The sequence below is a fragment of the Rutidosis leptorrhynchoides genome, chromosome 2, assembly GCF_046630445.1.
Source record: "Rutidosis leptorrhynchoides isolate AG116_Rl617_1_P2 chromosome 2, CSIRO_AGI_Rlap_v1, whole genome shotgun sequence".
Lineage (NCBI taxonomy): Eukaryota > Viridiplantae > Streptophyta > Magnoliopsida > Asterales > Asteraceae > Rutidosis > Rutidosis leptorrhynchoides.
The window spans coordinates 369,332,719-369,476,897 of NC_092334.1; positions in this window are offsets into that span (position 1 = coordinate 369,332,719).

Below are 144,179 nucleotides of genomic sequence, written 5' to 3' on the forward strand. Positions count from 1 at the left end.
CAATTCTACTCGTATGCACCCGTATTCGTACTCGTACAATACACAGCTTTTAGATGTATGTACTATTGGTATATACACTCTAATGATCAGCTCTTAGCAGCTCATGTGAGTCACCTAACACATGTGGGAACCATCATTTGGCAACTAGCATGAAATATCTCATAAAATTACAAAAATATGAGTAATCATTCATGACTTATTTACATGAAAACAAAATTTCATATCCTTTATATCTAATCCATACACCAACGACTAAAAACACCTACAAACACTTTCATTCTTCAATTTTCTTCATCTAATTTATCTCTCTCAAGTTCTATCTTCAAGTTCTAAGTGTTCTTCATAAATTCCAAAAGTTCTAGTTTCATAAAATCAAGAATACTTCCAAGATTGCAAGTTTACTTCCAAGTTTTCTAAATCCATTCCAAGTAATCATCCAAGATCAAGAAACCTTTGTTACTTATAGTAGGTTATCTTTCTAATACAAGGTAATAATCATATTCAAACTTTAATTCAATTTCTATAACTATAACAATCTTATTTCGGGTGGAAATCTTACTTGAAATTGTTTTCGTGTCTTGATTCTGCTTCAAGAACTTTCAAGCCATCCAAGGATCTTTTGAAGCCAGATCTATTTTTCTCATTTCCAGTACGTTTATCCAAGGAACTTGAGGTAGTAATGATGTTCATAACATCATTCGATTCATACATATAAAGCTATCTTATTCGAAGGTTTAAACTTGTAATCACTAGGACATAGTTTAGTTAATTCTAAACTTGTTCGCACATAAAAGTTAATCCTTCTAACTTGACTTTTAAAATAAACTAAACACATGTTCTATATCTATATGATATGCTAACTTAATGATTTAAAACCTGGAAACACGAAAAACACCGTAAAACCGGATTTACGCCGTCGTAGTAACACCGCGGGCTGTTTTGGGTTAGTTAATTAAAAAGTATGATAAACTTTAATTTAAAAGTTGTTATTATGGGAAAATTATTTTTATTATGAACATGAAACTATACCCAAAAATTATGGTTAAACTCAAAGTGGAAGTATGTTTATACCGAAAAATTATGGTTAAACTCAAAGTGGAAGTATGTTTTCTAAAATGGTCATCTAGACGTCGTTCTTTCGACTGAAATGACTACCTTTACAAAAACGACTTGTAACTTATTTTTCCGACTATAAACATATACTTTTTCTATTTAGATTCATAAAATAGATTTCAATGTGAAACCATAGCAATTTGATTCACTCAAAACGGATTTAAAATGAAGAAGTTATGGGTAAAACAAGATTGGATAATTTTTCTCATTTTAGCTACGTGAAAATTGGTAACAAATCTATTCCAACCATAACTTAATCAACTTGTATTGTATATTATGTAATCTTGAGATACCATAGACACGTATACAATGTTTCGACCTATCATGTCGACACATCTATATATATTTCGGAACAACCATAGACACTCTATATGTGAATGTTGGAGTTAGCTATACAGGGTTGAGGTTGATTCCAAAATATATATAGTTTGAGTTGTGATCAATACTGAGATACGTATACACTGGGTCGTGGATTGATTCAAGATAATATTTATCGATTTATTTCTGTACATCTAACTGTGGACAACTAGTTGTAGGTTACTAACGAGGACAGCTGACTTAATAAACTTAAAATCAAAATATATTAAAAGTGTTGTAAATATATTTTGAACATACTTTGATATATATGTATATATTGTTATAGGTTCGTGAATCAACCAGTGGCCAAGTCTTACTTCCCGACGAAGTAAAAATCTGTGAAAGTGAGTTATAGTCCCACTTTTAAAATCTAATATTTTTGGGATGAGAATACATGCAGGTTTTATAAATGATTTACAAAATAGACACAAGTACGTGAAACTACATTCTATGGTTGAATTATCGAAATCGAATATGCCCCTTTTTATTAAGTCTGGTAATCTAAGAATTAGGGAACAGACACCCTAATTGACGCGAATCCTAAAGATAGATCTATTGGGCCTAACAAACCCCATCCAAAGTACCGGATGCTTTAGTACTTCGAAATTTATATCATATCCGAAGTGTGTCCCGGAATGATGGGGATATTCTTATATATGCATCTTGTTAATGTCGGTTACCAGGTGTTCACCATATGAATGATTTTTATCTCTATGTATGGGATGTGTATTGAAATATGAAATCTTGTGGTCTATTGTTACGATTTGATATATATAGGTTAAACCTATAACTCACCAACATTTTTGTTGACGTTTAAAGCATGTTTATTCTCAGGTGAATACTAAGAGCTTCCGCTGTTGCATACTAAAATAAGGACAAGATTTGGAGTCCATGTTTGTATGATATTGTGTAAAAACTGCATTCAAGAAACTGATTTCGATGTAACATATTTGTAATGTAAACCATTATGTAATGGTCATGTTTAAACAGGATATTTTAGATTATCATTATTTGATAATCTACGTAAAGGTTTTTAAACCTTTATTCATGAAATAAAGGTTATGGTTTGTTTTAAAAATGAATGCAAACTTTGAAAAACGTCTCATATAGAGGTCAAAACCTCGCAACGAAATCAATTAATATGGAACGTTTTTAATCAATAAGAACGGGACATTTCAGTTGATACGTTCGTGGTCTAATCGCTTTGCATTCCTTAGAATGGCAACGGGAAATGGGATTGAGACGAATGACGTGGAGTTTAACGCTAGAGTTGCGGCCGCCATTGCGGAGCAAATGAGTGCGTTTCGAGAAGAAATGGATAGGAAGTATTCCGAACTTCAAGGTAGTAGTGGAATGGAGCGTTGTCTTAAGAACTTCATGAGGACTAAACCCCGAATGTATGACGGGAAACCGGATCCTTTGATAAGCACAACTTGGATCTCGGATGTCGAAGGGTGTTTTTGTACTATTGAATGCCCTCCCGAGAAGAGGACAAGACTCGCTACTAGTTTGTTGCGGGGTAGGGCAAAGGATTGGTTGGATGGTAAGATTGATCTTGTCGGTGGTGAACCGTTTATGGCGTTATCATGGGACGAGTTTGAGAAGGAATTCTTCGAGGAGTTCCGAACTTCAGCCGATTTGTCAGAAATGCGTAATGAGTTGCGAAAATTGCAACAGGGTTCTATGGATTTGAATACTCTCAAGACGGCCTTTATGGCGAAGGCTCGTTTTTGCCCGGAGTATTTGGGGAATGATCATTTGTTGATGGGGGATTTTTATCGGACCTTGAATGACGACTTGAAGAGTAAAATTAGCAGGGGTCAAGCGAAATCGTTTGGGGAATTATTTGACTTGGCTAGAGGTTTCGAGTTGTATTCACGATCGAAGAGGTGTGAACCTTCAAGTGAGAGAAGAGTTGTTTCGTATGGTGCTCCAAGTAAGAGGACTAAGGGTTCGAGCGTGAGCATGGGTGGTACGCGGACGAGTATATTGGATTCTAGTGCGCCTAGATGTTACAATTGTGGCGTGAGGGGTCACAAGTCTTGGGAATGTTCGGTACCAAAGAGTGATGGCATGGTGTGCTTCAATTGCTAAGAAGAAGGACATCGTAAGTCAGAATGTCCCAAGTTAGCGGGGACGGGTGCGGCAAGGAGATGTTAAGGTACATTTCATTTTAATAAATATGTCCTTTGATTATTTATTAAGTGCCGTTGAATTTGAGTTTGTAAAATGCCTTGTGTTGTGTATATTGTTGTTATGGGTGACGTTCCTAATGGAAGTACACTATGGTGATGTTTTGATTAATGGGCGAAGGGCGTAAGACTTGGTGCAACCAAGCATTCCTTAGTATTTGGAAATGTTTCTACCAAGCCATGGAAATGGGTTTTGGTGTTCGATTGTTAAGCGCGTGTTCGCTATAATGTGGAAGTTGATGAACCATGAGGTTCGTCGGGTGGATTGGAACCCGAAAAAGATCGAGTGTTTGATCTCGATGTATGTTGGTAAAGGATTCTACGTGACGCGACATTAGGTGCCTCTTTTATACCTACTAGCGTGGTGTTCAACTCCGATTGTATTGCGGTTACATTGTACTTAGGGTACCGAAGTGAAACCCTTAGGTACATGAGTGATCGGGTGAAATTTGACAAACTAAAGCAATTGGATGATTGCGAGAGTAGAGTGGTGTAATTTGCGGTACACTTTTCGTTCGAAGTGTTTAAGGATTGGTTGAAATCCTTCGTATGCTCAAGGTTGGAGCAAGTTATGGTGATGGGTCGTGTGAGCCCAATTGTTGGTAAAGTCTACCTTTGGTAGCATTGTACGGTTGTACGATTTGTGGATATGGAACGTAGTTCCAAGTGGGGGGGTTGCACTCCCGCACGGGGAGGTTTTTAGTTTGAGACTTCGGATGATACTTTTGGTAGATCCGGAAGTTTGCGTTGGGACCTAGTTTTGGTCAATTTGTGGTAAAGTACAATTTCGGTTAAATTGTACTTATGGTTTTGGATGTAAGTTACCACCGAGGTGGTAATGTGGTAAATCTCGTTGAGAGATAAAGGACGTGTTTGGCGAGCAAGGTGAAATCCCTCGGTTAAGGGATGTGTGTATCGGATTCTCTTTTAGAGAACTATTGTTGGGTACCTATGTTTGATATAGGCGGTTCTTGCTCGATTGTGTGAATGGTTAGTGGTATCGTTAGGATTCACTATGGCGTAGCAGAGCGCGATGTTACGCTACTCGTTGTTCGAGGCCAAAAGGGCGTTGATTGATGAAGCATGACCTTCGGGGTCCGCTGACTTCATCATGGTATTGATTGATTGGTGAAGCATGACTTTTGGGGTCCGCTGACTTCATCATGGTAGTACGTGATTGGTGGAGCATGACTTTCGGGGTCCGCTGACTTCATCATGAGCGTAGTGTTATATCGGTGAAGCATGACTTTCGGAGTCCGCTGACTTCATCCGGTGTTGAGATTGGTGAAGCATGACCTTCGGGGTCCGCTGACTTCATCATGGTAGTGGATCGCGTGTGGTTTCGGATTCACGATGACGCGTGTGGTTTCGGTCATCTTATTGCGGAAGTGAGTCGCGTGTAGTTCGGATTCACAAATGACTCGTGTGATTTCGGTCATTGTATTGAGGAGTGAGTCTCGTGTAGTTCGGATTCACAAATGACTCGTGTAGTTCGGTCATTCCTCTGGGATAGTGACTCTCGTGTAGTTCGGATTCACTAAGGCGTGTGTAGTTCGGCCAATCTCGATTGTTGTTGAGGTGAAGGTAGTGAGTCGCGTGTGGTTTCGGATTCACTAAGGCGCGTGTAGTTTTCGGCCAGCCTTCGTGTTGTGTGATCTGTCGGTTGTTTTATACACCGATGGTGGGGTCGTAAGGACCATGACGTTTGATCTATTGGTTGTTTTATACACCAATGGTGGGGTCGTGAGGGCCATGATGTTTGATCAATTGGTCGTTTGGTACGCCAATGGTGGGTTCGCGAGGACCATGTTGTATGTTTAGTGATGCGATAGCCGTGTTTCGCTCACATGTTGTTACGGGTGTGACAATAGTCGATTTTGTACACCTTGGGATCTAGCATTGCCATAATCGTTTTGGGCGCTATCAGTTTTAACCGTTGGATTATGATGTTACGGTAGTTGCGTATTGGTCGCATTGCACACTACAAGGGATGTTTAGTGTTAAGGGTAATCCGTAAGGATTCGCTTCTTTTCGGTCTTCGTCAGTTTAGATGGTTGACTTTATTTTGATGTGCGGTGGTTACTAGCGATGTACTTGGTATGGTATGCTAGGGGTTGATATCTCGGTTCGAGACTGGTTGAGTATTTCCCGGTGTGAGGGATTGAGCATGGTTTTAGTGCTCAGGATTACGGGTTTGATAAATCGCGGGTGACGATTTTAGTTGTTAGAGGTGATTTATTGGGAAGAATTATCTAGGAAAGTTCGGATTGGGACTTATGATTGAGGACCATTGAGTAGGTCCGGATTGGTTAAGTGGTGAAGATCACGAGGACGTGATCGATTTTAAGTGGGGGAGAGTTGTAAGACCTGGATTCTGATTCTGCCTAGTCGCGCGCCGCGCGGGGTTATGGCGGCCGCGGCATATGTCGCTGGAAGACCCCTTTGGCTATTTTAGAGTTTTTAAAAGGGCATTTTAGTCTTTTCGCATTTGAGCCAGATTTGGGGACTTAACCTCATCCACCCATTTCATTTATTCATTTCTTTTTCCTTTTCTTTTCATTTTCTCTCTAAAACTCAAACACCCCATTTATTTCTAAGGGATTTTTGGAAAGGAAGAAGCGGGTTTTGATCTTTGGCGTAGTAGACAAGTTTGTTCTCCTCGTTCTTAGCTACGCGGTGATACTAGTGGTAAGCTCTAACTCTGAATTTCGTTTTCGTGTTTATCATTCAAATTTGGGGCTTTTGATTTTATGATTCATAAATGGAACCCATTTAGTTGTTAATTAAAGATTAACACCAAGATTTGGGTTTATAAGTGTTAAAAGGTGGGTTTTGGGTTGGTTAATGATTTAACATGTTTAAGACTTGAGAATGGTGTATAATCACTAGTATTAGTGATTATTGATGTATTGGAGACCTTTAGGGTTCTTGTGGTTGACTAATTTTGACTAGAGTCAAAGTTAGGGTTTGTTGATGATTATGACCCGAATGTCGATTCAATGAGGTTTATAAACTTAAAATGGATTAAGTTGAAGTATAAAACCGAGTTAAATATGTTTTGGTGTCAAAACTTGTAATTGGTGAGATTTTGACTTTATGGGTCAAAATTAGGGTTTATGGGCGATTTTGAGAACGATAAGTGTTTAACACTTGTGTTCGGGTTTAATTGGCATATTAGGACCATTATCACGTGTGTTAGTGATTATTGGTTAGTTTGGGCACGGTTTGTGCTTGAAAGTGCAATTGGGTCGAAATTGCACTAAGTGTCGAATTGGGTTGGTTTGTAAATCCATCCTAATTGTGTTGTGGTATTTATGAAAATGGAATAGGTACATTCCTTCGGCGAGTTGCGGATTATTTTGGAAGCGTTCATCAAGGCGACAAGGTGAGTGTTAATATCCTATGTGCATATATATGTGTAGGATGGGTACGAGTCGGGGGAAGTGGTTCTCGGTTATAGAGCTCACTTCACATATAGGTGGTTTTGATGGACTTGTGTATAGGTCCAATTGACACGGTTGTGCGTTTTGGTTGACCTCCTCTTGGCGAGGTGTACACTTGTGTGTACGTTATCACATGTATTGTGATGTGGTTTTGGATAACCCCGATGTGGTGGATTTTATAATCCCGTGACTGTGAGTTTTGGTATTGGAGAAGTGAATCTCGTGTAGTTCGGATTCATGATGACGCGTGTAGTTCGGTCGTCTTATTGAGGTAGTAATCTCGTGTGGTTTCGAATTACTAAGGCTCGTGTAGTTCGGCCAACCTCGATGTTGTCTTTGAAGATGGTAATCTCGTGTGGTTTCGGATTACTAAGACTCGTGTAGTTTGACCAATCTTCATGGTGGAGTTTTGGTATTCGGTAATGGGTTAAGGGGTTAACCTTATTCATTTATATATTGTTCTATGTATATTAATGTATCGTTGTGTTGTAGCTAACCCTCCGGGTGTAGCTTATTGGCGTTGTTCACATCGTCGTTGGTGAACTTATACTTTGTTGATATCTTTAGCTTGTTGCTTAGAGATCGTACGGTATGCTTAGTGTAGTTGACTTATACATGGATGCTTCGGTATGCGGTATTTGTTATTTGTGTGGCGTGTCCATTTTATACATATATATGTATGTAGTATATTCTCACTCACTAAGCGTTAGCTTACCCTTTCGTTGTTTACATTTTTATAGATTTGCTTGGATGCGGTGGCTCGGGTAAGCGTGAGAACTAGTGGACTCGCGTAGTTGCTTTAGAAGGCTTGCTTTTGGATTTGATTAGGATTGAGTAGCGTATCCCCAATCGCCATGCTCGGCTTTGTTTTGTGTTAAAAATCATGTGGTTGAAAACTTGAATTTTGTACGAAAGTCGTAAAACGGCCGATGTGGACCCGGTCTCGTAAAACTTATTTTTATGAATGGAACATGTTAGTTTTTCATATATGAATATGTTGTGAAAAGAGTTTTGTCTAAATAGGTCGGGAAGTGGTCAAACATTTTCACGTTTCAAGACTTTTTGGATAGACCAGATCGGCGCGCCGCGCGGGGTACTGGCGCGCCGCGCCAGTTGCTGAACAAACAAAATTTTTTTTTATGATACTTTAAGCGGGTTCGAACGTGGTTTGGTTTGTGTTGTTACATTTCAGAAAGGGAGGATGAGATGATTACAGGTAATTGAAATTCACCATGCAAATATGCGTATTCCAAATGGTTTGGAAGTGGCTTTAATTCCAATGTTGGTGGTTCTTCAATCGATGATTTGTACCTGTATCTGTCTTCCTCTTTCAGAACTTGAAGTTCTTCTATTGTTGGTTCGTATTCATTAGCCATGAGTGTAGCTAATAATTCAGCTTCATCAATTGGTTCTGTTCCTTCTCCTAACGAACATTCGCCCGTTCCTTGTAATTCTGGAAATTCTTGTAACAATTCTTGATGTTCATCTATAGTTTGCATATAATAGCACGCGTCATCTGCAGATTGAGGTTGTTGCATGGCCTTATCAACAGAAAAGGTCACACTCTCGTCATCTATACTTAGGGTCAATTTCTTACCAAACACGTCTATTATTGCTCTAGCCGTGTTTAAGAATGGTCTTCCTAAGATAAGAGGAACTCGAGAATCTTCTTCCATATCCATAATCACAAAATCTACTGGGAATACTAAAGTACCAATTTTAACTAGCATATTCTCCATTATCCCTCTAGGATATTTAATTGATCGATCAGCTAGTTGTATGCTCATTCGCGTTGGTTTTAACTCTTCAAGGCCTAGTTTAACGTATAATGAATAAGGCATTAAGTTAATACTAGCACCTAAGTCTGCTAATGCTCTTATTGAATCAAGACTACCCATTAAACATGGAATTGTGAAACTTCTGGGGTCGGAGAGTTTTTCGGGTATCTTGTTCAATAATACTGCCGAACATGCATCATTCATTGTGACAGCTGAAAGTTCTTCCATTTTCTTTCTGTTTGTGATCAGTTCTTTCAAAAACTTCGCATATCTTGGCATTCCTGAAATTACATCGATGAAAGGAAGATTGACGTTTATTTGTTTGAACATGTCAAGAAACTTTGACTGTTCGGCTTCGAGTCTTTCTTTTCTTTGTTTGCTCGGGTAAGGAAGCGGTGGTTGATATGGTTTAACGTATGGTTTAGGTCGTACTGAACCTTCTGGGATTTCAGCTTGTTGTTCATTAGCTTTCTCAATTACTGGTTCAGTCACCTTCTCTGATTCTGGTTGTGGTGATGGAACATGATAATCGGAAATGACTGGTATAACAGGTGGCGTAAGCGTCAAACCACTTCAGGTGGTAATCGCTTTGGCTGTTTCGTTTCGAGGGTTGGTATTCGTGTCGCTCGGTAAACTCCCTGGATTTCTTTCACCAATTAACCTTGCTAAGTTACTTACTTCTTGTTCCAAGTTTTGGATAGAAGCTTGTTGGTGTCTGAATGATTGCGAGTTTTGTTCATTAGTTTGTTTTTGAGATACAACAAACTGTGCTTGGGATTCCATGAGCTTTGTCATCATTTCCTCCAGGTTTGGCTTTTTCTCGTCGGTTTGTGGTGGCTTATAAATAAAACCAGGTCTTTGCTGATTGCTAGTACCTTGTTGGTTATACGAGTTATTGTTGGGCCCATTTGGATTGTATGGGGTGTTGTAAGGTCGGTTGAAATTATTCCTTGGCGGTTGATAATTATTTTGATAATTATTTCCCGACCTTTGGTTCATGTAGGAAACATTCTCAAATTGTTCCATCGTTTGCTCAACACCGAAACAATCTTTCGTCAAATGTGGCCCCCACACTGCTCACAACTGATTCGTATCGCGTGAATATCTTTAGTCATTTTTTCCATTCGTCTATTGACAGCATCTAACTTTGCGGAAATGGAATCAAAGTCATGGCTAGAATCGGCTCTAGCCGCTTTAGATGAACGAAAGATATCTTTTTCCTGGTGCCACTCATGTGAGTGGGATGTTGTATTATCAATAATTTTGTGAGCTTCAGTTGCGGTTTTTTTCATAATAGAACCACCAGCTGCTGTGTCGATGTCTTTTCGTGTAGCAACATCGCATCCTTGGTAGAATATTTGCACTATTTGATAAGTGTCTAAACCGTGCTGAGGATATCCTCTCAACAACTTTCCAAATCTTGTCCACGCCTCATATAATGTTTCATTTGGCTTTTGCGCGAACGTAACAATTTCTCCTTGAAGTCTCACGGCTTTAGATGCCGAAAAGAATTGTTTAAGAAATTTTTCAACTAAAACATCCCATGTGTTAATCGCTCCTTCAGGTAACGATTCTAACCAATCTTTGGCTTATCCCTTTAGAGTCCAGGGAAACAACATGAGATAGATCTGTTCATCCTCAATTTCTCTAATTTTAAATAGAGTACAGATCCTTTTAAAGGTTCGAAGATGTTCGTTTAGATCTTCTTATGGCGTACCACTAAATTGACACTGATTAGTTACCATGTGTAGAATTTGTCCTTTGATTTCATAATCTGGCGCATTAATGTCTGGTTGAGTAATGGCATGACCTTGGCCAGTGCGTGTGGCTCTCATTCGATCTTCCATACTTAGAGGTTCCTGATTTTCCATGATTGAATTTGTAGAATCTGAATCACTAGAGGATTCTGATTTAATGGTTTCTTCCTCGACAATCTTCGGATGCTCAATGATTGCTTCTGGTTCGTAAATCGGGTTTTCGGAAAGATGAATCGGTGAGGACGCACGATTCGATGATGATCCTAACGAAAAGTTTATCGAAGTGAGATTAGCTAGATTCCTAGATCGTGTTACAGGTGGTGAACGTATTGGTGATTTTTTCAATTTGAACATTCATAACCTATTACAACTAAGAATTATCTATATCTTATAAAAATTCCTAATTTATTAATTTAAAAATTCTATTTAAACTAAAAATGATAACTAGAGAAAAAAATTATTTTATTATATTTATTATTTAAACTAATTTTATATTTTATAAACTAATCTTTATATTTTAATACGAATTATCCTAAAATATCTAATTAATTAAAGCTAATTAAAAACCTGATTTAAAAATAATTAAACACTTAACTCTAATTTAATAAAGAATGAAAAAGTGGTATGAAAAGAGGAAGTTTTGAGTCAGGATCTTTTTCTATATACAGAGAATTAATATAGTATTAGTACACTGTCTCATGCTCAATCACAGTACCCAAAAACTCCCAATTTACTTCCTTCTTATTTATAGTTATAGTAATATAGTAATAGTAATTATTTTGTACCTTGTATTAGTGTTTTTTTTTACAATCACAAATCTAGTGACAGACAAATGGGACAGACAAATAGGAATCCAAGGTTAGTATAGAGACTGACACACATACATATACTCGATAAAAAAAATAAAAAAAATAAATAAAATAAAATTATATCTACACTTCTATCCACCAACTCAAGTTTCAAGGAGCAAACATCGATTGTTCCCAACAAAATGATTCTAAATTTTCTCTTTTTTTTATAATTTTTTTTTTATTTTTTAGAAACTTGTGCGCTTTATGTTTTAAATTTATCTAACTACTACACTAGAGGTGTGTGATACCGAGTGCATGTTCAACCTTTTTTTTTTCAAACCGTGACACCAAATTCAAAATATTCTAAAACTCGATTTTCAATCCATAATAATAAAAATTCATTTTTTTAACACTCAATACACAACCAAGTATGAGAAGAAAATTTTTTTTATGCACTAACAAACAATTTTAATTTACTCTTACACTTTAATCAACACACACTACACAAAGTTCAAAGGGAAAAACTCATTTTTACAAAGAGACATGCACATGTACCGCGTCCGATTATTTTAATTTTGTCACATATATATATGTATTATAAGTGTTAAGTTATACTCCTACTGACCAAGTTTCAATTTACACAATTACAATGAACAAAAAAAAAAAAAAAATTTTATATAGGTCCTATAAACTAAAAAAAAATAATCTTTATGTCCTATAATCTACTTCGAGTCTTTTTTTTTTTAAAGATCAAACACATGGGGATAGTGTTGGAGAACTAAAAGATTCCCTGACACATTTTGTACAAAGTGTGGGGAGTTTACAGTACACAAACACATGGGGAGTTGAAAAGATTCCCTGACATCTCACTCATACACACCAAGTTACTTCACAAGTTTACATTACAAACAATACATTTTACGTTTTTTTTACTGCTAATTACTAATTACAATTATCTAAAAATTATATTTACAAAATTTAATCCTAAATACCCTATTGGACACAAAAAGTGTCCCCGGCAGCGGCGCCAGAAACTTGATGTGTTTTTTTAGTGGTGTACGAAACGGTAATCAGTTTTATATTATTTACTACAGGAAATTACCTAAAATTAAACTAAAACACACTAGGCAAGTATACCTATCGTATAGTAATATAGCTAAGGTAAAGTCCGGGAGATCGATCCATGGACACTTTTATTAGGTGCTTTACTAGGTTATCTAGGTAAATTAAGTAACTAAGTTAGATTTAGTAATATATAGTAATTTTAGTAACTTTGGGGGATTTACCGTTTAACGACCGATTTGTCTTTTTGGCTTTTCTTTTTAATATTAACAACAAGACAGTAAAATTAAACTAAATTGTAGCAACAAAGTAAATAAAAATTACTGTGGTAAATAAAAGTAACTTTAACTAAACGAGATGAAAATACAATAAAAAGAGTATTATGCTTAATATTAACAACAAGACAGTAAAATTAAACTAAATTGTAGCAACAAAGTAAATAAAAATTACTGTGATAAATAAAGATAACTTTAACTAAACGAGATGAAAATACAATAAAAAGGGTATTATGCTTATTTAACTTCCGTAGTAACGATGTTTGACTTTTACTTTTTACTTTTTACCTGTGACGACCCGGAAATTTTTGACCAAATTTAAACTTAATCTCTATATGGTTTCGACATGATAAGCAAAGTCTACTAAATTGAATTTCAAAATCTTTGAACTATGTTATGAAATCATTTGACCTTCGACTGCTCTCGACGATTCACGAACAATTAATTGTAAATAGATATGTGTGCATGTATATATAAATAATAATTCAAAATATAATTTAAAGTATTATATGTTGTTGATATTAAAAATTAATAAAATAAAAATAGGATATTACAATAATTATTATTTAAAACATATCTATATATAAATAAAGTATATTAAAAATAAATATTAAATGATTGTAATACTCGTTTAATGTTTTGATTGATATTAAGCAAGTTAAACTCAAACTTATGTAATTTTAAAATAAACGATGATACGAAAATGAGTTCTATAAATTTTAGGCTTATTAAAAATGTATTTAGGAACTATTTGTTAAGTTTTAACACTTTTTATATTTCACTCATAAATGAGAGGGACAGTTGATGTAATTTTTATTTAATAAAATAATGATCGAATTTTATACCATAATGACCAAAATAAATAAATATAGTTAATTTAAAATTTTGGAATTTTTCCGAAGACTTTTATTCGCCACTGATTTCAAATAGTGCACGATACACAGTCCGTGAAAACTGTCGGTACATAATACAAGAACTCAGGCGGCTATACTATTGCACTCTTTTTAATTATTCTTTGATTACTATTTGAAATAGTGTTAATTGACATTTTTTGTTTTCAATCAACAACACAAGTATTATTATATTTATATTATTACATATTCATATTCATATCTCATATTTATATATACTTAAATAGACATGCTCGATGACCAAAAACCATAAACCATTTCCATCACCACCATTTCTCTCCATTCTCTGGCGACATGTCATCATTCTCCGTCAATTTCTTCTTTCTTCCTCATAACCTTGAACACCAACGAGCAGCACCCTTCTACTCCACTACTCATGATATTCATCACCATATTATCCGATCACCCTAGTTTCTATTTCCGTTGACAAACCGAAATAAACCCATTTGTTAGATATAGTAATAGATATATTAATATACACTTTGTATTCAATTAAACAACACCCACCAACATACCATCTATCAACCCATTTGTTTTTGTTTCGATCAACCACCACCTCACGATGAAGAAACCACCACAAACCATCGGTCATCTTCTAACACACTCCCATCCGTCATCTCACAACCACCAACACCTCCGGCGGCCTAGAAACCACCACCTCTGCTACCACCTTCATCGTTTTATTTCCTCTTTTTCTCAATCATCATCTCACCACTAATACAACTGCCCCAATCATTACTTCTGCTGCTGTTGTTTGCGAGTTCAAACTCCCATCAAGAACCACCTTCACCACCCAAGAACATCGAACAACCACCGCTACAGTTACGCGTTTATCCTTCTTTCTTCTATTTCTATTCGCTATGAAACCACCCACCATGGTTATTGTTGCTGTTGTTACCTTCTTTTCCTGTACAGTTACGATGATATTAGATATAAGATGAGGAATATTGAAAATAACCAACAAAGAAGAAGTTGATAAAGACTACATATTTTTTTTCTTCCTTTTATATTTCTTGCCGATCAAGTGGGAGACAAAAGGGACAATTAAAAAGGTGTGCTTGACAATTTGGATAAATATCTTAGTATCTTACAGCAAATTCAATTATGCAAGTGGGACATGGGGCTTCATAGTCGACCATAATGGAATACAAAGGAGTCGTTTTTTTTTTCTTTTAGGTCGTGAAAGGGTGGATTGTTAGCAGGTTTTTATTAGACTTATTAACCGATTGGAGTTATGAAGTTACTATTGGGCCGTATATTTGGGTATATGGTGGGCCGAGATTCATTTAAAGTTTCAGTTGGGCCGTGGACTAGTGTCTCTATTTGGGCTGAGACTTATTTCTCTGTTGGGTCATGTTCACGAACCCACTAGGTTCTCAGTTCAAATTACAGCAACTCTTTATTATTGCTTTTAGTTTCGGTTTAGTGCATGATGAATATCGATGATGTAATAACGACGAGATGAAAGATGATGATGATGGGTGTATGATTTTAAGAAGAATGATATTATGACTATGTACACGAATGATAATGATATAGATGGTTATGATCGAAAGGTTGGAAATGTTAGATGAGAATGATAATAGCTAGATGATGTTAGGATTATGGAGGGATAATTATGATATACGGTTATGATTATAATAACCGTATTGATATAGATGATATAATGGTAATAGTGATAAGCGAATCATAATTGATAATGAAGATGATGACGGGTAGATTAGGATAAAAATTGAACGTTATTATGATATTGGCGATGAAGATGATATGATTATGATGTTGTTAAATGATGATCGTGATGATGATCACGAAGATGATGTAAGATGATGATAAAATGATGAGTGTGATGATATTATGATTAGCGATGACGATGATAAAGTTGATGTTGATGATGATGAGATAAAAGAATATAAATTAGTGAATATAACAGAAAAGCAGAGACAAAGGAATGGGTTAGGTTGTTATCGGGTTAGCGGGACGTCGCGGGTTCAAACCCGGACTTGGGCATTTTTAAGGGCTACTTCTTTAAGGTTCGTGAATTCGAGGCCAACCTTGCATTGTTCAGTTCCGTCGTATGCATATTTTTACTACAAAATATCGTATCGTGAGTTCATTTGATTCCCTTTTACTCTTTACATTTTTGGGACTGAGAATACATGCGCTGTTTTTATAACTGCTTTATTAAATGTTTTTGAAATATATTTTGAACTGAGAATACATGAAATTATTTTATAAATATTTGACGAGATTGACACAAGCAAAATATTCCTCGAATGAATTATTATGCAGACGGAAGTTCTGTGAATTATTATTGAATTAGTTGAACGTTATAATTGCCACTAATTGTTGTGAATATTTTCCCTGATTATTATTGCTTGGTAACCTAAAAATTAGAATCGGGTATGGCCCTAATTCACGCGAATCCTAAAGGTAGCTATCGGGTTTAACACCCCTACCCAGAATGTTCACTAGACGGAAGAGCTAGTGGGTGTGGTGTTTAGTACTTCGAAGTTTATCTATTATACAGATGAGATGTTCTGTTTTGGGGATATTATTTATGCGCATTATATGTTAAGGTCGGTTACCAAGCCAAGCAATGAATGAAAAGTGAATGTTATGTATCGAGAGAATGATTTTATACACAGGTTATGTGTATGATATTTTTGTACACGAGATATGTGTACGGTTACTAAGATTTATGAAAATGGTTTCGTACACGAGATAGGTGTACTGTATTTGAATCTTGTGGTCTATCAAAATGATGAATTTTATTTTTTACGATAAACTTATGAACTCACCAACCTTTTGGTTGACACTTGAAAGCATGTTTATTCTCAGGTATGAAAGAAATCTTCCGCTGTGCATTTGCTCATTTAGAGATATTACTTGGAGTCATTCATGACATATTTCAAAAGACATTGCATTCGAGTCATTGAGTTCATCAAGATTATTATTAAGTCAATTATAGTTGGATATATTATGAAATGATATGCATGCCGTCAACTTTCGATGTAATGAAAGTATGTCTTTTAAAAAAACGAATGCAATGTTTGTAAGAGGTCAAGTACCTCGCGATGTAACCAAATATAATGTATTCGTCCAGATGGATTAGGACGGGTGGCTTCAGGTGGTATCAGAGCGGTGGTCTTAGCGAACCAGGTCTTGCATTAGTGTGTCTAACTGATAGTTGTTAAGATGCATTAGTGAGTCTGAACTTCGACCGTGTCTGCATGTCAAAAGTTTTGCTTATCATTTCATGTCGAAAATCATCTACTTATCATCCTTAGGAAATTACCTGCTTATCATTCCTAGTCTAGACACATCTTACTGCATTGATTGCATGAATAGTGTATAGACAAAATTCATATCCTAGCGTATCTGTTACTGTAGATTTTCCTGACATATGCCGTAAATTCCTCCGTAATCTACGAAATCTTTTGTTCTATATATATAGATATTCTATGTAATTAGAATACCATCCGATAGCCAAAAATCATTTCATATTGAAAATCCTTTATTCGAAAGTACGAAATGGGACTCGTCACTCGTTCAAGTTCTTCGGAACCCGACAGCTATTCCGACATGGATGTTCACCTAAGCTCCGGAGGCAACGTCACTAGAATGAATCAACCAATCAACCATCCCCAATTCATCTGATGGGTTAGTAGCCTCCTTAATCATTGGAGACAAGAAGAAGGCAATCCTTTCCATCCACCACATTGCCCTCTTGGCGAAGAACCTGAAGCACTTACCGGCGAACCTATTGGTAATACTATTTTTTCTCTCATTTCCAGGGTATCTCGTCATGAGTATATACTATCTTAAATTCTGAATCTTGTTCATCCGCTCGTTCAGACCGACAATCATCCCGGAATAATAGAAGAAGTCAATGAACTTCGCGCCCGAGTTATAGCCTTGGAAAATATGGTGCAAAACTTATCAGCTTCAGCAACATCGCCGGCACCAACAGTACCACCAACAACCCAAGTTTCAACTTCACATGCCTCAACAGCTCATTCTGTACCTCGAGTATAATCATCGTTCTACATGACGCTCTACATCATTTATATTTGTTCGACATGATGTTTATGTAACCTCTAATGTTTTAGAGATTATGTACTCTAGTTCTAACCGTAAACCAAATGAGTTTAATATCATATTAACTCATTAAATATATGATTACATCTGAAGAAAATATATATGTATATATGTTTTCATAAAGATTGTAATTAAAAATTCTTTTGTACAAACTGTTAATGGTGAAAATTTTTAACGGGTAGGTAATACCCGAGGAATATTTAGATTTCACCTTAATAAGTTACACTGTACATTCGTCGAAGCTGATTCAACAGTCATTTACTATCCTACTTACAACCACCGATATATGTATCCGTTCACCGCAGAATAACCTTTTTCATTCAATTTCATATTTGGATTTTGACCTATCATAATCAGACAAATGGCATAATGAAGAAAACATTGGACAAAAAAAATTAAAATTTGTTAGAAACAAACAATTTAACTATGAGAAGAATTTTGATAAGTATCCTAGCTAACTGTTCCCAGCTAACTGTTCCTAGCTAACTGATTAATTCCGTATTACATTTTATTATCGCAATTTATTTATCGCAATTTAATTATCGCAATTTATTTATCGTAATTTAAATCCTCACAATTTTATTTATCGTCATTTAATTTCTGTTATTTATTTTACGCACTTTAAATATCGGGACACGTATACAAGGTTTTGACATATCATATCGACGCATCTATATATATTATTTGGAATAACCATAGATACTCTATATGCAGTAATGCTTGAGTTAGATATACAGGGTTGAGGTTGATTCTAAATAATATATATACTTTGAGTTGTGATCGAGTCTGAGACATGTATATAACAGGTCACGACACGTAATAATTAATTCGAATATTATATATTAAACTATATATAAATGTTGAACTACTAATTGTGGACTCCTAACTATGGACTAATGACATTGGACAATTAAAATGAATTAAAATATTGATTATAACATATGAAACTAAACATTTCTTCAAGTTTGCCACTTGATTTCATCTTAAACCTCATTTGTATCTTGATGATTACAATATGCGTTCAAACCTTTCATAATTCTTGAAAACACCTCAATCGAGGGGATGAACCAACTGCACTTCATCTACGGAAGGAAAGATTTATGCATATAGTTATACACCTGAAAAACTCTAGGAACTTGAGTAAATGTTTAACATGTATCTGTGCTAGCTCCTTTGGCATTGTTATTACCGAAAATAACTTTGCAATTCCTTTTCAAATTAGCCAATCTTGTCACAGCTCCAACAAGTCAACTTCGATTTTCGTTCGAAACAACCTTATTATAACCTTGATATATATGCGTGCTCTTTTATTGCTACCGGGGAACCTTTTATATTCCATCTTATTACCAGCAGACGTACCAGCAACCTCGTTGCTCTTTAGCTTAAATCCCTCCGACGAATCACTATATTTATCTATTGAAGTCTCATCATATTCTCATCTACATCTGGTAACGAGAATTGCCATACCAATTACTGAGAATCAGCAATCAGTATTTCGAATCTCGTAGTGTTTCTACATCAACAGTTATATGTATACATATAACATTTACCTCTTAGAATTATGATCTTTCATTCTGAAATTCTGAAAAGCACCCAGTCTACGAATCAATACTTGAAATGCTGAAAAAGTTGAATGAAGCAGCAAAAAACTGTAAACGACCTTAACAGTCGAAAGTGATGATAAAGAATAGTATGTTGGCAAAGCTCAGTAAAGTTGGAACTGGAAAATGGATTGAGCGAACCATGAAGGAGACTCTGAACAAATCACAAGGACTAAACTTGTACATAAAGAATCTTGATGATTCCGTTTCTGATGAAATCTTTAGCAAATACCTTACTCCTTAATCGCTCTAAATCATCGTGAATAAATTTCTTTATCACAATTTGATTCTGAAATTCTAAGATATCATCGTATCTTTCTTTATAAATATCCTCAATATTTCTGAAGATATTTTCATAAATATTCTTGTCCGATATTATTTATCTCTCTGCGATATCTGTATTACATCATAGAAGAAACTGTTTCAGTTTCTAAAATTTCTGAAACCTTCGAGTTTAAAGTATGAATGTTTTTGAAGTAGTGTTGGGAACTGAAGCATGAGTTAGTAAAATATAATGACACTTGATCAACGTGATTATATTACAGTAAGTCATGCTGAGTTTCTAATGGAACGTGATGAGTCACAGATCACACTCACATCATGAACCATGTTACACGACTCTTTCATTTTACTTAATCTCTAAGCATATCACGGAAATATTTCCTTGATATTTTCCTTCTACTGTAATTCCAACAGTTTGCTAATAAATCGTGCTATTATATTTTCTTTTTTATTAGAAGATTTTCTTAAATTCCTTGAATTTCGGAAATCAACCGTGACTACGTCATCGGTTAAAATGAATCTGCATTTATTCATTTCACTCTTTCGTGATAGCTTCACTCGTACTCTTCACCTAAACAAATTGTTTTATCCATATTACTCAATGATGATAAAACTCTATTTATCAACTCAGTTTCTTCACGAAAACATTTTTATTGTTAGCCGTGACAACCTCGATCAAATTTCGGGACGAAATTTCTTTAATGGGTAGGTACTGTGACGACCCTGAAATTTTTGACCAAATTTAAACTTAATCTCTATATGGTTTCAACATGATAAGCAAAGTCTACTAAATTGAATTTCAAAATCTTTGAACTATGTTATGAAATCATTTGACCTTCGACTGCTCTCGACGATTCACGAATAATTAATTGTAAATAGATATGTGTGTATGTATATATAAATAATAATTCAAAATATAATTTGAAGTATTATATGTTGTTGATATTAAAAATTAATAAAATAAAAATAGGATATTACAATAATTATTATTTAAAACATATCTATATATAAATAAAGTATATTAAAAATAAATATTAAATGATTGTAATATTCGTTTGATGTTTCGATTGATATTAAGCAAGTTAAACTCAAACTTATGTAATTTTAAAATAAACGATGATACGAAAATGAGTTCTATAAATTTTAGGCTTATTAAAAATGTATTTGGGAACTATTTGTTAAGTTTTAACACTTTTTATATTTCACCCATAAATGAGAGGGACAGTTGATGTAATTTTTATTTAACAAAATAATGATCGAATTTTATACCATAATGACCAAAATAAATAAATATAGTTAATTTAAAAATTTGGGATTTTTCCGAAGACTTTTATTCGCCACTGATTTCAAATAGTGCACGATACACAGTCCGTGAAAACTGTCGGTACATAATACAAGAACTCAGGCAGCTATACTATTGCACTCTTTTTAATTATTCTCTGATTACTATTTGAAATAGTGTTAATTGACGTTTTCTGTTTTCAATCAACAACACAAGTATTATTATATTTATATTATTACATATTCATATCTCATATTTATATATACTTAAATATACATGCTCGATGACCAAAAACCATAAACCATTTCCATCACCACCATTTCTCTCCATTCTCTGGCGACATGTCATCATTCTCCGTCAATTTCTTCTTTCTTCCTCATAACCTTGAACACCAACGAGCACCACCTTTCTACTCCACTACTCACGATATTCATCACCATATTATCCGATCACCTTAGTTTCTTTTTTCGTTGACAAACCAAAATAAACCCATTTGTTAGATATAGTAATAGATTTATAAATATACACTTTGTATTCAATTAAACAACACCCACCAACATACCGTCTATCAACCCATTTGTTTTTGTTTCGATCAACCACCACCTCACGATGAATAAACCACCACAAACCATTGGTCATCTTCTAACACACTCCCATCCGTCATCTCACAACCTCCAACACCTCCGGTGGCCTAGAAACCACCACCTCTGCTACCACCTTCATCGTTTTATTTCCTCTTTTTCTCAATCATCACCTCACCACTGATACAACCGCCCCAATCATTACTTTTGTTGCTATTGTTTGCGAGTTCAAACTCCCATCAAGAACCACCTTCACCACCCAAGAACATCGAACAACCACCGCTACAGTTATGCATTTTTCCTTCTTTCTTCTATTTCTATTCGCTATGAAACCACCCACCATAGTTATTGTTGCTGTTGTTACCTTCTTTTCCTGTACAGTTACGATGATTTTAGATATAAGATGAGGAATATTGAAAATAAACAACAAAGAAGAAGTTGATAAAGACTACATATTTTTTTTCTTCCTTTTATCTTTCTGGCCGATTAAGTGGGAGACAAAGGGGAAAATTAAAAAGGTGTGCTTGACAATTTGGATAAATATGTTAGTATCTTACAGCAAATTCAATTATGCAAGTGGGACATGGGGCTTCATAGTCGACCATAATGGAATACAAAGGAGTCGTTGTATTTTTTTTTTCTTTTCTTTTGGGTCGTGAAAGGGTGGATTGTTAGCAGGTTTTTATTAGACTTATTAACCGATTGGAGTTATGAAGTTACTATTGAGCCATATATTTGGGTATATGGTGGGCCGAGATTCATTTAAAGTTTCAGTTGGGCCGTGGACTAGTGTCTCTATTTGGGCCGAGACTTATTTCTCTGTTGGGTCATGTTCACGAACCCACTAGGTTCTCAGTTCAAATTACAGCAACTCTTTACTATTGCTTTTGGTTTCGGTTTAGTGCATGATGAATATCGTTGATGTAATAACGACGAGATGAAAGATGATGATGGGTGTATGATTTTAAGAAGAATGATATTATGACTATGTACACGAATGATAATGATATAGATGGTTATGATCGAAAGGTTGGAAATGTTAGTTGAGAATGATAATAGCTAGATGATGTTAGGATTATGGAGGGATAATTATGATATACGATTATGATTATAATAACCGTATTGATATAGATGATATAATGGTAATAGTGATAAGCGAATCATAATTGATAATGAAGATGATGACGGGTAGATTAGGATAAAAATTGAACGTTATAATGATATTGGCGATGAAGATGATATGATTATGATGTTGTTAAATGATGATCGTGATGATGATCACGAAGATGATGTAAGATGATGATAAAATGATGAGTGTGATGATGTTATGATTAGCGATGATGATGATAAAGTTGATGTTGACGATGATGAGATAAAAGAATATAAATTAGTGAATATAACAGAAAAGCGGAGACAGAGGAATGGGTTAGGTTGTTATCGGGTTAGCGGGACGTCGCGGGTTCAAACCCGGACTTGGGCATTTTTAAGGGCTACTTCTTTAAGGTTCGTGAATTCGAGGCCAACCTTGCATTGTTCAGTTCCGTCGTATGCATATTTTTACTAAAAATATCGTATCGTGAGTTCATTTGATTCCCTTTTACTCTTTACATTTTTGGGACTGAGAATACATGCGCTGTTTTTATAACTGCTTTTTTAAATACTTTTGAAATATATTTTGAACCGAGAATACATGAAATGCTTTTATAAATGTTTAACGAGATTGACACAAACAAAACATTCCTCGAATGAATTATTATGCAGACGGAAGTTCTGTGGATTATTATTGAATTAGTTGGACGTTATAATTGCCACTAATTGTTGTGAATATTTCCCCTGATTATTATTGCTTGGTAACCTAAGAATTAGAATCGGGTATGGCCCTAATTCACGCGAATCCTAAAGGTAGCTATCGGGTTTAACACCCCCACCCATAATGTTCACTAGACGGAAGAGCTAGTGGGCGTGGTGTTTAGTACTTCGAAGTTTATATATTATACAGACGAGATGTTCTATTTTGGGGATATTATTTATGCGCATTATATGTTAAGGTCGGTTACCAAGCCAAGCAATGAATGAAAAGTGAATGTTATGTATCGAGAGAATGATTTTATACACAGGTTATGTGTATGATATTTTTGTACACGAGATATGTGTACGGTTACTAAGATTTATGAAAATGGTTTCGTACACGAGATAGGTGTACTGTATTTGAATCTTGTGGTCTATCAAAATGATGAATTTTATTGTTTACGATAAACTTATGAACTCACCAACCTTTTGGTTGACACTTGAAAGCATGTTTATTCTCAGGTATGAAAGAAATCTTCCGCTGTGCATTTGCTCATTTAGAGATATTACTTGGAGTCATTCATGACATATTTCAAAAGACGTTGCATTCGAGTCGTTGAGTTCATCAAGATTATTATTGGCATTCGAGTCGTTGCATTTAAAGACCGGTTTGTCTTTTTGGCTTTTCTTTTTAATATTAACAACATGACAGTAAAATTAAACAAAATTGTAGCAAAAAAGTAAATAAAAATTACTGTGGTAAATAAAAGTAACTTTAACTAAATGAGATGAAAATACAATAAAAAGAGTATTATGCTTATTTAACTTCCGTAGTTACGATGTTTGACTTTTACTTTTTACTTTTTACCCTGGGTTAATTTTCCTTTATACTCGTAGAATATTTAATATGTCCACCTGGAGTTGTCCAGTGCAGTCCTATAATGACAAGCATCAAATGCGAGTGTCCTCGTCATTTTATCTTGTAACCACAGTTAAATATTCTAACTAATTACTATTTAGATGGTTTGACGCGGTTGTCACGTATGTCAATAATTACACCAGTTGTCACTGAATGTAACCCACCTTAATTTTAACTAGTCTTTTAACCATTAATCCATTCACGTGTTTCAATGAATAATTTACCATATATATAAATAACCCGTCTTCCGTGTCCGGTCAACGTATGTGATTATTTATACATATATTAAATTATAAATAGTGGTAATTTAACAAGTTGTCACTTAATTATTTTACCATACCCATTAATAGTTAAAACCCCAATCTTCCTTAAGGTCGTTCTTTATCTAAATATTAACCGTTGTACAAATTAAATTAACCCATTTCCTATTTTTAGTCAAACATCATAACTACTTTGGTTAAATAAGCATAATAACAAATTAATTACTAGACATGGTAAAAGGATAAATAAAACTTACACAAAAGTTCTTAGCTTCCATTAATTCAACGCGGTAGAAAACTTCAAATTACAACACCCGTACAAATTGATATTACAGAACACAATCTGAAACTTGGGAATTACAAAATAGAATATAAATCGTATGTGTGTGAGAGAATGTAACTTCTTAACTCTTGGAACTTAGTCTCCTCTATTAATACTCCTTAGTTAAATTATTACAAGACCCCATTTTCTGCCACTACTTCAATTCTTTTCTTATTATACTCCGTAAATTGATCGTGCTTGACCCATTGATCCCATATTTTTAGTAATGTTTATTTCTTTTGATTTATTAACTCCATAAAAGTAGCAGCCCACAATGATTTATTATTTGTTTATTACTTGTGTCTTCCATCTTAATATACTCCATAAAAGCTTGTTGGAAGACCCGATCATGACCCTCCTTTATTTTCTTTTGGATATTTAATCTTAAAAGCACCACCTTATGGATCTTGACCAAATTTTGTAATTTATTTTATATTATTATTTAATAATCATTGTGCAGGTTATGTCATACTCCTCTAATTCTGATCCGAAAATAGAGAAGCTCCCTTTGCATGCTTTGGCTTCTTGTACCCCGTGCACTGTTGCTTGTATCTTTTGGAGTATAATTTGTACATCTTGGAACATCACTTATACGTTGAGCGTTTTTGACCATTTTCTTCTTTAATCTTCATTATAGTACTCCGTCTTCACTTTTATTTATTTATACAATTAAAATGGAAATATGATACAATTACATATGAAAACCTATTATTTAGGAGAGATATTGCGAATAAATATATGTTCATTTTGAGCAATATCAAGGAGTTAGGTACGTTCTTGTTTCTCAATTTAGGGAAAACGGACAAGAAGTGTCCAGATTACTCCTTAAGCGGGAATTAAAACCCATACCCCATAACACACGGGTATTTACCTGTTATCTAATATCTTTCGTACTTAATTTGGCAACCCTAACGGAGTCCAAATTCAACAAACGAACCATTTCTGTGACTCTTGTCACAAACTGGTCTTAACCACATATTCAATTAATAATAAACATATTATTAAAATAAAAGCATATTTTAAACAAAAATATAAATCTAAGGGCAATTTAGTAATCTTACTTCTAACCCTGGTTTCAGTCTGTTACAAATCCACCCCCTAAAGAGATTCCGTCCTCGGAATCTGGTCTTGGTCAAACAGATGATGGTAATGGGTCTTCATCAACTCTTCTGTCTCCCATGTCAAATTAGACCCTAAACTGTGTTTCCATTCTACTAAAACCATTGGGATCTCTATCTTTCTTAACTTAGTAACCTTTCTGTCGACCACTCGAATTGGTTCCTCAACTAACTTGTTATTCAAATCACCTATCAAATCTACCAGCAGTACAATCTGTGTCTCGTCATCGACTTTACACTTACGCAAATAACACACGTTGAAGGTTTTATGAATACCGGCTAACTCAGAAGGAAGATCTAACATAACTATCTGGTCATTCAGAATCTCACTAATTGGAAACGGCCCAATATACCTTGGCGCAAGCTTACCACGTTTGCCAAATCTGATAACCCCTTTCCACAGTAAAACCTTAAGATACACACGATCACCCACACTAAAAGTTATCGAACGTCTACGCTGATCTGCATACATCTTTTGTCAATCTCTAGCAGCCTTCAACTTTTCTCGCGCAATAGCAACTTTTTCGGCTGTCATTTGAACAATTTCGGGAACAACAAACTGTTTCTCTCGAGCTTCTAACCAACAAGTCGGAGTTCTGCAACGACGGCCGTACAACATTTCGTAAGGCGGAATTCCTATGCTCGAATGATAAGAATTGTTATACACGAATTCAACCAACGACAAATATGTATCCCACGAACCACCATATTCTAATACACATGTTCTCAACATATCCTCTAACGTCTTCTGTATCGTTCGTTCACTCTGACCATCTATCTGAGGATAATAAGCTGTACTCAGATTCACACATTGTGACGCCCCGTACAAAACCATTGTGTACGGATCATCAACAACAGGTCCATTACATGGTATAATACTATATGCTGTTTAAAAAAAACAAGTTTTGCATTCATGAAAAGGTGACGTTTTTACCAACGTCAAATGTTTTACAAAAGATAATGTGCTTCTACGAATAGAGAGCAGTAACATAAGTACGTGACACAAAGGTCATTACAAAACCGTAGCTCGTAAATAACATAAGTTGTGAATGCAAAGTAAAAGTTCCATGCTTGAGACATCACTAAACAATGCAACGGAAGTCTAACACAGCGAGTCTGTAACACCAAGTCTATAACCCCAAGAATATAACAGCAAGTCTAACAGCGAAAGCAACAACGTCTAAGCACCTGAGAAATACATGCTTAAAAAGTCAACACGAATGTTGGTGAGCTATAGTTTGTTTGTAATGAGTAATGTAATGTAGACCACGAGATTTCAGTGCTTCAACCAGCGTTTCAAAACAGTATGATAAAGTATATGCTTATCCGTGGGCACCCGGTAACTAACTTAACGTAATATTAGCCCCTAAAAGTACACTTGGAGAGTGCGTCTGTTTACGAAGTATTAAACACCCATTGAATGCTAGCGCGACTAGCCCGAGTGGGGATGTCAAACCCTATGGATCCATATCTAAGATTCGCGTTCACCGGTTCATAAACTAATGACTAAACGTTACCGAGCTAAGGGGAATCTTTGTACCGTTATGTCACCCACACATATATAAAGTTTAAGTACTCGTGTCTAGTATGTAAAACATAAAAAGCGCATGTATTCTCAGTCCCAAAAATAGTAAAGTAAAAAGGGAAGCTATAACTCACAGTGAATGTGCGGTAAAAATCGCTATGAAAAGTATGCAAGTAGTAAGTCGGTCCGAAAGGTTCTCAACCTAAGTCAAAGGTTACTAGGTCAGTAATTTGTACCCAAAAGTTTAAAAGTGAATAAATTAAGTCTTAAGTATCATCATCATCATCATCATCATCATCATTCGTAAAAGATAAAGTATATTTTCAACAAGAATAGAGATCGAAACAAAGGCTGACTTCGGACAGCTGCTACGACCACTATACAAACCGAAAAGATGCGTGGTCAGTGGCCAAGGCTCCGTATGTGAGTCCTTGTACCGCTATCCAAATTTCAGATCCTAACTCGATGTCGTTTGACCGTGGAGACGGTTCAAGCGCGAGTAGGTCAGAATTTTCAGCACGTCGTTACAAAGGCGTAGTGATTTTCGGAATGCTATAAATCCTAAACCGTATATCAGATTTAGGCGACTCTTGAACAAAAAATCATCTACTCGAACCGAACTATCTGAAAATCAATTTTCCAGAAGTCCCAGGAGTCTGATCAGGCCCCGAAAATAAGCAAACAAGTGCTCTGGTGGGTTTCTTGATGCTTGATGCTCATCACGGTTCTCATCCTTGATGCGTGTAAGCTTCAAGTGTATAACTCTTTGATGTTTTAGCATCAATTTGACTAAGTTTCAACCATAAAAACACAACTAAGAGTAAAAGCTAACATTCTACAAGTTTTGAACATCAAGGTTGTCTCTTTATTGCATAAACACAATAAAGCTTCAACCTTTGTCCTTTTGATACAAGTCTATGCATCTTCATCATATGAGATGATGAAGACTTGATTTTTATCACCATAAAAAGGTTCCAAGTAAGTGAGATCTACAATAATAACTTAGATCTCAAGTATTAATAAACCCTAAGCTAGAAAGCTTGGATCTTTACAAGATTAATGAGACCATAAGCTAGAAAGCTAAAATCTAGTGAAAGTAATGAGACCATAAGCTAAAAAGCTAAGATCTAAACAAAATAATGAAACCCTAAGCTAGAAATCTTGGATCTTTAATTTTCTTGAAGATCCTTAAAGCAAAAGGCTAGATCTACAAGTTACATGAAGATCATAAACACAAGTTTTGATCTTTTAACAAAAATAAAGTGATCTTAAGCTATAACGCTTAGATCCATTAAAATAATGAAGATTCAAAGCTAGAAAGCTTGAATCTTTCATGTTCTTGAAGGATTCAAATCAAAGTTTGAATCTTCAAGATATAACAAGATCAAGAAGCTAAAAAGCTTGATCTTATGAAGATGATGATGATGTCGTGTATAAGAAGAAGAGAAGAAGAAGAAAATTTAAAACTTACAATTTTTATTGTGAGAAAGACTAGAGAAAGAATTAGAGAGCAAGTGTGTGTAAAATGTGAATGAGATCAAGTGTGAAATGGGTGAATGAGGCTTGTATATATAGTGTGGTGGTGGTGGTGGTGGTGGTCTTCCAAAACCGGCGGCCAAATGGGGGGGACAAGGGGACACCTTTTTGCTTTTTGTATGGTGGTGGTCTAAAGGTGGTGCTTATTGTTGGGATCCCATGCAACATGTATGGTAATGGTTAACAAAAATGCTAGTATGTTGGCTCATATTAATGGGTTTTTGTCTTACATTTATATGGGTCATAAACTTATTAAAGTTGGGCTAATTTAAAAGTCCATTAGCTAGAGTAGGGTGGGCTTAAGTCCAATAAGGTAGAAATTCCACTAAGACTAACTAGTGTGCATTAGTAAATTACTAAGCATAATTAAGCAACCAATAAGCCAAGTAATTGTCATTAGAAAATAACAATTAGTATTACGTAGTCATAATATTCCAATTATGACAAAAGTTAAACGTGTACCAAGTACGTAGCTTGCTTTAAACGTCAAGTGACACTAACGGTCGTAAAAGCATTCGAGGATCAATTTTAGTGATTAAACACTTAATAGCACGTTTTAAGACATTAACGAAAGTAATTAATCATGAATAAAGATCGCAGAGCATAAACTAGCTTAGTACGCACAAATACGCAGTTTCGTGAAAGTATAGAGCACATAAATGTAAGTCGAAAAAGTCGGGTCGTTACATTACCCACCTGTTAATGAAATTTCGTTACGAAATTTTGAGGAGTGGCCAACAACGGTACCGAATTTGAAAAAGAAGGAGCGTATCAAAGTTTCAAGAGACTCGTAGGCTCAGAAGTGAGTTATTTACCTTAAAAGATACTTGGGCGTATAAAAGTAAGAATAGGTATATGCCATTAATTAAATCTCTTAACCTTAAGATCAATAAATTGATTTCGTTCCCTGTTAACATGAATATGTCATCTGAATATATACCCACAAAAGGAAAGATGATGTTTTTAGCCTTATAGGCATCTTCAGTAAGTTGGATGCATTAAATGCATCATGAATGTTACCAAACTCATCTAAAACATTGAGCGCTCATGTCGCAATATAAAGCTGACAGATAGAATGGAAAACATGGCGATCACAACATACTGCATGTGAACTTATCCTTGGATAGAATGAAAGAAATAGTTCCATAATGTAACTATATCCTTTCAGTTACATGTTGAAGTTATGGTTAACATCGACTAGAACAACATATAGTTGCAATCAACGAAGGAAGAAATATATAGAGTAACCACCTCAGTGTTATAGATGTTTTAAGCAGTCCCTTCCAAGAGGATAACATGATTCATAGGTTTTTAAAGTAATTTATATTACATTTCCGAAAGAAAATCTCACGAAAGGTGTGATCTTTGAACGGGAGTGAACTCTTCGTACAACGAGGGAGTTGATTCTGAATTTATCCTTATACTTAAGGGGATGCGTGGATGAGAAGATACATGAACCCTTGGTCATAAAGAATGGTTTACTCCAAGTGAAAAGAATCTCAAAAATGATTTCTTGTACCTCAACATACTGATTCATAGAAATGATGTTTACGAGGGTGTTGCGATTAGTCGTGAAATATTGAGAGTAGAAACTCACCTAGTGCTTTTCCTACAATCGGGTGACCACTGAGTGTACCTCAGAAAACTGATTTATCGGCCCGCGTTTTTGCCATGTCTAACCTTAAAAAGAACATTTTATGAGCGCAAAGACTTCTTAACCAATTTTATAAAACTGCCATCCAAAGTGGCTTAAGAGTTTTTAACAAAGATCTTAATCGTAAGCTTCATCCCTAAACGGAGGACGAGAAGAATTGTGATCCATACATGGTGTAGTCTAATACGAAAACCTTTAATAAAATCAACCAAGGAAGTTTTGGAAAACCTTTAAACGTTTGATGTGACAACATAAAGGGAACGAAGTTCCTAGTAAATTTAGAAGTATGTACAACGTGTACCATTTTGCACAAAACTATTTGACTTAAGTTGAAAAACTCAATAAAGGAGCGATTTTTAAATAATTTGAAGGCATAACTTAGTATGTACTAACCAAAATAAGTAAGGGTAATTTTATTAATTTAATTATATACATACATATATGATTTTATAAATCGCATAAGTGACAGAAAAATTTTATTACTTTCAATTGTCCATATATCTCATGAGAACCGCACAAATAAACGTGTAAAAGTTTTGATAAACATAGTTTTTTTATATTTCAGAGGTTACGAGTTGAAAAAGATCGAGTGAAAAATATTTAAATCAGTGGGTGACATATTACTAGGTAATAAAAACTAATGAATTAAATGTAGTTTTGATAATTATCAGGACATAAGTCTTTGGGCCAAAAATGTTCACGTGCGAAGCCGTTGCTAAAAAGTGAGGTATGAAGGATAGAGCATGAGGACGAGAAGTTAATCACTTCTTGACTTTGCAAAATGCCAAACAGGTTATGACTAATATTAAAGTCGGAATACTGATGGTGTTAATATCACTAAATGAGAATTCCCCTGGAATAAGTCAGGACTTAGAGTTATGTAAGAAAGAGCATCGTTCCAACAGGTGTGGCAAATAAGATCTTTGGGGTAACGCAATAATTTTGAATGGTTTAAGTGGTAGTGGATGCCCGAAGGCTCTGCATGACGTGGTAGTAAGTGCCTTTATCACACACACACACACACACACACACACACACATGAATCTCTCGATTTTGACGGTTGTAAAGTCTTCATGATGAATTGGATACGAATAAGCAACGAAAAATTTTATATAATAAGCAACGAAAATTTTATAGAAATCATTTTAGGTGACAATGTAAGAAAAGAAATGAAGTTCTTAGTAAACTAGAGTTATGTACAACATGTATTATTCTAAGTAAAATACCTTTTGAATAAAAGAATTTATTTGTAAAAGTGAAAGTAAAATTTCATATGTACTAGTAAAAAATAAGTAATTATTTACTTCATTTTATATAACATATACGATTTCAAAAATTTGCACGAATGACAAATAAAATAAATTTATTTATTTTTTATAAAACTTTGAGAGGATCGCACAGTAAAATAATGTATGTAAAATTTTGGCAAACAAAATTTTCATATTTCGGAGGTTACAAGTTGGAAAAAGAATGATGATGATCGAGTAAAAGATTTTTGAAAATTTCGGGTGATATTTGAGCAACAATGTCATGAGGTAATGAAAACTGTTGAATTTAAATGTGGTTGATGCTATTAGTAGGGCATAAGTGCTTTGACCAAAAATGCTTAAGTATGAAGCTGTTGCTTATAAGTAAGATACGAATGGGAGAGTATGAGGATGAGAATTAACCACCCATTGATTTTGGAAAATTTTGAACTGGTATGACTAATATCGAAGTAAGAAGGATGATGGTGTGATTATCATCAAATAAGAAATCTCTCGGAATAAGTTAGGATTTAGAGTCGCGTAAGAATGAGTATCAATAAGATTCTTGGGTAGTCCTTAATATAGAATTTGAATCGCTAAAGTGACGGGATAAAATTTCCTTTATGTATCATTGTGCAAGTTTGTCCATTGCATCGGCTTCTTTCATGGCTAGAAAGTGAGCATATTTGGGTGAGGCGGCCAACGATAACCTAGATAGTGTCATAAGCGCCTACCGTTTTTGGTAGCTTCGTGATGAAATCCATTGTTATTCCTTCCCACTTCCATTGTGGGATTTCAGACTGTTTAAGTAACCCAATTGGCTTTTGGTGTTCGGCTTTGACCTTGGAACAAGTCAGACACTTCCCATCATAAGTAGCAATGTTCCGGTTTCATGACCTTTTGTGCCTTCATGCAACTAATATGGTTCGGCCTCGGGCTACTCCTCTTCCCGTGAACTATTAATGGCTCACCATTCTCGTGAGGTATACGAATAATCTTGTCACTATAAATAACTTTCGCTTTCATCCTCGAAAGCCAGTCCGTTCCAACTATTTCATCAAATCTTCCTAGCTTGATGAGTATTAGGTTTATCCTAAAGTCCATTCCAATTGTTACATTAAGCTTCCCAAATTGATGGGTGTTAGGTTAATCTTAAGGTTCATTCCAACCAAATCTTATTGTACTACCGTGAAAAATTTTATCAATCTTCTCAAATAACATCTGCTTGTATGTAGGTAACTAATCCTTTTCACTACTACTTTAAAACTTCCAAGTTTTGTTGACATGAGGTCATCTCCAAATGACCTACCTGTAAATTTTAAGGTACTACCTTAAATTATTCCTCTATCTCTGCCAGCTTACCATTAGCTTGTCCTATAGAATACTTAACTCTCATAGTTGTTAATGGCTTATTAGTCATAACACTAGGGTCCTTAGATATAAGGTTTCTATCACTCTAGTATTAAACAACTTCGAGACAATAAAACGTTGTGATGAATTGTACCCTAACTATAATCAGGATCCATGCGAGTCTCCATAGCTGAGATAACGATTGCTCTATCGCAAGTAAGTCCAAAGTTTTTCCTATTTGAGAACTTTTTCCTTAAGTGTCCAGGGTGTCTATATCTATAACAAATTTTTAGGTTATCAATTCTGCAATCAAGGCCCTTCTTGTACAGTATCTGGGCTACGTGGTTATTCTTTCCCTACCTCTAACAGACCATAATGCATATATTCAAGTGGTTTCTACCAAAATTTTCTTTGAATCACTTCATATTCCTTACGTAGAAACATTGGAACTTCTGCATGATTTACTTCAATATAATCACGCTGGCCTGGCGTCATTATATTGTACTAAATCGTACGTTCATTCCAATATCACTCCATATGGTCAATGTAACGTGATCACTTCAAGTTCTACTCAATTTCATCTAACGGTGCTTTATCTATGCTATCTCAAAACAAAATCTACAAAATTAATCTCACAGTTTCTCAGTGTGGATGCGTAGGTTTTGTAGGTCATGCATCAATGCCTAAATGTCCCGAAATTTTCTTCAAAATGTTCGGGTTCAGGTAATGTCATTAGGTTCCTTTCTAGAAATTCAATCTGGGTCTCGTGTCAAGTTGTACGTGTAGCAAGTAGTAATACGATATGTCTTGAGGTGACTCCCAAGTCTTTGGGTATGGCTGAGCATCAGTAGAAGACACTCTGACCTTATGGAAGGAGATGTCCTCCCGACTTCTCCAATGCCTAAGAGTGTTAGGGACCTAAGTCCAGAAGTGTCGTTAGATCGTCGAGTAGTGGTGAAGGATGAAAGAGATAAGTGACGGTCATGAAAGCGTACGAGATACGGGTCAACTGAACAACCTTCTAATGTTCATATATTGTACGTGGATAATTAGGGTGCAGTTGTGACGACCCGGAGATTTCCGACCAAATTTAAACATAATCTTTATATGTTTCCAACACGATAAGCAAAGTCTGTAATCTTGAGTCTCAAGAAATTTTTGAACTATTATCAAGTATGCAATTGCCCTCGACTATTCCCTACGATTCACGAACAATTAAGTGTAAATAGATATGTGTGTAAGTATATATACATAATAATTCGAAATATAATTTGAAGTATTATATGTTGTTGTCATTAAAATTTAATAAAATAAAAATAGGATATTATAATAATTATTATTTAAAATATATCTCTATATATAAATGAAATATATTAAAAATAAATATTAAATGATTGATATTAAGCAAGTTAAATTCAAACTTATGAAATTGTAAAATAAAAGGTGATTCGAAAATGAGTTCTTTAAACTTTAGGCTTACTAAAAATGTATTTAGGACCTAGTTATTATATTTTAAAACTTTTTATATTTTATCCGGGGTTGGGAGTGAATAAATAATGTAATTTTTATTTAATAGTTAATGACTAAATTTTATACCATAATGACCAAAATAAATTAATATAGTTAATCTAAAAATTTGGAATTCTTCTGAAGACTTTTATACGCCCCTAATTAACAACGGGGTACGAAGCCAGTCCGTGATATAGTGTCGGCAGAGTAAAACTTAATGACACCCGTGATTTGAGATTGAATTACTGTGTATTACTTTTGCATTTTAAAATCTCTATATATTTTAACACGTTTAAATCTTAATCATATTATAATCATTAGTGGAAAGTATTGTGCTTGTTTGAATAAAAATTCCGTTTCATGTCTATTCATAATATTAATATGTAATTATTATTAATTATAATATATAATATCTCTTATTATATACCCATACAATGCAGAGGTAGATTGATAGAAAACCATAACTCACCATCTCTCTATCTCCTCTAATTCTATAACCGTTGTGATACCTCAATCATCAAAACCATTTAACCATCTCCTATCACCACACTTGAACCACCGGTACCATCTTGAACTCCATCGGCCACTCTACCATGACTAACCACCATCCCAAACCGCTTGAGATTATCTCTCTATTCCCTTCTTTCTTGTCGAGTATGATTCTCAATTTCCAACTCACATATAGGTATTTACATATATATATATATACACTACATGTAAGTGAAACCTACAACCAAAGTAAAAATTGTTCCAACACCGTTACTAGTATATCGACTACCACCTCTCGACACCACTTGATCAATGGTAATGAAACTGCTGTTACTTCATGATATCACCTCGGCCATCACTACACCGCTATGTTACTGTTTCGTTTCTGCTTTGAAGCCACACAACAATCACCACAAACCTATCACTAAATAGCAACAATGTTTCTGTTTTCCAGCTCAAAATTTCTCAACAAACACCACCATATTACTGCAAACTCGCGACTATTTTTCCACTTCCCTCTCTCTCATCTCTCTCTCTTGAAAACCACCATCAACGTCTCTATTCTGTTGGCCGGTTCACAGAACCGAACCATCGAAGGTTATTGCGGATTGTCACCAAAAATCATCAACCCTAAGTGCCACCTGCATCATGCTATATTTGTTTTACCGTAAACGATTAAAGATAGAAAGGGTGATGATATGAATTATGAGGATGATAGACTTAGCAATAAGATGATACATGATGGTTATGAAGTAACGAGCATCAAGATGATTCCAGACAACCTCGATGATAATGATTTTATTAATTAAGAATGATGATGGTAAAAGAAGATGGTGGGGAGTAGTCGCAAAAGGCTGCTACTTGCTTTTTCCTGTTTTATCAATTTTTTTTTTATACCGAACCCCCACAATAAGCAAACCTCCAGCTACTTCTTAATTCACGAGGCTTATATTGCAATTAAAACAATTTGGATTTGGGCCGATCCTTTTGTTGTTTGGCCAGAAACGAAGAGTTGGGCCAAAAAAAAATCTGTTAATGTCAGATGGGCCATGAACATATTCCTATACTTGGGCCGAGATCCTTATTTTTCTGTTGGGCCGAATAACGGGTTAAATATATGAAGGTTTGGTATTAATCAGTAAAACACACATGGAGTAACGGTTTAGGGGTGTTAGTCTTTAGCAAGAGGTCTCGGGTTCGAGTCTCGTCTGGAGCATTTTTTTAGATAAAGCTTTAAGGGTATACACAATTACTTTTATTATTATTAGTATTATGTGTATTATTAATTATTGTTATGATTATGATTATTATTATTATTGTAATTATAATTATTATTGTTAATGTATGAATTATTATTTTTAACATGATTAAGATTATTATTAGTATTATTTACTAGTTATTATGATTATTATTATTATTAAACTAAGCATTTTTATCATTAATATTAGTATATTAGGAATACCCTTTTTCATTAATTTTAGTATTAATAATTATGAACACTAAAATTTCTTTTTTTAAAAACGATAATTATTATTAAACTTACCATTACTATTGAAAATGCTATTTTTTCTAAAACTATTATTTTTACTTTATCATTACTAATAGAATTACCATTTTTTTTACTAAAATTACTATTATCACTATTATTATTATTCTTAAACTAGTATTACTACAATTGATAAATTTTACAAAACAAACGAAATATATATATAAATACTGAAATATTTACTAAATAAAGTATACTAATACTACATAAAATTTCGTTTTAACTAGTAATATAATTAAATATCAAATAAGAATCATAATGTAAAGTAAGTTTTAATAAAATTATATATATAAGAACATTTATCTTAATACATAAAATAATAGATATACACTTGTTTGTTTACGATTATTTGTTTTAATATAAATACAAATGATATAGGTTCGTGAATCCGAGGCCAACCCTGCATTGTTCAATATCGTCATATGTATTACAAAATACAGTATGGTGAGTTCATTTGATTCCCTTTTACTCTTTATATTTTTGGGACTGAGAATACAAGCGTTGTTTTTACAACTGCTTTATTAAATGCTTTTGAAATATATTTTGAACTTCGAATACATGAAATACTTTTATAAATGTTTGACGAGATAGACACAAGCAAAACATTCCTCGAATGAATTATTATGCAGACAGAAGTTCTGCGGATTATTATTGAATTATGTGGACATGATAATTGCCACCGTTGAATTATGTGGACATGATAATTACCACCTTTGAATTATGTGGACATGATAATTGCCACCATTGAATTATGTGGACATGATAATTGCCACCAATTGATATGAATGTTATGTATCGAGAGAATGATTTTATACACAGGTTATGTGTATGATATTTTGTACACGAGATATGTGTACGGTAACTATGATTTATGAAAATGGTTTCGTACAAGAGAAAGATGTACTGTATTTAAAAGATATCGCATGTACATTACAGGTGGGTATAGGATTCGGGCCTATTTGTACCATGCAACATTTAAATTTTGTGGTCTATCAAAATGATGAATTTTATTGTTTTAAAATAAACCTATGAACTCACCAATCTTTTGGTTGACACTTGAAAGCATGTTTATTCTCAGGTATGAAAGAAATCTTCCGCTGTGCATTTGCTCATTTTAGGGACATTACTTGGAGTTGATCATCGCTCTGGAATCAAATGTTGATGACTTCGTCCAGCTGGATTAGGACGGGGCATTTCAGTTGGTATCAGAGCGGTGGTCTTACCGAACCAGGTCTTACATTAGTGTGTCTAACTGATAGTTGTTTAGATGCATTAGTGAGTCTGAACTTCGACCGTGTCTGCATGTCAAAAGTTTTGCTTATCATTTCATTTCAGAAATCATCTGCTTATCATCCTTAGGAAATTACCTGCTTATCATTCTTAGTCTAGACACATCTTACTGCAATGATTGCATGAATAGTGTATAGAAAAAATTCGTATCTTAGCGTATCTGCTAATTCATATCTTACCATATCTGTTACTGTAGACTTTGCCTGACAGCTTCCGTAGATTTCTCCGTAACTTATGGGATTTTAGTATTATATATGCATATATAAATTATGTATTACAGGGTACTAATCTACATCCTATAATCCATTTCTTATCGAAAAATCCTTCATCTGATCGTACGAGATGAATCCTTCAAATAGTTCGAGTCCCTCAGATTCCGATAGCTATTCCGATAGTTATTCCGACAGCTATTCCGATATGGATTTCCACTCGAACTCCGAAAGCAGTATAACTAGAATGAAATAACCAATCAGTAATCCTCAATTCATCTGATGGGTTCATAGTCGACTTAATCCATGGAGACGCGAAGAAGGCGATCCTTTTCATCAACCAAATTCACCTCTTGGTGAAGAACCTGAAGCACTTACCGGCGAACCTGTCCGAAACACCATTTTCACACTCATTTCTAGGATACCACGCAATGATATTATGATATCAAAAATTCTAAAACTTTATTCATTCGCTCGTTCCTACCGACAATCATTCTGGAGTAATAATTCAACGAGCTTCGAGACCGAGTTGTAGCCTTGGAAAATATGGTGCAAAATGTACCAGCTTCAGCAACATCACCGGCACCAGTAGTACCATCAATAACAGCATCAGTACCATCAACAATCCATGCCTCAATATCACCATCTGTACTTCGAGTATGATCTTCATCCTACGTATCGTTTTACATCAATTATCTCCGTTCTTCATGGCAATTAAGTAATCTCTAAATGTTTTAGAGATTATGTATTCTAGTTCTAACGGTAAACCAAATGAGTTTAATATCATATTAACTCAATGAATCCGTGATTACATCTGAAGAAAATATATATGTATATATGTTTTCATAAAGATTGTAATTAAAAATTCTTTCGTAAAAAGTGTTAATTGTGAAAATATTTTAACGGGTAGGTAATACCCGAGGAATATTCAGATTTCACATTAATAAGTTACACTGTACATTCTTCGAAGCTGATTCAACAGTCATTTACTATCCTACTTACATCCACCGATATACAAATCCGTTCACCGCAGAATAACCATATTCATCCAATTTCATATTAGGATTTTGATTTATCAGAATCCAACAAGTGACATAATGAAGAAAACATTTGACAAAATAAAATTTGTTAGAAACAAACAAATTAACTATGAGAAATTTTGTTAAGAATCCACGCTAACTGTTCCTAGATAATTGTTCCTAGCTAACTGATTACATTCTATTTATCGCAATTTAATTATTGCAATTTACATTCTCGCAATTTTATTTATCGTCATTTAATTTCTGATATTTACTTTACGCACTTTATTTATCGTCATTTAATTTCTGTTATTTATTTTTAAGCACTTTAAATATCGGGACACGTATACAAGGTTTTGACATATCATATCGACGCATCTATATATATTATTTGGAATAACCATAGACACTCTATATGCAGTAATGAGGGAGTTAGCTATACATGGTTGAGGTTGATTCTACAATAATATATATAGTTTGAGTTGTGATCGAGTCTGAGACGTATACGGGTCATGATACGTATTAATTAATTCGAATATTATATATTAAATTATATATGAATTATTGGACTATCAACTGTGGACTATCGACTGTGGACTAATAACATTGGACAATTAAAATGAATTAAAATATTGATTATAACATATGAAACTAAATAATTCTTCAAGCTTGCCACTTGATTTCATCTTAAACCTCATTTGTATCTTGACGATTACAATCTGCATTCAAACCTTTCATGACTCTTGAAAACACCTCAATCGAGAAGATGAACCAACCGCACTTCATCTACGAAAGGAAGAATTTATGCATATAGTTATGCACATGAAAACACTCAGAACCTGAGTGAACGTTTAACACGTATATGTGCTCGCTCCCCTTGACGTTGTTATTATCTAAAATAATTTTACAATACCTTTTCAAAGTACCAAATTTTGTCACAGCTCCATCAAGTCAACTTCAACTTTTCATTCAAAGTAGCCTTACTGTGATGACCCGGAAATTTCCGATCAAACTTAAACTTAAATCTTTATATGTTTCCGACACGATAAGAAAAATCTGTAATGTTGAGTCTCGAAAGTGTTGAAATCTATATCCATGTAATCAATTACCCTTTGACTATGCTCGACGATTCACGAACAATTATGTGTAATTAAATATGTAGAAAAATGTAATTGTATATATATTAAATTGAAAGAATATAATACCATTCAATCATCTGAATTAAAAATATAAAGTAATATACAAAAATAATTAAGATGTTATTTAAAATAAATATATATATACATATATGTATATGAATTATGTACACAATTAAAATAATATGAATGTAGTAATATATATAATATATATAAATATTAAATATTCTAATATGTTATTTTATAAGATATATATTATTTAAGTAATAAAAATGTAAAGTTAATACATTATATGTCAAAGTATAAATGTTATATTAAGATCATTACTTTCATTAATGTTAATATTTACATTAATGTCGGCATTATTAATATTGTTAATATAAATGAAATTTGATATGTAAAATGTTTATTATTAATATTATCATAATATTAATATCATTATAATTAATGTAACAACAAAATTAATAATAAAATTATTGGTATCATTGTTAATATCATAATAACTAATAATAAAATTTTAAACTTTAGATATTACAACTATCATTATTAAGAATTATTATTATTGTAAATTATTATCATTATCTTTATTTTTTTTAAAATAATACAAACTATTTTTTTTATCATTTATAAAAGTAGTATTTCTAGTATTAGTGTTTCTATTAATCTGAATTATTAAAATAATTATTAATAGTTAGTATTATTATTATTATTATTATTAATATTATTATTATTTAATATTAGTATTTTGATTATTAGTAAAAACCGTATAAAAAAAAACAGATATATCCCAAAATCTGATTTCCTTTGGATGTCTGCTTTTTCCTAAATGATTCTCCTGTCTATTTCAAGCTACATGTGGATCCAAAAACCATTACACATCCATTCCATATAATTTTTTTATTATTTTCTGTAAATAATTCTTGTCGACCCACATTGACTATAAACCCAACGTATTGTTCAGTGATTTTGATAAATTCGCTTCCCTTCTTCATTTCCATTATCAACTATCAATTTAAAAACTTTTAATTTATAGAATTAAAACAGAAAAAATAAAGCACACAGGGTGCCGTCCCCTGTTCTGTGTCCATTCTCAAAAAAAATTCGATTTTTATCATTATTCTAAAATCTATAAATGAGGTTCTATTAGGAATCTTCAATTTAATCTATCTGCAAGGTTTCAATCGTTAATTTTTCATATTGAATTCGAATTCAAAGAGTCAAAGTTTAACAAATAAAAGTCAACCGATGTTCTTCATAAAAATTCGGATTTATTTTTGAGTTTCAAGCCAAATTGATCTTTCGTAAAGTTTATATCAATGATTTAAAACATCTTTCATGTTGTAATATTTTTCCAAAACGTTCTCAAAATCCTAATCTTTATTTTTTTTTTGTTTAAACCGTGACCCAGCAGTAGCAGATGTTTATGTATATTTTTTTTTTCGTGTATGTTAAATTGAAATTACAAATTTAAATTGTTTCTGTTAAACATCTGAATTCAAAACATGAATCCACTATCATGAACATTAATTCGCTAGTCGACATAAAATATTGAAGGGGATGAAGAACAAAAGTTACGGGTTTAATATATATTGAATGGGTATTAAATCAAGAAAAACGAGTTAGCTCAGTTGGTTAGGCGAGTAGCTGGGTGAGCGTGTGGTCTTGGGTTCGATTCCTGTTGGTGGCATATTTTTGTAATCCTATCATTTTGAGGTAGTTTTCATTTTAAGTTATTATTATTATTATTAATTAATATTATTATTATTATTATTATTGTTATTAATACTATTTATTGTTATTATTATTATGAAAGTTATTGTTACTCCTAAAATTTAGAAGTATGATTAAGATTATAGTTAATATTATTAAGGAGTATAGTTATAATCAAAGTTATAAGTATCAAAGATATTATTATTATTATTATTGTTGATAAGTATTATTATTAGTATTAAGTTATTCATTATCATTACTATCATTATTAAGATTATTTGTAGGATTATGATTAAAAGTATTATTATGGTTGATATCATTATTATTGTTAATAATATTATTATTAATATTATTACTGATATAATTAGTATTGTTATTATTATCATCAACATTATTATCGCTACAATTATTACTAAGGATATAAATATTGATACTAATATCATTTCACTTATTTACATAGTACTAATACTAAACCATTTTAATTTAACACATTAACAATTATAAATCATTTTTTTTATTAAAGGTATTTACTTCAAATTATTGAAAATAAATATATTTAACTTATGATGAGTTATAAATCATTCTTATTACCATTATATTAACAATATAAATAATATTATCATCATTTTTATCACTATTGTTATTATTATTGAAAATAAACATTTCAAATATAGTAAGTTTTAATACAAGATATGATATTCTAAACATCAACATAGGGTATATAAAATAAATTACATATCGTATACTTTAAATCTAATATATACATAAATATTAGGTATTTATATATATAAGATGAATATAAATAATTAATACAAGAAGTATATTAATAATATTAATATATATAAACTGATTAATTGTAATTATATGTGTTAATATATATACTTGATATAGGTTTGTGAATCCGAGGCCAACCCTACACTTGATCAATGTCGTTATATGTATTTTTACTACAAAATACAATATGGTGAGTTCATTTGCTCCCTTTTTACTCATTACATTTTTGGGCTGAGAATACATGCAAATGTTTTATTAACTGTTTTACAATATTTGTATATGTGAGTTTCATTATTCCCTTTTTATATACATTTCTGGCCTGAGAATACATGCAAATGCTTTATTAACTGTTTTACAATATTTATATGCGTGAGTTTCATTTGATCCCTTTTTAAATGCTTTTACAATATATATTTTTGGGACTGAGAATACATGCGCTGCTTTTATAACTATTTTATGAAATAGACACAAGTAAATGAAACTACATTCTATGGCTGGATTATTAAACCGAATATGCCCCTTTTTAGTCTGGTAATCTAAGAATTAGGGAACAGACACCCTAATTGACGCGAATCCTAAAGATAGATCTATCGGGCCCAACAAGCCCCATCCAAAGTACCGGATGCTTTAGTACTTCAAAATTTATATCATGTCCGAAGGAGGATCCCGGAATGATGGGGATATTCTTATATGCATATTGTGAATGTCGGTTACCAGGTGTTCAATCCATATGAATGATTATTTTGTCTCTATGTATGGGACGTATGTTTATGAGAAATGGAAATATGAAATCTTGTGGTCTATTAAAAGCTATGAAATGATTATTTATGTTAAACTAATGAACTCACCAACCTTTTGGTTGACACTTTAAAGCATGTTTATTCTCAGGTATGAAAGAAACCTTCTGCTGTGCATCTGTTCATTTTAAAGACATTATTTGGAGTCGATCATCGCAATGGGACCAACTGTTGAAGACTTCGTCCAGATGGATTAGGACGGGGCATTTCAGTTGGTATCAGAGCGATGGTCTTAGCGAACCATGTCTGCATTAGTGTGCCTAACTGATAAGTCGTTAGGATACATTATTGAGTCTGGACTTCGACCGTGTCTGCATATCAAAAGTTTTTGCTTATCATTTTGTGTCAAAAATTACCTGCTTATCATTCTTAGAAAATCACTTACTTATCATTCTTAGTCTAGACACGTTTTACTGCATTGACTGCATGAATAGTGTATAGACAAAATTCATATCTTAGCGTATCTGCTACTTCATATCTTAGCGTATCTGTTACTGTAACTTTGCCTGACAACTTCCGTAGATTTCTCCGTAACTTATGGGATTTTAGTATTATATATGCATATATATATATAAATTATGTATTGCAGGGTACTAATCTACGTCCTATAATCTATTTCTTATCGAAAATCCTCCATCTGATCGTACGAGATGAATCCCTCAACAAGTTCAAGTCCCTCAGATTTTGATAGCTATTCCGATAGTTATTTCGACAGCTATTCCGACATGGATGTTCACCTAAGCTCCGAAAGCAGTGTCACCAGAATGAATCAATCAATCGTCCATCCCCAATTCATCTGATGAGTTCGTAGTCGACCTAATCAATGGAGACGCGAAAAAGGCGATCCCTTCCACCAACCGAATTCACCTCTTGACAATGAACCTGAAGCATTTACCGGCGAACTTGTTCGAGACACCATTTTCAGTCTCATTTCCAGGGTAACTCGACAAGATTATATTCTATCCACAATTCTAAAGCTTATTCATCCGCTCGTTCCGACCGACAATCATCCTGGAGTAATAAGTCAACGAACTTCGCGCTCGAATAATCAATTCGGAGAATATGGTTCAAAATGTACCAGCTTCAGCAACATCACCAACACCAACAGTACCATCAATAACAACACCAGTACCATCAACAATCCATGCTTCAATATCATCATTTGTATTTTGAGTATGATCTTCGTTCTACGTATCGTTCTACCTCATTTATCTTCGTTCGACATGGCAAATATGTAATCTCTAAAGTTTTAGAGATTATTTATTCTAGTTCCAACCGAAAAGCAAATGAGTTTAATATCATATTAACTCATTAAATCCATGAATACATCTGAAGAAAATATATATGTATATATGTTCTCATAAAGATTGTAATTAAAAATTCTCTTGTACAAACTGTTAATGGTGAAAATATTTTAACGGGTAGGTAGTACCCGAGGAATATTTAAATTTCACATTAATAAGTTACATTGTACATTCTTCGAATCTGATTCAACAATCATTTACTATCCTATTTACAATCACAGATATACGAAACCGTTCACCACAAAACAACCATTTTCATTCAATTTTATATTTGGATTTTGACCTATCAGAATCCAACAAGTGGCATAATGAAGAAATAATGGACACAATAAAAATTGATTAGAAACAGACTAATTGACAATATAAAATTTTGTTAAGAAACCACGCTAACAAAATCCTAGCTAACTGTTAATTCTATATTACATTATATTTATCGCAATTTAATTATCGCAATTTATTTTATAGTAATTTTAATTCTCGCAATTTTATTTAAATGTCATTTAATTTCTGTTATTTACTTTACGCACTTTAATATTCGTCATTTATTTTTTATTTTTTTTATTTTACGCACTTTAAATATCGGGACACGTATACAAGGTTTTGACATATCATATCGACGCATCTATATATATTATTTGGAATCGCCATAGACACTCTATATGCAGTAATGATCGAGTTCTCTATACAGGGTTGAGGTTGATTCTCAAATAATATATATACTTTGAGTTGTGATCGAGTCTGAGACATGTACACGGGTCACGATATTTATTAATTAATTCGAATGTTATATATTAAACTATATATAAATTATTAGAGTGTTAACTGTGGACTATCGACTGTGGACTAATAGCATTGGACAATTAAAATGAATTAAAATATTGATTATAATATATTAAACTAAACAATTCTTCAAGTTTGCCACTTGATTTCATCTAAATCTCATTTGTATCTTGACGATTACAATCTGCGATCAAATCTTTCATGAATCTTGAAAACACCTCAATCGAGAGGATGAACTAACCGCATTTCATCTATGGAAAAAAGATTGATGCATATAGTCATGCACCTGAAAATACTCGAAACCTGAGTAAACGTTTAACACGTATCTGTGCTAGCTTCTTTAGCGTTATTATCACCGAAAATAACTTTGCATCTGCTGTTCGAGATAGCCAGTTTTGTCACAGCTCCAACAAGACAACTTCGACTTTTTCGTACGAAACAACCTTATTATAGCGTTGATATATACGCGTGCTCTTTTATTATTACCAGGGAAACTTTCATATTCCACCATATTACCATCAGCGTTTAATCATCTAAAAACACAATTTTCCTGAAACCACCTCGGATTAATAACCGATGATTCAGGTATCATAGCATTAAATGCATAGGAAACAGAAAAATGGTAGATGGTATAAACGACCAAAAGTTTGATGATAAAGAAAGGAGTGTTAGGAACGCTCGATAGAAAATTGGGTATTGAAAAAAAAAACAGATTGAGCTACCCATGAAGGAGACCAAGGACAAATACAAGGACCAAACCCTATATTCAAAGGATTCAGGTAATTCTAGATCCGTTGAAATCTTTAGAGAATATCTTGCTCCGAAGTCATGTTAAAATCTTGCGAAAAATCTTTCTCCATCAACCATCGAACTTAGAAATTCCAAAATATCATCATCAATATCTTCGATATTTCTGAGGATATTTTCATAAATATTCTCGTCCGAAATTATATACCTCCTCATGCTTCCTGTGTATCATTATATTGGAAACATTCAATAGAAAATTTAATACCGAAAAGCGGATTATGCGAAACTATGAAAGAAGCCGTGGACAAATCACAAAGAATAAGTTTGACTTCAAAGAATCTAAATGATTCAATGTCTGATGAAATCTTTAGCAAATACCTTGCTTCTGACTTCAAACTCTTGCGGACAGATTTTCTTCACCATCCTTCGATATTGGAAATTTCAAGATATCATCGTATCTTTCATTATAAATATCCTCCATATTTCTGAAGATATTTTCATAACTATTCTTATCTTAAATCATCAATCTCATCATGATATTAGTGTTACATCATATAGAAACAGTTACTTTCTATATCCTGTAAACTTTCGAGCTTAAAATATGAATGTTATTGAAGTAATGTTGGGAACTGATGCATGAGTTAGTATAATATAATGACATTTGATCACCGTGATTATATTACAGTAAGTCATGCTGAGTTTCTAATGAAACGTGATGATGGTTCACAGTAGATCATACCATCATCATGTGCCATGTTACATAACTCTTTCATTCTACTTAACCTCCGAACATATCAAGGAAAATATATTCTTGATAGTTCTATCTTCCGTAATTCTAGTAATTTAACCAATCAAATCGTGCTATTACAATTCTTCTGCTTAGTATATTATGACCATTCAAAATTTCATACATATGAATTCTGGACCATTATTCGCTTGACTTGGAGTCGGGAAGAGAAAACAAGAGCATGGAGCTCTGAAATATAAAGGAAAATATAAAGCCTAATAACAATACGGAAATTACAAACCGTGTATATCAATGTTTATCGCAACATAAAGACATGGGAGAATTAAAAACACTATAACCCCAAGGGCGAAGTAAAAGAAAACAGATTCCTCCGGTGGAAGTTGAAAAAGGAGAATGATTGTTGCAATAGTCAGGATAAGGACAAGGATCAGAACTGGATTAAGTAAATTCACAATCTTGTGGATGTAAGAACCATGAAAGAAAGCATAGGAATGGTGAAAATTATGGAACGGTAAGAGTTTAATTTATAATAGAAATATCAGACGGAGAAATCGAGGCAGATCACCGTATTTAATTATAGAGATTCTAATTTCCTTAAATCCTGAAAAATCAAATCGTTTGGATTCTGAAGATTTTCTTTAAATTCCTTGAATTCCAGAATTCAACCCTCTACGTCAAAAGTTCAGACACACTTTATTTTCTAAATTCAACCAAGACGACGTCAGAAGATAAGACAAATCTTTAATCTCTCATTTCACTATTTTATAATAGCTTCATTCATACGCTTTGATTAATTGAATCATTTTATCCATATTATTCAATAATGATAAAACTCTATTTATCAGCTCATATTCGTCAGGGAAAACATTTTTATAGTTAGCCATGACGACCTCGATCAAATTTCGGGACGAAATTTCTTTAACGGGTAGGTACTGTGATGACCCGGAAATTTCCGATCAAACTTAAACTTAAACTTAAATCTTTATATGTTTCCGACACGATAAGAAAAATCTGTAATGTTGAGTCTCGAAAGTGTTGAAATCTATATCCATGTAATCAATTACCCTTTGACTATGCTCGACGATTCACGAACAATTATGTGTAATTAAATATGTAGAAAAATGTAATTGTATATATATTAAATTGAATGAATATAATACCATTCAATCATCTGAATTAAAATGTAAAGTAATATACAAAAATAATTAAGATGTTATTTAAAATAAATATATATATACATATATGTATATGAATTATGTACACAATTAAAATCATATGAATGTAGTAATATATATAATATATATAAATATTAAATATTCTAATATGTTGTTTTATAAGATATATATTATTTAAGTAATAAAAATGTAAAATTAATACATTATATGTCAAAGTATAAATGTTATATTAAGATCATTACTTTCATTAATGTTAATATTTACATTAATGTCAGCATTATTAATATTGTTAATATAAATGAAATTTGATATGTAAAATGTTTATTATTAATATTATCATAATATTAATATCATTATAATTAATGTAACAACTAAATTAATAATAAAATTATTGGTATCATTGTTAATATCATAATAACTAATAATAAAATTTTAAACTTTAGATATTACAACTATCATTATTAAGAATTATTATTATTGTAAATTATTATCATTATCTTTATTTTTTTTTTAAATAATACAAACTATTTTTTATCATTTATAAAAGTAGTATTTCTAGTATTAGTGTTTCTATTAATCTGAATTATTAAAATAATTATTAATAGTTATTATTATTATTATTATTATTATTAATATTATTATTATTTAATATTAGTATTTTGATTATTAGTAAAAACCGTATAAAAAAAAACAGATATATCCCAAAATCTGATTTCCTTTGGATGTCTGCTTTTTCCTAAATGATTCTCCTGTCTATTTCAAGCTACATGTGGATCCAAAAACCGTTACACATCCATTCCATATAATTTTTTTATTATTTTCTGTAAATAATTCTTGTGGACCCACATTGACTATAAACCCAACGTATTGTTCAGTGATTTTGATAAATTCGCTTCCCTTCTTCATTTCCATTATCAACTATCAATTTAAAAACTTTTAATTTATAGAATTAAAACAGAAAAAATAAAGCACACAGGGTGCCGTCCCCTGTTCTGTGTCCATTCTCAAAAAAAATTCGATTTTTATCATTATTCTAAAATCTATAAATGAGGTTCTATTAGGAATCTTCAATTTAATCTATCTGCAAGGTTTCAATCGTTAATTTTTCATATTGAATTGGAATTCAAAGAGTCAAAGTTTAACAAATAAAAGTCAACCGATGTTCTTCATAAAAATTCGGATTTATTTTTGAGTTTCAAGCCAAATTGATCTTTTGTAAAGTTTATATCAATGATTTAAAACATCTTTCATGTTGTAACATTTTTCCAAAACGTTCTCAAAATCCTAATCTTTATATTTTTTTTTGTTTAAACCGTGACCCAGCAGTAGCAGATGTTTATGTTTTTTTTTTCTTCGTGTATGTTAAATTGAAATTACAAATTTAAATTGTTTCTGTTAAACATCTGAATTCAAAACATGAATCCACTATCATGAACATTAATTCGCTAGTCGACATAAAATATTGAAGGGGATGAAGAACAAAAGTTACGGGTTTAATATATATTGAATGGGTATTAAATCAAGAAAAACGAGTTAGCTCAGTTGGTTAGGCGAGTAGTTGGGTGAGCGTGTGGTCTTGGGTTCGATTCCTGTTGGTGGCATATTTTTGTTATCCTATCATTTTGAGGTAGTTTTCATTTTAAGTTATTATTATTATTAATTAATATTATTATTATTATTGTTATTAATACTATTTATTGTTATTATTATTATGAAAGTTATTGTTACTCCTAAAATTTAGAAGTATGATTAAGATTATAGTTAATATTATTAAGGAGTATAGTTATAATCAAAGTTATAAGTATCAAAGATATTATTATTATTATTATTGTTGATAAGTATTATTATTAGTATTAAGTTATTCATTATCATTACTATCATTATTAAGATTATTTGTAGGATTATGATTAAAAGTATTATTATGGTTGATATCATTATTATTGTTAATAATATTATTATTAATATTATTACTGATATAATTAGTATTGTTATTATTATCATCAACATTATTATCGCTACAATTATTACTAAGGATATAAATATTGATACTAATATCATTTCACTTATTTACATAGTACTAATACTAAACCATTTTAATTTAACACATTAACAATTATAAATCATTTTTTTTTATTAAAGGTATTTACTTCAAATTATTGAAAATAAATATATTTAACTTATGATGAGTTATAAATCATTCTTATTACCATTATATTAACAATATAAATAATATTATCATCATTTTTATCACTATTGTTATTATTATTGAAAATAAACATTTCAAATATAATAAGTTTTAATACACGATATGATATTCTAAACATCAACATAGGGTATATAAAATAAATTACATATCGTATACTTTAAATCTAATATATACATAAATATTAGGTATTTATATATATAAGATGAATATAAATAATTAATACAAGAAGTATATTAATATTATTAATATATATAAACTGATTAATTGTAATTATATGTGTTAATATATATACTTGATATAGGTTTGTGAATCCGAGGCCAACCCTACACTTGATCAATGTCGTTATATGTATTTTTACTACAAAATACAATATGGTGAGTTCATTTGCTCCCTTTTTACTCATTACATTTTTGGGCTGAGAATACATGCAAATGTTTTATTAACTGTTTTACAATATTTGTATATGTGAGTTTCATTATTCCCTTTTTATATACATTTCTGGCCTGAGAATACATGCAAATGCTTTATTAAATGTTTTACAATATTTATATGCGTGAGTTTCATTTGATCCCTTTTTAAATGCTTTTACAATATATATTTTTGGGACTGAGAATACATGCGCTGCTTTTATAACTATTTTATGAAATAAACACAAGTAAATGAAACTACGTTCTATGGCTGGATTATTAAACCGAATATGCCCCTTTTTAGTCTGGTAATCTAAGAATTAGGGAACAGACACCCTAATTGACGCGAATCCTAAAGATAGATCTATCGGGCCCAACAAGCCCCATCCAAAGTACCGGATGCTTTAGTACTTCGAAATTTATATCATGTCCGAAGGAGGATCCCGGAATGATGGGGATATTCTTATATGCATATTGTGAATGTCGGTTACCAGGTGTTCAATCCATATGAATGATTATTTTGTCTCTATGTATGGGACGTATGTTTATGAGAAATGGAAATATGAAATCTTGTGGTCTATTAAAAGCTATGAAATGATTATTTATGTTAAACTAATGAACTCACCAACCTTTTGGTTGATACTTTAAAGCATGTTTATTCTCAGGTATGAAAGAAACCTTCCGCTGTGCATTTGTTCATTTTAAAGACATTATTTGGAGTTGATCATCGCAATGGGACCAACTGTTGAAGACTTCGTCCAGATGGATTAGGACGGGGCATTTCACTTACTATAATCCTGATATATATGATTACCCTTTTTATACCGGAGAATTCTTTTATATTCCACCATATTAACAACAGACGTACCAGCAACCTCGTTGCTTCTTGGCTTAAATCTCTCTGACAAATCATTATATTTATTCATTGAAACCCTATCATATACGCATCTGCATCTTGTAACGAGAACTGCCATACCAATTACCAGGAATCCGCAATCAGTACTTTGAAAACTCACAGCATATCTACATCAACAGTTATATGTATGACATTTATCTCTTAGAATTATGATCTCGAAATTCTGAAAAGCACTCAGTCACAAATCAATACTCTGAATGTTGAAAAAAAAAAGTTGAATGAAGCAACAAAAACTGTAAACGACCTCAACAGCCAAAAATTGATGATAAAGAATTGTATATTGGCAAGGCTCAGAAAAAGTTTGAAACTGAAAAACTGATTGAGCAAACTACGAAGGAGTCTCTGAACAAATCACAAGGACTAAACTTGTACATTAAGAATTCTAATGATTCTGTTTCTGATGAAAACTTTAGCGAATACCTTGCTTCTGACTCCAAACTCTTGCGGACAAATTTTCTTCACCATCCTTAGATATTAGAAATTCCAAGATATCATCGTATATTTCATTATAAATATCCTTCATATTTCTGAAGATATTTTCAAAACTATTCTTATCTGAAATCATAAATCTCTTCGTGATATCAGTGTTACGTCATATAGAAACTGTTAGTTTCTATATTCTGTAAACTTTCGAGCTTAAAAAAAATGAATGTTATTGAAGTAATGTTGGAAAAGCTCAGAAAAGTTGGAACTAGAAAACGGATTGAGCTAACCATGAAGGAGACCAAGGACAAATACAAGAACCATTTCCTATATTCAAAGAATCCAAGTAATTCTGGATCTGTTGAAATCTTTATAGAGAATATCTTGTTCTAAAATCATATTAAAATCTTGCGAAAAAATCTTTCTTCATCAATCATCGAACTTAGAAATTCTAAAATATCATCATAAATATCTTCGATATTTCTGAAGATATTTTCATAAACATTCTCGTCCGAAATTATTTATCTCTTCGTGCTATCTATATTACATCATAAAGGAAACTAATTTAGTTTCTAAATTTCTTTAAAATTCGAGTTTGAATTATGAATGATTTTGAAGTAATGTTGGGAACTGATGCATGAGTTAGTATAATATAATGACACTTGATCAACGTGATTATATTACAGTAAGTCATGCTGAGTTTCTATTGGAACATGATGATTCACAGTAGATCATACCATCATCATGTGCCATGTTACATAACTCTTTCATTCTATTTAACCTCTGAACATATCAAGAAAATATATTCTTGATAGTTCCATCCTCAGGGATTCTGGTAATTTGATAAATCAAATCGTGCGATCACGTTCTTTCTTGCTTAGAACATGGAATTCATTCGAAACTCCATATTTACGAATTATGGACCATTACTCGCTTAACTAGAGGTCGAGAAGAGAATAAAAAGGCAAAGAGCTCCAAAATATAAGAGAAAATATAAAGCCCAATAACAACACGGAGATCACAAACCGTGGATATTAACACGAATAGCAATATAAAGACACGGTAGAATTAAGAATAGTATCACCCTAAGGTAATAGTAGAAGTAAACAGATTCTTCTGATGGAAGATTGAAAAGAAGGATGACAGAAATGATAATTAGAAAAATATCAAGGATTAAAACTGGATTAAGCATTTTTACAATCTTTTGGATGAATGAACTAAGAAAGAAAGTATAGGAATGGTGAGAATAATAGAACGGAAGAGCTTAATTTATAGTGGATATATCAGACAAAGTAATCGAGGCAGATCACCGTATTTAATTATAGAGATCTTAGTCTTCTTATCCGCCGAAGAATCAAATCTCTTAGATTTCGAAGATTTTCTTTAGATCCATTGAATTCCGGAATTCAACAGAGACAACGTCAAAAGATTAGACGCACCTTATTTTCTAAATTCAACCCTGACTCTGTTAAAAGTTAAGACGAATCTTTACTTTCCTATTTCAATCTTTTACGATAGCTTCACTCATACGCTTCAAATAACCGAACCGTTTAATCGTTTAATCTATATTACTTAGTAATGATAAAACTCTATTTACCACTCATATTCGCCAGGAAAACATTTTTATTGTTAGCCATGACGACCTCACTCAAATTTCGGGACGAAATTTCTTTAACGGGTAGGTACTGTGACGACCCGGAGATTTCCGACCAAATTTAAACATAATCTTTATATGTTTCCAACACGATAAGCAAAGTCTGTAATCTTGAGTCTCAAGAAATTTTTGAACTATTATCAAGTATACAATTGCCCTCGACTATTCCCTACGATTCACGAACAATTAAGTGTAAATAGATATGTGTGTAAGTATATATACATAATAATTAGAAATATAATTTGAAGTATTATATGTTGTTGTCATTAAAATTTAATAAAATAAAAATAGGATATTATAATAATTATTATTTAAAATATATCTCTATATATAAATGAAATATATTAAAAATAAATATTAAATGATTGATATTAAGCAAGTTAAATTCAAACTTATGAAATTGTAAAATAAAAGGTGATTCGAAAATGAGTTCTTTAAACTTTAGGCTTACTAAAAATGTATTTAGGACCTAGTTATTATATTTTAAAACTTTTTATATTTTACCCGGGGTTGGGAGTGAATAAATAATGTAATTTTTATTTAATAGTTAATGACTAAATTTTATACCATAATGACCAAAATAAATTAATATAGTTAATCTAAAAATTTGGAATTCTTCTGAAGACTTTTATACGCCCCTGATTAACAACGGGGTACGAAGCCAGTCCGTGATATAGTGTCGGCAGAGTAAAACTTAATGACACCCGTGATTTGAGATTGAATTACTGTGTATTACTTTTGCATTTTAAAATCTCTATATATTTTAACACGTTTAAATCTTAATCATATTATAATCATTAGTGGAAAGTGTTGTGCTTGTTTGAATTAAAATTCCGTTTCATGTCTATTCATAATATTAATATGTAATTCTTATTAATTATAATATATAATATCTCTTATTATATACCCATACAATGCAGAGGTAGATTGATAGAAAACCATAACTCACCATCTCTCTATCTCCTCTAATTCTATAACCGTTGTGATACCTCAATCATCAAAACCATTTAACCATCTCCTATCACCACACTTGAACCACCGGTACCATCTTGAACTCCATCAGCCACTCTACCACGACTAACCACCATCCCAAACCGCTTGAGATTATCTCTCTATTCCCTTCTTTCTTGTCGAGCATGATTCTCAATTTCCAACTCACATATAGGTATATATATATATATATATATATATATATATACACTACATGTAAGTGAAACCTACAACCAAAGTAAAAATTGTTCCAACACCGTTACTAGTATATCGACTACCACCTCTCGACACCACTTGATCAATGGTAATGAAACTGCTGTTACTACATGATATCACCTCGGCCATCACTACACCACTATGTTACTGTTTCGTTTCTGCTTTGAAGCCACACAACAATCACCACAAACCCATCACTAAATAGCAACAATGTTTCTGTTTTCCAGCTCAAAATTTCTCAATAAACACCACCATATTACTGCAAACTCGCGACTATTTTTCCACTTCCCTCTCTCTCATCTCTCTCTCTTGAAAACCACCATCAACGTCTCTATTCTGTTGGCCGGTTCACAGAACCGAAACCATCAAAGGTTATTGCGGATTGTCGCCAAAAATCATCAACCCTAAGTGCCACCTGCATCATGCTATATTTGTTTTACCGTAAACGATTAAAGATAGAAAGGGTGATGATATGAATTATGAGGATGATAAACTTAGCGATAAGATGATACATGATGGTTATGAAGTAACGAGCATCAAGATGATTCCAGACAACCTCGATGATAATGATTTTATTAATTAAGAATGATGATGGTAAAAGAAGATGGTGGGGAGTAGTCGCAAAAGGCTGCTACTTGCTTTTTCCTATTTTATCAATTTTTTTTATACCGAACCCCCACAATAAGCAAACCTCCAGCTACTTCTTAATTCACGAGGCTTATATTGCAATTAAAACAATTTGGATTTGGGCCGATCCTTTTGTTGTTTGGCCAGAAACGAAGAGTTGGGCAAAAAAAAAATCTGTTAATGTCAGATGGGCCATGAACATATTCCTATACTTGGGCCGAGATCCTTATTTTTCTGTTGGGCCGAATAACGGGTTAAATATATGAAGGTTTGGTATTAATCAGTAAAACACACATGGAGTAACGGTTTAGGGGTGTTAGTCTTTAGCAAGAGGTCTCGGGTTCGAGTCTCGTCTGGAGCATTTTTTTAGACAAAGCTTTAAGGGTATACACAATTACTTTTATTATTATTAGTATTATGTGTATTATTAATTATTGTTATGATTATGATTATTATTATTATTGTAATTATAATTATTATTGTTAATGTATGAATTATTATTTTTAACATGATTAAGATTATTATTAGTATTATTTACTAGTTATTATGATTATGATTATTATTATTATTATTAAACTAAGCATTATTATCATTAATATTAGTATATTAGGAAAACCCTTTTTCATTAATTTTAGTATTAATAATTATGAACACTAAAATTTCTTTTTTTAAAAACGATAATTATTATTAAACTTACCATTACTATTGAAAATGCTATTTTTGCTAAAACTATTATTTTTACTTTATCATTACTAATAGAATTACCATTTTTTTTACTAAAATTACTATTATCACTATTATTATTATCCTTAAACTAGTATTACTACAATTGATAAATTTTACAAAACAAACGAAATATATATATAAATACTGATATATTTACTAAATAAAGTATACTAATACTACATAAAATTTCGTTTTAACTAGTAATATAATTAAATATCAAATAAGAATCATAATGTAAAGTAAGTATTAATAAAATTATATATATAAGAACATTAATCTTAATACATAAAATAATAGATATACACTTATTTGATTACGATTATTTGTTTTAATATAAATACAAATGATATAGGTTCGTGAATCCGAGGCCAACCCTGCATTGTTCAATGTCGTCATATGTATTACAAAATACAGTATGGTGAGTTCATTTGATTCCCTTTTACTCTTTATATTTTTGGGACTGAGAATACAAGCGTTGTTTTTACAACTGCTTTATTAAATGCTTTTGAAAGATATTTTGAACTGCGAATACATGAAATACTTTTATAAATGTTTGACGAGATAGACACAAGCAAAACATTCCTCGAATGAATTATTATGCAGACAGAAATTCTGCGGATTATTATTGAATTATGTGGACATGATAATTGCCACCGTTGAATTATGTGGACATGATAATTACCACCTTTGAATTATGTGGACATGATAATTGCCACCATTGAATTATGTGGACATGATAATTGCCACCAATTGATATGAATGTTATGTATCGAGAGAATGATTTTATACACAGGTTATGTGTATGATATTTTGTACACGAGATATGTGTACGGTTACTATGATTTATGAAAATGGTTTCGTACAAGAGAAAGGTGTACTGTATTTAAAAGATATCGCATGTACATTACAGGTGGGTATAGGATTCGGGCCCATTTGTACCATGCAGCATTTAAATTTTGTGGTCTATCAAAATGATGAATTTTATTGTTTTAAAATAAACCTATGAACTCACCAACCTTTTGGTCGACACTTGAAAGCATGTTTATTCTCAGGTATGAAAGAAATCTTCCGCTGTGCATTTACTCATTTTAGGGACATTACTTGGAGTCGATCATCGCTCTGGAATCAAATGTTGATGACTTCGTCCAGCTGGATTAGGACGGGGCATTTCAGCGGTTACTCCGACAAGTCCACGCATATCTCCTTCTCCGAGGATCAACTTTAGTGGGCGTGTAATCCGATGGGTACTCTTCCTAGATTACGTGAAAGTAACGTTTCGATCTCTGGAACGGTGGAACGGTAGTAATCGATGGATTACAATACTAGTCCTTAGGATTAGACGAGTGGGAAAAGGGTTTAGAAAAACATCTGAACTAGGAAAGATAAATTTTACAAGTCCGTACAGCGAATAGCAGACATGTAGCGAGAACGTAATCAGGCATAATAACTACAGCGGCCTAGATCGTCTACAGCAGTATAGCATGGCAATAATAATAGTATCAAACAGAAGTATCATGCAAAAAGCAGATAGTAGTATGCAGTAGCGAGAATAAGCAGTAGCATACAGCAAGATCATATAGCAGTAAAAGTAAGCAGTAGCATGCAACAGTTCATGTAGCAGCAAAAGTAAGCAGTAGCATGCAGCAGTTCTACAGAAACAAGTAAACGAGCAAGTTGTAGATTAGGCCTATTAGTGAATCCTATTCGACTCGGTCAAGATGCACTAATACAACCTAATTCCCTACAACCAATGCTCTGATACCAAATGTGACGCCCCGTACAAAACCATCATGTACGGATCATCAACAACAGGTCCATTACATGGTATAATACTATATGTTGTTTAAAAAAAAAAGTTTTGCATTCATGAAAATGTGACGTTTTTACCAACGTCAAATGTTTTACAAAAGATAACGCGCTTCTACGAATAGAGAGCAGTAACATAAGTACATGACACAAAGGTCATTACAAAACCGTAGCACGTAAATAACATAAGTTGTGAAAGCAAAGTAAAAGTTCCATGCTTGAGACATCACTAAATAATGCAGCGGAAGTCTAACACAATGAGTCTGTAACAGCATGTCTATAACCCCAAGACTATAACAGCAACTCTAACAACGGAAGCAACAACGTCTAAGCACCTGAGAAATACATGCTTAAAAAGTCAACACGAATGTTGGTGAGCTATAGTTTGTTTGTAATCAGTAATGTAATGTAGACCACGAGATTTCAGTGCTTCAACCAGCATTTCAAAACAGTATGATAAAGTATATGCTTATCCATGGGCACTCGGTAACTAACTTAATGTAATATTACCCCCTAAAAGTACACTTGGCGAGTGCGCCTGTTTACGAAGTATTAAACACCCGTTGAATACTAGCACGACTAGCCCGAGTGGGGATGTCAAACCCTATGGATCCATATCTAAGATTCGCGTTCACCGGTTCATAAACCAATGACTAAACGTTACCGAGCTAAGGGGAATCTTTGTGATGTTATGTCACCCACACATATATAAAGTTTAAGTACTCGTGTCTAGTATGTAAAACATAAAAAGTCCATGTATTCTCAGTCCCAAAAATAGTAAAGTAAAAAAGGGAAGCTATAACTCACAGTGAATGTGCGGTAAAAATCGCTATGAAAAGTATGCAAGTAGTAAGTCGATCCGAAAGGTCCTCAACCTAAGTCAAAGGTTACTAGGTCAGTAAATTGTCCCCAAAAGTTTAAAAGTGAATAAATTAAGTCTTAAGTATCATCATCATCATCATTCGTAAAAGATAAAGTAAGTTTTCAACAAGAATAGAGATCGAAACAAAGGCTGACTTCGGACAGATGCTACGACCTCTATACAAACCAAAAAGATGTGTGGTCAGTGGCCAAGGATCCGTATGTGAGTCCTTGTACCGTTCTCCAACTTTCAGATCTTAACTCGATGTCGTTTGACCGTGGCGACGGTTCAAGCGCGAGTTGGTCAGAATTTTCAGCACGTCGTTACAAAGGCGTAGTGATTTTCGGAAGGCTTTAAATCCTAACCCGTATATCAGATTTAGGCAAGTATTGAACGAAAAATCATCTACTCGAACCGACATATCTGAAAATCAATTTTTCAGAAGTCCCAGGAGTCTGATCAGACCCCAAAAAACAGCAAACAAGTGCTCCGGTGGGTTTCGTGGTGCTTGATGCTCATCACGGTTCTCATCCTTGATGCGTGTAAGCTTTAAGTGTACAACTCTTTGATGTTTTAGCATCACTTTGACCAAGTTTCAACCATCAACACACAACTAAGAGTAAAAGCTAACATTCTACAAGTTTTGAACATCAAGGTTGTCTCTTTATTGCATAAACACAATCAAGCTTCAACCTTTGTTCTTTTGACACAAGTTTATGCATCTTCATCATATGAGATGATGAAGACTTGATTTTTATCACCATAAAAATCATAAAAAGGTTCCAAGTAAGTGAGATCTACAATAATAACTTAGATCACAAGTATTAAGAAACCCTAAGCTAGAAAGCTTGGAACTTTACAAGATTAATGAGACCATAAGCTAGAAAGCTAAGATCTAGTGAAAGTAATGAGACCATAAGCTAAAAAGCTAAGATCTAAACAAAATAATGAAACCCTAAGCTAGAAAGCTTGGATCTTTAATTTTCTTGAAGGTCCTTAAAGCAAAAGGCTAGATCTACAAGTTACATGAAGATCATAAACATAAGTTTTGATCTTTTAATAAAAATAAAGTGATCTTAAGCTATAAAGCTTAGATCCATTAAAATAATGAAGATTCAAAGCTAGAAAGCTTGAATCTTTCATGTTCTTGAAGGATTCCAATCAAAGTTTGAATCTTCAAGATATAACAAGATCAAGAAGCTAAAAAGCTTGATCTTATGAAGATGATGATGATGTCGTGTATTCGAAGAAGAAGAAGAAGAAAATTTAAAACTCACAATTTTTAGTGTGAGAAAGACTAGAGAGAGAATTAGAGAGCAAGTGTGTGTAAAATGTGAATGAGATCAAGTGTGAAATGGGTGAATGAGGCTTGTATTTATAGTGTGGTGGTGGTCTTCCAAAACTGGCGGCCAAATGGGGGGGACAAGGGGACACCTTTTTGCTTTTTGTATGGTGGTGGTCTAAAGGTGGTGCTTATTGTTGGGATCCCATACAACATGTATGGTAATGGTTAACAAAAATGCTAGTATGTTGGCTCATATTAATGGGTTTTTGTCTTACAATTATATGAGTCATAAACTTATTAAAGTTGGGCTAATTTAAAAGTCCATTAGCTAGAGTAGGGTGGGCTTAAGTCCAATAAGGTAGAAACTTCACTAAGACTAACTAGTGTGCATTAGTAAATTACTAAGCGTAATTAAGCAATCAATAAGCCAAGTAATTGTCATTAGAAAATAATAATTAGTATTACGTAGTCATAATATTCCAATTATGACAAAAGTTAAACGTTTACCAAGCACGTAGCTTACTTTAAACTTCAAGTGACACTAACGGTCGTAAAAGCATTCGAGGATCTAGTTAAGTGATTAAACACTTAATAGCACATTTTAAGACATTAACGAAAGTAATTAATCATGAATAAAGATCCCAAATCATAAACTAGCTCAGTACGCACAAATACGCAGTTTCGTGAAAGTATATAGCACATAAATATAAGTCGAACAAGTCAGGTCGTTACACACGTGTACCCAGATTCTGTTGTAGACTGTTCTAGAAGTTCGATACAAATCTAGAATCCCTGTCTGACACAATCGATAATGGCACCCCATGACGACTAACTATCTCTTTTACATATAAATCGGCAAGTTCACTTAATGACGTTGTCTCACGAGTTGCAAGAAAATGAGCACTCTTGGTCAAACGATCAACTATTAACCAAATCATATCGTGTTTTCTCCGAGTTATAGGTAATTTCATCACAAAATCCATCGTGATATGCTCCCATTTCCACTCTAGAATCTGTAACTGACGTAACGAACCATACAATTTCTGGTGTTCTGCTTTAACTTGAGCACAAACATGACACTTTTCAAAAAAATGAGCGATGTCTGTTTTCATAGTCGGCCACCAATACATGGATTTCAAATCATGATACAACTTATTACTGCCTGGATGTACTGTCAATCTGGATTTGTGAGCTTCAGTCATGATAAAATCCCTCAAGTCTCCAAGCATAGGCACCCAAATACGGTTATTTAAAGTCTTAAGTCCACGAGAATCATCAATTAGGTCAAATTTCTGTTTAGTCATAAGTTCATATTTAATATGTTCATCCTCCAAAGCACAGGCTTGAACGGTTCGTAATTGATCGATCAAATCTGAAGTTATACTCAAACACAAAAATTTCACATTCTCACCAGACTTTTTACGACTTAGCGCGTCTGCTACGACATTTGCTTTACCCGGATGGTACTTGATTTCACAATCGTAGTCTTTAATCAGCTCTTGCCACCGTCTCTGACGCATATTCAGTTCTTTCTGAGAGAAAAGATACTGCAAACTTTTGTGATCTGTACATATTACACAATGTGTCCCATACAAATAATGTCTCCATAGCTTCAGAGCAAACACTACGACAGCCATTTCTAAATCATGTACAGGATAATTTCTTTCATGAACTTTCAACTGTCTGGAGGCGTACCAGATCACTTTATCTCTTTGCATCAATACACAACCCAACCCGACGAAGGACGCATCACAATAAATCACGAAGTCATCTAAACCTTCTGATAAGGCTAACACTAGAGCCTGACACAATAACTGTTTCAAAGTCTGAAAAGCTTTTTCTTGATCATCACCCCATCGAAAGGCTATGTCTTTTCGAGTCAACTTAGTCAACGAACCCGCTATTTTTGAGAAATCTTTTATGAACCTTCGATAATAACCAGCTAATCCCAGAAAACTCTTAATTTCTGTCGAATTTCTTGGGGATTTCCAATTCATAATCGCATCAATCTTTGATGGATCAACTTTTATACCCTCGGCACAAATTACATGACCCAAAAACTGCACTTCTCTTAACCAGAATTCACACTTAGAAAATTTTGCAAATAACTGTTCTTGTTTCAACATATTCAACACCTGTCTTAAATGTTCAACGTGCTTGGCCTCTGACTTTGAATACACTAATATGTCGTCTATAAACACAATCACGAATTTATCTAGAAACGGACGACACACCCTATTCATCAGATCCATGAACACTGCTGGCGCGTTGGTTAACCCAAACGGCATGACCAAGAACTCATAATGACCATACCTAGTTCTAAACGCTGTCTTCGGGATGTCAGATTCTGCAACTCTAACCTGATGATACCCAGATCGTAAATCTATCTTGGAGAAGTATGAAGCACCCTGCAACTGATCGAATAAATCATCTATTCTAGGCAACGGGTACTTATTCTTTACTGTTCTCTTATTCAACTCCCGATAATATATACACATACACATGGTACCGTCTTTCTTCTTAACAAATAATACTGGTGCACCCCAAGGAGAAGAACTCGGTCTAATAAACCCACGATCTAGTAGCTCCTGAATTTGTGACATCATCTCACGAATTTCTGACGGCGCTAAACGATATGGGGCTTTGGCAACTGGAGTGGCTCCAGGCACCAATTCAATCTTATACTCTACTTCTCTTACCGGCGGTAACCCTGGTAACTCGTCTGGAAACACTTCTGAGAAACTCTGAAACTACCGGAATATCGGCTATTGCTTTTTTTCTTTCTTACCATCTACTATATAAGCTAGGAACGATTCACACCCTTTGGATAAAGATTTCTTGGCTTTCATCATTGATATCAATGAAAAACGATACCCACCTCATTCCCCTCGAGCTATACCATGGGTTCCGTCAGCTAAACGAAAGGAAATCATTTTCCTATCGCACTTAATACTAGCTCTAAGTGGGCTCAGCCAATCCATTTCTAACACTACATCAAAACTAGGAATGGGTAACACTAAACAAGTCATAGGAAATGACTTTCCTTCAATATCAATACTAACCCCAGTCACAAATGTTGTGACGGGTGTGATCTTTCCATCACCTACCTCTACTCTAACCGGTTCAGGCAGCACAATAGCAGGTAAGTTCAATTTAGCACAAAAGTCTAATGACATAAAAGACTTATTCACACCACAATCAAACAATAGACGAGCAGGTATTTAGTTGATTAAAAACATACCGGTGATCACATCGTCAGTTTCAGTAGCCTTCTCAACTGACATCTGAAAAGCTCTGGCCTCTGCTATGGGAGGGTTCTTCCTCTTCTGCCCACTCGAGGCAGTAGATGAAATGTCCCGTTCTTATTGATTAAAAACGTTCCATATTAATTGATTTCGTTGCGAGGTTTTGACCTCTATATGAGACTTTTTTCAAAGACTGCATTCATTTTAAAACAAACCATAACCTTTATTTCATCAATAAAGGTTTAAAAAGCTTTAAGTGGATTATCAAATAATGATAATCTAAAATATCCTGGTTACACACGACCATTACATAATGGTTTACAATACAAATATGTTACAACAAAATAAGTTTCTTGAATGCAGTTTTTACACAATATCATACAAGCATGGACTCCAAATCTCGTCCTTATTTAAGTATGCGACAGCGGAAGCTCTTAATAATCACCTGAGAATAAACATGCTTAAAACGTCAACAAAAATGTTGGTGAGTTATAGGTTTAACCTATATATATCAAATCATAATAATAGACCACAAGATTTCATATTTCAATACACATCCCATACATAGAGATAAAAATCATTCATATGGTGAACACCTGGTAACCGACATTAACAAGATGCATATATAAGAATATCCCCATCATTCCGGGACACCCTTCGGATATGATATAAATTTCGAAGTACTAAAGCATCCGGTACTTTGGATGGGGCTTGTTGGGCCCGATAGATCTATCTTTAGGATTCGCGTCAATTAGGGTGTCTGTTCCCTAATTCTTAGATTACCAGACTTAATAAAAAGGGGCATATTCGATTTCGATAATTCAACCATAGAATGTAGTTTCACGTACTTGTGTCTATTTTGTAAATCATTTATAAAACCTGCATGTATTCTCATCCCAAAAATATTAGATTTTAAAAGTGGGACTATAACTCACTTTCACAGATTTTTACTTCGTCGGGAAGTAAGACTTGGCCACTGGTTGATTCACGAACCTATAACAATATATACATATATATCAAAGTATGTTTAAAATATATTTACAACACTTTTAATATATTTTGATGTTTTAAGTTTATTAAGTCAGCTGTCCTCGTTAGTAACCTACAACTAGTTGTCCACAGTTAGATGTACAGAAATAAATCGATAAATATTATCTTGAATCAATCCACGACCCAGTGTATACGTATCTCAGTATTGATCACAACTCAAACTATATATATTTTGGAATCAACCTCAACCCTGTATAGCTAACTCCAACATTCACATATAGAGTGTCTATGGTTGTTCCGAAATATATATAGATGTGTCGACATGATAGGTCGAAACGTTGTATACGTGTCTATGGTATCTCAAGATTACATAATATACAATACAAGTTGATTAAGTTATGGTTGGAATAGATTTGTTACCAATTTTCACGTAGCTAAAATGAGAAAAATTATCCAATCTTGTTTTACCCATAACTTCTTCATTTTAAATCCGTTTTGAGTGAATCAAATTGCTATGGTTTCATATTGAACTCTATTTTATGAATCTAAACAGAAAAAGTATAGGTTTATTGTCGGAAAAATAAGTTACAAGTCATTTTTGTAAAGGTAGTCATTTCAGTCGAAAGAACGACGTCTAGATGACCATTTTAGAAAACATACTTCCACTTTGAGTTTAACCATAATTTTTGGATATAGTTTCATGTTCATAATAAAAATCATTTTCTCAGAATAACAACTTTTAAATCAAAGTTTATCATAGTTTTTAATTAACTAACCCAAAACAGCCCGCGGTGTTACTACGACGGCGTAAATCCGGTTTTACGGTGTTTTTCGTGTTTTCAGGTTTTAAATCATTAAGTTAGCATATAATATAGATATAGAACATGTGTTTAGTTGATTTTAAAAGTCAAGTTAGAAGGATTAACTTTTGTTTGCGAACAAGTTTAGAATTAACTAAACTATGTTCTAGTGATTACAAGTTTAAACCTTCGAATAAGATAGCTTTATATGTATGAATCGAATGATATTATGAACATTATTACTACCTTAATTTCCTTGGATAAACCTACTAGAAAAGGGAAAAATGGATCTAGCTTCAATGGATCCTTGGATGGCTCGAAGTTCTTGAAGCAGAATCATGACACGAAAACAAGTTCAAGTAAGATCATCACTTGAAATAAGATTGTTATAGTTATAGAAATTGAACCAAAGTTTGAATATGATTATTACCTTGTATTAGAATGATAACCTACTGTAAGAAACAAAGATTTCTTGAGGTTGGATGATCACCTTACAAGATTGGAAGTGAGCTAGCAAACTTGAAAGTATTCTTGATTTTATGAAACTAGAACTTTTGGAATTTATGAAGAACACTTAGAACTTGAAGATAGAACTTGAGAGAGATCAATTAGATGAAGAAAATTGAAGAATGAAAGTGTTTGTAGGTGTTTTTGGTCGTTGGTTTATGGATTAGATATAAAGGATATGTAATTTTGTTTTCATGTAAATAAGTCATGAATGATTACTCATATTTTTGTAATTTTATGAGATATTTCATGCTAGTTGCCAAATGATGGTTCCCACATGTGTTAGGTGACTCACATGGGCTGCTAAGAGCTGATCATTAGAGTGTATATACCAATAGTACATACATCTAAAAGTTGTGTATTGTACGAGTACGAATACGGGTGCATACGAGTAGAATTGTTGATGAAACTGAACGAGGATGTAATTGTAAGCATTTTTGTTAAGTAGAAGTATTTTGATAAGTGTATTGAAGTTTTTCAAAAGTGTATAAATACATATTAAAACACTACATGTATATACATTTTAACTGAGTCGTTAAGTCATCGTTAGTCGTTACATGTAAATGTTGTTTTGAAACCTTTAGGTTAACGATCTTGTTAAATGTTGTTAACCCAATGTTTATAATATCAAAAGAGATTTTAAATTATTATATTATCATGATATTATGATGTACGAATATCTCTTAATATGATATATATACATTAAATGTCGTTACAACGATAATCGTTACATATATGTCTCGTTTCAAAATTATTAAGTTAGTAGTCTTGTTTTTACATATGTAGTTCATTGTTAATATACTTAATGATATGTTTAATTATCATAATATAATGTTAACTATATATATAACCATATATATGTCATCATATAGTTTTTACAAGTTTTAACGTTCGTGAATCACCGGTCAACTTGGGTGGTCAATTGTCTATATGAAACCTATTTCAATTAATCAAGTCTTAACAAGTTTGATTGCTTAACATGTTGGAAACATTTAATCATGTAAATATCAATCTCAATTAATATATATAAACATGGAAAAGTTCAGGTCACTACAGTACCTACCCGTTAAATAAATTTCGTCCCGAAATTTTAAGTTGTTGAAGGTGTTGACGAATCTTCTGGAAATAGATGCGGGTATTTCTTCTTCATCTGATCTTCACGCTCCCAGGTGAACTCGGGTCCTCTACGAGCATTCCATCGAACCTTAACAATTGGTATCTTGTTTTGCTTAAGTCTTTTAACCTCACGATCCATTATTTCGACGGGTTCTTCGATGAATTGGAGTTTTTCGTTGATTTGGATTTCATCTAATGGAATAGTGAGATCTTCTTTAGCAAAACATTTCTTCAAATTTGAGACGTGGAAAGTGTTATGTACAGCCGCGAGTTGTTGAGGTAACTCAAGTCGGTAAGCTACTGGTCCGACACGATCAATAATCTTGAATGGTCCAATATACCTTGGATTTAATTTCCCTCGTTTACCAAATCGAACAACGCCTTTCCAAGGTGCAACTTTAAGCATGACCATCTCTCCAATTTCAAATTCTATATCTTTTCTTTTAATGTCAGCGTAGCTCTTTTGTCGACTTTGGGCGGTTTTCAACCGTTGTTGAATTTGGATGATCTTCTCGGTAGTTTCTTGTATAATCTCCGGACCCGTAATCTGTCTATCCCCCACTTCACTCCAACAAATCGGAGACCTGCACTTTCTACCATAAAGTGCTTCAAACGGCGCCATCTCAATGCTTGAATGGTAGCTGTTGTTGTAGGAAAATTCTGCTAATGGTAGATGTCGATCCCAACTGTTTCCGAAATCAATAACACATGCTCGTAGCATGTCTTCAAGCGTTTGTATCGTCCTTTCACTCTGCCCATCAGTTTGTGGATGATAGGCAGTACTCATGTCTAGACGAGTTCCTAATGCTTGCTGTAATGTCTACCAGAATCTTGAAATAAATCTGCCATCCCTATCAGAGATAATAGAGATTGGTATTCCATGTCTGGAGATGACTTCCTTCAAATACAGTCGTGCTAACTTCTCCATCTTGTCATCTTCTCTTATTGGCAAGAAGTGTGCTGATTTGGTGAGACGATCAACTATTACCCAAATAGTATCAAAACCACTTGCAGTCCTTGGCAATTTAGTGATGAAATCCATGGTAATGTTTTCCCATTTCCATTCCGGGATTTCGGGTTGTTGAAGTAGACCTGATGGTTTCTGATGCTCAGCTTTGACCTTAGAACACGTCAAACATTCTCCCACGTATTTAGCAACATCGGCTTTCATACCCGGCCACCAAAAATGTTTCTTGAGATCCTTGTACATCTTCCCCGTTCCAGGATGTATTGAGTATCTGGTTTTATGAGCTTCTCTAAGTACCATTTCTCTCATATCTCCAAATTTTGGTACCCAAATCCTTTCAGCCCTATACCGGGTTCCGTCTTCCCGAATATTAAGATGTTTCTCCGATCCTTTGGGTATTTCATCATTTAAATTTCCCTCTTTTAAAACTCCTTGTTGCGCCTCCTTTATTTGAGTAGTAAGGTTATTATGAATCATTATATTCATAGATTTTACTCGAATGGGTTCTCTGTCCTTCCTGCTCAAGGCATCGGCTACCACATTTGCCTTCCCGGGGTGGTAACGAATCTCAAAGTCGTAATCATTCAATAATTCAATCCACCTACGCTGCCTCATATTCAGTTGTTTCTGATTAAATATGTGTTGAAGACTTTTGTGGTCGGTATATATAATACTTTTGACCCCATATAAGTAGTGCCTCCAAGTCTTTAATGCAAAAACAACCGCGCCTAATTCCAAATCATGCGTCGTATAATTTTGTTCGTGAATCTTCAATTGTCTAGACGCATAAGCAATCACCTTCGTTCGTTGCATTAATACACAACCGAGACCTTGCTTTGATGCGTCACAATAAATCACAAAATCATCATTCCCTTCAGGCAATGACAATATAGGTGCCGTAGTTAGCTTTTTCTTCAATAACTGAAACGCTTTCTCTTGTTCATCATTCCATTCAAATTTCTTCCCTTTATGCGTTAATGCAGTCAAGGGTTTTGCTATTCTGGAAAAGTCTTGGATGAACCTTCTGTAGTAACCAGCTAGTCCTAAAAACTGGCGTATGTGTTTCGGAGTTTTCGGGGTTTCCCACTTTTCAACAGTTTCTATCTTTGCCGGATCCACCTTAATACCTTCTTTGTTCACTATGTGACCGAGGAATTGAACTTCTTCCAACCAAAATGCACACTTTGAAAACTTAGCGTACAATTCTTCTTTCCTCAATACTTCTAACACCTTTCTCAAATGTTCACCGTGTTCTTGGTCATTCTTTGAGTAAATAAGTATGTCATCAATGAAAACAATGACAAACTTGTCAAGGTATGGTCCACACACTCGGTTCATAAGGTCCATGAACACAGCTGGTGCATTAGTTAAACCAAACGGCATGACCATAAACTCGTAATGACCGTAACGTGTTCTGAAAGCAGTCTTTGGAATATCATCTTCTTTCACCCGCATTTGATGATACCCGGAACGTAAGTCAATCTTTGAATAAACAGACGAGCCTTGTAGTTGATCAAATAAGTCGTCGATTCTCGGTAGTGGGTAGCGGTTCTTGATGGTAAGTTTGTTCAACTCTCGGTAGTCGATACACAACCTGAATGTACCATCTTTCTTCTTGACAAACAAAACAGGAGCTCCCCACGGTGATGTGCTTGGTCGAATGAAACCACGCTCTAAAAGTTCTTGTAATTGGCTTTGCAGTTCTTTTATCTCGCTGGGTGCGAGTCTGTAAGGAGCACGAGCTATTGGTGCAGCTCCTGGTACAAGATCTATTTGAAATTCAACGGATCGATGTGGGGGTAATCCCGGTAATTCTTTCGGAAATACATCGGGAAATTCTTTTGCAATGGGAACATCATTGATGCTCTTTTCTTCAGTTTGTACTTTCTCGACGTATGCTAGAACAGCATAGCAACCTTTTCTTATTAGTTTTTGTGCCTTCAAATTACTAATAAGATGTAGCTTCGTGTTGCCCTTTTCTCCGTACACCATTAAGGGTTTTCCTTTTTCTCGTATAATGCGAATTGCATTTTTGTAACAAACGATCTCTGCTTTCACTTCTTTCAACCAGTCCATACCGATTATCACATCAAAACTCCCTAACTCTACTGGTATCAAATCAATCTTAAATGTTTCGCTAACCAGTTTAATTTCTCGATTCCGACATATATTATCTGCAGAAATTAATTTACCATTTGCTAATTCGAGTAAAAATTTACTATCCAAAGGCGTCAATGGACAACTTAATTTAGCACAAAAATCTCTACTCATATAGCTTCTATCCGCACCCGAATAAAATAAAACGTAAGCAGATTTATTGTCAATAAGAAACGTACCCGTAACAAGCTCCGGGTCTTCCTGTGCCTCTGCCGCATTAATATTGAAAACTCTTCCGCGGCCTTGTCCATTCGTGTTCTCCTGGTTCGGGCAATTTCTAATAATGTGGCCCGTTTTTCCACATTTATAACAAACTACATTGGCATAACTTGCTCCGACACTACTTGCTCCGCCATTACCCGTTCCGACACCATTTGTTCCTTTCGTTCTATTAACCCCTGGTCCGTAGACCTCACACTTCGCCGCGCTATGACCATTTCTTTTACACTTGTTGCAAAATTTGGTGCAGAACCCCGAGTGATACTTTTCACACCTTTGGCATAGCTGCTTCTGATTGTTGTTGTTGTTGCGGTTATTATTGTTGTTGGAATGATTGTTGTAGTTGCTGTTGTTGTTGTTGTTGTTGTTGTTGTTGTTGGGCCGTTTGTTGTAGTTGCGATTGATGTTGCGATTGTTGGGATAATTGTTGCGATTATTGTTGTAATTGCTGTTGTTGTTGTATTGGTGATTCTTATCACCGTTTTCCTCCCACTTTCTTTTGACTTGCTTCACATTGGCCTCTTCAGCAGTCTGTTCTTTAATTCTTTCTTCAATCTGGTTCACTAGTTTGTGAGCCATTCTACATGCCTGTTGTATGGAGGCGGGCTCGTGTGAACTTATATCTTCTTGGATTCTTTCCGGTAATCCTTTCACAAACGCATCGATCTTCTCTTCCTCATCTTCGAATGCTCCCGGACACAATAGGCACAATTCTGTGAATCGTCTTTCGTACGTGGTAATATCAAATCCTTGGGTTCGTAACCCTCTAAGTTCTGTCTTGAGCTTATTGACCTCGGTTCTGGGACGGTACTTCTCGTTCATCAAGTGCTTGAATGCTGACCACGGTAGTGCGTACGCATCATCTTGTCCCACTTGCTCTAGATAGGTATTCCACCATGTTAACGCAGAACCTGTGAAGGTATGCGTAGCGTACTTCACTTTGTCCTCTTCAGTACACTTACTTATGGCAAACACCGATTCGACCTTCTCGGTCCACCGTTTCAATCCGATCGGTCCTTCGGTTCCATCAAATTCCAAAGGTTTGCAGGCAGTGAATTCTTTGTAGGTGCATCCTACACGATTTCCTGTACTGCTAGATCCAAGGTTATTGTTGGTATGTAGCGCAGCCTGTACTGCGGCTATGTTTGAAGCTAGAAAAGTACGGAATTCCTCTTCATTCATATTCACGGTGTGTCGAGTAGTCGGTGCCATTTCCTTCAAAATAGTCAAATGGAACAAGTTAATCATACAGAATATTAAGAGTAGTTAATAGTATTTCGTAGCATAATATGAACTCATTTATAAAAGCTTTTTCTTCATATTAGCGTTTTATAAGTTTAAATTCGGGTAGTACCTACCCGTTAAGTTCATACTTAGTAGCTAATATACAATTCAACTACTACAATTCTATATGAAAAACTGTTTATAATAATATTTCGCGTTCAAACTTTTATACAATATTTTACAAACTTACAATACCGCTTATTTTACATAAAGCATGAAATATAGCACACAATAACTTTGATACAAGATAGTTGTGAAGATAATTCTAGCTAGTACACAAGTCGTTCAGCAAAGGCAATAAAGACACGTAATTCATACGTCCAGAAACAAGTCATGCATTCTGGTTTTACTAGGACTACTTCCCATCCTTGGTATTGTGCAACATAACCGTTATAGCCGTTGATAAGACAGCGTGTTGTAACGTCGTCAAAGGGACGAGGGTTACGTAATGTCCAACAGTCCCGTAATAATCTAAAAACCTCATTTCTTACCCCAATTACCGACTCCGTCACTTGTGGAAACGTTTTGTTTAATAGTTGTAGCCCGATGTTCTTGTTCTCACTTTGGTGAGAAGCGAACATTACTAATCCGTAAGCATAACATGCTTCTTTATGTTGCATGTTAGCCGCTTTTTCTAAATCACGAAGTCCAATATTCGGATATACTGAGTCAAAATAATTTCTTAACCCGTTGCGTAAAATAGCATTTGGGTTCCCCGCAATATATGCGTCAAAGTAAACACATCGTAACTTATGGGTTTCCCAATGTGATATCCCCCATCTTTCAAACGAAAGTCTCTTATAAACCAAGACATTCTTGGAACGTTCTTCGAATGTCTTACAAACTGATCTCGCCTTAAATAGTTGTGCCGAGGAATTCTGGCCGACTCTAGACAAGATTTCATCAATCATGTCTCCGGGTAGGTCTCTTAAAATATTGGGTTGTCTATCCATTTTGTGTTTTTAAACTGTAAAATAGACAAGAGTTAGATTCATAAAAAAAATACTTATTAATACAAGCAATTTTTACATATATCATAAAGCATAAGAACACTATATTACATATATTACACCACACGAATACAACTATCTTATTCCGACTCGCTCGTTTCTTCTTCTCCGGTTTTGGTTCGTTTTGCCAAGTTTCTAGGGATATATGATGTTCCCCTAATACTAGCCGTCGTTGTCCACATTGGTTTAGAAAAACCTGGTGGTTTAGAGGTTTCCGGGTCATTGTTACAACTTAAGGACTTCGGGGGTTGACGATACATATAAAGTTCATCGGGGTTGGAATTAGATTTCTATATTTTTATGCCCTTTCCCTTATTATTTTCTTTTGCCTTTTTAAATTCAGTTGGGGTAATTTATATAACATCATTGGAATTCTCGTCGGAATCCGATTCATCGGAGAATTGGTAATCCTCCCAATATTTTGCTTCCTTGGCGGAAACACCATTGACCATAATTAACCTTGGTCGGTTGGTTGAGGATTCTCTTTTACTTAACCGTTTTATTATTTCCCCCACCGGTTCCGATTCTTCTTCCGGTTCCGATTCTTCTTCCGGTTCTGATTCTTCTTCCGGTTCCGACTCTTCTTCCGGTTCCTCTTCGGGAACTTGTGAATCAGTCCACGAATCATTCCAATTTACATTTGACTCTTCATTATTATTAGGTGAGTCAATGGGACTTGTTCTAGAGGTAGACATCTATCACATAATATCAAACACGTTAAGAGATTAATATATCACATAATATTCATATGTTAAAAATATATAGTTTCCAACAAAAATGTTAAGCAATCATTTTTAAAGAAAACACGGTCGAAGTCCAGAATCACTAATGCATCCTAACAAACTCGATAAGACACACTAATGCAAATTTTCTGGTTCTCTAAGACCAACGCTCTGATACCAACTGAAATGTCCCGTTCTTATTGATTAAAAACGTTCCATATTAATTGATTTCGTTGCGAGGTTTTGACCTCTATATGAGACGTTTTTCAAAGACTGCATTCATTTTAAAACAAACCATAACCTTTATTTCATCAATAAAGGTTTAAAAAGCTTTAAGTAGATTATCAAATAATGATAATCTAAAATATCCTGGTTACACACGACCATTACATAATGGTTTACAATACAAATATGTTACAACAAAATAAGTTTCTTGAATGCAGTTTTTACACAATATCATACAAGCATGGACTCCAAATCTCGTCCTTATTTAAGTATGCGACAGCGAAAGCTCTTAATAATCACCTGAGAATAAACATGCTTAAAACGTCAACAAAAATGTTGGTGAGTTATAGGTTTAACCTATATATATCAAATCATAATAATAGACCACAAGATTTCATATTTCAATACACATCCCATACATAGAGATAAAAATCATTCATATGGTGAAAACCTGGTAACCGACATTAACAAGATGCATATATAAGAATATCCCCATCATTCCGGGACACCCTTCGGATATGATATAAATTTCGAAGTACTAAAGCATCCGGTACTTTGGATGGGGCTTGTTGGGCCCTATAGATCTATCTTTAGGATTCGCGTCAATTAGGGTGTCTGTTCCCTAATTCTTAGATTACCAGACTTAATAAAAAGGGGCATATTCGATTTCGATAATTCAACCATAGAATGTAGTTTCATGTACTTGTGTCTATTTTGTAAATCATTTATAAAACCTGCATGTATTCTCATCCCAAAAATATTAGATTTTAAAAGTGGGACTATAACTCACTTTCACAGATTTTTACTTCGTCGAGAAGTAAGACTTGGCCACTGGTTGATTCACGAACCTATAACAATATATACATATATATCAAAGTATGTTTAAAATATATTTACAACACTTTTAATATATTTTGATGTTTTAAGTTTATTAAGTTAGCTGTCCTCGTTAGTAACCTACAACTAGTTGTCCACAGTTAGATGTACAGAAATAAATCGATAAATATTATCTTGAATCAATCCACGACCCAGTGTATACGTATCTCAGTATTGATCACAACTCAAACTATATATATTTTGGAATCAACCTCAACCCTGTATAGCTAACTCCAACATTCACATATAGAGTGTCTATGGTTGTTCCGAAATATATATAGATGTGTCGACATGATAGGTCGAAACGTTGTATACGTGTCTATGGTATCTCAAGATTACATAATATACAATACAAGTTGATTAAGTTATGGTTGGAATATATTTGTTACCAATTTTCACGTAGCTAAAATGAGAAAAATTATCCAATCTTGTTTTACCCATAACTTCTTCATTTTAAATCCGTTTTGAGTGAATCAAATTGCTATGGTTTCATATTGAACTCTATTTTATGAATCTAAATATAAAAAGTATAGGTTTATAGTCGGAAAAATAAGTTACAAGTCGTTTTTGTAAAGGTAGTCATTTCAGTCGAAAGAACGACGTCTAGATGACCATTTTAGAAAACATACTTCCACTTTGAGTTTAACCATAATTTTTGGATATAGTTTCATGTTCATAATAAAAATCATTTTCTCAGAATAACAACTTTTAAATCAAAGTTTATCATAGTTTTTAATTAACTAACCCAAAACAGCCCGCGGTGTTACTACGACGGCGTAAATCCGGTTTTACGGTGTTTTTCGTGTTTTCAGGTTTTAAATCATTAAGTTAGCATATCATATAGATATAGAACATGTGTTTAGTTGATTTTAAAAGTCAAGTTAGAAGGATTAACTTTTGTTTGCGAACAAGTTTAGAATTAACTAAACTATGTTCTAGTGATTACAAGTTTAAACCTTCGAATAAGATAGCTTTATATGTATGAATCGAATGATGTTATGAACATCATTACTACCTTAATTTCCTTGGATAAACCTACTGGAAAAGAGAAAAATGGATCTAGCTTCAATGGATCCTTGGATGGCTCGAAGTTCTTGAAGCAGAATCATGACACGAAAACAAGTTCAAGTAAGATCATCACTTGAAATAAGATTGTTATAGTTATAGAAATTGAACCAAAGTTTGAATATGATTATTACCTTGTATTAGAATGATAACCTACTGTAAGAAACAAAGATTTCTTGAGGTTGTATGATCACCTTACAAGATTGGAAGTGAGCTAGCAAACTTGAAAGTATTCTTGATTTTATGAAACTAGAACTTTTGGAATTTATGAAGAACACTTAGAACTTGAAGATAGAACTTGAGAGAGATCAATTAGATGAAGAAAATTGAAGAATGAAAGTGTTTGTAGGTGTTTTTGGTCGTTGGTGTATGGATTAGATATAAAGGATATGTAATTTTGTTTTCATGTAAATAAGTCATGAATGATTACTCATATTTTTGTAATTTTATGAGATATTTCATGCTAGTTGCCAAATGATGGTTCCCACATGTGTTAGGTGACTCACATGGGCTGCTAAGAGCTGATCATTAGAGTGTATATACCAATAGTACATACATCTAAAAGCTGTGTATTGTACGAGTACGAATACGGGTGCATACGAGTAGAATTGTTGATGAAACTGAACGAGGATGTAATTGTAAGCATTTTTGTTAAGTAGAAGTATTTTGATAAGTGTATTGAAGTCTTTCAAAAGTGTATAAATACATATTAAAACACTACATGTATATACATTTTAACTGAGTCGTTAAGTCATCGTTAGTCGTTACATGTAAATGTTGTTTTGAAACCTTTAGGTTAACGATCTTGTTAAATGTTGTTAACCCAATGTTTATAATATCAAAAGAGATTTTAAATTATTATATTATCATGATATTATGATGTACGAATATCTATTAATATGATATATATACATTAAATGTCGTTACAACGATAATCGTTACATATATGTCTCGTTTCAAAATTATTAAGTTAGTAGTCTTGTTTTTACATATGTAGTTCATTGTTAATATACTTAATGATATGTTTAATTATCATAATATAATGTTAACTATATATATAACCATATATATGTCATCATATAGTTTTTACAAGTTTTAACGTTCGTGAATCACCGGTCAACTTGGGTGGTCAATTGTCTATATGAAACCTATTTCAATTAATCAAGTCTTAACAAGTTTGATTGCTTAACATGTTGGAAACATTTAATCATGTAAATATCAATCTCAATTAATATATATAAACATGGAAAAGTTCGGGTCACTACAGTAGACCCTCCAACTGATGTTAAACGCTCGTCTGACCCTACCCCGAAACTCACACTCTTGGAAGGATAACTTATAGCACGATGCCCTGGTTGATGACAACTCCAACACACATTTCGTGGAAACGAACACCTTTGGGACTCATGTCCTACTGCACCACATCTCAGACATCTTCTGGTAGCCTCTGAGCACTGACCACTGTGTGTAGACTTACAAGTGTGGCACCAATTCCCTCTACCTAATCCAGACCCTGAACCACTATCTCGACTCTTACTTTTCTGTCTAAACCCAAATGATTTCTTTGACTTACCACTGGATTGACCACTCGTTTGACCACTCGGAGTCATCACACTCCCTGTCATCATTCCTCTTACCGCTTTCAAATCACTTTCCACTATTCTAGCTATAACAAAAGCCTGAGACAAACTCGTTGCCATTCTCACTGACATTCTGTATTCTGGAAAAATCACATTAACAAAATGTTGAATTCTTGATGCTTCATCTGGTACCCACTGAGAGACAAATCTCAACTTATCCATAAACTGACCAATCACTTCATCAATTGACATTTGAGGCGTCATTCTCATTTCTAAAAACTCAGTCTTCAATCGGTTAAGATCAAACGAGGAACAATACTGTTCACCAACTTTCCATTGAAATTGTTCCCAAGTAATCTACTTAACATTCTCCTTTGGAATACTTGGCGTCAATGCATTCCACCAAACCATAGCTCTACCCTTTAGCAATCTATAAGCATACATAACCCGCAACTCCGGCTCACATTGACAGGCTTCCAAGGTTGGAGAATTCGGATCTCAGGGAGATCTCATTTGGAATTTTTTAGGGAGATCTCGGCATCTCGGAATAATCTCAAGGAGATCTTGGATGTTCACTTACGTTGACTTTATAGTTTTTTTTAATAAAAATATACATAAAAACATAAATATTTGTATATTTATATGCATTTTTACGAGATTTTTCAAAAATATCCAGGAAATGAGCTAGGATATCTTAGAAATTACGAATTTTACAAGAAAATCTTACAAATTAGCAAGAAAATCCGAGAAATCATGGTTTTGACTAAGTTTAACCCCGTTAACCGAGAAATCTCGAGAGATGAACATCTCGTCTCGGTTGCCTTCTAAAAACGAGATCTCGGGGGAGATCTCGGGAGATTTACAACACTGCAGGCTTCTAAAGCCCTTTCAACCTCCATCAACCAATTCATAGTTTCTGTCGGGTAAGAACTTCCCGAATACTCTGGGGGTTTACAATCTAAGAACTGTTTATAAGTACATTTCTTATGGGGTTGAACAAAGGGTTGTTAGAACATCTGTGTTTGATACGGGTTCATTAACATTGAATTTTGAAAAGGGAAAGTATTTTGTGGTGACATGTAGTACTGTTGAGGTGGTTGATTTTGCACTGGGTACTGAAATTGAGTCTGGTTCATGTTGGGTACTATTTGGGATTGTGCTGTAGGAAATCCAGCTGGCGTATCATCATTTCCCGCAGGATTTACTAGTTCAAGCTCAATAATTTTATCCTGAGCTTCTTTCAGTTTACTTTCTAACTCATGAATATAACTCTGTTGATCATCATCATCGGACTCAACACCCTCGTCTGGTGCTCTGTATGTTCCGGGGTTTGTCGGGCCGGTAGCGTTTGCATCTCTGTTAGCCATACCTGTGCTACAAAATAACTCACATAAAAGCTTAGTGGATAACAGGTTAGCTCAACGCAAATAACATACACGTATCCCTGCATTCACTTAGCCCCACCCACGGACATGTTTGACTCCACTCAAGGTTTGAAAACAAGATACACGCATGTACTTACTGTCAAACCTATGCTCTTATACCAACTTGTAACATCGGCCATTTTTTTTATTATTATAACACAGCGGAAGTCTTATTTAGTAAAACCACAACCTTAATTACATTAGTACAAAAACCACTTAATTACGTTTACTTTATCAAACGGTGTTACGTTATTACAAACATGGTTACAAAATTCCACATCAGAGTTGCAAGTCAAACATGTCTTCTACAACGCGTTCCGATCCCAGTAGCAGTAGCTAAACCTGCAAGGGGAGGAATGTGGGGGATTAACGCACCGCTAAGTGAATGGAATCCATCTACAGATTAAGCTTAAGCAATCCATCATACAACATCCAACTAACATGCTTACAACCATCAAGCATACAAACAACGACAATATGAGGATCGGCGGCTTGTACGGGCACACGACCTAACTGATCGGACTAGGATCTACCGATAGTCCTTCCTACCAGTCTCTGCATAACTATCCAAACGCAACACATGCGTTCTTCTATGCTATACTAACAGGTTGTAGGACTTGGACTCAACCTCCCTTGGAATGGTTGACCTCACACGGACTTCAACTACCCTAGGAATGGTTGAAAGTCCCCAACCGCCCTAGGAATGGCTGGTGTCAAACGCAGTGTACATATACAACATATATAGATCACATAGCATGCAACTATCCAACAAGCATGGCGATCACTACACTACACAGGGTAATCAGAGTAATCCTCAGTAGCATGATTTGCTACTTAAACTCTATCCGAAGGTAAACCCGCTCACCAATTACCAACGACTGAAGATTCTCAGAGGTCTAATATTTATGAGTCTTCTCTTTCTCTTTTCCACCTGAGAATAGACATAATCAAGTCAGTAATCATGTCTTGATATCATCCCAACAATAAGACAATAGCATCAATAAACAAGTACTTGAACACTTAATTAATCTGACCTGTCAACCGTACGACTGACACTCATCCGCACGTCTGAGAAACCTCAACCGTGCGGTTGACACCTCACTCGTACGTTTGGTCCTTGGCCAAATATCTAATTAGACAACAGTAGATCCGTACGGTTGACCACACGAGTGACATATGACTCGTACGAGTCATATCTCAACCGTACGATCCAACTAGCAAATATAACAGTTCAAGTAACCACTCACTCGTGCGGTTCACCATGCGGTTCACCGCCTCAACCGTACGTGTGAAGGTTCACTTGTGCGGGTGGAGAAGAACAGCAACAACAACTGTTATGATGGGTTTTTAACCCAATACCACCCAAAGTCATAATATCAAGTTCTAAACCACATCATACAATCATATTATCACTAATTGATAAGTCTATATCAAGAATTCAACCCATAATAACATATTAACGCATGCACACTAGACACACACGCTAATACCTCTAATTCTGACCCAAATAATATCTGATATAGCTTCTAAAAAGTTTATCATGGGAAAGGATTTTTCATTACGATTCCAACAATACTTGATTAATCAAAAACGAAGTAACGGTGTGAAAGTTATGACCAAAACAAGTTTCCACAAAGCTGACCGGTGCTCACACGCGTGGCACTCGTACGAGTGAGACCCCACTCATGTGGTTGACCCTCAAACGTGTGGTCACTCGTACGAGTGACCTGTCACTGGTGTGGGAGCTGAAGAACAGCTCCAGCACGCTGATTTTTGCCATTTTAGCCCAAAAACTCGATTTTTGCAAGTTCTAACATCAAAACCACTTGGAAAACTTCATATAAACCTTATAGAAGCTATATCTAATATCAATTAACACATACAAACACATAATCATCAAGACTCAAGCCCAATTTCACACTTTTATTCAAGAACACAAAAACCCAATTTCAACAAGAATCAAAACATGAATCGACGAAGCACTTACCTTGTGATGATCACCAACACACAAGTAACAGATTACTAGCTCGAATTCAACAAACTAACAAGCTTTGATCTTTAGAGTTTGAGAGGATGAAGGAGTTAGGTACGTTCTTGTTTCTCAATTTAGGGAAAATGGACAAGAAGTGTCCAGATTACTCCTTAAGTGGGTATTAAAACCCATACCCCATAACACACGGGTATTTACCAGTTATCTAATATCTTTCGTACTTAATTTGGCAACCCTAACGGAGTCCAAATTCAACAAACGAACCATTTCTGTGACCCTTGTCACAAACTGGTCTTAACCACATATTCAATTAATAATAAACATATTATTAAAATAAAAGCATATTTTAAACACAAATATAAACCTAAGAACAATTTAGTAATCTTACTTCTAACCCTGGTTTCAGTCTGTTACAATTTTACCTCTACAATTACCATTCATTTAAAAGGACTAACAACTAATGAAAAAAAACTAATGTCTACCGGAAAAGAACTAACAATAATTTTTAAGGTTTACAAACTAAGGTTTAGGATTTAAATTTAAAGTTTAAGGTTAGGGTTTAGATTTAAGGGTTAAATTAACATTTAACACAAACGATTTAGGATTTAGAGTTTAGAGTTTAAAGTTCATGAATTTATAAACTAAACCTTAAATTGGGCTAAATTTAGAAGAAGAAAAAACAACATTATTATACATACTAGCTGAAGACCCGCGAATTCGCGAGGTTTTTTAGGGATGAATTCCGATTGGCTTGTTAGAATCGATATACTATATGTAGTATTAGTTAGGTTTCTAATAAATTGATTCAATTACTGTATTAGTGTTACATGACTTTTAATCACTAAAACATGTTTTAACGGACTAAAAAATCATATCGATAACAAAAGTGTCATTAAGATGATATTTTAATAAAAGTTCATATAAAACAATATTAGACTCACCTTTTTATCAATTCTGCAAGCTAATACTGATCATCACCCCAGCTCCTCATTACCCATTTCGGTTGGGCATAACCAAATATACTAAATCTATTCATAAAGAGTAAACATAAATTTAATCACATTAGCTTTGACATTAACAATACATAAACTACAGAAGGAAACATTAACATGAAAGGGTAAATTAAGACCCGATGTAATGTTTTTCTTTATATAGAGCAAAAAGTTTACGAAATATCTTTTTCATGGCAAGATCCCCTGAAGCAGTCACAATAATATATAACACCAACAACACACATGATAGATAATAAAGTTGCTCCTTAGTTTGGTATCATTTTTGCTCTTTAGTTTTGTTTTTCCATGTTATTTGTATGTTGTTCTTCTTGGGTTCAGTTTTTGAAGATTGAGTAGTAACGTGTGTCGATACAGAGTTGCATTATCACAGTATGTCAAGACGCAAGGATTAAATATTTGTAGTATCGTTTAGCAGGTCCACATTTCTCCACATAAGTATTACTCCATCCAAATTGTTAAGAATTAGTTTACTAATCGTCATCAAGACTTCGGTAACTGTCTAAAAGGCGTATCTTCAAACTCATTTCACAGTCACCGAATATCGAATTAATCGATTAAAAAATGCTATTTTAGTGCTAACATACACTATATATAATTCACTTTTTAATCTAAACATCATATCATCCATTTGTCGACTTGGTTATAATGGTTATATCAGGCCAATTTTAGCACCGCCGTAACAAATTGACTATAATATATAAATTGAAATTAACGTATTCAATAGTGAGTTAATACCGGAGAACAATTATAGTTTGGAGATTTTGGACAACATATTAAAAGAATCCTTAATGGCATAATCTTCTATATCTTGTCAACAGTGCTAATGTGAATTGATTCTGATTATAAAAGTATCTTTCTAGAGTAGTTGCACTCAAATGACAATATATTTACTCTAATTTTTGAAAACTTGATGTAATTACCTTTTAAAGATTTTTTATTTCAATTTTCAAATAATATTACTGATGAATGAAATGACATTCAATAATTACCCAAGTACACTATATCATTATGTGCTAAAGGTTAACCTTACAAACTCCGTTAGAGCCAAGTGAGTAGGTTTCAACCAAAGTCCAAAGATGAAGACTTTATCACCAGTAACAATATCATACGCAAATTTAGAAAAAGAAATATAACCCTAAACCGAATATGCTACTGCTCACAAAGCTTCCAGTACTCCACCACTGAGATACCATGGTGCAGTTATCCAACTTCAAACCCATCATCACCATCTGATGCCCAATCACCACTTCCTAATATAGCAAACTAGTTCATTGACCCGTGAAATCACGGGTTTGAAATAAATACTCATGAATAAAAATACTTTATAAAGTTACTTGATACTATAATAGTATATTTGATGAGTGTAGTTTCTTTTATCATATAGTTTAAGTAGTGTATTTTAATTTCTTTTCTATTTTTTTAGCCGTAAAATCTTCTTTATCTTTCATCTAAATACATTTCAATTCTGCGGTTTACAAAACCTACAATAAGAAATTGCAGCTCATTCTAGTTTCTGCAAAATGAACACCAAAAACTGGTAAAATGGAGTAACCTGCTCAAATGGACTCTACTACAAATCGAACAACCACTTTACAAAGCACACTACCCCACCCTCTGAAAATTTAACTAAAAAAATACATACTCACAAGATTGAAAAAATAATCATCACTTAGTCAACTAACACTCGGCACGCCCAGATGAGGTCCTCTACAAATAGAACAACCACTTTGCAAAGCACACAACACCCATTGTAAACTCAATATGGACAACAATCCAAATTCAGCAGCCAATAGGAACCTTGACCCAACTTTCCTAAACTACTCCTAAACACACACCCTGAACTTTACTTGCTTACAGAACATTAACAGCTAGTATTATGTAATAATATGTAAAATATGTATATATGTATATAAATACTTGGGTACATATTGGTACATTAAAAATTACAACTCAATATAAAAAAAATATAATGTAAGCATCAAGAAAACATAACTAAGCATATCCAACTGCTTTACCCCATACATAGTTATAATTCCACATGGATCCCACCTCAATTCATAATATAACATATAATCTTGAAAAAATATAAGGTCTTCATATTCATATCATAACTATTCTGCGTTCTTGAATTATATCAAAAACCATACCGAATTTATATTTCAGACATTTCATCGAGCACCTCTCAGGCTCTCATGCACCGAAAAAATCACCATTTGCCATTTCGCCTCAAACTTTTCGGACCTACATATAATCCAAATCAAGAGTGTACACAATTTAATGTCAGAATTACTACACAAACAAAACAGACTGAATGTAAAGCACATCATCTTAAATACTTTCAAATCAACATCTTCATTCAGACATAAAATTAAGATGATTAAGTATACAACATCTTCATACAATATAAACATACTAAAAACAAATCAACCTCTAAACACTGTACATTACAAAATATTTAACGGATGAAATATATCTAGTAGTGCCAAGACTTTTAAGCTAAAACAATATCTTACTTGTATCTTGTATTTTTTTCCCAAAAGCAATTTATAAACAAACAACCAACCAACCTTTTAGATGAAAACAACTGGTCATGCCTTTTTTATGTAAAGAAAAACAAAGCGGCATATTGGAGTATAAGTTTGTGCACCTGCATGACAAAATGGTCATTGTCCTTGATGAGTTGACCAAAAAAAACTACTATATAAAATTCAAGGGTTCTTGGAACTATAAACCCCTTGTATAGACCATAACTACACCTTAGACATAAATAGTGGAATTGCCATATGGTCATTACAATGGCAATCTCTTACACACAAATTCATGTTTCAAATCCTGAAATTTGAACATTGAAATACACATGAATCATATAAATCCTAAATAACAATTCAAATGATATTTCTTACGAAACTTATGTTTAAGACCACTCCAACAACATAGAAGAAAATGATTCAACTTAATCATATATATAAATGAACTTAAATTCATATATATATATAAAATGTAAACAGACCAATATCTAGTTTCATTATCCGACTAATTTTGTTCGAAAGTTACTATTCGACCTTTGTGACTTCATCCATGTTAGTGTTGTGTAAAAAAAGAAACCAACACAATCTACTTGATGAATATCTTATTATATATTTACATAACCCTAAGTCGAGCATAATGGAAACCCTAAATCGAACAAATTAAACAATAACAGAGTATAAGTTGTCAATCAATTCAAGATTAACAACAAATTAAAAACACTCACTCGATGATATCTGTTATATTGGTATGAAGTTACGAACAAAAACCTACAAAAACACGTAATGTGATAAATTGATTCAAATACATTGTGTGACGTATTGTATAAAAGTTAATTGAATATTAGTAGCTTCTTAGCAATGAATAAATCATATGCAACACAATTTATGTGTAGTGTATAAAAGATAGGAAAATATATTTGTCACCTGATCTTCTGAAATGGCAGCTAATATATGAAGGGTGACGATGAAGAAATCTCGATGAAATAATGCATAACTTTGCAAAAGTGTGGACTTTAATATCACCCAGATTAGATGAAAGGGTATATATATAACTTACATATATCATTCAATGCCTATTAAGAGCACGCATCTTGTTGGTTTCTCTTAGTCATCCATCCGATATCTTGATAACTGTTAGAATTACACAAACCCTTAATTAGATAAAAATAACATGTGCTAAGTATCCTTTGTGAAACGAATCTGATAATATGAAGATTAATGCAAAACTAAATAAACAAAGTATATACGTAAGATGTTCTAAACTCGAACTCTTTTAAAGTTGACATTTCATCAAACACCTAGTGTACATGAAAGGAACATATTTACAGACCACATAATCTTTGAAATAATGGCAAATGATGCAAAGATTTAAAAAGTATATTCAATAAACTTATAATAATACAAACATGTATATAAATTCAATTCTGGACTAAAGGAGTGAGGCATATGCATACACGTTATATTCACACATCCTCTAAAACATCACAACTCACATACATATGGATACACACTAAGATTGAAATCTGCAAAAATCAAAACCAACAATTTATTTTCCTTATAAAGATCAAAGATCAAAGATACATAATATATTAGAAATAATTGTATATAACGTACCATTTAAAAATTAGTAACATTTCATAGTTTATGATCAAAACTGAACAAATATAGCATCAGCTCAAAGTTTAACATGAAAATCCCAACATATTAAAAATCAAACATGAAATAGGAATACCTTTGGTAGCATGATGGACGTAAATAATTTTACTATTGAATTAGAATCAAGCAGGATGGAACGAATCTGCAAACATAAAATAAAGATAGATTACCTGAAGATTAGGTCAAACATTGTAAGAGAATTAAAGATAGATTACCTGAAAAACGTTAGAGTGACGAATGATGAAGCTAACAGAAGCAGAAGATTAGTGACCATTGATGAAGGTAACAGAAGCAGGAGATTAATGACGAAGTAGATAAAGGATAAAGGAGAAAGGGGAAGGGAAGCAGAAGCTAAAAGAAGCGTCGGCATTATTTATTCTTCTAAGAGAAGTTTGTTAATTATATTAATTTTTAAATATTACATCATTAAATTAATGGTTACAACTCTTAGAAGCAAATGTTACAACCTCATAAAGCATATAATGACATCAGCCTTAACTCCCTTTTATTAGATAAAATAGATAGATAGATAGATAGTGTTGATTTATCTAGAAGAGTCCATGCTTAGATAGTTCCTTCAACAACTGTAGTTACATGTGGCAAATTACAATCCAGTCATCATGAGTGAGTATGGGTTAAATTGGGTTTTATTTATCTGTAATTGTTCAGATGAGTAAAGTAAACACAATTATATAAGCTGAAAAAGTCCCAATTGGTTTAAGAAGAAAATAAGTCACCTAAAGTGCATATATAATGCAAAAGAAATCATATGATTATACAAACGTGGATAGATTAGTATTGTAACATAGTCACTAAAATCATATGTAGCATATTAACTACTTGTATAAGTCAACATGGAGAAGACATCCAGCCCAAATTCAACACGTTACGATACTCTTACTACCCATCTAAGCCCAATCCATTGCCAACTAAACTACCATTTTTTTAAGTTGTACCTGATAAATGTGTAGTTGTTAAACAGCTCTGACATCATCCAAGGGACGGGTATTCCGATTTGCAAGATCTGGGATCCTGACTGCATCCTTGGCTGACTTAATGACATCACAACTGTATCTTTATCAGGTTCCTATCATTTCTTGTTCAGTCACGAAAGCCCAAGTGAATAGTTCCTGGGGAAGACACTTTGTAGACCACACGTCTACCTGTCCGTAAAGGTTCTAATGCGTGTATTGTGGCCAAACAAGAAATTGAAAAGATAGAACAAAGCCTTCTCGGCTGAAAATAAGACTTCGCGTCTTCTTCTTTTATTATTTATCAAAACTCAACTCTAAAATAATCCTCTACATCGATATAGCTATATATAGCTAAAATAATAGGATAACTAAGAGATAAAACAAACTAGACTTTTTAAACTAATAAAAGATATCAAAAGATACAGAGGATAAACTTAAAATAATAAAAGATTAACTAAATGGATAGACACAAATAAAAGAATCCTTATTTGTTATTTTCTATCCTTGCTTTTTTTGACTAACTAATCAACCAATTCTCATCCGTATTCTTTGTGGCTTCGGCTTCATGATACTCCAAGCAGGCCTATAACAATGATCTATATGCTCTTGTATATAACATGCAAGCCTAAGTTTAGAAAGCCCAATTCCTACATCATTCTTGTGACGACCCGGAAATTTCTGACCAAATTTAAACTTAATCTTTATATAATTTTGACACGATAAGCAAAGTCTATAATGTTGAGTCTCAAAATTTTCGAACTGTTTTCACGAATTCATTTACCTTCGACCGCTTCTGACGATTCACGAACTATTAATTGTAAATAAATATGTAAAATAATATGCAAGATAATAATGTTGATTTTGAAGTAAATCCATATATAAACATATATGATTTCTGTACATGATTATTATTTTATGTATATTGTAATGTATATAAATTTAATATTCAATATTAGTTATTATGTACATATTATAATTACTAAATATTACATAATCAATAATAGGTAATATAATAAATTACAAGTTAAAAAATTAATTGTTATATCAATAATATTATTTTCATTATTATTGTTAATATTAAAATTTATGTTAGTATTAATATCAGTATTAGTAATGTTATTATACATATGTAAATTTGATACAATTAACATGTTATATCTATATTAGTACTAATATTATTATTAAATATTATTACTAATATCAAATTTAGCATTATTAATAATATTATTATTAATATTACCATTAAAATTAAAAATCATTATTATTATAGTTATCTCAAAAATAAATACAATTTATTATTATTATTATCATTAATAATAATAATAATATTATTATTATTCTTTTTAATTAATAACATTATTAGTCATTATTATTATTATTATTATTAATATAGTTATTATTAATATTTAATATTATTATTAATATTAAAGTATTTATCATTAATATATATTAGGTATCAATTAAAATCAGATGACTACAAATTTGTTATAACTCAGTGTATGATTTTTTTAACTTATATGTTAAACATTCATCGAATCCATTATAATTACGAATCAAATCCTATTTAAAATCAACATCAGGCTTTATAGATTTTGTCTTCAGTCTAATTTTGTTACCAATCCTTGTCAATCTGTACTCCATCACTATCTGATGCAATTCAATTAACCAGATAGAATGCAAAATCAGTTACAGTTACATATCAGCTTTTTTATGTTTTATTTTGATCTGTGTTGAAAATTGACACCCACACCTTTATTATATAGTAAGCGACCAATTCAACCTATTGAGGAAATCATTTGATCTTCCACTAATTTTATCAACTACACAAACTCAATAAACTGCCAATTTATTTATTGAATAAATCAGAAAAATAAATAAATTAGTATATAGTCCCTTGTACGCTATTCTTTTTACCAAAAGCTTGAATTCGAAATCAATTTCAAAAAGTAAAAATGCAGAAATGTTAGGAATCTTTTGCTCAATCTTTCTGCAAAAATTCGTATTCCAATTCATCATATTGATTGTCAATTTTGGAGTCAAAGTTCAGGTTTTAAAAAGTCAACCGTTTCTTCTTCATTTGAATTCATGAGTTATACATTGGTTCCAGAATGTTAGAATGGCGATTTAGAAAATATTTCATGAAGGCTTTGAGGTCTCAATACAACTCAATCTCAAAAACCAAATTCAAGTTCTTCAAATTTTTTTTTTTAAACAGCGACTGCTGTTATAAATTTTTTTTTCTCTTTTCTTGATTCAATTCACAATACAGGTTGATTAAAAATTATTTTCAAGTCTTAATCCAATTTATAAATTCGGGTATGATTGATTGTCCTGGTGTCGTCCGAAAAGTTTTGAGGAAGAAGAACTTACACAGATAGATATTAAATATATAGAGTTAGGCGTGATATTTAATCAGAAAAATAGCTTATGGTTCGATGGTTTAAGGGCGTGTTAGGGGAACGAGAGGTCATGGGTTCGAGCCCGGGCATGGGCATTATTTTTGGAATTCTATTCTATTGAGGTAGTATCTTCATTAAAATTATTATTATTATTATTATTATTATTATTATTATTATTATTATTATTATTATTATTATTATTATTATTATTATTATTATTATTATATTTATTATTATTGTTATTATTGTCAGATTACTTATTATTAAAATTTATATCATAAGTGTTATTATTATCATTAAAATTATTCATATTATTATCATTATTATTATTAGTATTATCATTAAACATTATTAGTATTATTTTTAAACATTATTAGTATTATCATTACAAACGTTATTATTATTAGTACTATCCTTATTATTAATAACATAATCATTATTATTATTTTTATTATCATTATTATTATTAATAGAATTATCATGATTTCACCATAATTAGTATTATTTTGATATAACAAACAAATATTATATACTTATATTATTGTTACATAAAGTTTCGTAAACATTTATTGTATAAATATTACACCTAACAAATTATTAGATTTTGATATAATATCAATTATTAATATGACTATATGTTTAAGTATTAATTATTTTACAAAAATGAAGATATATAACACATAATTGAAGATATAATATATAAATAAAGTATATATATTCTAATTGGAATTTAGTTACCATTACATATGTTAATATATATAATTGAATTTAGATTCGTGAATCCGAGGCCAACCTTGCACTTGTTCAATGCCGTTATATGCATAATTACTACGAAATACAGTATAGTGAGTTTCATTTGCTCCCTTTTTAAATGCTTTTGCAATATATATTTTTGGGACTGAGAATACATGCACTTTTAAAAAATGTTTGACGAATAGACACAAGTAATCGAAACTACATTCTATGGTTGAATTGTTATACCGGATATCGCCCCTTGTTGAACTTGGTAGCCTAAGAATTGGTGTTTATTATAATTGCCACCAATTGACGCGAATCCTAAAGATAGATCAATGGGCTTTGACACACCCCAGTCAGAGAATTTGAATTGCTTTAGTACTTTGATGTTTATATGTTTGGGGATATTCTAGATGCATTTTGTTAATGTCGGTTACCATGTGTTCAATCCATATGAATGAATTTTAAACACTTGCGAGTGTATGATTATTGAATGAAATCTTGTGGTCTATTAAAATGATGGAAAAGATTGTTTATGATAAACTAATGAACTTACCAACCTTTTGGTTGACACTTTAAAGCATGTTTATTCTCAGGTATGAAAGAAATATTCCGCTGTGCATTTGCTCATTTTATAGATATTACTTGGAGTCATTCATGGCATATTTCAAAAGACGTTCCATTCTAGTCGTTGAGTTCATCAAGATTATTATTAAGTCAATTATAGTTGGTAACTGCTGGTGATGCTTGTATAGCAAGTCTAGCTTGTAAATCGCTCACCATTCTTGTCAGGGTTTCGATTCTTCTCCCTATCATCTCTATCTATTCTACTCATCTGATTTATGGATAAGGCTGAAATAGATAATCCCTAAGACTTTAAAGATTACATTATCACCGCAGGATGTTTCTCCGATGAAGTTATGAATCAATACCTCATCGTTTGTTGTTGTTAGTATTCTTTGGTATCTACAGAGCTTATGACATTGTTGCTCGTGGGACAGATTGTAAAGTTGAGGTTTATGACGCGGTTGTGGTTGGGGGTGGTAATGGTACTATTGGCGTTGATGATGGTGGTACTGGTTATGCTGCGGGTGCTGCTGATGGTGTTTGTAATCCTTGCACCATGTGTTCCAAAGCCACTACTCGGGCGCGAAGTTCGTTAATTTCTGCTAGTACACCGGGATGATTGGCGGTTGGAATGAGCGAATGAATAAGATTCGCAATATGGGATAGTATATAATTATGACGAGATTCTCTAGCAATGAGTGAGAAAATGGTGTCTCGAACAGGTTCGCCGGTAAGTGCTTCAGGTTCATCGCCAAGAGGGCAATGTGGTGGATGGAAGGGATCACCTTCTTCTTGTCTCCAATGGTTGAGTAGACTACGGACCCATCCCCAATTCATCCAAAATAGATGATGGGAAATTGGTTGATCCATTCCGGTGACGCTACTTTCGGAGCTCAGGTAGATATCCATATCGAAATAGCTGTCGAAATCTGAGGAATTCGAACTGGTTGAGTGATCCATCTCGTAGGATCAGGGAAAGAATTTTTGGTATGAAATAGATTGTAGAATTTAGATTTGGTATTCTTCAATTACATAATCTGCATATGTATATATAATACCAAAATCCCATAAATTACGGAGAATCTTTGAAAAGATGTCAGTCAAAGTTCACAGTAATAGATGTGCTAAGATAAGAATTCGTCTATACACTATTATGAAATAAATGCAGGAAAACGCGTCTAGACTTAAGATGATAAGCAGGTAGTTTCCTAAGGATGATAAGTAGATGATTTCCGACTAGAATTGATAAGCAAACTTTTTGACATGCAGACACGGTCGAAGTCCAGACTCACTAATGCATCTTAACAACTATCAGTTAGACACACTAATGCAAGACCTGGTTCGCTAAGACCACCGCTCTGATACCAACTAAAAGGACCCGTTCATATACATTATAAACGATTCACAATAGTTGATTACATCGCGAGATATTTGACCTCTATATGATACGTTTTACAAACATTGCATTCGTTTTTAAAAGACAAACTTTCTTTACATCAAAAATTGACGGCATGCATACCATTTCATATTACATCCAACTATTATTGACTTAATATTAATCTTGATGAACTCAACGACTCGAATGCAACGTCTTTCAAAGTATGTCATGAATGACTCCAAGTAATATCCTTAAAATGAGCTAATGCACAGCGGAAGATTTCTTTAATACCCGAGAATAAACATGCTTTAAAGTGTCAACCAAAAGGTTGATGAGTTCATTAGTTTATCATAATCAATCATTTCCGTAATAGTAATAGACCACAAGATTTCATATACATAAACGTCTTAATAAAAATATTCTAAGTGGTTGAGCACTTGGTAACCATACTTAACATTTAATCAACGTTGAATATTCCCTTTATTATGAAATCTCACTACACTGTACCAAGTGTAGTCACTGAAACGAAGTACTGTGCAACCGTTGAATACTGGTCGTCCAGTCCGGTTGGGGTTGTCAGGCCCGATAGATCTATCAACAGGATTCGCGTTTACAATACCGCATGTAAATGGTAGTTACCAAGCTATTAGGGAAAAATATGCAAAGTGGTACAACTCAACGTAGAATATGTTTTTAGTACTTGTGTCCATTTCGTAAAACAGTTATAAAACAATGCATGTATTCTCAGCCCAAAAATATATATAAAAAGGGAGTAATGAAACTCACAATACTGTATTTCGTAACAATTATGTATATGACGGCACTGAACAAGTGCAGGGTTTGTCTCGGATTCACGAACCTATATTAAGTATATATATTTATATGTTGGTCAATATCTGTCTAACAATTTAGGTCAAGTCGTAGTGTATCACAATCCTAATGCTCGAGACCGACATGCAAAAGTCAACAAAAGTCAACTTGACCCAAAATGACTTCCAAAATCTATACATGTTTATTATATAACTTATATATAGTCGTTTTATATATTTAAATATATTTATCAGATCTTATTATACTAAATAATAAAAATTTATATTAAAATTCATATATGATAAAAATATACTTTTATATATCTCAAGTAATAAAATTTATAAAATTCACTTAATATAATAAAAATATAGTGGTATGTATTATTAATGTAATTATATTACGTGTGGTAAAAATATCTTTATACGCATATTTATTTGATAAAATAATATTGATAACAATAATAATGATAAAAATAATAAAATGATAGTTTCAATAAAAATATTAATTTTTAGTAATAAAGATAATTTTAGCAATAACATCAACTGATAACAATTATAATAATCGTTTTAATAATAATATTAAAATTAATGATAATTCAGTTGACCATATCTTTTAATCCGTTCATCGAAACCACACGATTTCTAAATGAAAAGTTATTAATTTTTCTTTAGCTTTTCAACGACATGCATTTCATATACCTTATCTCAGTAGCATATGTATCAAATTCGTGATTTATCATAAACTATTTAACGACGAAACTAAGCATACAAACATGCATAATCATATATACTCGAGCACTAGTCAGGGATACACTATTAATATATAAAAGATAAGATATGAATGCTCACGTATCAATATTGTGATTCAATATTGCAGGAAAGTACGTAGACGCAACGAAAATGATAAACGTTAGGTTGACCTCACGAGTAATACCCTCGAACAATACCCATAACCTCCATAGCTATAACCCATAATTTCCTTAGCTCTATCCCGTTTGAAAACTTATTTTGAAATCGTCTGAATATAACTCCGTCGTAGTATTTTATGTATAATAATATCTTGAAACAATACTAAGTAAATATATATATATGTAATTCGATTGAGAGAGTTTAGAGAAATATATTTTCAAGTTTCTATGAAATAATAAAACCTATTGAATTCTATTTATAATAGATTTTTGAATTATTAAAGTGAATTATTAAAATATGAATTATTAAAGTGAATTATTAAAGTATGAATTATTAAAGTATGAATTATTAAAGTGAATTATTAAAGTATGAATTATTAAAGTCAATTATTAAAGTGAATTATTAAAGTATGAATTATTAAAGTTAAAGTTAAAGTAAAGTAAAAGTAAATTAAAGGTAAAGTTAAAGTATAAACTTTGTACGTATAATACGCGTATAAATATATTTAATATTAATTTAAATCGTTATATCATAAAACATTTTAGAAAAGTAGAATTATATATATTCATAATAGGTTTCAAGTTTTTAAATTACAGTCTGTTGGTAAAGCATGGGATAAAGTCCAAAGGTTAAATAAACGTATGAAATCATCTTAATGAAAAATGTCGAGTTACTTAACTTGTAGATATCCAACATCTAAGTTATTTACACTCCACGTTCTTACTTATAAATCACTTTACCATTTTCCAAATATTGTCAAAAAGAATAGATTTCTTAAATCACAGTGGACCTCATAATATAGGCCCGTAATCATATCATAATGCATCTGATAATTCAATCATTTGATATTATCTCTTAATTCTGTCGATAAATATATCGAAACAAATACGTTCATGTAAAGTATCATATATCTAATACTTTGTTAATGTTTTCAGTTAATATTATATATTATATATACATATCTATATACACATAATTGTTCGTGAATCATTGAACACGGTCAAAGGGTAATTGACTACATGAATGTAGTTTCAAACTTTTTGAGATTCAACATTACAAATTCTGCTTATCGTGTCGGAAACATATAAAGGTTAAGTTTAAATTTGGTCAGAAATTTTCGGGTCGTCACATATTTCGTAAAATCCTCCGTAATCTACGAAATCTTTAGTACTATATATAGATATTCTATGTAGTTAGAATATCGTCCAATATTCGAAAATCATTTCATATCGAAAAATCCTTTATTCAATCGTACGAAATGGAATTCGCCACTAGTTCAAGTCCCTCTGATTTCGATATAGAGTTTCACTCGAGCTCCGAAAGCAGTATAACCGGAATGGATCAACAAATCAGTCATCATCAATTCTAGATGAATTAGGGATGGGTTCGTAGTCGACTTAATCAATGGAGATGCGAAGAAGGCGATCCTTTCCACCAACCGAATTCACCTCTTGGTGAAGAACCTGAAGCACTTATCGACGAACCAATCCGAAACATCATATTCACCCTCATTTCCAGGATATCTCACAACAATTATATGATATCCCAAAGTCTAAACCTTATTCATCTGCTTGTTCCTACCGCCAATTGTAGTGACCCGAACTTTTCCATGTTTATATATATATTAAATGAAATTGTTATTTACATGATTAAGTGTTTCCAACATGTTAAGCAACCAAACTTGTTAAGACTTGATTAATTGAAATAGGTTTCGTATAGACAATTGACCACCCAAGTTGACCGGTGATTCACGAACGTTAAAACTTGTAAAAACTATACGATGACATATATATGGTTATATATATAGTTAACATGATTTTATTATAAGTATGTATCTCATTAGGTATTTTAACAATGAGTTATATACATAAAAATGAGACTATTAATTTAAGAAACTCGAAAACGATATATATAACGATTATCGTTATAACAACGTCTTACTAGGTACATATGAATCATATTAAGATATTGATACACTTGGTTAATTATATTAAATGATAAGTAAATATATTATTAAGTGTATTAACAATGAAATACATATGTAAAAATAAGACTACTAACTTAATGATTTCCAAACGAGACATATATGTAACGATTATCGTTGTAACAACATTTAACTGTATATATATCATACTAAGATATATTATATATCATAATATCATGATAATATAACAATTTAACATCTCATTTGTTATAATAAACAATGGGTTAACAACATTCAACAAGATTGTTAACCTAAAGGTTTCAAAACAACATTTACATGTAACGACTAACGATGACTTAACGACTCAGTTAAAATGTATATACATGTAGTGTTTTAATATGTATTCATACACTTTTGAAAGACTTCAAGACACTTATCAAAATACTTCTACTTAACAAAAATGCTTACAAATACATCCTCGTTCAGTTTCATCAACAATTCTACTCGTATGCACCCGTATTCGTACTCGTACAATACACAGCTTTTAGATGTATGTACTATTGGTATATACACTCCAATGATCAGCTCTTAGCAGCCTATGTGAGTCACCTAACACATGTGGGAACCATCATTTGGCAACTAGCATGAAATATCTCATAAAATTACAAAAATATGAGTAATCATTCATGACTTATTTACATGAAAACAAAATTACATATCCTTTATATCTAATCCATACACCAACGACCAAAAACACCTACAAACACTTTCATTCTTCAATTTTCTTCATCTAATTGATCTCTCTCAAGTTCTATCTTCAAGTTCTAAGTGTTCTTCATAAATTCCAAAAGTTCTAGTTTCATAAAATCAAGAATACTTCCAAGATTGCAAGTTTACTTCCATGTTTTCTAAATCCAATCCAAGTAATCATCCAAGATCAAGAAACCTTTGTTACTTACAGTAGGTTATCTTTCTAATACAAGGTAATAATCATATTCAAACTTTAATTCAATTTCTATAACTATAACAATCTTATTTCGAGTGGAAATCTTACTTGAAATTGTTTTCGTGTCATGATTCTGCTTCAAGAACTTTCAAGCCATCCAAGGATCCTTTGAAGCTAGATCTATTTTTCTTATATCTAGTAGGTTTATCCAAGGAACTTGAGGTAGTAATGATTTTCATAACATCATTAGATTCATACATATAAAGCTATCTTATTCGAAGGTTTAAACTTGTAATCACTAGAACATAGTTTAGTTAATTCTGAACTTGTTCACAAATAAAAGTTAATCCTTCTAACTTGACTTTTAAAATCAACTAAACACATGTTCTATATCTATATGATATGCTAACTTAATGATTTAAAACCTGGAAACACGAAAAACACCGTAAAATCGGATTTACGCCGTCGTAGTAACACCGCGGGCTGTTTTGGGTTAGTTAATAAAAAACTATGATAAACTTTGATTTAAAAATTGTTATTCTGGGAAAATGATTTTTATTATGAACATGAAACTATATCAAAAAATTATGGTTAAACTCAAAGTGGAAGTATGTTTTCTAAAATGGTCATCTAGACGTCGTTCTTTCGACTGAAATGACTACCTTTACAAAAACGACTTGTAACTTATTTTTCCGACTATAAACCTATACTTTTTCTGTTTAGATTCATAAAATAGAGTTCAATATGAAACCATAGCAATTTTATTCACTCAAAACGGATTTAAAATGAAGAAGTTATGGGTAAAACAAGATTGGATAATTTTTCTCATTTTAGCTACGTGAAAATTGGTAACAAATCTATTCCAACCATAACTTAATCAACTTGTATTGTATATTATGTAATCTTGAGATACCATAGACACGTATACAATGTTTCGACCTATCATGTCGACACATCTATATATATTTCGGAACAACCATAGACACTCTATATGTGAATGTTGGAGTTAGCTATACAGGGTTGAGGTTGATTCCAAAATATATATAGTTTGAGTTGTGATCAATACTGAGATACGTATACACTGGGTCGTGGATTGATTCAAGATAATATTTATCGATTTATTTCTGTACATCTAACTGTGGACAACTAGTTGTAGGTTACTAACGAGGACAGCTGACTTAATAAACTTAAAACATCAAAATATATTAAAAGTATTGTAAATATATTTTGAACATACTTTGATATATATGTATATATTGTTATAGGTTCGTGAATCAACCAGTGGCCAAGTCTTACTTCCCGACGAAGTAAAAATCTGTGAAAGTGAGTTATAGTCCCACTTTTAAAATCTAATATTTTTGGGATGAGAATACATGCAGATTTTATAAATGATTTACAAAATAGACACAAGTACGTGAAACTACATTCTATGGTTGAATTATCGAAATCGAATATGCCCCTTTTTATTAAGTCTGGTAATCTAAGAATTAGGGAACAGACACCCTAATTGACGCGAATCCTAAAGATAGATCTATTGGGCCTAACAAACCTCATCCAAAGTACCGGATGCTTTAGTACTTCGAAATTTATATCATATCCGAAGGGTGTCCCGGAATGATGGGGATATTCTTATATATGCATCTTGTTAATGTCGGTTACCAGGTGTTCACCATATGAATGATTTTTATCTCTATGTATGGGATGTGTATTGAAATATGAAATCTTGTGGTCTATTGTTACGATTTGATATATATAGGTTAAACCTATAACTCACCAACATTTTTGTTGACGTTTAAAGCATATTTATTCTCAGGTGAATACTAAGAGCTTCCGCTGTTGCATACTAAAATAAGGACAAGATTTGGAGTCCATGTTTGTATGATATTGTGTAAAAACTGCATTCAAGAAACTAATTTCGATGTAACATATTTGTATTGTAAACCAATATATAATGGTTGTGTGTAAACAGGATATTTTAGATTATCATTATTTGATAATCTACGTAAAGCTTTTTAAACCTTTATTTATGAAATAAAGGTTATGGTTTGTTTTAAAAATGAATGCAGTCTTTGAAAAACGTCTCATATAGAGGTCAAAACCTCACAACGAAATCAATTAATATGGAACGTTTTTAATCAATAAGAACGGGACATTTCAGTTGGTATCCGAACGTTGGTCTTAGAGAACCAGAAAATTTGCATTAGTGTGTCTTATCGAGTTTGTTAGGATGCATTAGTGAGTCTGGACTTCGACCGTGTTTTCTTTAAAAATGATTGCTTAACATTTTTGTTGGAAACTATATATTATTAACATGTATATATTATGTGATATATTAATCTCTTAACATGTTTGATATTGTGTGATAGATGTCTACCTCTAGCACAAATCCCATTGACTCACCTAATAATAACGAAGAGTCGAATATATATTGGACTGATTCACAAGTTCCCGAAGAAGAACCGGAAGAAGAATCAGAACCGGAAGAAGAATCAGAACCGGAAGACGAATCAGAACCGGAAGATGAGGAACCGGAGGAGGAAATAGAACCGGTGGGGGAAATAATAAAATGGTTAAGTAAAAGAAAATCCTCAACCAACCGACCAAGGTTAATTATGGTCAATGGTGTTTCCGCCAAGAAAGCAAAATATTGGGAGGATTACCAATTCTCCGATGAATCGGATTCCGACGAGAATTCCGATGATGTTATAGAAATTACCCCAACTGAATTTAAAAAGGCAAAAGAAAATAATAAGGGAAAGGGCATAAAAATAGAGAAATCTAATTCCAATCCCGATGAACTTTATATGTATCGTCAACCCCCGAAGCCCTTAAGTTGTAACAATGACCCGGGAACCTCTAAACCACAAGGTTTTTCTAAACCATTGTGGAAAACGACAACTCGTATTAGGGGAACATCATATATCCCTAGAAACTTGGCAAAACGAACCAAAACCGAAGATGAAGAAATGAGTGAGTCGGAATAAGATAGTTGTATTCGTGTGGTGTAATATATGTAATATAGTGTGCTTATGCTTTATGATATATGTAAAAATTGCTTGTATTAATAAGTATATTTTTTTATGAATCTAACTCTTGTCTATTTTACAGTATAAAAACACAAAATGGATAGACAACCTAATATTTTAAGAGACCTACTCGGAGACATGATTGATGAAATCTTGTCTAGAGTCGGTCAGAATTCTTCGGCACAACTATTTACGGCGAAATCAGTTTGTAAGACATTCGAAGAACGTTCCAAGAATGTCTTGGTTTATAAGAGACTTTTGTTTGAAAGATGGGGGATATCACATTGGGAAACCCATAAGTTACGATGTGTTTACTTTGACGCAAATATTGCGGGGAACCCAAATGCTATTTTACGCAACGGGTTAAGAAATTATTTTGACTCAATGTATCCGAATATAGGACTTCATGATTTAGAAAAAGCGGCTAACATGCAACATAAAGAAGCATGCTATGCTTACGGGTTAGTAATGTTCGTTTCTTACCAAAGTGAGAAAAAGAACATCGGGCTACAACTATTAAACAAAACGTTCCCACAAGTGACAGAGTCGGTAATTGGGGTAAGAAATGAGGTTTTTAGGTTATTACGAGACTGTTGGTCATTACGTAACCCTCGTCCCTTTGACGACGTTACAACACGCTGTCTTATCAACGGCCATAACGGTTATGTTCCATAAGACCAAGGATGGGAAGTAGTCCTAGTAAAACCAGAATGCATGACTTGTTTCTGGACGTATGAATTACGTGTCTTTATTGCCTTTGCTGAACGACTTGTGTACTAGCTAGAATTATCTTCACAACTGTCTTGTATCAAAGTTATTGTGTGCTATATTTCATGCTTTATGTAAAATAAGTGGTATTGTAAGTTTGTAAAATATTGTATAAAAGTTTGAACGCGAAATATTATTATAATTAGTTTTTCATATAGAATTGTAGTAGTTGAATTGTATATTAGCTACTAAGTATGAACTTAACGGGTAGGTACTACCCGAATTTAAACTTATAAAACGCTAATATGAAGAAAAAGCTTTTATAAATGAGTTCATATTATGCTACGAAATACTATTAACTACTCTTAATATTCTTTATGATTAACTTGTTCCATTTGACTATTTTGAAGGAAATGGCACCGACTACTCGACACACCGTGAATATGAATGAAGAGGAATTCCGTACTTTTCTAGCTTCAAACATAGCCGCAGTACAGGCTGCGCTACATACCAACAATAACCTTGGATCTAGCAGTACAGGAAATCGTGTAGGATGCACCTACAAAGAATTTACTGCCTGCAAACCTTTGGAATTTGATGGAACCGAAGGACCGATCGGATTGAAACGGTGGACCGAGAAGGTCGAATCGGTGTTTGCCATAAGTAAGTGTACTGAAGAGGACAAAGTGAAGTACGCTATGCATACCTTCACAGGTTCTGCGTTAACATGGTGGAATACTGATGTGGTAGCGTGGGGTACGTGAAATACTATATATTTTTGATACGAAAAGCGATACAAATTACACAAGTTTTAATTATTTACAGATGGGATATACCTAAACCTTGCTACAACACTATAGGCAGTGTACCTAATCGTAGAGTAGTATAGTTTTTAGTAAGTCCGGTTCGTTCCACAGGGAGACGGTTACACTATATTTTTATATAATTACATTTGTACAAAAATATATAAATATATATATATATATATATATATATATATATATATATATATATATATATATATATATATATATATATATATATATATATATATATATATATATATATATATATATATATAATAATAATAATATATAAAAGGGGGTTTACCGTTTAATGATCGGTTTATCGATTTTAAAACTTTAGTCGCAGTTAAAACCTAATGTAAAATATTAAAAATAAATACAACTTAATTTAAAGCGTAAAGTGATAATGAAATTGCGATAAATAAAAGTGCGATAATTAGAAGTGCAATTAAGTATAAAATAAAGGAAATTAAATATGAAATAAAAGAATTATGCTTATTTAAACTTCCGTAATCATGATGTTTGACGTGTTGATTTTAGTTTTATGCCCATGGGTTAATTGTCCTTTGTCCTGGATTATTTAATATGTCCGTCTGGTTTTTGTCCATAACAGTCCATCAGTCATAAATATAAAGTGCGAGTGTCCTCGTCAAATTATCCTTATACCCGAAGTTAAATATTCCAACTAATTGGGGACTTAAACTGTAACAAGGTTTTAATACTTTGTTTAATAATTACACCAGGATATCGACTGCGTGTAACCCAAGGTTTTAATACTTTGTTATCAATTATGCCAAGTGTCCTTGTACATAATTTCACCCCTGTTTTAATAATTCCATAGACTATTAATCCATTCCCGTGTCCGGTTAAATTAACGATTATTCGTACATATAAATACCCCGCCCATCGTGTCCGATTGAGTGTATATGGTTATTTATAGGTACGTCCAATTGTAAATCTTTATATTAAAATTAACAAACTATCATTTAGTTAAACAAATATAAAGCCCATTAATAGCCCATAGTCTAATTTTCACAAGTGTCGTTCTTTTGTCCAAACCCCAAATTTGGTACAAAGCCCAATTACCCAATTTTAGTATTTTAGCCCAACATCATGATTACTTCGTCTTAAATAAGCATAATAATAACTTAAGTACGAGACATTAATTTAAAAAGGAGAACATAGCTTACATTGATTATTTATCGCGTAGTGTTACACGGACAGAGCTCCAACTTTAAAACCCGTAAAATAACCTTTGCATAACCCAAAACCAATCTAATATAAAACTATACTATACTATATATATATATATATATATATATATATATATATATATATATATATATATATATATATATATATATATATATATATATATATATATATATATATTTATTATTATTATTACATAGGAGTATTATTATTATTATTTATATTTTTTTTACTCGCATAATTCGTGACCTTTTATAGGCATTTTGGAATTTGGCAGCTCCGCGAGTCGTGGAGTTTTTGGCCTTCAAACTCCGCGAGTCGTGGAGTTTGAAAATACAGCTCACAAACTTTTGGCTCCTAGCTTGTCGACATAATAAATATATAAATATAAAATATAAATAATTAATATAATTATTTATATATTATATTATATTCTTGTGCATAGTTGATTGTAATTTTTGGTCCGTTGCGTCGGGCGTTGATAGTTGACTCATGTCCCGGTTCCGGATTTTCGAACGTCCTTGCGTACAATTTAATATCTTGTACTTTGCGTTTTGTAACTTGTACTCATGTCATTTTTAGACGTTTTTCATCAATAAATTGAACCTTTTGAATTGTATCTTGTACATTTGAGCTTTTTGGACGTTTGTGACTTCAAATCTTCGCTTTCGCCTTTTGTCTTCGCACTTATTTATTTAAAAAATTACAATGAAAATATAATACAATTACATATGAAAACCTATTATTTAGGAGGGATATTGCTATGAAATATATGTTACTTTTTAGCCTTATCAAATACCTATCTAGAGCAAGTGGGACAAGATGATGCGTACGCACTACCGTGGTCAGCATTCAAGCACTTGATGAACGAGAAGTACCGTCCCAAAATCGAGGTCAATAAGCTCAAGACAGAACTTAGAGGGTTACGAACCCAAGGATTTGATATTACCACGTACGAAAGACGATTCACAGAATTGTGCCTATTGTGTCCGGGAGCGTTCGAAGATGAGGAAGAGAAGATCGTGAAGGTATTTCGTGTGCCCGAGAGACATATTAAATTAATGTGGCTAATATGTTTTGATCCAAGTCGGGTCATACCCAATAACAAACTTACTGACACCTTATTCGTGTTTGATCTTAATGATTAGATCATTGATTAAATACGCGACACTTGAACTTTAAGAAAAATGGTTTTCTGAAATATTACTTGATATGTATATATATATAAATTATGGAATAATTTATATGTTAAGGATTTAATTATTTATAGGTTAAATAATTAATTAAGTTATGTTACATTTATAAAATTGGTTTTATAAAATAAACATAACAAATAATATGCAAGTTTATAAAAATGTATTTTATAAAATCTAGTTTTATAAAAACTAGTTTTATAAAAACTAGTTTTATAAAATTTAATTTTATAAAACAATTTTAAAATACACATGGAAGTGGCATGGGAGTATGTAGTAGGCATGCTTGACACACTTCCAAGAGTAGCTACTTCCCATGTATTTGCATATGTATCAAGGCATTGAGTCAACAACACTTACATGCATTCAAACATATCAAAAAAAGGAAAAACTCTCTCCTTTTTCTGCTGAAAAACCGTGGGGTTTGGAGGTCCAAGAAGGGTTCTTAATTTGATCTTACAAGTTCATATCAAGTGTTATTAAATCCTAACTAAAAGCTAGGGTGTTGGTGCACAAGTTTGGGGTATAACTACTTGAGGTTTCATTCCTTTGGAGCTCCATTGTTTCATCATCTACTTGCTCATCCAAAACAGCCCTCAAACAAGTTTGAGGAGGTATAACTCTTACTTACTTGTTGTTATATGTAAGCATATTTACAAGACTTGATATTAACATGGAATTCAATTTAATTGGTTAAATACATAAACTTGTTTTCTTAATAATCATGCTTCCGCTTGTTATAACTTTACATGAATGGGTTTTATGATCAAGTTAACATTATAAACTTGTTGGTATGTTGAATTCCATCAATGAATAGACTTCTTATATATGGTCTTTAAACCCACTATACTTGCATTCTAAGTACGTGCATGAAAATGGAATGCAAAAATTTTGGGTTTTGGGTGGGTACCCTATTATGGCCGAATTTGGGAGGGTCCAAATGGTTGTTTTGGGTTTGCAATTTGGTTAATATTTGTTGTTATATTGTTGTTCACAATCAAGCCTTGACCTTGTGGTTGTATGCATGTGTGTTTGGATGATTATTAATAATTCATTTGGTATGTAATATTAATTCATTCATTTGGTTTGTAATATTATTATTTTGGTGATGTAATTTGTTTTACATTTGGTATGTAAAATAGAATAGGTTGTATTTTCATTTTCTAGATAAAAATGTATTAGGATACATATTTTGTAAAATGAAGATACAAGATGATGAAGACTTGAAGAACACAAGGAGCATATGGATGCAAGGTTAAGTGGGAGATTTGAAATCTCCTACTTTGTATTATTACCCCTTAACCCGGTGACATTTGTTTTCGGCTAAACAAATGTCCACAAAAATGGCTAGATTGTGAACATACTTGTTTTGCATGTGTGGTTGTTTGTTTGTTTATTGTATTGTATGTTTGGTTGATACAATTAATCACAAGATAACAACAAGCAAAACGACAATTTAATTGGTTAAATTAGACGTATTAATGACATGCAAGACGACAATTTAATTGGTTAAATTAAAAGCAACTAAAGACCTAAATAAATGGTTATTAAGAACAAGAAAAGGATCACATATATATAAAATGGTTTATATCAAGTAATTGGCAAATTACAAGACTTGAAAATGGGTTTCAAATGAACCATACACTAAATGCATGTTGGTGTATGGCATAAATGTTTTCTTAAACTAGAATTAACGAAAACTTAAAATCCCTTAATCGACAAGGTAAACAAGTTTAACGCCATCCTTTTGTGGGACACTTAAACATAGTAGGGAATTCGTAATGGAATAAAGGTCACCTAACCGTTATGAGCTAACTAATATGGTTAAGGTAAAATTCGCATGCTTGTGGGATAAAGGTCACCTAACCACTTGTATGTTAATTTTACATGTTTACACAAGTAGGACGACTTGATTTGGGAATCATGAACTTAGGGTCACCGAAGCATGAGGAACAAATAGGCGTTGATGGGATAAATATGCCATGCAAAAGGATTGCATGATCCCATAATATAGAAGTTGCAAAAGGATTGCAATTGTCATATAATGACTACCTAGCTAAACCAAATGACGGGATAAAGGTCACCTAACCGAAATTTGGTTCACCGTTGGATTCAAAAATTTAATAAATATCAATTGGATTTAAAGGGTATTGATTATTAAATTAAAATTGATACTTAAACTACTTTGTTAAAATTTTGTAGATGGCCGCCAATAACAACAACATACAAAACGCACCTATTAACTTGAACAACCTATCATTAAGGTCTCTCCTCGAGAAAGACAAACTCAACCATACGAACTTTATGGATTGGTTCCGTAATCTTAGAATTGTCCTCAAACTTGAGGATAAGGCGTATGTGTTGGAAGACCCCATTCCCGATCAACCCGACGAGGATGATACGGAAGGCATGGCTTATTGGGATAAGTATTGCGCCGATTCGGTGCAAGTCGCTTGCCTAATGCTTGGGACTATGATACCCGAACTCCAAAAGGATTTCGAACATCATAGTGCATATGACATGATTACGCAATTGAAGGAGATGTTCCTTCAACAAGCACGTGTCGAGCGCTTCGAAACGGTTCGAGCGTTACATGCATGTCGTATGGATGACACCCAATCCGTATCCTCTTATGTCCTTAAAATGAAAAGCCTTATTGATCGCGCAAACCGTCTTAATCTCAACATATCTAATAAGCTAGCCACTGATCTTATCCTAAACTCCCTATCAAAGAGGTTTGACCAATTTGTAATTAATTACAATATGAATGGGATGGATAAGACCATTGGTGAACTTCATGGCATGTTAAGGACGGCGGAAACTAGCATGGGTAAGAGGGCTTCACCCGTGCTAATGATCAATGATGGTGGGTCCAAAGGTATCAACACCTCTAAGCCAAAGGCGGCTAAGAGGAAAGGACCCGCCCATCAAGGCAAGGGAAATGGGAGGGTGGTTACCCCAACCAAAAACAAGAACAAGAAGCAAAAGGTTACCGGACAAGCAAACCCCAAGGAAGACCCGTGCTTCGGTTGCGGTGAAATGGGTCACTGGAAACGCAATTGCCCGGTCTACCTTAAGGAGTTGAAGGAAAAGAGGGATGCGGGGCAATCCTCAGGTAACATATATATGGTATATATAGAGCTTAGTATTACTTCTTCTAATACATGGGTATTAGACACTGGATGTGGAACTCACATTTGCAATTCTTTGCAGGGGTTCAAAAGAAGTAGCAAGCAAACGGGAACATCAAGTCTCTTTATGGGTAATGGAGCCAAAGTGCAAGTGAAGGCTCAAGGAGACTTTGTATTAAAACTTCCAAGTGGTTTGGAACTTATTTTGAACAATGTTTTGTATGCACCGGATTTATGTCGAAACATTATTTCAGTTTCCCGTTTAAAACAATGTGGTTTTTATCTTAATTTTGTTAATGATGATATCCACGTTTATTTAGATAATGTATTTTATTTTAAGGCTTCGCCTTCAAATGGAATTTATGAATTGGTTCACGATGACACATCATCTAGTAGCTCAATATACCATACTAGCACCAAGAAACTCAAAAGGGATTTGAGTGATTCCTACTTATGGCATTGTCGCCTTGGTCACATAAACAAGAATCGAATGCATACACTCCAAAAGAATGGCCTTTTGAAATCAAATGAACTAGACTCATTTGATGTATGTGAATCTTGTTTACAAGGCAAAATGACTAAAGCACCTTTCAAAGGGACCTACGAAAGGGCTAAGGACTTATTGGGATTAATACATTCGGATGTATGTGGACCCTTTAAGCCCATAGCTAGGAATGGTGAAAGATACTTCGTTACTTTCATTGATGACTTCAGTCGTTTCGGATATGTCTACTTGTTAAGACATAAGGACGAAACTTTTGAAGCATTCAAAGAGTATCAAAACGAAGTACAAAATCAACTCAATAAGACAATTAAGGTACTTCGAACCGATAGAGGAGGTGAATACCTAAGCGATGCCTTCCAAGATCATCTTAGAAGTTGTGGGATTATCTCGCAACTTACTCCACCCGGGACACCACAGCTTAATGGTGTGTCCGAAAGGAGGAACCGAACCCTAATGGATATGGTTCGATCTATGATGGCTAGAAGCTCGTTACCTCTATCATTCTGGGGTTATTGTCTATGCTCAGCGGCTCGTATTTTAAATATGGCCCCAACCAAGAAAGTGGAACGAACACCTCATGAGATGTGGTTTGGAAAACCTCCATCTCTATCATACTTAAAGGTATGGGGATGTGAAGCTTACCCTAAGCGTTACGTCCCTAATAAGTTGAATGCTTGATCTACGAAGTGTATCTTCATAGGATATCCCAAGGATGATATGGGATACTATTTCTATGATCCTTCCGAGCAGAATGTATTTGTTGCTCGGAAGGCTGAATTCCTTGAAACTAAGTTCCTAATAGAAGGCAAAAGTGAAAGGAAGATAGATCTTGAAGAGGTTCAAGATCAAGTAGATGATACACAATTGGCTGACACTAGCACTCAACATGAAAATGTTGAGAGTGATCAGATGGATGATCAAAATACACAAGACGTTCGCAGATCTGGTAGGATTAGTAATCCTCCTGAGAGATATGGGTTTCTCATGGATGGTTGCTATGTGGTTGATTTGGATGAACCAATAAACTACCAAGATGCTTTATCAAGGATTGATAAAGATAAATGGCAGGAAGCCATGAATGCTGAGATGCAATCCATGTATGACAACCAAGTTTGGGAACTTGTTGCGCAACCTCCTGGCTCTAGGCTAGTTGATTGTAAATGGCTGTTCAAAATGAAAACTGACATACATGGAAACTTGGATACATATAAAGCTAGACTTGTAGCAAAAGGTTTCACTCAAACTCAAGGGGTTGACTATGATGAAACTTTTTCGCCTGTGGCAATGCTAAAGTCTATTAGGATATTACTTTCCATTGCTACTCATTATGATTATGAAATATGGCAAATGGATGTCAAGACCGCTTTCCTAAACGGACATCTTGAGGAAGATGTCTACATGGTTCAGCCTGAAGGTTTTGTTGATCCGAAATATCCTAAGAAGGTATGCAAGTTAAAGAAGTCAATCTACGGATTGAAAGAAGCATCTAGAATGTGGAATCATCGTTTTAATGAGGAGGCCAAGAAATTTGGCTTCATTAAAAATGGTGATGAAGCTTGTGTATACAAGAAAGCTAGTGGGAGCACTATCATGTTCCTTGTACTATATGTGGATGATATATTGTTATTTAGAAATGATATTCCGGCAATGCAAGGTGTTAAAACTTGGTTAAGCAAATGCTTCTCCATTAAGGATCTTGGAGAAGCACAATACGTTTTGGGGATTGGGATCTACAGGAATAGATCCAAGAAACTGATAGGTTTAAATCAAAGTGCATACATTGAAAAGATCTTAAAAAGGTTCAAGATGGAGAACTCTAAGAAAGGTTTGGTACCTATTCAAAAGGGAACACTTCTCAGTTCATCTCAGTGCCCCACCACGAAAGATGAACAGGAGAGAATGAAGAAAGTCCCATATGCTTCTGCCATTGGGTCAATCATGTATGCAATGATATGCACTAGACCGGATGTGTCATGCGCTCTTAGCCTGACAAGTAGATACCAGAATAACCCAGGAAACAGTCATTGGATTGCTGTTAAAAGTATATTGAAATACCTTAGGAGGACTAAGGATATGTTTCTTATATACGGGTCTGGTGAGGAGGAACTCGCTGTAAAAGGTTACGTGGACGCGAGTTTCCAAACTGATCGTGATGATTCTCGATCACAATCCGGTTATGTCTTCACATTAAATGGAGGTGCGGTCTCTTGGAAGAGTTCAAAACAGGATGTTGTTGCTCTATCCACTACAGAGTCAGAGTACATCGCCGCATCATTGGCAGCTCAGGAAGCTGCATGGATGAAGAAATTCATCAACGACTTAGGAGTAGTCCCTTCCATTCAGGACCCTCTTGAGATCTTTTGTGACAACGAGGGTGCGATTGCTCAAATCAAGGAACCTCGTGCTCATCAAAAGACCCGTCACATTGAGCGGAGATTCAACTACATAAGGGATGAAGTTGAAAAGGGAAAGATATGTATTCGCAAAGTTCACACAGATCTTAATATAGCGGATCCTCTCACGAAGCTCTTACATGGATCAAAACATGCAGGACATGTTTGTGCATTAGGGCTTTGATATTCTAGTGATTGGTCATGATCTGTTTTAAGTATTGTAACGGAACGAAATTGTTCAAACTCATTAATATAATTATGGTATTAATTTATTTAGAGTCATGTTCCTATTTTGCATATTTTATCCATGAATAAGTAATTATTCTAAATTCCGTAGTCGATCACATTCGTGGGAACAAGTGTGAGGTTTAGACTATTATGAACTTGGATTGGTATACATTCACGGACTGAATGTGGGGCAAGGTTGCTACCAAGGTTCATAGATATTTGTGGGATGCAAATATTGGAAGACCCGCCCTCAAGATTTGCTAAATGGAGCCTTTGTGGTTGATCACATGTAATCTTGAGTAAAGGCGAATATCATTGTATCCTCTGACCTGAGATACATATTGGGTTCAGATATTTACCAAGTATTGTGCCTTGAATCTTTCCTTCGCTATTCTGAAATATGGTAGTTCATAAGGAAGAGCTCAGGTACAATGCAGGGTACATATTTAGGACGTATGTAGTCAAGATGGAATTTGTCCCTCTTATTCGTTGAGAGTCAGATGTCTAAGGCCTGGTAAAGTTAAATCTAGAAAGAGAGTGATCACTCTGTATCTCTTGGATTTAACATGACATCTAGGATGAAAGGATATAATGAAAAGATTCACCTATTCATATTCGAGATGGGAACTCGAAAGGGATGATGTTATTGAATGGCACAAAGTCATAACATGTTGGGGGTGATGGACGGTCGTTAGGTGGTATCCATCACTTGCATTAATTTCTTATGTTTCTCGTGCAAGTGGGAGATTGAAGGTATTTCGTGTGCCCGAGAGACATATTAAATTAATGTGGCTAATATGTTTTGATCCAAGTTGGGTCATACCCAATAACAAACTTACTGACACCTTATTCGTGTTTGATCTTAACGATTAGATCAATGATTAAATACGCGACACTTGAACTTTAAGAAAAATGGTTTTCTGAAATATTACTTGATATGTATATATATATAAATTATGGAATAATTTATATGTTAAGGATTTAATTATTTATAGGTTAAATAATTAATTAAGTTATGTTACATTTATAAAATTGGTTTTATAAAATAAACATAACAAATAATATGCAAGTTTATAAAAATGTATTTTATAAAATCTAGTTTTATAAAAACTAGTTTTATAAAATTTAATTTTATAAAACAATTTTAAAATACACATGGAAGTGGCATGGGAGTATGTAGTAGGCATGCTTGACACACTTCCAAGAGTAGCTACTTCCCATGTATTTGCATATGTATCAAGGCATTGAGTCAACAACACTTACATGCATTCAAACATATCAAAAAAATGAAAAACTCTCTCATTTTTCTGCTGAAAAACCGTGGGGTTTGGAGGGCCAAGAAGGGTTCTTAATTTGATCTTACAAGTTCATATCAAGTGTTATTAAATCCTAACTAAAAGCTAGGGTGTTGGTGCACAAGTTTGGGGTATAACTACTTGAGGTTTCATTCCTTTGGAGCTCCATTGTTTCATCATCTACTTGCTCATCCAAAACAGCCCTCAAACAAGTTTGAGGAGGTATAACTCTTACTTACTTGTTGTTATATGTAAGCATATTTACAAGACTTGATATTAACATGGAATTCAATTTAATTGGTTAAATACATAAACTTGTTTTCTTAATAATCATGCTTCCGCTTGTTATAACTTTACATGAATGGGTTTTATGATCAAGTTAACATTATAAACTTGTTGGTATGTTGAATTCCATCAGATCGACGCGTTTGTGAAAGAATTACCGGAAAGAATCCAAGAAGATATAAGTTCACACTAGCCCGCCTCCATACAACAAGCATGTAGAATGGCTCACAAACTAGTGAACCAGATTGAGGAAAGAATTAAAGAACAGACGGCTGAAGAGGCCAATGTGAAGCAAGTCAAAAGAAAGTGGGAGGAAAACGGTGATAAGAATCACCAATACAACAATAACAGCAATTACAATAATAATTGCAACAATTATCCCAACAATCGCAACATCAATCGCAACTACAACAAACGGCCCAACAACAACAACAACAACAACAACAACAACAACAATAACAACAGCAACTACAACAATCATCCCAACAACAATAACAACCACAACAACAACAACAATCAGAAGCAGCTATGCCAAAGGTGTGAAAAGTATCACTCGGGGTTCTGCACTAAATTTTGCAACAAGTGTAAAAGAAATGGTCATAGCGCGGTGAAGTGTGAGGTCTACGGACCAGGGGTTAACAGAACGAAAGGAACAAATGGTGTTGGAACGAGTAATGGCGGAGCAAGTAGTGTCGGAGCAAGTTATGCCAATGTAGTTTGTTATAAATGTGGAAAACCGGGCCACATTATTAGAAATTGTCCGAACCAGGAGAACACGAATGGACAAGGCGGCGGAAGAGTTTTTAATATTAATGCGGCAGAGGCACAGGAAGACCCAGAGCTTGTTACGGGTACATTTCTTATTGACAATAAATCTACTTACGTTTTATTTGATTCGGGTGCGGATAGAAGCTATATGAGTAGAGATTTTTGTGCTAAATTAAGTTATCCATTGACGCCGTTGGATAGTAAATTTTTACTCGAATTAGCAAACGGTAAATTAATTTCAGCAGATAATATATGCCGGAATCGAGAAAGTAAACTGGGTAGCGAAATATTTAAGATTGATTTGATACCAGTAGAGTTAGGGAGTTTTGATGTAATAGTTGGCATGGACTGGCTGAAGAAGGTGAAAGCAGAGATCGTATGTTATAAAAATGCAATTCGCATTGTACGAGAAGAAGGAGAACCCTTAATGGTGTACGGAGAAAAGGGCAACATGAAGCTACATCTTATTAGTAATTTGAAGGCACAAAAACTAATAAGAAAAGGTTGCTATGCTGTTCTAGCACACGTCGAGAAAGTACAAACTGAAGAAAAGAGCATCAATGATGTTCCCGTTGCAAAAGAATTTCCCGATGTATTTCCGAAAGAATTACCGGGACTACCTCCACATCGATCTGTTGAATTTCAAATAGATCTTGTACCAGGAGCTGCACCAATAGCTCGTGCTCCTTATAGACTCGCACCCATCGAGATGAAAGAACTGCAAAGCTAACTGCAAGAACTATTAGAACGTAGTTTCATTCGACCAAGCACATCACCATGGGGAGCTCCTGTTTTGTTTGTCAAGAAGAAGGATGGTACATTTAGGTTGTGTATTGACTACAGAGAGTTGAACAAACTTACAATCAAAAACCGTTATCCACTGCCGAGAATTGACGACTTATTTGATCAACTACAAGGCTCGTCGGTTTATTCGAAGATCGATTTACGTTCTGGATATCATCAAATGCGAGTAAAGGAGGATGATATTCCAAAAACTGCTTTTAGGACGCGTTATGGTCATTACGAGTTTATGGTTATGCCGTTTGGATTGACTAACGCACCAGCTGTGTTCATGGACCTTATGAACCGAGTGTGTGGGCCATATCTTGACAAGTTTGTCATTGTTTTCATTGATGACATACTTATTTACTCAAAGAATGATCAAGAGCACGAAGAACATTTGAGAAAAGTGCTAGAAGTATTGAGGAAAGAAAAACTGTACGCTAAGTTTTCAAAGTGTGCATTTTGGTTGGAAGAAGTTCAATTCCTCGGTCACATAGTGAACAAAGAAGGTATCCAGGTGGACCCGGCAAAGATCAAAACCGTTGAAAAGTGGGAAACCCCAAAAACTCCGAAGCATATACGTCAATTTTTAGGATTGGCTGGTTACTACAGAAGATTCATCAAAGATTTCTCCAAAATAGCAAAACCCTTGACTGCATTAACGCATAAAGGGAAGAAATTTGAATGGAAGGATGAACAAGAGAAGGCATTTCAATTATTGAAGAAAAAGCTAACTACGGCACCTATATTGTCATTGCCTGAAGGGAATGATGATTTTGTGATTTATTGTGACGCATCAAAGCAAGGTCTCGGTTGTGTATTAATGCAACGGACGAAGGTGATTGCTTATGCATCTAGACAATTGAAGATTCACGAGAAAAATTATACGACGCATGATTTGGAATTAGGCGCGGTTGTTTTTGCATTAAAGACTTGGAGGCACTACTTATATGGGGTCAAAATTATTATATATACCGGCCACAAAAGTCTTCAACACATATTTAATCAGAAACAACTGAATATGAGGCAGCGTAGATGGATTGAATTGTTGAATGATTACGACTTTGAGATTCGTTACTACCCGGGGAAGGCAAATGTGGTAGCCGACGCCTTGAGCAGAAAGGACAGAGAACCCATTCGAGTAAAATCTATGAATATAATGATTCACACTAACCTTACTACTCAAATAAAGGAGGCGCAACAAGAAGTTTTAAAAGAGGGAAATTTAAAGGATGAAATACCCAAAGGATCGGAGAAGCATCTTAATATTCGAGAAGACAGAACCTGGTATAGGGCTGAAAGAATTTGGGTACCAAAATTTGGAGATATGAGAGAAATGGTACTTAGAGAAGCTCATAAAACTAGATACTCAATACATCCTGGAATGGGGAAGATGTACAAGGATCTTAAGAAACATTTTTGGTAGCCAGGTATGAAAGCCGATATTGCTAAATATGTAAGAGAATGTTTGACGTGTTCTAAGGTCAAAGCTAAACATCAGAAACCATCAGGTCTACTACAACAACCTGAAATCCCGGAATGGAAATGGGAAAACATTACCATGGATTTCATTACTAAATTGCCAAGGACTGCAAGTAGTTATGATACTATTTGGGTAATAGTTGATCATCTCACCAAGTCAGCACACTTCCTGCCAATAAGAGAAGATGACAAGATGGAGAAGTTAGCACGACTGTATTTGAAGGAAGTCGTCTCCAGACATGGAATACCAATATCTATTATCTCTGATAGGGATGGCAGATTTATTTCAAGATTCTGGCAGACATTACAGCAAGCATTGGGAACTCGTCTAGACATGAGTACTGCCTATCATCCACAAACTGATGGGCAGAGCGAAAGGATGATACAAACGCTTGAAGACATGCTACGAGCTTGTGTTATTGATTTCGGAAACAGTTGGGATCGACATCTACCGTTAGCAGAATTTTCCTACAACAACAGCTACCATTCAAGCATTGAGATGGCGCCGTTTGAAGCACTTTATGGTAGAAAGTGTAGGTCTCCGATTTGTTGGAGTGAAGTGGGGGATAGACAGATTACGGGTCCGGAGATAATACAAGAAACTACCGAGAAAATCATCCAAATTCAACAAAGATTGAAAACCGCCCAGAGTCGACAAAAGAGCTACGCGGACAGTAAAAGAAAAGATATAGAGTTTGAAATTGGAGAAATGGTCATGCTTAAGGTTTCACCTTGGAAAGGCGTTGTTCGATTTGGTAAACGGGGGAAACTAAATCCAAGGTACATTGGACCATTCAAGATTATAGATCGTGTCGGACCAGTAGCTTACCAACTGGAGCTACCTCAACAACTCGCGGCTGTACATAACACTTTCCACGTCTCAAATTTAAAGAAATGTTTTGCTAAAGAAGATCTCACTATTCCGTTGGACGAAATCCAAATCAATGAAAAACTTCAATTCATTGAAGAACCCGTCGAAATAATGGATCGTGAGGTTAAGAGACTTAAACAAAACAAGATACCGATTGTTAAGGTTCGATGGAATGCTCGTAGAGGACCCGAGTTCACCTAGGAGCGTGAAGATCAGATGAAGAAGAAATACCCACATTTATTTCCAGAAGATACGTCAACACCTCCAACTGCTTAAAATTTCAGGACGAAATTTATTTAACGGGTAGGTACTGTAGTGACTCGAACTTTTTCATGTTTATATATATATTAAATGAAATTGTTATTTACATGATTAAGTGTTTCCAACATGTTAAGCAATGAAACTTGTTAAGACTTGATTAATTGAAATAGGTTTCATATAGACAATTGACCACCCAAGTTGACCGGTGATTCACGAACGTTAAAACTTGTAAAAACTATACGATGACATATATATGGTTATATATATAGTTAACATGATTTTATTATAAGTATGTATCTCATTAGGTATTTTAACAATGAGTTATATACATAAAAATGAGACTATTAATTTAAGAAACTCGAAAACGATATATATAACGATTATCGTTATAACAACGTCTTACTAGGTACATATGAATCATATTAAGATATTGATACACTTGGTTAATTATGTTAAATTATAATTAAATATATTATTAAGTATATTAACAATGAAATACATATGTAAAAATAAGACTACTAACTTAATGATTTCAAAACGAGACATATATGTAACGATTATCGTTGTAACAACATTTAACTGTATATATATATCATACTAAGATATATTATATATCATAATATCATGATAATATAACAATTTAACATCTCATTTGTTATAATAAACAATGGGTTAACAACATTCAACAAGATCGTTAACCTAAAGGTTTCAAAACAACATTTACATGTAACGACTAACGATGACTTAACGACTCAGTTAAAATGTATATACATGTAGTGTTTTAATATGTATTCATACACTTTTGAAAGACTTCAAGACACTTATCAAAATACTTCTACTTAACAAAAATGCTTACAAATACATCCTCGTTCAGTTTCATCAACAATTCTATTCGTATGCACCCGTATTCGTACTCGTACAATACACAGCTTTTAGATGTATGTACTATTGGTATATACACTCCAATGATTAGCTCTTAGCAGCCTATGTGAGTCACCTAACACATGTGGGAACCATCATTTGGCAACTAGCATGAAATATCTCATAAAATTACAAAAATATGAGTAATCATTCATGACTTATTTATATGAAAACAAAATTACATATCCTATATATCTAATCCATACACCAATGACCAAAAACACCTACAAACACTTTCATTCTTCAATTTTCTTCATCTAATTGATCTCTCTCAAGTTCTATCTTCATGTTCTAAGTGTTCTTCATAAATTCCAAAAGTTCAAGTTTCATAAAATCAAGAATACTTCCAAGATTGCAAGTTTACTTCCATGTTTTCTAAATCCATTCCAAGTAATCATCCAAGATCAAGAAACCTTTGTTACTTACAGTAGATTATCTTTCTAATACAAGGTAATAAACATATTCAAACTTTAATTAAATTTCTATAACTATAACAATCTTATTTCGAGTGGAAATCTTACTTGAAATTGTTTTCGTGTCATGATTCTGCTTCAAGAACTTTCAAGCCATCCAAGGATCCTTTGCAGCTAGATCTTTTTTTCTTATTTCCAGTAGGTTTATCCGAGGAACTTGAGGTAGTAATGATGTTCATAACATCATTCGATTCATACATATAAAGTTATCTTATTCGAAGGTTTAAACTTGTAATCACTAGAACATAGTTTAGTTAATTCTAAACTTGTTCACAAATAAAAGTTAATCCTTCTAACTTGAATTTTAAAATCAACTAAACACATGTTCTATATCTATATGATATGCTAACTTAATGATTTAAAACCTGGAAACACGAAAAACACCGTAAAATCGGATTTACGCCGTCGTAGTAACACCGCGGGCTGTTTTGGGTTAGTTAATTAAAAACTATGATAAACTTTTATTTAAAAATTGTTATTCTGGGAAAATGATTTTTATTATGAACATGAAACTATATCCAAAAATTATAGTTAAACTCAAAGTGGAAGTATGTTTTCTAAAATGGTCATCTAGACGTCGTTCTTTCGACTGAAATGACTACCTTTACAAAAATGACTTGTAACTTATTTTTCCGACTATAAACCTATACTTTTTCTGTTTAGATTCATAAAATAGAGTTCAATATGAAACCATAGCAATTTGATTCACTCAAAACGGATTTAAAATGAAGAAGTTATGGGTAAAACAAGATTGGATAATTTTTCTCATTTTAGCTACGTGAAAATTGGTAACAAATCTATTCCAACCATAACTTAATCAACTTGTATTGTATATTATGTAATCTTGAGATACCATAGACACGTATACAATGTTTCGACCTATCATGTCGACACATCTATATATATTTCGGAACAACCATAGACACTCTATATGTGAATGTTGGAGTTTGCTATACAGGGTTGAGGTTGATTCCAAAATATATATAGTTTGAGTTGTGATCAATACTGAGATACGTATACACTGGGTTGTGGATTGATTCAAGATAATATTTATCGATTTATTTCTGTACATCTAACTGTGGACAACTAGTTGTAGGTTACTAACGAGGACAGCTGACTTAATAAACTTAAAACATCAAAATATATTAAAAGTATTGTAAATATATTTTGAACATACTTTGATATATATGTATATATTGTTATAGGTTCGTGAATCAACCAGTGGCCAAGTCTTACTTCCCGACGAAGTAAAAATCTGTGAAAGTGAGTTATAGTCCCACTTTTAAAATCTAATATTTTTGGGATGAGAATACATGCAGATTTTATAAATGATTTACAAAATAGACACAAGTACGTGAAACTACATTCTATGGTTGAATTATCGAAATCGAATATGCCCCTTTTTATTAAGTCTGGTAATCTAAGAATTAGGGAACAGACACCGTAATTGACGTGAATCCTAAAGATAGATCTATTGGGCCTAACAAACCTCATCCAAAGTACCGGATGCTTTAGTACTTCGAAATTTATATCATATCCGAAGGGTGTCCCGGAATGATGGGGATATTCTTATATATGCATCTTGTTAATGTCGGTTACCAGGTGTTCACCATATGAATGATTTTTATCTCTATGTATGGGATGTGTATTGAAATATGAAATCTTGTGCTCTATTGTTACGATTTGATATATATAGGTTAAACCTATAACTCACCAACATTTTTGTTGACGTTTAAAGCATGTTTATTCTCAGGTGAATACTAAGAGCTTCCGCTGTTGCATACTAAAATAAGGACAAGATTTGGAGTCCATGTTTGTATGATATTGTGTAAAAACTACATTCAAGAAACTGATTTCGATGTAACATATTTGTATTGTAAACCATTATGTAATGGTCGTGTGTAAACAAGATATTTTAGATTATCATTATTTGATAATCTACGTAAAGCTTTTTAAACCTTTATTTATGAAATAAAGGTTATGGTTTGTTTTAAAAATGAATGCAGTCTTTGAAAAACGTCTCGTATAGAGATCAAAACCTCGCAACGAAATCAATTAATATGGAACGTTTTTAATCAATAAGAACGGGACATTTCACCAATCATCCCGGAGTAAATCGAAGAAGTCAACGAGCTTCGCACCCGAGTTGTAGCCTTGGAAAATATGGTGCAAAACGTACCAGCTTCAGCAACATCACCGGCACTAATAGTACCATTAATAACAGCACCAGTACCATCAACAATCCATGCCTCAACATCTCATTCTGTACCTCGAGTATATTCATCGTTCTACATAGATTATCTTTGTTCTACATCTCGTTCTACATCATTATTTTCGTCCTCCCTGGCGATTATGTAATCTCTAAAGTTTTAGAGATTATGTATTCTAATTCAAATGGTAAATCAAATTAGTTTAATACTATATTGACTCATTAAATCCATGATTACATCTGAAGAAAATATATATGTATATACATTTTCATAAAGATTGTAATTAAAAATTCTTTTGTGTAAACTGTTAATGGTGAAAATATTTTAACGGGTAGGTAATACCCGAGGAATATTTAGATTTCACATTAATAAGTTACACTTTACATTCTTCCAATCTGATTCAACAGTCATTTACTATCCTACTTACATCCACCGATATACGTATCCGTTCACTGCAGAATAACCTTTTTCTTTCAATTTCATAATTGGATCTTAACCTATCAGAATCCAACAAGTGGCATAATGAAGAAAATATTGGACAAAATAAAATTTGTTAGAAACAAACAAATTAACTATGAGAAATTCTGTTAAGAATCCACGCTAACCGTTCCTAGCTAACTGTTCCTAATTCCCTATTACAATTTAATTATCGCAATTAATTTATCGCAATTTTCATTCTCGCAATTTTATTTATCGTCATTTAATTTCTGTTATTTATTTTACGCACTTTAAATATTGTCGAATAAATCGGGATACGTATACAGTGTTTTGACATATCATATCGGCGTCATCTATATATATTATTTGGAATAACCATAGACACTTTATATGTAGTAATGATCGAGTTAGCTATACAGGGTTGACGTTGATTCTGAAATAATATATATACCTTGAGTTGTGATCGAGTCTGAGACATGTATACAATGGGTCACGATACGTATTAATTAATTTGAATATTATATATTAAACTATATATGAATCATTGAACTATTAACTGTGGACTAGTAACATTGGACAATTAAAATGAATTAAAATATTGATTATAACCTATGAAACTAAACATTTCTTCAAGTTGCCACTTGATTTCATCTTAAACCTCATTTGTATCTTGACGATTACAATCCTCGTTCAAACCTTTCACGAATCTTGAAAACACCTCAATCGAGAGGATGAACTAACCGCACTTCATCTATGGAAGAAAAGATTGATGCATATAGTTATGCACCTGAAAACTCTCAGAAACTGAGTAAATGTTTAACACGTATCTGTGCTAACTCCTTTGACATTGTTATTACCAAAAATAACATTGTAATTATTTTTCAAATTAGCCAATTTTGTCACAGCTCCAACAAATCAGCTTCAATTTTTCATTCGAATAAACCTTATTATAACCTTGATATATATGCGTACTCTTTTATTGTTACCGGAGAACCGTTTATATTCCATCACATTAGCAGTAAACTTACCAGCAACTTCATTACTCAATGGCTTAAGTATCTCCAAAGAACCATTATATTTGTTCGTTAAAACCTATTCATATACTCATCCACATCTTGTAACGAGAATTACCGTATCAATTATCGGGAATTAGCAATCAGTATTTTGAATCTCGCAACGTTTCTACATCAAAAGTTATATGTATACATATAACATTTATCTCTTAGAATATAATCTTCCATTCTGAAATTCCTGAAATGCACTCTAGCTTACGAATCAGATCTCTGAGTTCTGAAAAAGCTGATGAAGCAGCAAAAACTGAAGACTGTTTAAACAGTTAAAAGTTTGATAATAAAGAGCGACATACTGAAAAAGCTCAAAAGTTTGATACTGAAAAACGTATTGAGCAAACCATAAAGGAGGCTGTGGACAAATCCCAAAGAATAAACCTGCCTTCAAAGAATCCAAATGATTCAGTATCTGCTGAATTCATTAACGAATACCTTGCTCCTAACTCTAAATCTTTACGGACAAATCTTCATCATCATCCACCGATATTAGAAAATCTAAAATATCATCGTATCTTTCATTATAAATATCCTCAATATTTCTGAATATATCTTCATAAATATTCTTGTCTGATATTATCTGTATTACATCATAAAAGAAACTGTTAGTTTCTAAATTTCTGAAAAATTCGAGTTTGAATTATGAATGTTTTGAAGTAGTGTTGGAAATTGATGCATGAGTTAGTATAATATAATGACACTTGATCAACGTGATTATATTACAGTAACTCATGCTGAGTTTCTAAATGAAACATGATGATTCACAGATCATAATGTCATCATGTGCCATGTTACACGACTCTTACAATCAAGCTAATCTCCAAACATATTGAGAACATATTTTTCTGATAGTTCTATCTTTTCTCTTAAATTCTGGTAATTTAACCAATCAGGATCGTGCTATTACGATTTCTCTCTTAGAATGTTAGTCATGTTCATTCAAAACTTCATACCTACGAATTCAGGACCATTATTCGCTTGACTTAAAGTAGGGAAGAGAAAACAAGAGGATGGAACTCCAAAATATAAAAGAAACGAAGGGAGTGGATTTATAGTGAAATATCAGACAGAGCAATCAAGACAGATTATCGCATTTAATCAAAGAGGATCTTAATGTCCTTAATTACCGAAAAATAAAATCTTATTACAAAGATTTCCTCTAAAATCCCTTAAATTCCGGAGATCAACCGTGACTACGTCACCGGTTAAGTCAAACCTGCATTTACTCATTTCACTCTTTCGTGATAGCTTCACTCGTACTCTCCACATAAATGAATTGCTTTATCTATATTATTCAATGATGATAAAACTTTAAATTCTAGCTCATATGCGTCTTAAAAACATACTTATTGTCAGCCATGACCATCCCAATCAAATTTCGGGAAGAAATTTCTTTAACGGGTAGGTACTGTGACGACCCGAAAATTTCTGACCAAATTTAAACTTAATCTTTATATAATTTCGACACGATAAGCAAAGTCTATAATGTTAAGTCTCAAAATTTTCGAACTGTTTTCACGAATTCATTTACCTTCGACCGCTTCCGACGATTCACGAACTATTAATTGTGAATAAATATGTAAAATAATATGCAAGATAATAATGTTGATTTTGAAGTAAATCCATATATAAACATATATGATTTATGTACATGATTATTATTTTATGTATATTGTAATGTATATAAATTTAATATTCAATATAGGTTATTATGTACATATTATAATTACCAAATATTACATAAACAATAATAGGTAATATAATAAATTACAAGTTAAAAATATGATTGTTATATCAATAATATTATTTTCATTATTATTGTTAATATTAAAATTTATGTTAGTATTAATATCAGTATTAGTACTGTTATTATACATATGTAAATTTGATACAATTAACATGCTATATCTTTATTAGTACTAATATTATTATTAAATATTATTACTAATATCAAATTTAGCATTATTAATAATATTATTATTAATATTACCATTAAAATTAAAAATCATTATTATTATAGTTATCTCAAAAATAAATACAATTTATTATTATTATTATCATTAATAATAATAATAATATTATTATTATTCTTTTTAATTAATAAAACTATTAGTTATTATTATTATTAATATAGTTATTATTAATATTTAATATTATTATTAATATTAAAGTATTTATCATTAATATATATTAGGTATCAATTAAAATCAGATGACTACAAATTTGTTATAACTCACTGTATGATTTTTTTTAACTTATCTATTAAACATTCATCGAATCCATTATAATTACGAATCAAATCCTGTTTAAAATCAACATCGGGCTTTATAGATTTTTTCTTCAGTCTAATTTTGTTACCAATCCTTGTCAATCTGTACTCCATCACTATCTAATGCAATTCAATTAACCAGACAGAATACAAAATCAGTTACAGTTACATATCAGCTTTTTTATATTTTATTTTGATCTGTGTTGAAAATCGACACCCACACCTTTATTACATAGTAAGCGACCAATTCAAACTATTGAGGAAATCATTTGATCTTCCACTAATTTTATCAACTACACAAACTCAATAAACTGCCAATTTATTTATTGAATAAATCAGAAAAATGAAGAAATTAGTAGATAGTCCCCTGTACGCTATTCTTTTTACCAAAAGCTTGAATTCGAAATCAATTTCAAAAAGTAAAAATGCAGAAATGTTAGGAATCTTTTGCTCAATCTTTCTGCAAAAATTCGTATTCCAATTCATCATATTGATTGTCAATTTTGGAGTCAAAGTTCAGGTTTTAAAAAGTCAACCATTTTTTCTTCATTTAAATTCATGAATTATACGTTGTTTCCAGTTCGATTGTTGGTTCCAGAATGTTAAAATGGCGATTTAGAAAATATTTCATGAAGGCTTTGAGGTCTCAATACAACTCAATTTCAAAAACCAAATTCAAGTTCTTCAATTTTTTTTTTTAAAACACCGACTGCTGTTATAATTTTTTTTCTCTTTTCTTGATTCAATTCACAATACAGGTTGATTACAAATTATTTTCAAGTCTTAATCCAATTTATAAATTCGAGTATGATTGATTGTGCTGGTGTCGTCCGAAAAGTTTTGAGGAAGAAGAACTTACGCAGATAGATATTAAATATATAGAGTTAGGCGTGATATTTAATCAGAAAAACAGCTTATGGTTCGATGGTTTAAGGGCGTGTTAGGGGAACGAGAGGTCATGGGTTCGAGCCCGGGCATGGGCATTATTTTTGGAATTCTATTTTATTGAGGTAGTATCTTCATTAAAATTATTTTTATTATTATTATTATTATTATTATTATTATTATTATTATTATTATTATTATTATTATTATTATTATTATTATTATTATTATTATTGTTATTATTGTCAGATTACTTATTATTAAAATTTATATCATAAGTGTAATTATTATCATTAAAATTATTCATATTATTATCATAATTATTATTAGTATTATCATTAAACATTATTAGTATTATTTTTAAACATTATTAGTATTATCAATACAAACGTTATTATTATTAGTACTATCCTTATTATTAATAACATTAACATTATTTTTATTTTTATTATCATTATTATTATTAATTGAATTATCATGATTTCACCATAATTAGTATTATTTTGATATAACGAACAAATATTATATACTTATATTAATGTTACATAAAGTTTCGTAAACATCTATTGTTTAAATATTACACCTAACAAATTATTAGATTTTGATATAATATCAATTATTAATATGACTATATGTTTAAGTATTAATTATTTAAAAAAAATGAAGATATATAACACATAATTGAAGATATAATATATAAATAAAGTATATATATTCTAATTGGAATTTAGTTACATATAACTATAACACTAAAATATATATATATATATATTTATATATATATATATATATATATATATATATATATATATATATATATATATATATATATATATATATATATATATAATTATTTGGTTACTGTAAGGACCCGTCCTAATCCATCTGGACGAATACATTACACTTGGTTACATCGCGAGGTACTTGACCTCTATATGATACATTTTATAAACATTGCATTCGTTTTTAAAAGACAAACTTTCATTACATCGAAAGTTGACGGCATGCATACCATTTCATAATATATCCAATTATAAATGACTTAGTAATAATCTTGATGAACTCGACGACTCGAATGCAACGTCTTTTGAAATATGTTATGAATGACTCCAAGTAATATCTGTTGGGAATTATAATCTGATGAGTCAAAGTATTTTGCAGTTTTAGAGTCTGGAGTTTTAGAGTCTGAGGTTGCAGACTCTGGTGCTTATTGAAGTCAACGATTTGAAGATGTCTTGATGGCTAAGCTAAGGAAGATTCTGGAGATATGTTTAAATATTAAGAAGATATGTTTTGATTCGGTTTTATCTCCAGAAGATTAACTTCATAATTATTTTGCATATTTGTTAAGTTTTTAAGTTTATCTTTTCCTTATTTGTAGCAAAGTAGCTTTGGAAACCAAATCTCCAGATTTGGTTTTTGATCTGTATAAATAGGGACGTGTGCTTTTCATTCGATGTATCTTTTTCACGATTAATATTATCTTTCATATATCTTCATATCGTGTTCTCTCAATTATTGTTCTTATAATTCATATTTATTATTCAATTGAGAGTCTGGTGTTCATAGATCAAATACTGTGAACTAATAACTGGTATCAGAGCTGGAAAGGTGTAAATCCATTCTTGGTAATCTTTTAAAACGATCCATATTGTCATCAAGATGTCTACCAGTACCATTCCAACCCCAGTTATGGCTGGAAAAGGTGTGCCTATATTCGATGGCACAGACTTTGCAACTTGAAAATTGAAAGTCATATGGTTTTTAGGATCTATTCATGAAGAAGCTGAGCATGTTCTTACAACAGGACCTATTATTCCTGGTTCTATGATAGCTGCTGTTCCTGCCACAGATACTGTTGCTGCTCAACCTGCCTATTTTCGTGAAACACCAAGAGAAAGGTGGACTGAAGCAGAAGCTATCAAGTACAAACTAGATAGCAAAATAAGGAGTATTATTGGGAATGTTGTTACTGTTCCAATTCTCAGAAAGATCAGTCATGCCAAGACTGCTAAAGCTATGTGGGATCTGCTGCTTAATGACTATGAAGGAGTCACTGTTGTTAAGACTCAGAAGAAGAAGAATCTGATAAGATGTTATGAAAATTTTGCTGCTCAGCCTAAAGAATCTTTGAGTGATCTCCATTCAAGATTTCAGGTTCTGATTAATGATCTTGAAAGTGTTGGTGTAGAGAAAAAACAACAGGTGTTGTGTCAAAAGTTTATTGAGTTGCTACCTTCAAACTTTGAGTCTGTGATTACGTCTACGGTAATCAGTGAAAAGATAGATAACTATGAGTTAAGTGAACTGTTTGGCATATTGTCAAACTTTGAGGAAACACAATTAAAGAACAAGATCAATGCTAAGAAAATTGTTAAAGATCCAGAAGCTGCATTGGTGGCTACCACAAAGAAGAATAAGCAATTGTTCTCTAGTTACTCTAGCAAAGTTGAATCTGAAAGTGATGAAACTTCTGATGATGACAGTGAATCTGATGAAGATGAGGAGATCAAAGATTTGGAAGTTCAGGTGGCTCTTTTGACCCAAAGGATTGAGCAAAAAAGGTTTGGTTATAAGAAGGGTAAAGGTAAGAGTACTTTTGATCCAAAGAAAGCTAAATGCTTTAAGTGTGGCAAGATAGGACACATAGCTGCTGATTGCTGGTCTAAGGGTGAAGGAGGTTCAAATACTAACAAGTCTGTTGACAAAGCAAGAAAGTATAAGCTCAAGTACATGAAGTTAAAGAGTGAGGCAGAAAAGTCAAAGAACAAAGAACAGGAAATGGCTTTGTACACAGAAGCATGGGAAGATGAAGACTCATCATCTGATGAGGAGGAGGACAAGTGTCTTATGGCTATAATTGATGGTAGTTCTAGCAAGTTTGAGGAAGATCTGAAAGCTATTGAGAAGATGGATAAAGACTCTACTTGTAATAAAGTTTCTGCTTATAAGGTACAAAACTTTGTGAACTATCTTGATAATGAAAAAGTGAGAATGTTTCAGTACTTTTTTCTTGACTTTCAATGGTGTTTAGATGATATTGATAGGTTAAGAACACAAATTTTTGACCTTAAAAACACTATCAAAGACAAAGAAGCTGAAATTAAAATCTTAAAAAATGTGAGGTAGAACTTGACACATATAAAATGGCATACACAGAAGAAACTAAAAGATTAAATATTGAATTAGGAAGATCGATGAAAAGGTCAAAACACTATGAATTAATTTGTAAATCTTGGTGTGTATCTTCCAAAAAGAATTCTGATGCTATTGCCAAACAAATTCCAAATGATGTCAAAGCTATACTAGGTGAAAACTACATATTAGATAATAATGTGGAAGTTGATCCAAGTGTATTCAAACCTGACATTCTACCAAACACTTTTGTAAAATTTGATGGTGACAAAAAGATTTTAACCAATACTTTTGTAAGGTCATTAGATCCAGTTGAACCTTCTGAGACTATAATACTTGAGAGTAAAAATCTATTAGAGTCTGAACTTTTGAAACCTTCAGACTCTAGCATTTTAGTCTCTCAAGATAACAGTGTATGTTCTGACCTAGAGTCTGACACCCAAGAGTCAAGTTACAATAATAACTCTGAATCATCCTCTGAGACTGACACTTGTCCAGATCCAAAGGTGTTAACTAAAAGAAGGTCAAAGTCAAAACAAGCAAAGACTATTCAAAAACTCAAAAGGAAAATTTTAAAACTCAATGAAAAAATCAAGAGTCAAGAAAAACCTTCAGTTAAAAGAACATCTTGTTTTCCTGAGAAAATTAAGAAGGTATGGAAACCTAAAGTTTGTGAAAATGTTTTGAAAACAGTTAAGGACAAGTTGATTTGGATTGGGAACAAAGTTTTTCTTTGGAGAGTGAAGAGCACTCCAACTGAACCCACTGAAAAGTGGGTTCCCCTTAAAAACTAACCATTTTCTTTTGTTTTGTGTCTTGTGTAACAGGGTAACATGTGGTATTTGGATAGTGGTTGCTCAAGACACATGACTGGATGCAAAGAGCATCTTGTAGGGTTTGTTGAAGAAAAAGGTCCTTCTGTAAGGTATGGTAATAATTCAGTTGCAAAGACTATTGGTTATGGTACTGTTAAAGCTGAAAGTGTTTCATTTAAGAAAGTTGCTTTAGTTGAAGGGTTGAAGCATAATCTGCTAAGTGTGAGTCAAATTGCTGATGAAGATTGTGAGATCAGATTAAGAAAGAAAGCTGGTATTATTTATGATCCTAAAGGAAGACCAACACTTGTAGCCCGGAGATTTCAAAATGTGTATATGCTAGATTTAGATTCTGTTGATGCTGGAATAGAAACATGTTTGTACTCTCAGACTGTCCCTGAACTTAATTGGCTGTGGCACAAAAGGCTTTCTCAACTCAATTTCAAAAACATTAATGAGCTTTCCAAAAAGAAGCTTGTTAGAGGTCTGCCTCAACAGCCTTTCAAGAAAGATAAACCTTGTTCTGCTTGTATTATGGGTAAACAGACCAAAACAAAGTTTCCCTCAAAAACCCTAGCTACTATTAGTGATCCACTTCACATGCTACACATGGATCTGTTTGGTCCAATGAACACTAGTAGTCTGGGTGGGAAAAGATATACTCTGGTAATTGTTGATGAGTATTCTAGATTTACATGGGTTATTTTCTTAGCTGCAAAAAGTGATGCTCCTAAAGAAATTATTAATTTGATCAAGAGAGAGCAGGTTCAAAAAGGTGTTCTTGTTAAACAGTTGAGAAGTGATCATGGTACTGAGTTCAAAAATGTTACATTAATTGACTTTTGTGAAGAGTCTGGAATTGGTCAAAATTTCTCTGCTGTTAGAACTCCACAACAAAATGGAGTTGCTGAAAGAAGAAATAGAACCCTTATTGAAGCAGCCAGAACCATGTTATGTCAATCAAATGTTGCTCTAAGGTTCTGGGCAGAGGTAGTTAATACAGCATGTTATACTCAAAATAGGTCCTTGATTGTGAAGAAACATGGCAAAACTCCCTATGAGTTATACCATAAAAAGGTGGCTACTATTCATTACTTCCATGTATTTGGGTGTAAGTGCTATATTTTAATTCAAAGAGATCAGCTTGAAAAGATGAGGCCAAAATCTGATGAAGGTGTGTTCATGGGATATTCTTCTGTATCTAAAGCTTATAGAGTATATAATCAGAGGAGAATGAAGATTGAAGATTCCATTAATGTTTCTTTTGATGAAAGTTCTATAGAAATGGATCAGTCATCCAGCACTGAGCAATCTGCACTTGGTGAATTGTCAAATTTAATTTCTGGAAATAGTGTTCAGACTCTGGATTCAGAGTCTGAGTCAGATGAACCTAATTTATCTGGGTTGAAAAATGATTCTGCAGATAACTCTCATACAGAAGAAGTTTCACAAGAAGATGAGTCTGTTGTTATTCAAGAGGGTGATCAGTCATCAAATACCACCTTGGATCCTGCTGTTCCTACTAGAAAATCATATAGAAATATAGTTCCTCCAAAGCATCTTGAGGATTATGTTGTGGATCTTACTGGTTTGCCTAAACCTAGCTCTTCTTCTCAGACACCCGTGTCTGACTTTGTTATTGCAAACTACTGCTTCTTTTCTTGTTTTCTTTCGCTAATTGAGCCCGAAGATGTATATGAAGCATTGGCTGACAATGATTGGGTTGAGGCTATAACTGAAGAGTTGACAGAATTTGAAAGGAATGATGTATGGGAGTTGGTTCCAAAACCTGATGGTAAAACTGCAATTGGCACTAAATGGGTTTACAGAAACAAGGTTGATAAAGATGGTATTGTGATTAGAAATAAAGCAAGGTTAGTGGCTCAAGGGTATAGACAAGAAGAAAGAATAGATTATGATGAGACTTTTGCTCCTGTTGCTAGAATTGAAGCTATTAGACTGTTTCTGGTATATGCTGCACACAAAGATTTCAAGGTGTTTCAAATGGATGTGAAGAGTGCTTTTCTGAATGGTAAATTGCAAGAAGAAGTGTATGTGAAACAACCTCCTGGTTTTGTAAGTAAGAAATTTCCTAAATATGTTTACAGATTGAAGAAAGCATTATATGGTCTGAAGCAAGCTCCCAGAGCCTGGTATGATACCTTGTCAACATTTCTTCTAGAAAAGAATTTTTTCAAAGGAGCCATTGACAAGGCTTTATTTATCAAAAAGGACAAAGGTGATGTGTTACTTGTTCAAATTTATGTTGATGACATTATTTTTGGGTCTACTAATCCACACTTAAGAAAATGGTTTTCTGACATTATGTCTAAAGAGTATAGAATGAGCAATTTATGTACTTTAAACTATTTTCTTGGGTTGCAAATTAAAGAGAGTTCTGAAGGCATTTTTATTAACCAAAGTAACTACATATCTGACATGTTAACTAAATTTGGTTTTAAAAATTGTTCTACTTTAAGAACTCCAATGAGTGTTTCTGAAAAGCTTGATAAAGATGAATCTGGAAAACTCACTTGTCAATCAACCTATAGAGGTATGATTGGATCTTTGCTATACTTAACTGCTAGTAGACCTGATATAATGTTTGCTACATGTCTTTGTGCACGTTACCAATCAGATCCTAGGGAGTCTCATTATAAAGCTGTGAAAAGAATTTTTAGGTACTTAAAAGGTACCTCTAACCTGGGTCTTTGGTACTCCAAAGACTCAGGGTTTGATCTAATTGGTTACACGGATGCAGACTATGCAGGTTGCAAATTAGACAGAAAAAGCACTTCTGGTGGATGTCAATTATTAGGTGGAAAGTTGGTTAGCTGGTCCAGTAAAAAGAAAAATTCAGTGGCTACTTCCACAGCAGAAGCTGAATATGTAGCAGCAGGAAGTTGTTGTGCTCAGTTACTTTGGTTGCAACATCAACTTTTGAATTTTGGGTTAACATTGACCAAAACTCCAATAATGTGTGACAATGAAAGTGCAATTGCTACTACTGAGAATCCAGTGTTTCACTCCAGAACCAAGCATATTGAAATCAGACATCATTTTATAAGGGATTGTGTTGAAAAGGGCAAAGTGTTTTTAAAGCATATTGGTACTAAAGATCAACTAGCAGATATTTTTACTAAAGCACTTTCTGAAGAAAGGCATTTTTATCTTCTTGAACAACTTAGGATGTTAAATCCATCTGTTGAAATGTTGTCAAGTGAAGATACTCTCTAAATTGTTGTTGTAAAAAAAAAAAAAAAAAAAGTTGAAAAATTAAAAAAAATTGAAAAAAATTGAAAAAAAATTGAAAAATTGAAAAAAAAAATTGTGTATAGAGTCTGGATTACGTCATTTTCAGAGTCTGGGTGACATCAAATTATTTAGAGTCTGGAAAGATTTACTCTATCGTTGTATTTTTATTGTATATTTGTTTCCTTATCTGGTCCTTAAAACTTTTCTTACTTACGTTTGTCTAAAGTAAAAGGGTTATTTGTAAAGGGGGTAAATGGTAACTTTGTTTGAGGGTTAAAAGTAACTTTTTAAATTTTGTTAGGAGTATTTAATCCCTCCTCTTCTTCAAATCGATTTCAGTTCATCAAACCCTAATCCCTCTTTTCGATCATCATCTTCAAAATTTCCTCTAATCTTCAAAATTCTCTCCTTTGCATAAAGCTAAATGGCTCGATCAAAGTTCATTCCATTCGTTGTTGTCCCCACTGCAAACATGGTTCGAGCTACTGAGATCAAAGGGAACAAGGATGTTATGGTGTCGGCTAACAACAGGGTTGCATGTGATACTATTCCAGAGAATTTTGCTAACGAAGGTTATGAAGAGTTGGTTCAGTTTATGCACAATCATCCTCTGAAGGATGCCTTCTTTAAAACGACAACTATGTTTCCAGAGTTGCTTGCAGAATTCTGGTATACTTGTGTAGGAAATAGGGAAGCACGAACAATCACTGGCACTTATCGCAATGGTAACAATACTTTTGAGAATCATTTACGATTAGCTTTGAATCTGCCTATGCGTGATGATTTTGTTAGAACAGTTTCCAAGTCTAATGCAAGATTGTGTTTTGCTTTAGTTGGTCAACCTTTGACTGACTCATCTGTTAAGACTAGTATGTTTACACCTAGGTGGATGTTTGTGTTATCAAATGTTATTAGAAGCTTGAGTTTTAAGTGTGGGAGCTTGACAGAGATCAATGATTTTGAAGCTTATTTGTTTCATGCCATAGTGACAGGAAGAAACATTGATTTTGCTCGTTTGTACTTTAATGAGTTGTTGGTTCTTACTGAGAAAACACCTAGGGATCATAATGTTCCTTTTATAAGGATTTTGAGTCTAATGATTGAACAGGCTATGCATCTAGATTTGTATGATGGTCTAAAGGTGTTAAGAGTGTATGAGTATACAGCTTTTCCTGAATGCAGTTCAAGAATGTTTCATAGCCATATTAACAATGATAATGAAGTTGCTCTCACTCCAGAAATGATGCAATGGGTCAACATTGGTCAAGCTGATCAACCTAAAGCTACTGAGCAATCATGATATGCAGGGGCATCTCTGAAAGGACCCGTCCTAATCCATCCGGACGAAGTCCATATCGATTATAAACGGTTCACAACAGTTGATTACATCGCGAGGTATTTGACCTCTATATGATACATTTTACAAACATTGCATTCAATTTTAAAAGACACTCTTTCTTTACAACGAAAATTGACGGCATGCATACCATTTCAGAATATATCCAACTATAATTGACTTAATAATAATCTTGATGAACTTGACGACTCGAATGCAACGTCTTTTGAAATATGCCATGAATGACTCCAAGTAATGTTTCTAAACTGAGCAAATGAACAGCGGAAGATTTCTTTCGTACCTGAGAATAAACATGCTTTCAAGTGTCAACCAAAAGGTTGGTGAGTTCATTAGTTTAACATAAATAATCATTTCATAATTTTAATAGACCACAAGATTTCATATTTCCATTTCTCATAAACATACGTCCCATGCATAGGGACAAAAATATCATTCATATGGATTGAACACCTGGTAACCGACATTCAAAATATGCATATAAGAATATCCCCATCATTCCGGGATCCTCCTTCAGACATGATATAAATTTCGAAGTACTAAAGCATCCGGTACTTTGGATGGGGCTTGTTGGGCCCGATAGATCTATATTTAGAGTTCGCGTCAATTAGGGTGTCTGTTCCCTAATTCTTAGATTACCAGACTTAATAAAAAGGGGCATATTCGATTCGATAATCCAACCATAGAATGTAGTTTCGATTACTTGTGTCTATTTCGTAAAATATTTATAAAAGTAGCGCATGTATTCTCAGCCCAAAAATATAAAGAGTAAAAGGGGAGCAAATGAAACTCACTGGATTGTATTTTGTAGTAAAAATACATATAACGACATTGAACAATGCAGGGTTGGCATCGGATTCACGAACCTATATCAGGTATATATATATTATCACATATAATCGTAATCGAACAGATTTATATATTATATCTTAAATTATGTATTATATATATATATATATATATATATATATACACTTAAAATGATTAATATTTATATAGTTATATTAATATATTTGTATATATTAATAATACTTAATTTGTTAAAAAATGTTAATATGATTAGTACATACTTATATGTAATATTACTATAAGTATATTTTTATATCAATAATAGTAATAATCATAATAATTAATAATATTAAAAACAAAAATTGTGTATACCCTTAAAAGCTTCCTCTAAAACGAATTTGCCCAAGACGAGGATCAAACTTGAGACCTCTCGCTTAAGCACAAACACTCCAAACCATTCCTCCACTCGTGTTTTTCTGATTTAAGTCCCAACATAATTTTATTAAACCCGTTATTTGCCTGTTTCTATTTTCTTCTACAAACCATTACATCATCGTCCTTCAGCATTATTTTGATATCACCATCCATTATTATCATTCTCGTTACATTTAACATAAACACATAAAATCACTAATCACCACTTAAAGTATTCATTCGTACATCATCATCATCCTAGTAACCTTCATTCTCACACTAGTGATTATCATACCCGTGACCATCATAATTAACATAAGATCACCATCCCCATCGTGTTTACGTTCACAGCCCATCATCATCATGTATTGTGTATCTCCATATCTTAAATCATCATCATTATAATAATCATCATCTTAATTTGTTTTCGTGAATTTTCATAGCTTCATAATCATAATCTATAAAATCATCATATAATAACCTTACCATCGACATCCTTCTACTCTTCTTCTTTGTTTGTAAAATTCATTCTCAATCCTTTATTTATCATATCAGCCCGCTAGAGACAAGAGTGGGTCACAGCCCAACTGAAAATAGAATTAAGGATTTCGGCCCAAGATCAAATGGACAGTTTAATTTTGGCTTCATAGTAGTCCCAACCCGATTTCAGCCCAACTATGATGTATACATTAGAACAGGCCACCAGTTTAGAAAAAAAAAATAGTTGAGTGACCAGCTGGATTCCCACGATTATCACTCTTACACTCAATACATCACCTTTTATGACAAGTGGGGATTATATGTATACTCTTGTCATCCACTTGTTTAACCATTAGTTCGATTTACTTTTTCCTTTAATATATAATTGGAGTTATTCACATAAAGATATCGGTTAAATAATAAAAATAATAAAGTGGTACTTTTGAGTATAAAAGGTGGTTATTGATTGTGGTTGTATAATCATGGTGTTGAAATGGGTTTCATGATAATTAAAGATGGTGGTTGTAGTGATATGGGTGACGGTATTTATAGACAACCGAAACAGAAGGGAGATAAAGGTGGATTGGTTGTTCTACGGTGATGAAGATTATATGTGCTCGTGACAGAAATGAAGAGACATGAAATGGATTTAGGGGATAATGAGTTCGATAATGGTAGCTTCAATAGAAAAAGAGACAGAAGGTGGTCTTTGGTTTCGTTCGTCAATAACAAATAGGAACAGCAGGTATGGATCAAAGGTGTTCGATGGTGATGGATCATGATGGTAGTTTGTTCATGTTTAGAATAGTGAAAGAAAACAGAAAATTTTGGTAGTCGTTGGTTTGGATTGTAACCGAAACAAAAGCATAACAATGATCGTTTTCATGGTCTTGTGGTAGGTTTATGGTGGGTTGTCGTCCACGATAGGTGGTGAACGATTGTTTAGTGGTAGTGGTTTAACTTTGGTTAATGGTGGTGATGGTTTAAATTAGGTGATGAAGTGGTTTAATCGAGTTTCGACTGAACCAATAAACATGTAACATATTTTTAACGATCAAATAAGGTGATGGTTTGGGTCTTGGTTGATCTCACAGAAAGAAGTTAGTAGCAAATAACAAATAGGAACATAGATCATAAGTTAGTGATACAGGTGATGTGGTTTGTGTGGTTGTTTGTATTTTGTGTGTGTAATGGACATGTATATGTATATAATTATGATATAGATAGATAAAATTAGTTAAGATAGATAGAGATAGATAATCATACAATCATAGCAAGAGGTATCAAAAGTAGAAAGGGAAGGGTGGTTTGTAGTAATCGAATAAGCCTCCAAAAAATAGCTGTCACGGGTGATTTAGTGGGAAACAAGAAAGATTCATTCAGAAAAGAAATAAGAGTAGATGGGATTGAAAACTGATTTCGTAAATATCTATATCCATAAATTTTATTTAATTAATATTAATAATTAATAATAAATATATTAATAATGATATTGATAATATTATTAATAATATTAAATACTAATAATAATAATAATAATAATAACAATAATAATAATAATAATAATAATAATAGAAATAATAATAATATTAATAATATTCTTAGTGATAATGATAATAAGTTGTATCTTAATAATAACAATAATTAATAATAAATTTTAATAATTTTAATAGAAATAATAATTCTATTTATAATAAATATGATAAAAATAAAACAATAATAATAATCCTAATACTTAATAATAATAATTTTTAATATAACAAAATAATATTACCACATAACTATTTATATGAAATAAATTATTATAAATTTCTATATATATATATATATATATATATATATATATATATATATATATATATATATATATATATATATATATATATATATATATATATATTATTTACAATTAATTGTTCGTGAATCGTCGAAAGTAGTCGAAAGGTAATTGCATATATGAAAACAGTTCCAAAATTTTTGAGACTCAACCTTACAGACTTTGCTTATCGTATTGAAATCATATAAGAATTAAGTTTAAATTTGGTCGGAAATTGACGGGTCGTCACAGTACCTACCCGTTAAAGAAATTTCGTCCCGAAATTTGAGTGTGGTAGTCATGGCTAACAATAAGAATGTTTTCATGACGAATATGAGTTGATAAATAAAGTTTTATCATCATCGAGTAATATGGATGAAACAATTCAATTATTCGAATAGTACGAATGAAGCTATCACAAAAGATTGAGATAGGGATTTAACTTTTGACGTAGTCACTGTTGAATTTAGAAAATAAGGTGCATCTTAGCTTTTGACGTAGAGGGTTGAATTCCGGAATTCAAGGGATTTAAAGAAAATCTTCAAAATCTAAAAGATTTGATTCTTCGGCGAATTAAGGTCTCTATAATTAATTATGGTGATCTGCCTCGATTACTCTGACTGATATTTCCATTATAAATTAACTCTTCCGTTCCATTATTCTCACCATTTCTATATTTTCTTTCTTTGTTCATACATCCAAAAGATTGTGAAAATGCTTAGTTCAATTCTAATCCTTGATGTTTTCCTATTTATCATTTCTGTCATCCTTCTTTTCAATCTTCAACCAGAAAAATCTGTTTACTTATACTATTACCTTGGGATGATACTATTCTTAATTATACCGTATCTTTATATTTCTATTCGTATTAATATCCACGGTTTGTAACCTCTGTGTTGTTATTGGGCTTTATATTTTCTCTTATATTTTGAAGCTTTGTCCCTTCATTTCTTCTTCTTGCGATTAAACACCGCTTGTAATGGTTCAGAATTCGCAGATATAAACTTCGGAATGAACTTTGTTAATTTCTAAGAAGGAAATCGTAATGGCACGATTTGATTTGTCAAATTTCCAGAATCACCGAGAATAGAACTATCAAGAATATATTTTCTTGATATGTTCAGAGGTGAAATAGAATGAACGAGTAGTGTAACATGGCACATGATGACGTTATGATCTGTGAATCATCACGTTCCATTAGAAACTAAGCATGACTTACTGTAATATAATCACGTTGATCAAGTGTCATTATATTATACTAACTTATGCATCAATTCCCAACACTACTTCAAAAACATTCATAATTTAAACTCGAATTTTAAAGAATTTTAGAAACTAAAGTAGTTTCCTTTATGATGTAATATAGATAGTATGAAGAGATAAATTACTTCGGACGAGAATGTTTATGAAAATATCTTCAGAAATATCGAAGATATTTATGATGATATTTTGGAATTTCTAAGTTCGATGGTTGATGAGGGAGATCTTCCGCAAGATTTTAACAGGAGTACGGAGCAAGATAGTCGTTAAAGGTTTCATCGAATCCAGAATTACCTGGATTCTTTGAATATATGGTATGGTCCTTGCATTTTTCCTTGGTCTCCTTCGTGGTTAGCTCAATCCGTTTTCCAGTTCTAACTTTTCTGAGCTTTTCCAACATACTATTGTTTATCATCAAACTTTCGATGATTAAGGTCGTTTACGGTTGTCTATGGTTTCTGCTGCTTCATTCAGCTTTTTCAACATTCAGAGTATTGATTTGTGACTGAGTGCTTTTCAGAATTTCAGAATGAAAGATCATAGTTCTAAGAGATAAATGTTATATGTATACATATAACTGTAGAAACGTTGCGAGATTTAAAATATTGATTTGCTGATTCCCGGTAAGGCAATTCTTGTTACAAAACGAGGATGAGTATATGATAGGGTTTCAATGAATATGTATAGTGATTTTTCGTAGGGACTTACACCAGAGAATACTGATGTTGCTGGTACGTTTACTGCTAATATGGTGGAACATAAAAGGTTCTCCGGTAACAATAAAAGAGCACACATATATATCAAGGTTATAATAAGGTTGTTTCGAACGAAAAGACGAAGCTAACTTGCTGGAGCTGTGACAAAATTGGCTAATTTGAAAAGAAATTGCAATGTTATTTTCGGTAATAGCAATGCCAAAGGAGTTAGCACAGATACGTGTTAAACGTTTACTCAGTTTTCGAGAGTTTTTTTTTAAGTGCATAACTATATGCATCAATATGTTCTTCCGTAGATGAAGTGCGGTTGGTTCATCTTATCGATTGAAGTGTTTTCAAGAATCATGAAAGGTTTGAACGCAGATTGTAATCGTCAAGATACAAATGAGTTTTAAGATGAAATCAAGTGGCAAACTTAAAGAAATGTTTAGTTTCATATGTTATAATCAATATTTTAATTCATTTTAATTGTCCAATGTCATTAGTCCACAGTTGATAGTCCACAGTTAATAGTCCAATAATTCATATATAATTTAATATATAATATTCGAATTAATTAATACGTATCGTGACCCGATATTTAAAGTGCATAAAATAAATAACAAAATTAAATGATGATAAATTAAATTGCGAGAATATAAATTACGATAAATAAATTACGATAAATAAATTGCAATAATTAAATTGCGATAAATAAAATGTAATTAGTTAGCTAGGAACACTTAGCTAGGAACAGTTAGCGTGGATTCTTAACAAAATTATTCTCATAGTTTAGTTGTTTGTTTCTAACAAATTTTATTTTGTTTAATGTTTTCTTCTTTATGCCACTTGTTGGATTCTGATAGTTCAAAATCCAAATATGAAATTGAATGAAAATGGTTGCTCTGTGGTGAACGGATACGTATATCGGTGGATGTAAATAGGATAGTAAATAACCGTTGAATCAGATTCGAAGAATGTACAGTGTAACTTATTAATGTGAAGTCTAAATATTCCTCGGGTATTACCTACCCGTTAAAATATTTTCATCATTAACAGTTTGTACAAAAGAATTTTTAATTACAATCTTTATGAAAACATATATACATATATATTTTCTTCAGATGTAGTCATAGATTTAATGAGTTTATATGATATTAAACTCATATGATTTTTGATTTGAGCTGGAATAAGTAATCTCTAAGACTATTAGGAACTACGTATTCTTCGCAGAATATTAATGAAATTATGGGTCAATACTTCATCGGTTATTATTGTTGGTATTCCTTGGTATCTATGGTGCGTATGATGTTGATGTTCGAGGATCAGATTGTGATGTTAAGGCTCAGAATGCGGATGTTGTTATTGGTGGTGGTAATGGTACCAGTGATGTTGCTGAAGCTGGTACGTTTTGCACTATATTTTTCAAGGCTACAACTCGGGTGCGAAGTTCGTTGACTTATTACTCCGGGATAATTGTCGGTAGGAACGGGAGAATGAATAAGGTTTAGAATTTTAGATAGAATGAAATCGTGACGAGATAGCTTGGGAATAAGGGTGAAAATGGTGTTTCGGGCTGATTCGCCGGTAAGTGTTTCAGGTTCTTCGCCAAAGGTGAATTCGGTTGATGGAAGGGATCGCCTTCTTTGCGTCTCCATCGGTTAAGTCGTCTACGAACTCATTAGATGAATTGGGGATGGCTGTTTGATTGATTTATTATGGTGACGCTGCTTTCGGAGCTTAGGTGAACATCCATGCCGGAATAGCTGTCGGAATAACTATTGGAATAGCTCTCAAAATCTGAGGGACTCGAACTGGTTGAGGGATTCATCTCGTACGAACAGATGAAGGATTTTCGATAAGAAATAGATTATAGGATGTAGATTAGTACCCTGCAATACATAATTTACATATGCATATATAATACTAAAATCCCATAAGTTACGGAGGAATCTTCAGAAAATGTCAGGCAAAGTTTACAATAACAGATACGCTAAGATATGAATTAGCAGATATGCTAAGATATGAATTTTGTCCATACACGAATCATGCAATCAATGCAGTAAAATGTGTCTAGACTAAGAATGATAAGCAAGTGATTTTTAACACGAAGTGATAAGCAAAACTTTTGACATGCAGACACGGTCGAAGTCCAGACTCACTAATGCATCCTAACGACTTATCAGTTAGACACACTATTGCAGACCTGGTTCGCTAAGACCATCGCTCTGATACCAACTGAAAGGACCCGTCCTAATCCATCCAGATGAAGTCCATATCGATTATAAACGGTTCACAACAGTTGATTACATCGCGAGGTATTTGACCTCTATATGATACATTTTACAAACATTGCATTCAATTTTAAAAGACACTCTTTCTTTACAACGAAAATTGACGGCATGCATACCATTTCAGAATATATCCAACTATAATTGACTTAATAATAATCTTGATGAACTTGACGACTCGAATGCAACGTCTTTTGAAATATTCCATGAATGACTCCAAGTAATGTTTCTAAACTGAGCAAATGAACAGCGGAAGATTTCTTTCGTACCTGAGAATAAACATGCTTTCAAGTGTCAACCAAAAGGTTGGTGAGTTCATTAGTTTAACATAAATAATCATTTCATAATTTTAATAGACCACAAGATTTCATATTTCCATTTCTCATAAACATACGTCCCATGCATAGAGACAAAAATATCATTCATATAGATTGAACACCTGGTAACCGACATTCACAATATGCATATAAGAATATCCCCATCATTCCGGGATCCTCCTTCGGACATGATATAAATTTCGAAGTACTAAAGCATCCGGTACTTTGGATGGGGCTTGTTGGGCCCGATAGATCTATCTTTAGAGTTCGCGTCAATTAGGGTGTCTGTTCCCTAATTCTTAGATTACCAGACTTAATAAAAAGGGGCATATTCGATTCGATAATCCAACCATAGAATGTAGTTTCGATTACTTGTGTCTATTTCGTAAAACATTTATAAAAGTAGCGCATGTATTCTCAGCCCAAAAATATAAAGAGTAAAAGGGGAGCAAATGAAACTCACTGGATTGTATTTTGTAGTAAAAATACATATAACGACATTGAACAATGCAGGGTTGGCATCGAATTCACGAACCTATATCAGGTATATATATATATTAACACATATAATCGTAATCGAACAGATTTATATATTATATCTTAAATTATGTATTATATATATATATATATATATATATATATATATATATATATATATATATATATATATATATATATATATATATATATATATATATATATATATATATATATATATATATATATATATATATATAATTTGTATATATACTTAAAATGATTAATATTTATATAGTTATATTAATATATATGTATATATTAATAATACTTAATTTGTTAAAAAATGTTAATATGATTAGTACATACTTATATGTAATATTACTATAAGTATATTTTTATATCAATAATAGTAATAATCATAATAATTAATAATATTAAAAACAAAAATTGTGTATACCCTTAAAAGCTTCCTCTAAAACGAATTTTCCCAAGACGAGGATCGAACTTGAGACCTCTCGCTTAAGCACAAACACTCCAAACCATTTCTCCACTCGTGTTTTTCTGATTTAAGTCCCAACATAATTTTATTAAACCCGTTATTTGCCTGTTTCTATTTTCTTCTACAAACCATTACATCATCGTCCTTCAGCATTATTTTGATATCACCATCCATTATTATCATTCTCGTTACATTTAACATAAACACATAAAATCACTAATCACCACTTAAAGTATTCATTCGTACATCATCATCATCCTAGTAACCTTCATTCTCACACTAGTGATTATCATACCCGTGACCATCATAATTAACATAAGATCACCATCCCCATCGTGTTTACGTTCACAGCCCATCATCATCATGTATTGTGTATCTCCATATCTTAAATCATCATCATTATAATAATCATCATCTTAATTTGTTTTCGTGAATTTTCATAGCTTCATAATCATAATCTATAAAATCATCATATAATAACCTTACCATCGACATCCTTCGGCTCTTCTCCTTCGTTTGTAAAATTCATTCTCAATCCTTTATTTATCATATCAGCCCGCTAGAGACAAGGGTGGGTCACGGCCCAACTGAAAACAGAATTAAGGATTTCGGCCCAAGATCAAATGGACAGTTTAATTTCGGCTTCATAGTAGTCCCAACCCGATTTCAGCCCAACTATGATGTATACATTAGAACAGGCCACCAGTTTAGAAAAAAAAAATAATAGTTGAGTGACCAGCTGGATTCCCACGATTATCACTCTTACACTCAATACATCACCTTTTATGACAAGTGGGGATTATATGTATACTCTTGTCGTCCACTTGTTTAACCATTAGTTCGATTTACTTTTTCCTTTAATATATAATTGGAGTTATTCACATAAAGATATCGGTTAAATAATAAAAATAATAAAGTGGTACTTTTGAGTATAAAAGGTGGTTATTGATTGTGGTTGTATAATCATGGTGTTGAAATGGGTTTCATGATAATTAAAGATGGTGGTTGTAGTGATATGGGTGACGGTATTTATAGACAACCGAAACAAAAGGGAGACAAAGGTGGATTGGTTGTTCTACGGTGATGAAGATTATATATGCTCGTGACAGAAATGAAGAGACATGAAATGGATTTAGGGGATAATGAGTTCGATAATGGTAGCTTCAATAGAAAAAGAGACAGAAGGTGGTCGTTGGTTTCGTTCGTCAATAACAAATAGGAACAGCAGGTATGGATCAAAGGTGTTCGATGGTGATGGATTATGATGGTAGTTTGTTCATGTTTAGAATAGTGAAAGAAAACAGAAAATTTTGGTAGTCGTTGGTTTGGATTGTAACCGAAACAAAAGCATAACAATGATTGTTTTCATGGTCTTGTGGTAGGTTTATGGTGGGTTGTCGTCCACGATAGGTGGTGAACGATTGTTTAGTGGTAGTGGTTTAACTTTGGTTAATGGTGGTGATGGTTTAAATTAGGTGATGAAGTGGTTTAATCGAGTTTCGACTGAACCAATAAACATGTAACATATTTTTAACGATCAAATAAGGTGATGGTTTGGGTCTTGGTTGATCTCACAGAAAGAAGTTAGTAGCAAATAACAAATAGGAACATAGATCATAAGTTAGTGATACAGGTGATGTGGTTTGTGTGGTTGTTTGTGTTTTGTGTGTGTAATGGACATGTATATGTATATAATTATGATATAGATAGATAAAATTAGTTAAGATAGATAGAGACAGATAATCATACAATCATAGCAAGAGGTATCAAAAGTAGAAAGGGAAGGGTGGTTTGTAGTAATCGAATAAGCCTCCAAAAAATAGCTGTCACGGGTGATTTAGTGGGAAACAAGAAAGATTCATTCAGAAAAGAAATAAGAGTACATGGGATTGAAAACTGATTTCGTAAATATCTATATCCATAAATTTTATTTAATTAATATTAATAATTAATAATAAATATATTAATAATGATATTGATAATATTATTAATAATATTAAATAATAATAATAATAATAATAATAATAATAATAATAATAATAATAATAGAAATAATAATAATAATAATATTAATAATATTCTTAGTGATAATGATAATAAGTTGTATCTTAATAATAACAATAATTGATAATAAATTTTAATAATTTTAATAGAAATAATAATTCTATTTATAATAAATATGATAAAAATAAAACAATAATAATAATCCTAATACTTAATAATAATAATTTTTAATATAACAAAATAATATTACCACATAACTATTTATATGAAATAAATTATTATAAATTTCTATATATATATATATATATATATATATATATATATATATATATATATATATATATATATATATATATATATATATATATATTATTTACAATTAATTGTTCGTGAATCGTCGAAAGTAGTCGAAGGGTAATTACATATATGAAAACAATTCCAAAATTTTTGAGACTCAACCTTACAGACTTTGCTTATCGTATTGAAATCATATAAGAATTAAGTTTAAATTTGGTCGGAAATTGACGGGTCGTCACAATCTCCTTCAGGGTCTGAGCAATCAGGGTCTGTAGGAGATCACAACAATGATCAACCAATCATAGAATCTGAGTAATCAGATTCTACCCCCCCCCAGAAACTCCACCCCATTTTGTTTCCAGAAATAGAGCAGGCTGAAGGTATGAATGAGGACAACCAACTTAATTCAAACCCACCATCTCCCGCTGCTACTGAACAAAATCTCCATTTAACCAACCTT